At 46.2% G+C, this 144179-nt stretch overlaps 3 protein-coding genes across 7 annotated transcripts; 2 read left to right on the forward strand and 1 right to left on the reverse strand.

The window, feature by feature from the left end:
• The first annotated feature begins 8891 nt into the window (after nt 1–8891).
• On the forward strand, nt 8892–59736 carry LOC126531559 (trypsin-1). Of its 3 annotated transcripts, none has more exons than XM_050179122.3 (8): nt 8892–9867; nt 45682–45953; nt 48202–48372; nt 49653–49729; nt 51017–51117; nt 52574–52842; nt 54549–54706; nt 56601–59736. In XM_050179122.3, exons 2-8 carry the CDS (start codon nt 45683–45685, stop codon nt 56754–56756), a joined length of 1203 nt encoding a protein of 400 aa, XP_050035079.2. In that variant the 5' UTR covers nt 8892–9867; nt 45682; the 3' UTR covers nt 56757–59736. The 3 variants fall into 3 exon arrangements, with proteins under 3 accessions (XP_050035079.2, XP_054927221.2, XP_054927220.2); XM_055071246.2 differs by having other exon boundaries at nt 45682–45809; XM_055071245.2 differs by lacking the exon at nt 8892–9867 and adding an exon at nt 40574–41303.
• Nucleotides 58222–69732, reverse strand: LOC126531560 (uncharacterized). Of its 2 annotated transcripts, XM_050179123.3 has the most exons (3): nt 69194–69563; nt 63030–63183; nt 58222–62455 (listed from the first exon to the last, which is right to left on the reverse strand). In XM_050179123.3, the coding sequence occupies exons 1-3, from the start codon at nt 69461–69463 to the stop codon at nt 61791–61793; spliced, it is 1089 nt and encodes a 362-aa protein (XP_050035080.2). In that variant the 5' UTR covers nt 69464–69563; the 3' UTR covers nt 58222–61790. The 2 variants fall into 2 exon arrangements, 1 of the variants encoding a protein (XP_050035080.2); XR_008612712.2 differs by lacking the exons at nt 58222–62455; nt 63030–63183 and adding an exon at nt 65004–65284 and having other exon boundaries at nt 69194–69732.
• Nucleotides 69733–69846: 114 nt separating this feature from the next.
• LOC126531561 (high mobility group protein 20A-like) lies at nt 69847–92763 on the forward strand. Of its 2 annotated transcripts, none has more exons than XM_055071247.2 (8): nt 69847–70167; nt 70297–70349; nt 71120–71326; nt 75389–75506; nt 76290–76336; nt 85055–85139; nt 89792–90007; nt 92356–92763. In XM_055071247.2, the coding sequence occupies exons 1-8, from the start codon at nt 70113–70115 to the stop codon at nt 92496–92498; spliced, it is 924 nt and encodes a 307-aa protein (XP_054927222.1). In that variant the 5' UTR covers nt 69847–70112; the 3' UTR covers nt 92499–92763. The 2 variants fall into 2 exon arrangements, with proteins under 2 accessions (XP_054927222.1, XP_050035081.1); XM_050179124.3 differs by having other exon boundaries at nt 69848–70173; nt 70300–70349.
• The last annotated feature ends 51416 nt before the right edge of the window (nt 92764–144179 follow it).

The raw sequence follows: 144179 nt of genomic DNA on the forward strand, positions 1-144179 counted from the left end.
GAGACTGAAACAACATACATGGGGTGAAAGTTCAGTGCCTGTAAATTGCCTCTGGAGGAAGCAGTTTGATGGTCGCACCAGCGCTTGCAAGGTAAGTGTACGGATTAGCAGCCGTGCCGTAACAGTACGCAGTGCGCTCGAAACTGAATACTTGTCCTGGTGTTGACTTAAACGATACGGCACTTATTTGCAGAATGGAGACAATCAAATCGAACAAAGGAGGTACAAAGCTGTGCCTTGGCGGTTATATGTACGCAAGACAAAAAGATACTGCCTACGGCACCCGCTGGCGTTGTGTTAAACGTAATGGATGCTTTAATTGTGGACGAATCCTCAAGAGACCACCGCCTAAGTGTTCCCCACAACCACCTTGTGGATAATTCTGCGATGAGTATTGCAAAAACAAAGCATAAAATGAAAGAGACTGCACTTGTCTCGAGAGAAAAGCTTGTTGCCATTGTCGCAGATGGCGTCAGAAACCTTAGTGACGAAGAATAATGCCGCATGAGCAGCGAGCAGAGCCGGAAACGCTGCATTTGCTGACAGCGGAGCAAAATCTACTCGTCGAAATCTGTCAGCCTCAGGGATATTGTTATTACGGCACCTTGGACTATGACTGCGGGCAACCATCCAGAACGCTTCCTGCGCTACGATAATGGCCCACAGGCTGAAACCCGACTACTTGCATTCGCCAGCACAACGTGCTTAAAGTTACTAGCCGAGAGCAGCGCCTGATTTATGGACGGAAACTTCCATCTCGCTCCCAAGGGATTTCTGCAGATATACTTTATTGCTGTACTGCCAGGCGAGGGCGTAGTATCAGTTGCTTATTCCTTCATGACGAGGAAAAACAAAGAAGCCAACGAAGAGAGAGAGAGAGAGAGAGGGAGAGAGACGGGATGGGAGAAAGGCAGGGAGGTTATCGAGATGAAATTCTGGTTTGCTACCCTGCACTGAAGGAAGGGTAAGGGGAAATGAAAGACGGAAAGAACAGCGGATAGAAAAAAGTGAACTAACGGGAAAGAACTGTGCAGAAGGTCGTGAACGTCCATGAGAATTACAGTCTCTCCAATAGGTCATCCGAACATAAACATTTCAAGGGTGTCTTCACCGCCTTGTGATGTGACGACTGTATAGGTGGCCGTTCCAGGACTGACTGCTCCGAAAACGGTCGGTCGTCAAGACGCGCCAGTATGTTGTTTTAGTTGTGTTTTTGTTTCCTGCTGCTTGTTTTTCTTCCCACGTGCTGTAGTTGTACGCTGGTTCGTCACTGCGCTATTGCGGCTTAGAAGGTGCTTCTCCGTGGCAAGCTGCGACATTGTATGTACAGAGATTCTGCCCCTCCGCATGGAAGTGACTCAACAACAGGTAGATGCGGGCCACCCATAAAAATAATAAATAATAATAGGGCGGCGGTAAAGAAGTGATCCAAGGCAAGTGCATCTCTGGATAGTGCGGCCGTTCAACCAAATCACCGACAGGAGTGCTTTATGGCGTGCTTTTTCTTGGCATGACCTGCAGTACATGACTGTGATGTCCCCTGGTACTGCAAAATATTTCATCCTTACATTTACTCTCGAAGCCATGAAAATGTCCATTGATAGGCCCTTGCACTGTGCGATGTCAGGTGCATGTTAAAGAACCCAAGGCGGCCGAAAATTAACCGGAGCCCTCCACTATAGCGCCGCCTAATGGCCTCAGTCGCTTCGGGACGTTAAGCCCCCATAAGCATAAGGTAAGTGTCGAATAAAGTGTGCAATTCATTGTCAAGTGAGCTCTCACAGAATTCATACTTCGGTTAATTTTTCACTTGGGACATTGAGCGATTCCCGAGGGGACGTATCTTCCGGGGACGTTTTTTCCTACACCCCATTTTGCTAAGTTGCCAGCGACACAGACGCGGATAGAAAGTCGCGTTCACGCTGCAGTATGTGAAAAGTCAGTGCCCTTGCTCACCACACCCGCAACGCAGCTTCAAGGTGGCACTGCGCAAGCGGCCGTCCAGCGCATCGTGCGATGTGCTGCGAGAGGCGGTGACAGTGCAAACCTTCTCGCTCGCTGCGAACAATGGCGCCAAGAACGACGCAAACAAACACGTCTTGCTTTCTGCATCCTGTAGAGAAACACAACTGCCGCACCAAATAAAATGTTAATCATCCGTTCCCCACTGTCGTATTGCACCAAGCACCGAACAACGTCAAAAATTCGGTGTCAAAGTCAGCGCAAACACTGAAGAAAGCTTCGCTTGAACAAATTCCCACAGCTCGTGGGATGCGCATAATTTTTTCGGCCCCGGTTCCATGAACCAGGCAAGAAATGAACGTACCCAACTATAGCAGCAAAACAGACCACCGAGCGAACCGGGGCGAATGCCGGAACCATATGCCTTCACCATGGCCCGAACGTCGCGATTTTCTGCTCCCACATGACGACCTTCTGTGTCATGACGTCACGAGACATGCACCTCCTGGAAAGCTGAACTGTTCACAGGAACAGTCTACTGGCGATAATACAGTTTTCTGCCTAATTTGAACGCATTGAAAGGTCTCCAAAGAAACCATCTCGTTTTTTTTTTATCCTTTCGTGGCGGACACCCCCCCGTCCGGTCGTCACGCAATCTGTTGCCATTTCTTTTGTATCGTGACACGCTGAGACAGTGTTTAAGCATGTCAGAGTTCTTCGCCTCATGCTGGTTGAGTCGTGCTTCAAGAGCAAGAAACAAAAATAATATATTACAAAACACTTCTAGCAATAAAAAATAGAATTTTTTCATTTTGCTGTCTTTTTGAGTTCGACCATTCGCGTAATTCAACCCCAAATCTCGCGGTTCCGCAAGTAGGCCATTATATTTTTTCGGCTTTTCATCTTCTCACAACCATATGTGGAGAACACGGATTTTATCTCGATCCGAACTACATATATATATGAAGAAAATTAAAATTGACAGTTGTCAGAGTTAGATAAAGCAGCACTGACATTATATATTGTTACCCTTTTTTCTTTAGTTCTTTCTTTTTTGCGGATCCAGTGAATGTTCTGTAGCTCCAAACCTAATGCGCACATGGGCAAATCGTTAAAAAAATACAGAGAATTTCATGTCAGTGCTCCTTTAAATAACTTTGACAACTGTCCGTTTTATTTTTTATTTTTCAAATTTTATTACCTGTTTCTGCCTGCAAGACACAAATTAAGTACACGTTCTCTATGGACGCTAGCATGAAGGACGATCGGTCAAGTCAGTGCAGTGAAGGGCTTGGGCTCTACCGAGCACCTGCTGCGCTTTCCAAAAAATGGCACACTTAGCCCACTGTGCGACACTAATTCTCCCGTGAAACTTTTATTCAGCCGATTTCACGGGGAGGGCGAGCGATGGAGGGGCGCTTCTTCTGGCTAGGTTTTCCATAAACTCTTCCCGAGCGGGTCGAGACAACAGCCGAGCTGACCCGGAATTCCCGGAATATTATTGGGGAGTGAGAGAGAGAGAAAGTAAGGATAAGAAGGGCGGAAAGGTTGATCGTCCGGTTTGCTACTCTACACAGGGGCTAAGGAAAATGGGGTAGAGAAAGAGGAAAAGAGCAAGAGAGTGGAGCACCGAGTGCGCGTACGTGGAAGTATCCACTTCAAGTGCTATTCTTGGGCCTGAATACAAGGAACGGCCGCAGACAAACATATCTGTTCACGTTTCAGACAACAAGTGGTTGCCCCTCCTCAATACTACTACTGCAGAAAAAAAAAAATAACTAAGCTGATGGACGGGTGTTGCACGTATCTTACCTCTTGAGCGCCAATATCTCCGAGGAGACGTCGTTCCCATATTGAAAAAAAAAAAAAAAAAAAAGTCGACGTTTACCGCAGCGCCGCGTTCGGTGCGTTTCGCCCAGCAAGCAAAATGACCAAAACAGCGTCTGTCGATGAGCTCGGAGCGCATGCGCAACTGTCCTACCAGCGCCTTGATGTCTGTTGACGTGCATGATTTGGAGCTCTACTAGGACTACACTGGGACTGTCGAGGCCAGCTGCACTCTGTAAGTTGAATTCTTCTTCCTTCCGGCGGAGGAGAAGGTGGGGGAGGGGGGGGGGGGGTCAGTTGCGAAGAATATATATATATTGGTGACCATTGCTCTTTCTCAACCTTGCCCATATTACGACCTTCTTTCCTATAAACTCCTTATCCTCGTCACCGTGACATCGATTACAGAAAGGAACACAGGAATAACGAAATACGGTTGTACATTCACCGCGGTGAAATGAAAATATATGAACTAGTTTTCTCGCAACTTCTTCCTCCTCTTGTTTTTTTCTGCAGACTCAGTGAGCTTACTTGCGTACTTTGGTTACAATTCTCTTTGTGTTCAGTAATCATTCGTGATCTTCGTGTCATGTCCCCATGTGCTGCCTTTTCGTCTTTGTGCGTCGCTGTTAGCCATGTTCCATAAACTACAGCGCAGGCCTACACTTTCAGCAACTTCATGATTGCTCTGCTCTGCGCGGTGACCTTGAGTCGCCATTCTATGCCCATCTAGGCCTGGCAGCGTGAAAACAAGCAACCGATCTCAGTTATAAGTACAAAAGTATATAGTTTGTTCTCAGCGTGAGATGAGACTAAGTGATGGCCGATTTGGCAACGTATTTCATGTAGCAGGTATCACGGGCGAAGCGGCCATCCGGGGCGACCATGTTGTGGAAAAGCGTCCCTGTGAACATCTACCGGAGTCCGCTGAACTCCGCGCAGGCCAGTTGTAATCGATTTGTGGCACATTATATGTTGATTATGTCTTGGTCCTCTAGAAAAGTGACTGGTTGTTTAAATTCTCAGTGCCAACCAGAATTCTTCTGCATGCAGAAATAACATTTCTTTCTTCACTCTAATATCGCTGAGCTATATACTAGGAAGCAATAATGAGGCGAAAATTCCATAACTCTCCGTGATCGATTGGGGCCTTTCTTCACATTGCCTCACTCGTTTTCACGAATCGTACTCGATTCTACGCCCGCACTTACGAAATATCCTTACGTACAAATGACTCTATGAATGCCGGCCGACGTTGCCGTTATGAGCGCCTATTAACGCCTTCAACAGCTATTAATTGGTAGCCATTAACAGTGCTTCTGCTCAGCTAACCGCAGTTTTCCGAATCACTTGAGCTGCGTGTGATGGTTGTGCTGCTCGTGACGGTAACGTGCACTTAGTCAGTCAACACCATGTAGGCGAAATTGACCGTGTAAGGGACGTTCTCATTTGTGCACAGAACGCGGAGAAACTTGACCACCGCTTGCGCTGCTCGCGCAGCTTCAAGGGTAGCGTCGGTTGACGTGAATCACTATTAAGGCCATAACTAGGAGAGTAATCAGGACACTCGCCTGGCCCCTGTTCGTGCCTCTGTTTCCTTTCGTTCAAATATTAATGCAGAAATAATTTCGGGACTCAAGACTGCATTTGACGGTGTAGAATAGTCAGGGCCGCGACAATGTAATGACTATATATATTTCAATTATTTTCTTTTTCGCGCCTGATCGTTGGGCAGAACGGTGATCCGCCTAGGTTATCACCACGACTGGGAGGTATTGAGCGGGGGACGATAAAAAAGAAAGAATAAGATCGAGCGAAAGGAACTGTTACGTCATACCAGCCCATATTACTAAGAAGGTTTGCATGCGGTGGTACCAGCGAGTCCTCGTTGCTAGCACTTTACGAGAAGTGTTAGGCATTGGAACTTTACCAATAGCATTCCCTTCCTTTTTCCTTTTAAAGCGAAGCTTTCCTTGCATCTTCCTTCGACTTTTCCACTGCTGCTGATGCAGCTGTCTTTCACGCCTTCTCGGGGAATGGTTCAGATCATGCATATACACCGAAGGAGCGTGACAGAGGGCAAAGGGGATGCAAGAAACTCGTTTGGGCATTCGGACTGCGTCGCATATGCACAATGCCCTCTGCAGCTGCCTGGGCGTTGCCAAATTAGCGTCTCGACGGCTGTAACTACCCGTGACCCCCCGCAAAAGCATTGCAGAAACTGCAGCGCTTACCTTTCGACTAGCGCGCAAGTCCCGATGGAAGCTAGATAGAATGGTAGGGAGGAGGGGGAGAAATGAAGCGTAGAATAGGTCGAACCAACGCATTCGCGAAACGAGTGACTAACAGCATTGGCACTCTTCGCTCGCCGTTCAAATTCGGGGGATAGCGCGGGAGAGGGGAAAGAGGACGTCATAACGCAGGGAAACGCTAATACTACAGACATGACAGCGGTTGCGGGTAAATCGAAGGTACTATAAGGTACGTTTCTGATATTTGTGAAAAACAAACGCGACGCGAATTTGTCAATCGGACAATTGACGTGAGGCGTGCAGGTGCTCATCTACATTAAAGCACCGTATGGTCTAGGCTACACTCCGCGCACATCAAGTCAACAATTCTGTGCCCGCCGCGGTAGCTTTGTGCCTATGGCATTGCTCGAGGTCACAGGTTCGATCCCTACCGCGGCAGCCACATTTCGACGAAATCGAAATAAGAAATGCTCGTCCACTTAGATTTAGGAGCACGTCAAAGAACACTACGGTGTCAAAATTAATCTGGAGTCCGCTACTACGGCGTGCGCCTCATAATCCGAATGTAGTTTTGGCACGTACAGCTCCATGATTCAATTAGCGTTTAAAACATGTATACCACGATGCGATGAGCCTTGTAAAGCCATAATAACGGTCAAACCTCTCGGAGATTATGAACAATGGCGCATAACAACGCCTCAAGCAAACACGTCTCCCTGAGTGTTCTGGGTACTACGCAGACAAATAGCAGTGGCGCATGCAAGGTAGCGTTTAACATCAGCTCACCACTCTAAAATGAAATTCTGGGGTTTTGCGTCCCGAAACCATGATCCGGTTATGAGGCATGCGAACTCACCCCTCTCGTATTGGACTAGACGCTAAAGAAATTTAACATTCACTGTCAACATCTCCATATAATCAAACAGCTTCGCTTACATGGATTCTTACAGTGCGTCAGATCTTCATATCTTCTTCTCTCACCCTTGAATCCGTATGAGACAGCACAGGCAAGAAGCCAAAGAAATCTTCGAAAAGAATGTCCTCTCCCATTCCTTTCGTTTCACCGCGCGCTCAAACGACGCAGTACAGGATACTTTTCTTGCCAAAGTATGCAAAATATGTCTGCGGGAAAGAAGACTAAGTTAGCTCTCTTGCCATTTTCGCTCACGGAGCGATGTCGCGGCAGGTGCATGGGCACCACATTCCCCGAAAACGTACAAGGGCCACGTACCAAGGAAAGCTGCATCTCCCCAACCAGGTGCAGTGAATCGAAGGGTAGAGTTCGTGCAAGCCAATGAGAGAGAAGTGGTCTTGAAGGGAGAAGGACAGGTTGACGCTGTTTTCTGCAGCCCTTGCGGGAGCACGGCTCAGCGTCAACAGGGGGGGGGGGAGAGTGGGAGCAAAGGAGATAGTCGGAGAAGCCAATGAGCAACGAGAGTAGGCTACCTATTCCACAGAAAAGAGCAAGTCTCTCCCAGTGTGCGTTAATAACACCTACGTGGCGCTTCCATCCAGTCGAAGCAGTGCGGAGGGTGATCAAAGATGGGTAATGAAAGCGCTCTCTCTGCTTATCCAAACGGGTACGCAGAGTGGCCCGTCTGGAAATTCGTCGTAAAAAGGCGATAGAAGTGATGGAAAAGAGCATGGGGCACACAGGCTTTCTCCAACATCTGTGATCTGTTAGGTACTGAGAGAGAGAGAGAGAGCACGGACAGGAAAGGCAGGGAGGTCAACCAGACGAGCACCCGGTTTGCTACCCTACACTGTGTGTTTGGGAAATGGGAATAGAAAGAGGAAAAAAAGGAAAAAGTAAGTACTGAATGCGTGTGGGAGGGACACTATACACAGCGATACTATAAACGGTCTCTTAAGCCGGTGCACTTCAAGTATTGTACTAGTGCACGAATCGCTTTTCGTGCCAGTGACGGGTGTGGCCACGGTCCGAGTATCTTTGATTCAGTGAACGGTCTTGAGTCCAATCGGTGTAAAGTTGCCCGCAGAGAGAGGCGTACATCGTAGCGAGGGCAGGTACACAATAGGTGCTCGATGGTTTCCTCGCACCTACGGGAGTAGCACACCGGGCACTAGGCGCTGAGAAATGCCCCATAAGACTAGGAGACGCCATTACTGGGTAATGGCAACCCTATAAAGTAAAAGAAAGTAATGACGCACCGGTGACGTAAAACTATTCCTCATCCGTTTGGAAAACGCGTGGAGAGGACGGACTCAGTTATGTCGATTGCAAGAGCTGAGATCCACAAAAAGATATAAGAATGAAAGGAAACAAATAATGAGTACAAAGGGCAAGCAAAACCACCATCGAAGATTGAAAACAAGGTCACGTGCCCGGCGCATATATAAAATCAAGCCGTCCCTATTCGAGCACTTACCCATCCATACGCGTCGCGTTGCCGAGGAACCCACTAACTAGACCGGGCGAAGAAACAGAAAACTAGAGCGAGTATGAACGACAAACGACTCTGGCCGACGATCCGTTCCCTTTCTGGCATCGTTGCGGGCCGGTCCTACCATCGTCATCACTACGAAAACGGCTCGAGTAGAAAACAAGAAGGGTCTGAACAATAGAATATGCACGCGAGGATTAACGGTCGAGATGGAAAATGGTCCAAGAGAAAAAGAACCGGGCAGCGCTTGGAATAGAGGTGTTTGGAAAGGGGAACCCACTGTAATAAAGCGCTGAGGCCACGCTTGTAGAGTCCAGCCTGTCAGCGTTAAAGAAAAGCGAACCGGCACAGGCTAGCAAAGAGGGGTCAGCTCGTACCGTAACCTCGGTGCCACGACAGCAAACAGCGAAACAAGTGGAGGAAGGAACTGCATAGGCAAGATAACGTGATGCAGTGACGGAGGAGCGAGCAGACGACCGGAGAGGGTGTGGAGGCAGATGGGGGAGAAGGGGATGCAAGGGGGCTGTTTCATGCCCGGGCCTCTCCGATGGTAGGTAGCGGGCTCCTTTCTTTGGTCGAAGCCGTCAGTTGACCTGGATTCGAGAAGTGCAGCAGGGGGCGGTGGGTTTCCCCTCCTCGCTTGACCCCCTCTTCTCTTCTGCCGGCGCCGCGATCGGCCAACGCTGAATCGGCGCGCGGCAGAGTGGCAGCTCCGCCACAACACCCGACCACGCCGCCGGTCCCGTCGCTCGCCGGCCGTCGTCGTACGCTCCTCCTCTCTCACGCCGCGCGCGCGCCGAGCGTGCACTTGACCGAGTGACAGCCGGCAGTGGCAGCACTAACCCAAATCCTGCCCGCGGCTTCTTCGCGCAACGTGTCTTTTGCGCGAGGTCCTCAGCGGTACCGCCGCCTCGGCCGGTCTTCCCCTGCTCCCGGAGAGTCAGCCGGCGCGCTCCTCCTTCTTGCATCGGCGTCGTTTGCGACGGCCGCTCGCTCATGAGTGGCGTGCCATCATCGTCTTTGAAGTAGTCCTGTCGCTGACGTAGGATCGTTGCCCCTCGGCGGCGAAGAAGGGAGCGTTCTCCTTCTTTTTTTTTTTTTTTCGTGGCCCCTCCAGCTACTGCGAGGGACGAAGAAAGTGGCCGCTGGTTTTTACTCGCCGCGATCGAGTGGTGGTTTCCACTTCTCCTGGAAGCTGGCTGCTACTGCACAGGGGTCAACCACGTGTCCAGCTCCGCGCGTCGTCGCTTTCTTGGCCTCCGGCCGGACCATAGGCTGCCGGCGTGGCAGCCGGTGCTCGAGACGACGTCGCTATGAAAGTGTGCCGCCTTCGGACGGTCTGACATGTCGGTGTGGCTGCTGTGGCCCCCTGGCTTTCACTGAATCTGTGCTCTTGATGCGTGCGAGGAGCCGTCGAAAAGGTGAGCAAACAGCACTTTTGCTTGCCACCCTAAACGTGCGTCGCCTTGTACCTAAATGCATTTCAACCCTTGAGGACGCTCTCAGTACGGTGTGGCAGACTTTTCCTTGCGTATGTAAAACCTGTGTGATTCGTCTTGGTCGTCTACTGTCTGTATACGAAGAACGGCAACGAACAGTCCGAAAACCTTACAATGAGGGAATGACCGACACGAGGACATTGCCCCCGGTTCTTCACATATCCTTGCTGTAATTAAACCAATTAGAAATAAAAAAATAATTATGGTGTTTTACGTGCCAAAACCACTTTCTGATTGTGAGGCACGCCGTAGTGGACTCCGGAAATTTCGACCACCTGGGGTTCTTTAACGTGCACTTAAATCTACAACACGGGTGTTTTCACATTTCGCTCCCATCGAAATGGGGCCGCCGTGGCCGGGATTCGATCCCGCGACCTCGTGCTCAGCAGCCTAACACCGATTAGAAATTGACACGCGCGCAAGTCAGAAGCACAGGCCGCTTATTATTCCAGCAAGCCACAATAGGACTTTAAACAATCATGCATGCGCGTTTTTAAAGTACTTAATGCAAAACTTCTCGCTTAGTTGCACCACTCTCCGGTGAGTTCCGATGACCGTTTTCAAGAACGGGAGAAACGCCTGCAGATGCTATTTTAAAAACGTGCACTGGCCTCAAAAAAAAAAAGGAAGTAACTATCTATTTGTTTGTGTGGGGAAAAAGAAATATCTGACAAACAGACGTGTATACCTCCTTAGAAACCTTGCGAGCAGGGTTCCACGTCGTTTTCTTTTTAAAAATTTTTTGGTCGCGCTTCAAGGGCGAGAGCTTCTCGTTTACAAATTACAATTCAAAACGCTTTTGGGTGTTCGCAGTTACCCTGTTCTAGAAACTACTTGGCCTCATCGTAGTCGCTCATGTAAATTCTTCATAATTTCTCTAATTGTTCGGTCGGAAGCCTACGCACCAAGGAGTCCATGATGGCGGAGTTCGCAAAATTTGATTGAATAAGCCAATATGGTATCCTAAAGCTATTCCATTCTTAATGCTATTATTATGGAGTATGGGGAAATGACAGTTGTGACCGTAGTGTTCATAACCAAAACAACAATTTCGAAAAAGCTGCAGGGAGATTCGCGTACACAAAGGTCGCGCTGGCTAATCTGCCCTGTTTGTCGTGTCATATTTTTCTGCATGTACAAGGGACTTGACATAGTTTTTATCTAAGGTTTCTGCCTGTTTCGAAGAGGTGCCCGACTCAAATCATTTAGACATGACGCAAAAGAAGTTTAGCTCTGCTGTCGTCATCTCTAACCATCCTCCCTCCGCCCAAGATTCCGTCATATGTAGAAACGCCCACCACGAGACCCACATGAATATCTTTTGCCACATTTAAAGAAATGAGTGAAATTCTAGCGACTGGTGCAAGTATATTATGATGTTTAGCTGCGCTCTTGAAATTTTTCTATGGCTATCCCATGTCACCAAGCTCTCCCATCCCCCCACGCACACACACATCACTCACCCTCTCCCCCCCCCCCCAAGAAAAAAAAAAATTAACATTGAGGCACTACGTGTAAAAGCCCTCTACTCGATGCTGTACCACATAGAACGATTAAGACGGTCGAAGCGAAGGTTTTAATTTACAGTACAGGTGACTGTGCTGCTGTCACACCGCTCCTTACAGAAGCCTAAATTCGCATTAGTTTCATTTTTATGAGTATTTCAATTGTTTTTTTTTAATGCCGAACAGACGCAGTCCACGAAATCGCGATATGTATAATATGTTCTCATCTTTTCTCTGCTTCTGCTTATTCTATTTTCTTTCGAAGTTTCAATAGTGTGATACATTTGTTTGATTTCTTTTCGAATCTATTGCTTTTTGTAAATTTCTGCACAAAATTTCAGCGCGTACATCTTTAAAAGAAATATCACCTGACAGCCCCCACTTCAGTTACCCTCTTCCTTGCAGAAATTAGCAGGGGCCCTAGCGAAAGTCAATCCGGCGATTGTACCACGTGAGCATTTCTGCGCTCCACGCATACTTCAACAGTGAAGGGGTTTTAAAAAAAACGTAAAGCTTGCTTCGCACATCAACGGAAACTTACAATGGTACACGTGCCGGCGCTTTTCACTGCTTGTGATCGGTAAGCACGGTACCAGCTGCATTCACTTACAGCAGGGAGTGGGTCAATGTTCTGAAAACTGGTTGCGCATCGCTGCTGCGCTCAAAGCATGGGTTCCTTGTTCGCGACCATGAAGCGCAAATGGCGACGCTGCTATAATGCGCCACGCCCTTCGCTCTCCGTTTCACGTATGCCGTGTTCACTCCGAAAAGGCCAAAGCCCAGGAGCGCTCCAGATTCTCGTTGGAATGTGGGAACGAGTCTTATACACGACTACCTGTCTGCAGAACGCTGTGGCGGACAGAAAACAAAGCGATGCCAGTTAATCACAGGAATCGCACAGTAAGCAAAGCTACCTGAGCCAGCGGAACCCAACCTATCCAATTAAGCTTAAAGAGACACTCAGGAACAACCAGTAAAGTATTCTTTTAAAACGCCAGTTTCATTAATTTGGGAGGAAAGTGTTGATCGCGTGTGGAGAAAGTAAAAAAAAAAATTCCTGCTAATTGCATTCCGCGCTAGAACCTTCGCTCCGGTAAGTCAATGTGACGTCACGGATTTCACCTCCCCGACTTTCCTTTATCTTAAATCTCTCTCTCCTCTCATGGTGAGAGTGGTCGTTTCGCTTTCGCACAATCGTAATATACTAGTACAGCTCAAATTATTGTTCCTCTTTAACGGACTATGTCACACTATAAAACAGCACGCGTGAATAGTGCAAGAGAATCAGCTCTGAGAAATGTGTCTCGAAACAACGGCTCAAGTCACCACAGTGCTGGACTTCCTTAGGTTGGCCATGTACCATTATTTGTCTGACCTTTTAGTCTCACTACGCCTCTTACCAAGTAGGCCATATGGGCGTGGCTTTCGAAATAATAGCCATATCCATTCACTAGAAGGGAATTACAAATACTTTCACTGATCATGCCACAGGTGAATATGACACTTGGGAACCATAGTTCTCTTGAGACGCAGTCGCAGCTTACTTGACAACACGTAAACTGTGAAGCCTGAGTGCAGCAGTGTAACGTTTTCAAATCCCGCTCGAGAATATCAGGCATTGGCCGTGCACACACGAGTTGGGCAAAACTGAGTCGTCTGGTCCTTTCAACAAGTCCTGTATAATAGACAACAGAAAGTCTCCACGCTTTGAGCTCAGAAATAATTCAACGCGGGACGCGGCCGACGATTTGCGCTATAAATGTATATTTCTTTTTTCCACAACACGGTTTTCGATGGAAGCGCCGCAGAGGTACTGGGCTTTCTAGATTAGCCACAGGCAGAGGTGTTTGTTCTTTGCCTTTGCGATAATCGCTTTTTGTCCACCAACTTTTTTGGCGCGCTGAAAACAGTACACAAATGGGAGAAAAGGCAAGCCCAAGCGAGCGCTTGTGCTAGTCTTAGCTTACAAGCCGATGCTGTTATTATATTATATGCAAGCACTTAGCAATTGCGTCCGCCTGATAAATCACCTTAATGCGCTTATTTAGGAGATTTATCGCCGCTGTGACTCTTGTGACAATGTGGCGACCGAGAGCGCACCGAATTTCACCCAGAAACAAATCTTCCTTTGTCTCTCTCTCTCTCCTTCTTGCGTGGCGGAATGAACTAGGGCGATTTCGAACGCAGTGTAACCGACGGTGGTGCCTCAGCAGGCCGATGCCGATAACAGTGCACGATATGCGTTCTTGCAATGGTTTTAACAGAGAGCTTTAGTTTAGGGGACGCAAGCAGCTTGCATCCCCTAATGTAGAACTCCTAGATGTGGTTTGTAACGCGGGCCAATCCAGGAGGCTTTGCAGCTTGATAACGCCCACATGCCTTTAGCACTAGGGAGCTTTGAAACTTGCGTACGCAAAGTTAGGGGGCGCAAACCACCGGGCTTACGAAAGAAAGCAAAAATGTACACATAAGAACCCCAAATGAGCTCAAAAGAACGCCAGCAGGGTATGGCGCTTTGCGTACGCAAAGGTTCCTTTGGCTACCCGAAGACGTTTGCGCACGCAAAACCTAAAACTCTCTATTAAACAATAGAGATAGCCAATCGGTGACCCCCATCAGCATATCTCAGCAGGTCTTATAGGGAAGCTATCGCTTGACTGTAAGGTTCATCCTCCGAGGGCTTCTGCGCAATTTCTTTGAGTAAGAATCATATGGTTCTCATGATGGCTTAGGCAGATCTAGCATTCTCAATCCAGCTGTAATGTTAAAATATGATGTGTATTTTTCAGTTTCTCTTCAATTAAACACTTGGCGGATGCAATCCTCGTGTGCTTGAGAAATGCATGTCGTCTTGCTCAGAAAAAGGAAAAAATGAATGTATGCCATACGAAACCACCGCACGTTTTACACATTATTGGTTGTCATCTCGGATATACTCGAATATAGACTGCGGAGTTCAACATTGTTTCGACTTGGGCGCTGTGACGCTAAGGATCGCATCTGTAGCGCCCCTTCCTTTTAGCGATGTGTGAACTGCGGTGGTAGGCGGTAGCTGCAGTTTCTCCAATCAGCGCAGCTTTGAGCAGCGTTTCATGCCAAAATGCAATAATGAAGCCCATAAACGAAATGATGAAGATCCTAACATTTTGTCTCGAGTGCTGCGCGACCTGATTTCGCCGCGTGGCTCACCGAAGTAACATTTGTAGAGGATTCATATTTGCATAGAAGCAACGCGAAACTAGCTAGCCAGAGCGGTTAACGGCAATTTCCTTCTCTTCCTTTTCTTCGTATGTCAAAAATAAATCAGCGACTTACTACATCCCAACTCCAATTTCAGGGCGTCCCCACTGAACATTGGGCCCCAATGCAACGCCGACCTGACCTTTCTTATGCACTGTGCGAAGAGAAAGACGTCACATTATACGCAAACAACGCGGGGGTCTATTGCATGCTATGCGGCGCAAGTGTGGCGAGCCATACAATACGAGCGTGGCGAGGAGGCCGAACGGGGATGGGATCCGTTGCAGTTCAAGGTCATTATCCCTTTTTGCGAGGCAAGGCTTACGGGACACGTAACGCTTACAGCATCGCCGGCACGGCGAAGGCGAACGACACGAGCAGAGGGGCGAGACCGGCCGCAGCGAAGATGAAGAAAAAGTGGCACAGCGAAACCTTTCGGAAACGCGATGGCCGGGACGCATCGCAAGCAGCTCGTCCCCCGAAGAGAGCGCTAGGCCCCACAAGTGCAAACGCAAATACGTGCACGCACAGTCTCTGGAAGTAATAAAAATAAAAAAGAATAGCTAAAGATATACCGCGAAGCAAAAACTATGGCGCCAGCGCACCCACGAAGCGTCTCATGGCAGCGAAGAAGATGGTCGCGAAAAAGTCGGCTTGAGAGAGTGGGAGGCGGAGGGGGCACTCGGAATGGTTTCAGTGGGGCATCCGCATATAGGTCGCGCAAGAGCGCAGCAACAGCAGCCGCCACCGCGAAAAGAAGGCGGTGTGTGTGCGTGTGTGTGTGCGTTGCTTTTACACAAAAGGAAGCCCTCTGCTGGCTCCCCCAGCGTACGCACCTCCTGGTTCTCCTCTGGTCCGGATTTCACGCACGAAAGCGGCTTCTCTCCCGCTGGCAGTCGCGTCCGTCTTCGCTTCTCTGCGCGCGTGCGCGTTTTACGTGTGCGCCGCGTGCGACGTCCGTTGCCCACGGTCGGCGAGGTGTCGCCAAACCGGCGGCCGTTGGCTCAATTCCCCGTTGCTTTTGTACGAGCTCTTAGAGCGTGCGTATGCAGGGCGTCCCAGCTAACTTCTTGGCCAGAGTTTAAAAACATGCGAACACCACGCAGCTGGTAAGGTAAGGAACACCACGTAGCACCAAGGTAATGTTGTTTGCCGTTGCTTGGAGATACTCAAATTACTTTTTTTCATTCCGCCTAATTAGATCATTAGTCTTAATTAATCATTGAACTTCCCAAGTATTATAATTAGATTAAGAGTGTCGTTGAGAAAATTGTAGAGCGACATGAAAAATTCCCGATACAGCTTTCTGCGGCTCAATACGTGCTACATAAAAGTGCTACATAAAAATAATTTGAGCATCTCCAAGTGACGGCAAACAACATACCTTGGTTCCGTACAGATACGTGGCATTCGCATATTTGTAAACTCTGGCTAAAGTTAGCTGGGACGCCCCGTATAAAAGCCGTTGTTCTTGCAGACTTCGCTTTCTAGCCACGGAGTCAACGGCGTTGATGAAGACGCCAGCAACGCACGTCGACTGGCGTGAAGCGCCAGTCTATGTCTACGTCATCGTCTAGAACCGCGATTTTATGCATTTGCAGTTCGCGTTACTTGCAGACAAATACACTGAGTATTCGAGCAAGTAAACTTCAAAGGCAATGAAAAGAGAGAGAAAAAGAAAATAAGATCGTCCGCGCAACGAGGACAGAGAGGGCCATCTAGTCATCTCCTCGCGGCGCTAACTGTTACTACTTCTAGTAATATAGAAGTCGTGCATACTGTTACGTGCAGGTAGCACGTACCCAACCTGAGGGATAGGCCTAGAATCGAGTAGCACAAATATAATAAATTTTAGCCTAAACGCAAAAGAAATGAAACATAAGATGCGTTTAGGTTAGGTACGTTAGCATCAAAAGAACAATAATTTGGAAAGTAGGTATTCGCTTTTTAAAATAGAGGAACAAATGAAAGAAAGAATAAACCAGACTAAACAAATTATCCGCTCACTGTATTTTTTAATATTTTAGCGTATTTATTGTACTTTCTCACTGTACTTTTCTGATTTTCTTTTTAAAGTCCGCAACCACCAGAAATGCGGGTTTCGCGTGCATTTCCTAAACGGAAAGGAGGACGAGGATCATAGCCTATCCCCCACCGTATATGTGTGTGAGAGAGAGAGAGAGAGAGAGAGAGAGAGAGATAGAGAGAGAGAGAGATGCTGTCTTTAATATAAGCTGGATATGTTTGCCAGGCTGACGACCTGTAGGGCTTTGGGGTACCCCCCCCCCCCCCCTGCTTTCTTCTTTTTTTCTTTGTTTGATGAGATCATTATCAGCCGCCCATCTCCTGGCGCCTGACTCCAACCTCCCATCACTCCCATCAGGATGTCTCACTCTTAGGAACTGACCAAGCGCACTAGTGCATAGTTTCGGTGATCTGACGAAGACAGACGCACACAAGCTGATATGACTGATATCCTTCCGGCGTTATTTTTTTTAATCTATCATTCACTGTCAAGCGATACATTGGTTCGATTCAACCAAGTTCCCCCGCACGGTGCGTTGCACCTATAGGCCTACGATTCTCTGAGGAGCAGCGGCCATGTTTCCATATACAGTGAACGTAGAAATTACGAATATGAACGTTGCCAAACAAAATATTCACGCACAGTGAAAATATCCACTTGAATTAGGCTATATGACAGAAAAAGAAGGTCTTTGAGTTTAGGTGGACTATTAGAAGAAATCGGACAGCAACAACGCTTTCGCTGAAATTTACGTGTTTTCTGATTTATACTTATAAGAACTTATCTTCGCCCAAAGAAAGGAAGAAGAAAGGCTAAAACGTACGAACGAGAAAGCAAGGAAGCAGTACTTTGGCCTAGGCCCGACGGTCGTTGGGAGCCTCTGTACGAAGATACGTACACGACCTAAAAAAAAAAAACGGCGACTAATGTTTTTGTTGTAATGAAGAGCTGAGTTTTTGGATAGCAAGAATTACAGAACCTTGCAATGACATTCGCAATATATTGGTGCTAATGCGAACGAGTGAGCTGGCAACAGTTTAAAAACTGACACAAGAATAGGCCGCCGACGATCGGTACAGAAAACGTTTCACAGCCAACGCCACTTTTTAGGAACACCATTTTTTCACATATTTTCCTGCAAAAATCAAGGATAGCGCGAGGGTCACCATTGTCAGAGCGTACGTGTCCCCACGACTTCAAGAGAACAAGATTTCCATGAAATGCAAAGGTCGCTCACAGCACGCATGCGCATCTCTAGTAAGAATGCATACAACAAAGATTCCGCAAACCCACTCTGTACTATATGAACCTTACGGCTTCTCTCGACAACACGATGCAGCTGACTTCCCCGCCGGCTCTTCTGCCTCCTATAGAAAACTATCAGAACAAACAACGATCTCTCGAGACGCCTGACGCAACCGATACTATTTGTGATTCGATGAATATCCACTACCGCAAACACTTTGCAGAGACCAGTTTCTTGCCCGCTCCCCTTTTCCCCCGCAACCGCTGGAACTATTCGTCCTTATTCTTCTATAACGATAATCACCCGCGCTAAGCCCTTAACTCGTCGCACGGCAAAAGTAAAAGTTAGCAAGCTGTCAGATGCGTTATAACCACGCACACACCAAACTCGTTATCGCAAGAGGCCTCACCCCCTTTCGCGTCGTTTTCTAACTATATAGTGAAGGCATCTTGTTCAACGCTCAGGATGTAATGCCAGTACCTGTCTTTCATTGTATTCGAGCGGTTCGCTCAGCGGATAAGTTCAATGAACGAGAGAAGGCAAGGCAAAGCAGCAACGCGAGTGACCTCGGCGGCAATGCCAGCGAACAGGCGCGCGCGCGCGCTAATCAACCTACTCCACTTTTACCGCGCCGACAAAACCGTTCACAGCAGTGTTATGTACCACGCGCGCCGTTGTTGTGGACGTGTCAAAAGTGTCCGATCCGCTTTGATTTCTTTCCATTTGTTTCTGCACGCCTCGCACGCGCGCTCAGCGTGGCGTGATAAAATATAAGGACGTTCGGGGCAGCGGAGCATGCGCTGGCGCGGTGTAGTTGTACGCAGCGCTACGAAATCTGTGGTCTGTAGGATAACAACGTGGACGGCCAGCAAGCCGCATATGCTTACACACACACACACACACACACAACACACACACACACACACACACACACACACACACACACACACACACACACACACACACACACACACACACACATATATATATATATATATATATATATATATATATATATATATATATATATGCAGACAAAGAGAGATATATCGTGCTAAGCCAACAGGCAATAACACCAAGAGCAGCATAGGGAAAATAATTTGCAGTCTTTAATTGAAGTGCACTAATGATAAATCAATGAAATGAAAGTGGATGACAACTGGCCGCAGGTGGGATACGAACCCACATCTGCGCATTACGCTTGCGATGCTCTGACATATCGAGTGCTATATATATATATATATATATATATATATATATATATATATATATATATGTATGTATATATCCTAAGTAGCCAACAAACGAAGGCCGGCAAGTTTCAATTTGGCTCCTTCAAAAAAAGAATGGCGCTGATGAACGCTGTAACTGGATCCCTGAGAACCGGAGCAGCGATAATGCACTGAAGTGTACACATGCTGACGGTTGCTGAACGGGCAGAAGGGTTGCAGCGTCCCCGGCGCTGCACTGAACTGAGTCTCAGAAGAGATGCATGGCGCTGGCCGCGTGATGTAAAACTGCAATGCGCTTCATTTGCATTCAGCCGGGCACGCCGCCTGCACGGTGCGTCGTCCGAGTCTACGCGGACATGGATGGGAGGTACGATATAAACACACTCACGACGGGACTTATCTGGGACGATCTTCACACCAGCCCGCTACTCTACCGCAGCAGTACATTCGACGGCAGATGCGGGCGTGCTTGCTGTTTTCTTGTTCTTTTCTTTAGTTCTCCTCACATTCGTGTTTTCCGCGTTGCGTTTTTATCTTCTTTTAAGCATTTGTTATATTATTTTTCTGCGTCCTCGTGACCAAGAGGAAAACTAGCCGCATCTCGACGAACTCTTACATATTCCTCGCAGTTGTGCTGCTTCAGTAAAGGGGAGACGCGCAGCGTCATAATGGTCTATTCGCAGGGTTGCGAACAAGGCTATGCAGATGCATTCATTCGTTAGGGTAAGCAGGTTTCAGAAAGAGAGAGAGAGAGATGAATAAAAGGAGGAAGGTTAATACGACTGCATAATGAGGATACGTAATACAAGGCTAATGAAAGGAGCGCACCCGGGTAATGTGCGAGGTTCTGACGACCAATATGAACACTCAAAAGGGAAATGAATCCGTCACAGAAGCGGCACAGCTAAATTTCAATGAGCAACCTTAGAGAGCAAGATTTATTATGTAGAAAAGCTGACAAGTCGACTTAGTATTATGAAGAGAAACGAGAGTAAGAGAGAGAGCGAAAGTTGTCAAAAGAAAAATCAGATTTTGGTCTTCAGAGAATAATAAATCCTTTAGAGGATGAATCTAGAACTTCGTTTATAGGAAGTTGCGAACGTTTTCGTTCCGACGAACAAGTTTTTTTTTTTTTTTTTGTTACATTCTTTACTATACAAAACCAACGAATTGACAGGTTGTTCTGTTTAACTGTTTAACAAACGATTTCCGCTTACCAAAATTCCAACGTATTCTTTTATTGACTACGAGTGCAGCCCTTCACTGAGATTCACTTTCCCTCCATTCTTGGTGAAATCGGGGGCCGGATGTGCATTGGAAAGTGAACGACACTTCCAACTAAAAAAGTGTTTTGTTTCAAGAACGTGACATTAAAGGATGAGAGAGAGAGAGGAAAGGCAGGGAGGTTAATCAGACGCACGTCCGGTTTGCTACCCTGCACTGGGGGAAGGGGTGTAGGGACGAAAAGAGAGAGAGGAGAGAGAGCACAGTTTCGCCCACATATGAAGGTTCGCGCCGAGTCTACACACAGTTGCCAAGACCTGTTGACTTGAGGTACTTCAACAACGCTTTCATGGCTTTCTGTGCTATCGACGCGTACGGCCATGGTCCAAGAATCTTCATTTCCGAAAAAGGTCTACAGTCCTGCTGGTTCAATGCTGTCCGGAGAGCTTCCCGCTCGGCGTCGTACTGGGGACAGAGACATAGGATGTGTTCAATCGTTTCTATGATTCTACAAGAGTCGCACGTGGGCGTACCCCCCATTTCTATGCAGAATGAGTAGGCCTTCGTAAATTCCACGCCGAGCCAGAGGCGGCACAATACTGTCGCCTCAGAGCGGGAAACTTTTGATGGCACTTGTAGCGTTACGGATGGATCAAGCCTATGAAGATGACACTTCGGGAGGTTGGGAGAAGACTAGTATATGTGTGTCATAGCTTTAGCCACGACATGAAGCTTTCTTGGAGCGTTGATTCTGGATAAGGCGATTGGAACTGGTCGAGCTTCTAGATGGGCAGACCGAGTGGCTTCGTCGGCAAGGTCATTACCAGCGATGACGGTATGCCCAGGTAGCCATGGGAATATAATTTCATACCCTTTAGTCTCTTATTTCACATGTCAGCTGCTGATGAATCCTATGATATAGAGCAAAATGCAGACTCTGAAGTGCTGCCTTAGAGTTGCAAAAGATGACTCATTTCTGAGGTGTCTCTTGCAGGAGGATGAAATGCTTCTCACATACTGATGCACATCGCTATCATCTTACATCGCTACCATCGGGTTTTCCACGCTGCGATTGAATGCATAAACAAGCAGCAACGCTAAATCAGTTTACATTCGCGGTATGTTCCCGCAACGCTCATTTCGATTTACTTCGGAGCAAAAGGTTAGTTTTGAAGAAAGTGAAGCATAAAAAAAATTAAATTATGGGGTTTTACGTGCCAAAACCACTTTCTGATTATGAGGCACGCCGTAGTGGAGGACTCCGGAAATTTCGACCACCTGGGGTTCTTTAACGTGCACCTAAATCTGAAAGTGAAGCATAACCTTGATTCTTTTTGAATTTCACAGCCGCATCAAAATACCAGGGACGCCACTGTGAGGTCACGAACTTTCACATATTTCACCGGCCTTTGAGCCGGTTTCGGGCGGTAAGTGTCTTGAAAAGGCCGCTAGCTTCAGTCATTTAGTTCATTTAAAATGCAATTCTATGTTTATTTATCAAGAAACAGTTGACTGGTACAGGAAGTTCGAGATACTGTCGCAGCACGTCTTTCGATGTAGAATTCTTTCTGCCATACAGTAGTATTTTGGTATTCTGTGGATGTAATTTTGCGCATCGAGTGCAAGTGTAAGAAAAACGATATCGAGCTTGACATTCTCTTTTATGTCACCTAACCGTAACCCTGTATAGACCTTTACCCCGAAAACAGCAGAAACAGATGAGATTTCGCTGCTGGGATTGAGGTCGCGGGTTCGATCCCGACCGTGGCGGGTGCCTTTCGATGAGGACGAAATGCAAAAGCGTTCGTGTACATATATGCCGGCGCACGTTAAAGAGACCAAGGTGGTAAAAATCTTTCCGTAGTCCGCTACTGCAGTGTGCATGCCTCATGGTCAGATTGTGGTTTTGGTACGTAAAACCTAACTTAATGAATTTAAGCGCGTTGCAGATGCGGCGTCGATGCATGTTTGGTTCGGTAGAGAATGGTTGCTATGTGTCGGTGGATCAAAATGTGCTGAGTTCGGTTCACGGCTTTATCAGAGCTTCGCTTCGTACACTGACGACCAGTGACGAAGGGTGTCTGCCTAGCTAGACTTTGCAAGATATGCAAGACCCACGAGGCTGCATGCGAGAGAGAGAGAAAAGGACAAAGCTTTTTATTGAAAAGCAGAGAGGCGTATATTCGCCAAGATGCTACTCTGTAGAAAATGGGACGGAGGTACAGAAAGGCCCTAGCAATAGGTGGGCAGATGAAGCGAAAATAAATAAAGAGGTACATGTGTTGTGATCTTATCGGCATATTAAGTGCCCTACGCGATCAAGGCTGATAATCTTGCAATCCTGACGTCTAAAAAAAGATTGACGACATGAAGTGAGATAGCCAGAGTTTAGGGAGCAAGCCTGATGTGCCAATATATAAAACTTGTGTGCGACCTCAACTTCAGCTGACATCTACGTAATGTGGAGCAGGCTTGGTTAGGTAGAGAATGGTTGCTATGAATGATATAAGTGCTCTGCAGCGAACGGTTATCGTTTTTACGACGTGTGTCCTATGGGTCTTTGTGTTTGTGCGTATATATATATAGTAGGTATAGAGGAATTCTTCAGGCTACCTTTCAAACGTAAAGAACTTGAGCGGCGCTACAAGGTAAACAGAACATGTATTTAATTTCAACAGTTTCGACCGGTGGACCAATCTTCATCAGGTTCATAAGGATGAACCCTTATGATATATATATATATATATATATATATATATATATATATATATATATATATATATATATATATATATATATATATATATATATATATCCGACGCACGTACGTATTTACAGCACGAATATTTGTGTCTGTCCAATTAGGTGCCACGCCTGTATTGACTAGTCTACCAAAAACAGCTATCGTGGACAAGTAATCAGCTTTAAACACCAAATCACTAACTGTTATTAAAAAGCTGCACGAATATCCTAACATCTTAGAGCCTGGTTCCAAGAATTCTTCTTTACAAGAATTCATGGGTGCTGTATGCAATGGAGCTTTACAGAAATGCTAAATAAATGGTTGCTGAAAAACGATCCGAAGATTTGGGAGAAAAAACAAGCTTTGTTAGGACTTGTGTGCCGTAAACGCATGTAAAAGAGCTCGTTGCAAGGAAACCATCACTGGTCGCAGCATGAAACATAAAAAATGCCCAATAATTAGGCAGCCAAGAACACTAAATGACAGACAAGCAGAATTCGCAGGCTGTCATGTAGGCTTCCACCTCGAAACCGAAGGCAAAACTTGCATTATCCATTTTGTTTCTGCGTTCCTTCGAAAACGTAGGTGATTGTTTCAATTCCAATAATTTGCTATAATTAGTTTAGCGGACGGATAGCAGTAAGCAGAGATTAGCAGTCGGCGACTGCAAAACATTTGGTTAGTTTTACATATAAGAAAATAAATGATACTTTCTTTTCGATTTCAGGTACTAATAATTTGAATATAATATTCGATTCCTATTCAAAACATCAACACCACATGATCATATATATATATATATATATATATATATATATATATATATATATATATATATAAGCCTGTGGGTGAAGCCAGCCAGGTTTCAGTCATGCGGTTTTATATTATAGAATAAGGGGAAAAGAAAGTGCTTACGAGGGCAGTCGAAAAGGTGGGCAATAAAAGGCAACAAGAAAAAATTATGCGGATCCCACGCCCTGTGGGAATCGATGTAAGCGAAGCTTTCTGTGCTGTTTGCTGTGGTTGACGATAATGATTCAAGTAAGCATACTGATTTCCCGCAGAAGTAATGGCCGTCTCACAGAGTAATTTAAATCAAGGGTTAGAATTCTACTACCTTAACGAGTTCGGCCTAGTTTTATGTAACGACCACCTGGCCGTCCTCGTGGACCGATCACGAAGAAAGTGCAGTCTCAAAAATGCGGGCCGATGTGCCACTGGAGCCACTGGATATGTACTCCTGCGGCCACTGAGTATGGGTCACCGGATGTGCGCCGCTCTTCAACGAACATCTTTGACGCCTACCGTATGCGCTACCGTGGTCACTAGGTATGAGCCTCTGGGTACGATATTACCACAGGGTACGCGCCCGTGAGGAGGCTGGGCACGTGTTACTGAGTTTGTGCCGCTCTTCAATGAACCTCTTCGACACCAACATGTATATGTGCCCCGCGGCTGCAGGGCATGTGCCGCTTGATACGCACCGCTCTATATGGAGACGTTTGACGCCAACTTGCCTCACTCGACATCACAACAGCAACAAACGACAGATGCGTAGTGACATGCGCGCAATACAGGGGAACAAAGCGAAAAGACGAAGGACAAGAAGGGGAACACACACACAATCATCATCATCATCAGCGTGGTTGATGATGAGGAACACACACAAGCGCTGCCCTTCTTGTCGGTCTTTTCACGCTGTTCCCCTGTAGAGTATGCACCGACTAGCCCAAGCCGCCATGGCGTTGCACTTTATTTCATCTACGCAATGATTCGCGTTACGTTGATGCCAATTGCAGTTGACACTGCTGTATTTTCGACGTAAATCAATATTATATATGCTAAAATTATTTCAACCGACTGAAAGAATGGATTCGTGCGTACGGGTCCTTTATTCAAAATTAAGATGCCAGCGCATAGATATTTTAAAAAAAATTATGAATCGGCGTCCGCTCCACGTGTCGAACGTTTTAGTGTTCCGCGAAAAAGGACAGATAACGGCCAGATCCGTTACAGAAAACTGGGTTGAACTCGACAAGAATTCTTTGCCTTAAAACGGAAAATTCGGTGGCGCTGCGCTTTATCGATGGGAGAGGCCAGATAACTAGGATCCGCTTCAAAGACAAGGTGCCTTGGTCAAGCTTTTCGATGCTCATCCGATATGGGTTCCAGTCGTCTATGTAAGTTGAACACTCAATTACAAGACGAGCGCTAAAGACTCCACGGCGGCAACCGAGAATGTGAGACTGATAAAAGCAGGGCTGGAACCAACGCTTAAACAAACGAACAAGTAAAAAGAAAAAGACGTGGAAGAGGGTGCAGGTAGACATTAGTGCACCTCCACCGGGGCGAGTGATATATCGACAAGACGTCGCAGAAGTTGTCTTACGCCGCAAAGGTTACCTCACGAGACAGGCACTCATGCATTCGTTTCTATACCGCCGTTGTGAGTCGATAATTCAGGGCAACACGACGCTGGTCGCGGTGCTCACGCTCCGCTGTCGGCCGGAACGACAAATACAAGGGCTTGTAAAACAATGAGGCCGCGCCTACAGCAAATAAATAACAGAGCATCGCTGCTACGGTCCCATCTTGCCGAACCGCTGCATCGGCGTTGTCAGCTCTTTGTGCTGCCTCCTCCAGGCAATTTTAGGCGCGGTTTTCCGATTGCGTCTTGCTCCGTGACACGGCGGCAAACTGGGAAGCGATGCCGGTCAGTCAGATGAAATATACAAACTCCTCCAACTGCTAAACCGACCCTCGAATCGCGCGTTCCACTCCGGAGCTGAAACGTCGCTGGTCTCACCGGCAGAGCGCATTGCTATTGGACGCGTTAGCACGCCCGTACATTATGCCCGATCGCCGTTCAAAAATTGGTCACGCTCGATGTAGTTTTCTGCGCTCAGGTGACACGGACGATTTCAAAACACGGAAGTTACCAGGTCTATAGTGTGAGGTTCAGTGAGTAAACAGTTCATATACCAGTGCATAGCACGCACCTATTTCATTCATTCATTCATTCATTCATTCATTCATTCATTCATTCATTCATTCATTCATTCAGTGGATTTTTAACATAAGCTCAAAAATATGCACAGAGCGTGTGAGTGAACGACAAAATAAACGGTAATATTCGCTCTCGCTCAATCTCATCTCACTTGGAGGACAATGTATAAGTTGTCATGGTTAGTACATGAGATGTCATTATTGGCGCCTCTATGCCTAAAGAAATATGCCACCGTTGGCCCGAGAAACTTTCTATGTTTGTCTACAATAACAGTGAGGCATTTCACATTGGACATGCCGTTGCGGTGTTGCGCGCGCTGTACTTATGCCTGTTCGGAGGAAGTTGGCCGTAGCCTTTTTTTGAATGCGGCCAACAAAACTGCCCAAGCGTTACACTAGAATGGCCTAATCGCTCCTCTAATTAGCGAGGGGGAGGGGCAGTAGGGGGTTATACGTGCTCCGACTCAATTCGTTCCACTTCCAACGCCACTGCGAATATCGATGTGGTGAAGCTGGAGTCACGAACTATCGCCACATCGTTCATACACCGTGCTACTTAACTCATTTCCTCGTGAGCGGAAGGGCATATGGTATCCTCGCTCCCATAGGTCTCGCTTTGTTCGAAACAACCAAGCAACCCTTGTTCCTACAGGGCGTCCCGCTTCCGGTAATTCGCTCCGTGACTTGTCCTTCTTTCTTTTTTCCTCCTTTGGTTCCTTCCGATGATATATTGGCTGACTCTGGCGCACACGATTCGAATCGAACACGCGGCAAGCGCAAGAAGGAGCAAAAAACAAACGGCCAGAAAAAAAAAAAGATAACACAGAGAAAATACGCACCCTCCGTTCATGAAGCTATAGCACGCGGAGAATAGCGGATTGGCACGCTCAACACACAGGCCTGGCGTTTCTTCTTCTTTTCCCTCAACCACCCCTGCTGTGCGCGGCAGCAAGCCACCGCATCTCAGGGTTAGCGGGTCACGGGAGAAAATTTTTCTGCGCGGCCTCTTCGAGACCCTCGGACCTATACCTGCCAGGCTCGCGGATTGAGGCCCGGCAGATAAGCGGGACCGGATCCGTTTTGGAGCGGACGCCACTTTGTGACACTGCTGACCCCGTACGTCGTCGGGCGGCCGCCTATCCAGCCCTGCCCGCCAAATGTACGTGGACGCGGAACGTGCACGTGGTCCCACACTGGATGTGTCGGGTGCAGATTACAGCCACTCGTCGCTGCTGCGGTCGCTGCTGCCTGCGCTGCAAGGAGCGAGCGCCGGGAACGTGCGCCACGGCGGGCGTTAGTCGCGACTAACTTTCTAATCTCAGCCTGCGTGCGCAATATATGTGGCCTGTAGTCGCAGAAAGTGCGGAGGACGCGAGCGTAGATATTAAAGAGAGAAACTAAAGTAGGCCTACGCTCTCACGTGCGAGGCAGCGTGTCAGCGCAACACGCGTGACCAGAATAGAGAATGGATTTTGCTCGAGATCTGAGCGTCGTGCGACGAACTGAAGGGTCGTGGGTTACGGGGTCTCCGAGGGTTGTGAAAGAGCACGGTTCTGTATTTCTTTCGTTACTTCGATAACTTTTCTTTGTTTTGGTTGGACGAGCAGAAGGTAAAGTTATATATATGTATACATATATGTATACAAACACGCAATCGCGCCAGAATATATCGAACCTACATGTAACAAATTATTGTGTACACTGAACAGCTGCCAAACTCTCCCTCAATATCTTTGTATAACAAGTTTATTTTATATATCGAATTACCTATATATCGACATTTTTGTGATCCCCTTCAGATTCGATATAACCGTGTTCGTCTGTATATATATATATATATATATATATATATATATATATATATATATATATATATATATATATATATATATATATATATATATATATATATTATATATATGTATATGTATGACCTTTGGTAAAGGCCGGACTCCAGCCTGAACATCGCTCAAGACCTGCGGTTTTTCCTAACGTGCTTCTACTCTTCGACCTGTTTATACACATATCATAAGAAGCCAACAAAGGCACTAAAAACAGCATAGGGGAAATTACATGTACTTATCGAGTGAATTAAAGAAATTACAAGTTAATGGAAATGAAAGTGGATGAAACAAAAAATATGCGGATTCCACGCAGTGTGGGAATCGATGTAAGCGAAGCTTTGTATGCTGTTTGCTTTGATCGCCGATAATTAGCGGTGATGTTGGCGGCGAATGCGTAGATTCTTCAGCGTTTAGTCTAATACGAGAGCGGTGAGTTGATCTTATACGTTACTTTGCGTGCGCCACTGCTGTATCTCTGCGTAGTTCACAGAACACACAGGGAGACGTGTTTGCTTGTGGCGTTGTAGTGCGTCATTGTTCGCAATCTCTGAGAGTTGAGCATTATGATTGCCTCACATGGCACACCGCATCGTGGCAGAAGTACTCGTATTAAGGTTTAATTGAGTTATGGGGCTTTGCGTAATTCAATTAATGATTATGACGTTCTATTTATACATTCTACAGATACATTCGCGGTCAGCACCACGTTTCGCAGCGTAGCGAACACGCTCCTCATGCTCGCGACGCTTCTTTCGGGCCTGGGTGCCCTTGACACTTGGTGTACGCTTTGGATCCATTTTTCTGGCGCGTGTTTACGGGATCCTTGTGCAAACGTGCCCAGCACGCTGTTGAGACGCCAGCTCCAAGCGCTCCCTTCAGGTTATGGACGATTGTAGTGTTTACATTATCACAGCCCAGCATCTCAATTTTTCTCACCCAGAAAAACAGGCACACCACGTGCCATACGCACAAACTACGCACCCCAGGCCGCCACGGCGCCAGCCAGATTGGATGGATGGATGAATGGATGGATGTTATGAGCGTCCCCTTTGGAACGGGGCGGTGGGTAGCGCTACCAAGCTCTTGCTATTATACTGCCCTACCTAGGTTAAAAAATAAAACAAACACTATGAACTCCCACAACCAAATTTTCTTATTCCCTATTGCGATCCGCTATTGCGGTATGCGCGGACGCGAGCACCATCTGGTGGTGTTGCAGGAAAACCAGCGGCACGCACGGCAACACGATCGCAGCAGCGTCCAAAAAGTCGGGAGACGAAGCTAAGAAAGCTTCGCTTTAAAACAACTGGCTGCAGCTGGGGCACGAACCAACGTCTTCGCATTACGCGTATGATGCTCTTACTTTCTATTTATTTTCTGGAGTATCTATGTTTATCTACTAGAATTAAACCTAGGAGTGTTAGCCAGCGCACACTTCACGGCCTTGACGGCGGTTGTGGAAAATCCTTCTTCGTCGGAAGTGTCACGTGTACGTGATCTTTTTGGGTGACGGAAAGTGGTCAATAAAACCCCACTTATAAAAATCGAGAAAGCGTTTGATTACGAGAAAGCGTTTGATTCAGTCGAAACCTCAGCAGTCATGGAGGCATTGCGGAATCAGGGTGTAGACGAGCCGTATGTAAAAATACTGAAAGATATCTATAGCGGTTCCACAGCCACTGTACTCCTGCATAAAGAAAGCAACAAAATCCCAATAAAGAAAGGCGTCAGGCAGGGAGATACGATCTCTCCAATGCTATTCACAGCGTGTTTACAGGAGGTATTCAGAGACCTGGATTGGGAAGAATTGGGGATAAGAGTAAATGGAGAATACCTTAGTAACTTGCGCTTCGCTGATGATATTGCTTTGCTTAGTAACTCAGGGGACCAACTGCAATGCATGCTCACTGATCTGGAGAGGCAGAGCAGAAGGGTGGGACTAAAAATGAATCTGCAGAAAACTAAAGTAATGTTTAACAGTCTTGGAAGGGAACAGCAGTTTACGATAGGTAGCGAGGCACTGGAAGTGGTAAGAGAATACATCTACTTAGGACAGTTAGTGACTGCTGATCCAGATCATGAGAGTGAAATAATCAGAAGAATAAGAATGGGCTGGGGTGCGTTTGGCAGGCATTCGCAGATCATGAACAGCAGGTTGCCATTATCCCTCAAGAGAAAAGTGTATAACAGCTGTGTCTTACCAGTACTCACGTACGGGGCAGAAACCTGGAGGCTTACGAAAAGGGTTCTACTTAAATTGAGGACGACGCAACGAGCTATGGAAAGAAGAATGATAGGTGTAACGTTAAGGGATAAGAAAAGAGCAGATTGGGTGAGGGAACAAACGCGCGTTAATGACATCTTAGTTGAAATCAAGAAAAAGAAATGGGCATGGGCAGGACATGTAATGAGGAGGGAAGATAACCGATGGTCATTAAGGGTTACCGACTGGATTCCGAGGGAAGGGAAGCGTAGCAGGGGGCGACAGAAAGTTAGGTGGGCAGATGAGATTAGGAAGTTTGGAGGATCAACATGGCCACAATTAGTACATGACCGGGGTAGTTGGAGGAGTATGGGAGAGGCCTTTGCCCTGCAGTGGGCGTAATCAGGCTGATGATGATGATGATGATGATAAAAATCAGGCCCTCGGTTTCCTTTCTTGTAGAAAGAAACTTCTGCGAAGCGGCGCTGTACGTTGAGTATATAGTAATATTACGCGGTTTTGTTAAAGAAGTCGATATTTATTATGCATCCTGTTCGCATACTATAGTATAGATGGTGTTGCGCAATATGCAGTGAAACAAAGGAAAGAACGAAATAAAGAAGGAATAAAAGAAAAGTGCGGTCCGAGCTACCGTTTCTCTATGATACCAGAAAAAAATGGAAGGAATAAAATGCCAATCCACGCTGTCCATTCACCTACAGTGGGTGTGTAGTAGGTTAGTTTAGCCAAAGCGCGGCATTGGCTAAACTAACCAATGCGCGGCATTGGCATTGGATTTAGGAGCTCGTTTTTAGCGGTCAGTCATGTGTCTTCCGTCAGGTATGCCTCTGTTTTTCTTTTGCGGTGGCGGGGGATGGAGGGTGGCGAGAGCATTATAAAAGCACACACACGCACACGCACGCGCACACACACACACACACACACACACACACACACACACACACACACACACACACACACACACACACATATATATATATATATATATATATATATATATATATATATATATATATATATATATATATATTGACACGTGGACACGCTGTGAGTATACAGAAACAGAAAGAAATAATTGAGAAAGAAAAGTGGGGCTGGGTAATCAAAGACGCTAGACCTTCACGCAAATTCCAGAAGAAGGAAAGAAAGAAAGAACCTCCGGTTCACGGGGGTTCTCATGCATATGCAAGCAGCGCGAGGAGATATTCCGGCAGCATTGGCAACTGAGACCGCGTGCCGTTATGGAGCGTTTCAAGAACCTTCATGGCTGTAAAATAATCACTTTACTTAGCCGCCATGTGTGGCTAAGCCTAATCCTGGAAGGTTACACAGCGCACGCATCAAGCTAGCATGAAAGGTAGAATTATGCAAACAAGCGCAAGAGCGATCGTCAAATGGCACGACGTAATATACAGTGGTTGTATTTTATTGCGAAACATTATTGGCATCGATCCTCCAGTTCCTTATTGCGTTGGGCCGGGTAAATATGGTTTATTTCCGACTGACCTAGTAGTACAGTGCGCGGATCTCTATTCTGCTTTATCAAACGTTAAATCACGACATAAAACCTGCACATAAAATCCGCACTATATCTCTAAAGCACACATATATCCTAGTGGAATAAGCGCATAATATTTAACGGCTTTCTTTATTTTCTTAAATTTCTTATTATTGGGCTTGTCGGGACATTGGGTATGTTCCACTGGCCATGTCCCTATTCTCGGTCAATCCTCCGGAATTGGCGCGTGTCACTGTGACATAAATGGTATAGAATGCTTAAATGTATTTTAATGTAATGTTTCTCTTACATATTTGTGCATGTACGCTTCGCATCGCTTTTCTTCGCTCGACAAGCAGCATACATCGTCCTCTCGACATCGCTTCGTCAACGTCTTGTACCGTGCACACACACCTGTTTTAGCATCACTTGTAAACGACATTTTGCATAAACGTAACCATTGCATGGGATTAAACTTCTGCCCTGCGCGGCCCATAGAGATTGCTTACGATTACAAGTTGCATAGTATGAAAATAGCGCTGTGCGTTTGCTGTGTCAGTGTCCTGCTGTTCTTCCTCTGTATCCGCGTGCTACTTGCGGTACACATTTTTGACAGTCTTCAAGATCACATACCAGCAAGCCGAAGCACAACTCTGACCGACAGTTGTATACATTGCATTTAGTGGGATAGTATTTAATTAACCGCTTCCCTCGAGTGCTGTTGTAGCTTCATTGCTCCCTTCTAATAACCTTGCCTTTAACTCGGATCCCGCTATGTGCGCGTTTGTAACCATATATGTCAGTTTGTTGCATTGCGAATACCTAAACGAGGGAAATGGGCAACAAACGGAAGTCAGCTAACAAGAGCTCGCCCACGCAGACGCACTGAGCACCGCTAAAACGCATATACTGAACGCTTTCTATACCGCCGCCTCCTACTGAACTTTTCCCTGACTTTGGATTTGATAAGCCGATGAAGGTACTGCGCCAGTACAGAAAAAAAATTATGCAGATAAAATGCACACGTTGGACTGTATTTGCAGCTAAGCTTTCACTCAGCGGTTAACGAAATGCTATAAGTTTTCCCATTTTATTTCCAGCAGCTTTGGCGCAAAGGAAACTGGCGCGCAATGGCTCTCGCGTACCTGTGCTATAGTCAATGTGAGCTAGATCCACAGACACAAGAAAGGTGGACAAAGACAAGCAATTGTCTTTGTCCGCTCTTCCTGTGTCCGTGGTTTTTATTGCGCTAAGTTACTAGTGAATAATCTTGTATAGGCTTGCATTCATTTCTCCTCATTAACATTAATTCTAACTGCACCGGGCCACTTCATGGCCACTGCCATTTGTGGGTATGTGCCATAACATAACAATCATAATCATCATCAACATGCAGCAATCGCTTCAAAGAGCTATTGCCACAGGCAAGCTCTATCATTGTTCTATCGTGTCATCCTAGCCACAATGTGAGCAGAAGGAGGAGGGCGCTCAGACCAAACATAGTTTAAGGTAGGTACTCGATAGCGGAATTTGGTTTCCGCACGTGGACGAATTCACGAGTGATACGTCATTTTCTTCCTTCAGACAGACACCGAGGCTGTTCCAAAGTAATAATGCGACTATCTAGTGCGGCTTTGTGTTAGGTTTTGGTTCCACTCTAAGGATGTTGACGGAGCAATTGCTCGGCGCACAGAGCTTGAGAAAAAAAAAAAAAAAGAAGGTCAGCCACAAAGTTGCACACACCCGACAATGTAATATACACTAACCTCTCTTGGTTGGGTTCCACCCGGCAAAGAGCGCGTGTACGTGTGCTCTGCCCTTCGTACGCAGCGCTGTCTGCACAACTGCGTTTCCTGCTTGTGGCCGCCCACACTTGCTCCAGCTCGACTGCGCCTTCTTTACAACGTTACCGGAATCTTCCCTCGTCGTATTATTTGGGCAAGCCACACGCAGAACGTGTTTCCACCCTGAGTGAGCAACCTGCTTCTATTGTGTGCCCAGTTGTAGGTTTGTTTTCCATATGGGTGCGTGCATATTCAGGGCGCATGCGCGGCACATTAGGCGGGGTGGACGCGACTGACGTAGGCGGAGCGCAATCTTCTGACCCTTGAGAGGTGAAGACACGCGACCTTGATCCAGTTTCGTGAATTCCCCGTCGCACTGGCAGGAGCTTGGACGCTCACTGCGGCTTCCAAAAGACGCGCGCGCCCAGGCCCGCGATGTCTCGGCGTGTGCAAAAAGTAAACACGCACGCCCCTGACCTTAGCTACATGTGCGCACGTCGAAAGACTGTGTATACGCGGAGTGCGGCCACGCGCCATTACGTCGAGATGATTAGTTCCGGCATGAATGTGCGCGCGCACCCAGTTCCAGGAGTTCTTTATTCGAACTGTCGTCCCAAGCATGTGCGTTAATCTAGTGCGCTTTAAGTCCCACCTCATGCCTCCTCGGTTTCCGTCAATAGACGCTTATTATTTCAGAGGAATAACCTTGGAAAGTAGATAGATGACATGCGGGATCTTTATTTTGCATGGTTATGCGTCTTCACAACGAGATTGATTCTGTACGCGCAAAAAACATATGTCGTACAAGTAAGTAAATAAGAAATGTATAAACGAAGAATCAAATAACGAACAATAGGAAGAAACAAAGCATAGCGCTACCCGTCGTTGCCAAGGTTTTTGCACGAAACAACGCGGCAACACTTGTAGCTGAAAGCAAGAATAGGGAAACAACAAAACCAAACAACATTCATTTCTCCGTGCTCTTACAAGCCGTGTAACCGGATACTGCGTACAGAGGACTTAAGTTTAAATGTTCATTTTACCTAAACGTGCACTGTTTGTTGCTACAGAAAACGATGTTGACTCCTGGTACGGACAGCCGGTACGGACCCGAACCATTGCTAGCGGCTCATGCGTAGACGTTAGCTGCCGATATCTAACTTTATCAGTGATCGCTGCACGGACTATGTCATGCCTCAGTAAAAGTTTCTGCCGCCTAACACAGACGTTGTTCTTTCGTTTACAAATGGATTGGCCCCCAGCAACCACCGGTGAACGCATTGCTTTCCCTCACTTGCACCCACTCAGCCACGAAATTCACCTGCAATATCTGATTCCATTCCTGCACTTGTCAAACGAGAAATTGTGGCAAGTCGATTTTGTGCCAGCAATTCGTTTCATGTTCATCCTCAATAAGTTCATCATCGATAAGATCGAAATTTTAATTTCAGCTGCCCTTGTCAACTTCAGCCGAAAAGAAAGCGAAGCGCTGCCCAAGCCATCTACTGAACGCCCTCAATCACACACGTATTTGCCGAAATATCCTCCTCTGACATGACGGTCGCATTGGAGTGTACGCAATCACCGAGAACATTTCTAAAATGTATTGTTTAAACGCTGATGCATATACGCATCAAAATCCTAGCAAATCTCATCATATAAAGGGTCCTTGATAATTAGAGTCGTGTAAAATTTACAGTCAGCGCAAGAAAATACAGCGAGTAAGAAGGCCGGTGCAGCGCGGTTTTGTGTTCCCCATTTTCTTGCACTGATATACAATTTGGTACCTACCTTCCTCCAACCTACACGCAAAGGCAAGGGGTTTTCTGCACGTACACCTTCAGGCAGTCTGAGACCCCAAGGGGCTGCCAGAGCTTCCGAGTCACCCAAATGGCATCGTCTGCTGTGCCCAAATCAACGATCGATTAACTGCTGCACGCAGAGGCCGTTTGCTGCACGTACTACGTCGTAAAGACGATGCCAATCAGTTTCGGAGTGTAGAACTAGGGGCATTTGCTATGGTTGCTGAGCATGTGTTGGTGGGCTAGTTGGTTAAGCATGATTACAAAGACGGCGCCGAATAAAACAACACACGAAGAAGGGGGACCCCTTCTTCCTTCTTCGTGTCCCCCATCTTCGTGTGTTGTTTTATTCGGCGCCATCTTTGTAATCATGCTATGGTTCGCCACGCTTTTCTTAGCTGTCTTCTTCGTACTGGACGCAGCTGCAGTGGCGCCGAGCATTCAGCAATGCGCACGGGGGCCGTCAGGAAAATTATGTTGAAAACCGCGACTGCGTCCCCCGAGTTAGTGCGCAGAGAAATGACAAAGCACGCGCGGGAAGTGTGTTTCGTGGAAGTGAGGCCGTGGAGGCGGCGGGTCCTTAATTTAGTGTGGAATGGAATTCCGCTGGAAGCGGCTTTTTCAACCCACGTAGAGTGCCTCGATGTAGCGCCTTAACCCATGTTGCTACAGAGGGCCACCTACAGGCAACTATTTGCTCAAGTGGGCATGACAGGGGGCAATTAACCAGCAGCGAGTGACCGAAAACGCTCGCGGGGTCTGACGAGATCAGTGTTGCTCCCGTAGAGGCGGGGGAAAGCGGACACATACAAAGAATGTACGCTTTTTTGTTGCGGTTGTTTGACCGAGCCAGACCGAGCCCTCAAAAACGGGCGCCCGGGATGAGAGGGGAGGTTGTGTGGGCGCAGCCCTACCGGGTGCTTTGCTGCGGAAATAAACGCTGTCCTGCACCACGTCCTAGCTCTTCCTTCGCGTTGCCAACGTGCACTCAGGCCATCGAGGGTCGCCATATCGGACCACTGTCACTATGAACAACGAACATTCATTCCTAACGGTCGCACGCCTCGCCAACGATGTTTACTGGCTTCACAATCATACATCGCCCCCATGACAGACTGTAGTGGCACTTTCGCCAGGATCTTGAACGTACGTAACATCTGTTACGTACGTGGATCTTGAACGTACGTAACATCTGGGCACAATTATTTCCGTGCAACTCACCGCTTATCGCTATGCAGCACCTTCCAATGGCAGTGTTATGGAAATCGAAAAAAGGACGAAGAAAGCAGATTTCTCTCTCTGGGTAGCTCAGCACATCCAGCTGTAAGTTTGTCCCGCTGGAACATCTTGATTTACGATATGGCTCCGACCAAGTTAGGCAAAACAAGAAGTATTACTGACCCTGCTATCGTCCAGTTATAGCCCGACAACTTGTGAATCTTGAAAATCACACTGCGAATGAGGCCGAATCCGAAAACGCTCGTGTAGTGCTTAGATTTAAGTGCACGTTAAAGAACTTCGGGGACTCAAAAGGGCTCCGAGGCCGTCCACTACTGCGTCCCTAAATGCTGACCGCGCAAGCGTCTGGACTCAAAACCCCATCAATTCATTCAAGTAATCCGCCGTATCATTACCGGCGGCTGTCCTCTGGCTTCACGCAAGAGCCGGCCTGTGTTTTGTCTCGCACGCTATCGACCTTAAGCACACACGGCTCATCTTACGCTCCCGGGTATTTACGCGTCGCTGCCACGCAGACAACCTTGAACTTGGCATCCCTGCCGAGGCAATTGCCGACAACGCCGCTCAGCTAGCGAGTAGGTGGAGGAGGCCGTCGGCCGTATCTAGAGCGGAGAGGCCGTGCGCTCGTATGGTCGTCCGCCGAGAAGGAAAGTGGTCGCCGCGGCGCTGCCTTCTCCGTGTGTGCCCGTGTCTTAACACACCGGCTGCCAGCGGTTTTCTAGTGCGGAACCGGAACAGTAGCCGCTGCCACTGTTCGCCCGCGCTGCCGGCGCCTTTGTCCACCGCTCGCGCGTCAGTGCACGGGCGGTTCCTGCAGCGTGCGTAGACGATCTCGCGTTTGCATAGACGGACGTGCCAGGAAACGAGGCGGCGCGCGGGCGCGTCCGTTTGGCACGTGCGGCACCGTGAGAAGCGTGGGCACGGAGCGCGGGTCTCCCTGCTGGGACGTGCATGGAGCGCTTCCGGCATGGCGGATGCTCTTAAAGATTCGAACATCTACCAGAGAAGCGGCTGCAGGGGCTCCTGACAGTGAGGCGCATCTACGTGACCGACACATACAAGTCATGATGTGGACGTTACCGATCCGCGAAGCGAAACAAAAAAGTTTTGGCAAATCTGTGGTGCCCCTTCTCGATGACTGATAGCTGCGATGGCAGAAGGCCACTTTGTGTATTAATTTTTGTCTAGATTCGATGGCGTAGGCCATGTCTATAAGTGAAAACAGTGTCAGACATATATGGAATATAAGAAGGAACACGGAGGACAAATTCTAGCTTTTGAGAATGTTCCTGCTTGATGTTCTCCTTGCACTGTAGCTGGCCATTCCGTCCCCATTTGTGCCACGAAGTTATAGGTTTAGGAAGCAGATGTTCGGAGTCTTGTCTGGAACACAAAATCCAATAAACCTCTTCTTATTCTTGTGGTGGCATGCTATCGAACTCAACGTTCAACTTCGATCCGTGAAATTTATTTGCCACCATCCTATATTGTACCGCAGAGTTTGTGCGTTCGCTACCTCTTTCACACGACCTGATTTCTTTGTATAGGCGGAACAAGGCAAATGCAAATGAGAGCACCCATTTGCGTCTGTATACGAAGGCGTATGCGTTGAGCACGCAAGCATTGAACGGCACGGTTCACGGAGTACAGTGGGAAAGTGGAGAACTAGGAGAGGTCTTTGTCCTGCAGCATAGTGAACCTATAGGCTGAAGGCGATGACGTAGAAATAGAAGTTTCCATCGTCCTTTAATATCCGTAGGCTACATTTTTCCTCTTACTTAGTACTTATGGAAACACAAATGAGCATACAATTGCAGTTTTGTTTGGCTCACTCGGAACATTCTGAGCTGGCAGGCGCCGTTACGAGTTCAGGTTTAATTGCTAGAATCGTGACACAGAGACGACCAGCATAGGCTGTTCCTTTTACTCGCGTGCAACGCACTGTATTGAGAGTGAGTGAGAGAGAGAGAGAGAGCAGTTGAGCAGCAGCGCTATTATGCGTGGGAATGGACAAAAGTTCAAAACAAAACTTTCCACAGCAATTCTTGGACCGAAAAGCTTCGCCAGGTGTACCAGCTATTCTATTCCCTCAGGGCACTGCGGCTTACACGAAGCATGCTTTAGCAAATCGATTCAGATAGCTCAGTGGTCGTCCATTATTACTTGGCGCAACACATACAAACCGGCGCCGTTTCAATCCGACGAATATACACGTATGGCAAGCAGAGAAACGTGTGCTTGCCTCCTGACTGCCTCTGTTCCTCCATTGCCCGTTACGTCTCAGCGGCGAGCACTTGACAGCACACAGGAGGCAGCAGAACGCGACGCCATACCATCTCTTGCATCGCAAACGGAGGAGGCGGCAGGAAACCGGTATCCGTTCACGGGCTATACGACCATATTGACCACAAAGTATGGGCGTACTCATCGTTGGCGCACACAGTCCACCGTGCACGCTCGAGCGTGACTCGATCAATTGTGAATCGAGCTAGTCCACTTGCCTGCCTGAACGCCCGTTCTAAGGGGTCAGTGCGTGCGGAACTCCTCAAGAACGAGTGCGCTCGGAAAACGGTAACACGGTAGCTGTCAACGGCACTGCAGAACGCGTATTGGCGCGTCTTTAAGTGAGTATACCTTAAAATGTGAAGAAGTGCCTTGCGCTGCATTTTGTAGCGACCCATTTTCTTTTGCGCTCTTATCAGCCGTCGCACCGAGTTGGCGACTGCGGTGATAACGGCGGAGCAGTGATGCCCTAGACAATGGCGAAAGGTGCTAGAGAATGAAAAATAAGGCGCATCGTTCAAAAATGCAGTCCCTGCTCCTCTTGTAAGAGAGCCCGCATTTTGATGTAATCTTCGTGGCGCACTGTATTTTTAGAGCAATAGCAAACAAGCATTGCTGCACGATTTTTGCTGCAGGTGCGTTTGATTAACCACGCGTGACTATCATTGTTTGCTAAGTTGTCGCATTAGCACGCTCGTCTCGTGAGTATCGAGTGACGTAGGAGCGGACGGAATGCGTAAAATTGCCCAACGTCACGCTTCAGTTACCGGCGACTTTCTATAATTTTCCTGCGGAGATATGCACAAGGATGTATCGTTGAGACTACAAATTTTCGGCGACACTTAAGCGCGTATACCTGATCCGTTACTTCGCAGCAGAAGTCTATAATTATTATTGTTTTCAGTTTGATTTCTTTTTTTCTTTGTTGCCACTGAATGGCACCGAATGGTCAGTTACGCAAGTGGGGCCGGTGCCACTCGAGCAAATAAAGGAGGACGAAACGAATGAGCGAAGAATTTGATGGTGTTATAGGATCTTGGAATGCGTAGACACAGGTACAGCAAGAGTTATATGCCATCATTTGCCGCCAGGCAGCGCTGTTATTGCGAATTTGTTCGCATGTGTGCGTCTGTCGGATCAGCTTCTTTAGGAGGATTTCCTTCTATTGTTTTGGTATTAAGATTGATGCTCTCAGATTCATTCATTAAGATTCATACTCTCTTCCTGAATAAAATTATAACAGAGAGTGCGCTTCTATACTGCGCCATGTAGAGATATGATTATAAAGGTAAAACTTATCGGTACAGTTATATCAACAAATAATGATCTATATACAATAACGGTGCCATCACCTTGTTTTCATAGGTCTAAGCGTGTCGGCTTCTAACTCATCTGACCACCATCGTATTCACTTCATCGCTTTCTTACCACAGCCGAATTTATTGACAGATTCTACGTGGTAGGTACTCTAATATGTATTTAAGTTGCTTCCAAGATGCTTACATTATTTTTCATTTTTAGCGCCATTTAGTTGAGACAGTCGGCATAGGCAGTAGTGTAAGCGTCTGATGAGGAAATATTAAGATATGATAAAGCTAACACATGCAAGCAAATATCCAGAAATTCATCATTATCTTGGAGCCAACCTTACAGATCCGCACAGCGCGCCGTGTCCTCTTTCCGTTAGTCCTGCGTCCGCGTGCGCGACGTGTTTTCCCCGCCGAAGGGTGAACGACACAGCAGGTCGCACTGACCGACTTCCACGCACTCTCCTCCCTCCAAGTTGCGGTTGTAATCCGCGGAGAAAGCCCGCGCAGCTGGGTCACCAAACTCGCCACTGGGGTTTCCCCGCTATATACAGAATGGTACCAACCAGTTCCTTTCCAGACCTCCCCCAAAATCGTCCCCCTTCCTTGTCCGCGTTCTCTGGAATGGATAAAGTGAAAGAATAACGCCGTTAACTTGCCGCTAGTGTGGACAGCAAGTGATTCCATCTGACCAGTACAAGATCAACTGTAACGCTATACTTACCCTCTGTAGAAGGGAAAGGATGTCTGGGGCAAAATAGGCGAGAGAAGAGAAACCGAGAGGGAAATGTAGGACTCTCCGTGCAGCTGCGTTTGCGCACCTTGCTCTATGGGTACGCCTCCTCACCGCAGTTATTTCGCTCCTGCGTACGCCATCGATTCGCCACCGTTCGCTACATATGCGCTTCAGTCGCTAAGACGCTGTGCGCTCAGAGTGGAAGCGTTCAAATAGGGCCTTTAGAAACAGCGCACCGAAGCGTCTTTGCGTACCCGAAACTCCACGTCCTGCTTGCATTCTTTTCTTTTTTTTTGTTGTTACCCCGATTGCGTCCTTTTGTAAGCCAGGCGGTTTGTGTTCCCTAACTCTGGGTGCGCTAAATCTAAAACTCCCTAATGTCCAGGCCCCCCTGCATCGGAAGCTGCGTCCTCAGAAGGGTAAGTCGCCGTTCTTCTTAACGAAAATGGGGGTAGTGCGATCGTGGTTTGTCGACGATTTACGATATGCTCGTGCATTATGCGAATCCAGGCGTACGCTTGTATAATGCAAGGATTCCTTTTGCTCGATTCTGTTCTTTGGTTATCACCCAGCATTCACGACCGGTCTATACGTGTGATGACGTGTGTGTAGCATCGCTCATACCACTGACTACACGCGAAAAGAATTTTCTCTAAAATAGAATCGTTCCATTATCATCTCCTTTGTTCCGCGTCGTGAGTACATAAAGCTCCCGGGACTCGGCTAATTACAATGTTTGCACGAGGATAGAGATGGCCTGCACGTCAATTACCAATACGTGAAACGGAGAGAGAGATTGCAGATATTCTTGCGGTCGCTTCGAAAAGAAACAAACAATTTAGCGTTCTGATATTCATATACCGAAAAGGCACCAGTTGTCGGCCGTAATCGCGCCGTGTACGGCTCTCAGCCAACGCATGTGTATATTATCAGAATCACGAGCAGGCCTCAATTAACAGCGGACGACGTACAATCTGTGAACAGGGTAAAAGCTATGTCCTTGGTAGTGTTTACAAACATTAACCTTTCTTTGATGCAGTTATATGAAGGCACTTGTTTCCTTTTTATTTGTAATGAGAAGTGCCTGGTGCCAATTTAAATATTAACCTCATTTGCGCTGACGCAACCAAAACGGGAAATACTTGTCGACGGAGCAACTTCCCGACATTGCAAACAAACACGAGTTGAGTTACCCATGCCTCTTTTTTTTTTCTATCTCTCTCTCTTTTTCTTTGTTGCGTATTCGGGATGTTTACCTTTGGCTGTGAGAATAGTGCAATATTAGACTACTGGAACAACTGGGCCTTGTGCATACTGTGGCAACAACCGTTAATAGCACACTTATACACGGGGACCACGCCATCAGTTCCGTTTGCTATGCTTCCTGGTGGTGCGCGTGAGTAGATACTGCAACTCGCAGTTGAGCGCAGCGCCAGGCTGTGCTCATCGCTCTGAGACAACGGGAACTCAAGAGCTCAGCGAAGCGCCACCGTTCCGCAATGATGCAGCTGCCACCGCAGTATCAAAGGGTTGCGGACGTTAACTGAAGCGATGCCTCGTTCCGGCGGGAGCGTACAGTGTGTCGTGACGCTGCTCGCACAAACGGAAGTCCTCACAAAAGGGCCGCCGCGGTGCCATGTGGAAATTAAAGGCTTCTGGCCTTGGTGTAAACGTTCAGCAGCAGTTCATCGTTTATTCTTTCTGGTGTGGGCGCTTCTTCTATGGTTTAAAATATAGGTCCCTGTCTGATCTCCCTTCTACGTATACCGCCTTTTCCAGCCGTTTACTCACAGTGACCCCCGAGAATGACGGCCTGGCCTGAGTGCACCCCACGTCTTGCCCGAACGCGCACAGCCTTCGAAGCGTGCCGGATGATTACAGTACATAGTGCCTGAAAAGCGCCCGTCTCGTGGGAAAGAATGGACTAGGCTAACAAAAAAGAAATCAAGCAGCTAGAGTTGCGTTTCGGCTAAATTTTTTTAATCATTTGTAGCGGCTATACTTTCATATAACTGTGATACACACAATACACCTTCGATTGATTTTACGATCAGCGCTGCTCTCGCGCTTGCACTTTATTGCAGGAAATGGGAGTATATAGCCTGACCCTCCCACAAGCACTATGATTATTTCCTCAAACACATACAGCTAAATAAGAAAATTGCGCATGGCACTTCATGCCGGCAGGCTTCATGTTTGAATCGTAGAGTACAATACAGGTAGTGCAGAAATCGCACGTGTCTTTCTAACAGATACACGGGAGCACGGTGCAGGCAGTGAAGCGAGCATAGATTAAACAAGCTATTTATGCGGAAATGAGCGAGACAATAGCTGCAGCAGGGCTGCAATTATTTGCCGCAGCATGGCCTTGATGGCAAGAGTCAGATGAGGGTACGTTGATGCATTGTTGCTGTTCGTTCGGGCATTCGGAGCTGCGCGTACGCAGCGTTGCCATGTATTTCAGTCCGAGCTTGCTCTGTTCACTCGACGAATTGTCTCTGGAGAATCAACCGATGCCGATCTCGCCCGCTCCTGGTGTAGCTGCGCAACTATAGAGCCATGTGGGTGTGTTTTGGATATACGGCTTGTTCGCGTGATGCTGCACCGACACTGCCTCTCTAATTGCATCTCTAATTAACAACCTAAGTTATCCTCATCTGCCGGAGTGGACAACATAACTTCGTAAATTCTTAAAAACACCATTTCAATTTTACAGACAGATTTTGCGTCATATCTTTGAACGATCATTATCACCTGGAGAGCTGCCTACCGATTGGAAAATAGCCAAACTCATTCCTGTCTTCAAAACCGGTAACAAAAACTCACCTGATAACTATCGTCCCACTTCTTTAACATGTATATGCTTTAACTTACTTGAACAAATTACCGCTTATCACCTGTAAAACCATCTGAAAAAAAAATTACTTTTTCTTTACAAATCAGCATGGCTGTACGAAAGGCTACCCGTGTGACGCCCAGTTATTTGAATTAACTACTGACCTGCGTTCTAACATGGATGAAAATCAGCACACAGATTCTATTTTTTTTTATATTTCTTAAAAGCATTTGACAGAGTTGTACGCGGCCGGCTGTTGTAGCGGCTATAGTTTCATATAACAGTGATACACAAATTATCTACCTTTTGTCTTGACTCCCTCACATTATCTTGGCTTCGTAACTTTCTCTCCTTCCGCCAACAATTCACGGTTGTCAACGGCTTTTCCTCATCACTATGTGACGTAACCTCTGGTGCACCACAGGGAAACATGCTTGGTCCCTTACTTTTTCTAATTACATTAACGACCTTCCCAATAACCACCTGACCCTTCAAAATGGTCTTAACGCCATTGTTGATTAGCGTAAAAACTGGCACATGATTCTAAACCCTACTAAATGTAAATATATGACCTTTAGCCGCATGCATGATTTTTCTAATCTCGACTACTCTATTAATAACACCTTCCTGTCCAAAGCTATGTAATGGATATATCTAGGAATTCAGTTTACACCCAAATCTCTCATGATCTTGTCACATTTCAACAACCTGCAACAATCACCTAGCTCCTAAACTAGCATATCTAACATTTATTCGCCCACAGTTAGAATTCTTCTCATCTATTTGGTCTCCCCATCGAAAATACCTCATAGAAACACTTGAGTACATTCAAAACAGAGCTGCCCGGTTAATTTCTAACAATTATAGTCCCCTCCCCCGCGTCTCCCTGCTTATAAATAAGGACCTGAATGATATACAGATACTTGAAAATCGTCGTTCTATTTCACTTTTGTGTTTGTTTAATAAATATGTTTACACCTGCACTTCATTTTTGCCTCTGGAATCGCCTCCTCGATCTTCACGGCACTCACATAATCATCTCTGCTTTAACCACGTATATGGAATAACTCAGTCATTCAATTCATCTCCATTACCTAAAGCAATTAAGCTCTGGAATGATCTTCCTGACAACTTACTGATCTCTTTTTCTTACCCCTCAGAGTACAAAAACCACCTCTGCCTGCATTTATCATATTAGTATTGTTCTAAATGTTGTTTTCTGTTGTACTACCCTTTTAGTGGCTCTAAAGGTTGTTTTATTTTGTACTAATGTTTCACTTGTACTTGGTTATCAATGTTTTCCATTTTCGCACTTGTTTTATTTTTTAATCTTCGTGTTAATATGTTATTCTTACCCCCTTTTTTTGTGCCTTGTACCGTGTCTGTCGTACCGTTACTCCAGTTTATTATATCTGTACTAATATGCCCGCCACACTTAATGCAGTTCAAGGCCTGTGACGTATAAATAAATAAATTAAAATAAGTTAAAATAAGTTAAATATCATCATCTTATTCCGCACCGTATCGTCAACCTTTACCTCCCTGCCCTGTCACTGTCGTTTTCTCAAGCCCCTTCGACAGCATGGAGTACAAGGCTGTAGAATCACATGGCTGAGGCCGTCGTCTCCACCTTTCTCTCACTAATGCTTCTCATTTTGTATAACACAAGGAAAAGTTCATTCAATGCGATCTTTAATATTCCCCGACCGAGTAAACAATACATTAACGACAGCGGCGGAAAGACCGTGCCACCGGCGAAAATTAGACCGACAACCGTGTGTGAATTGAGCTACCCAGACGCTATCGTATAGCGCTTCTCTTTAGCGTGTCTTCGCAAGTGTTCGCGCAACTGTTGCCTTTAGCCTGCCTTAGAAGTCCCCGCGCGCAACTATTGTCATTTGGCGCGACTCCGCCTTCTAATAGCCCTACGTTGTCGTCACCCTGTCTTCTCTCTCCCGCAGTATGTGCCCGGGGCGCCGGACGGCCGCGACGTCATCGTTGACGGCGGCTGTGGCAGCGGCGGCGGCGTTGGCGGCGCTGTTACTGGGCGCCGTGCAAGCGGGCGGCCACGAAGGCTTCTTGCGCCAAGGTAACAGCGCCTGGCACACGACCGGTGGTCCGTTCGACAATCCCTGGACCTCCCCCCACCCCGTGACGGCGGCAGAGACCCGCGCCAAGGCGCTCGATGTCCAAACGCTTACCAATATCATCAACGTGGCGCGATATATTTTGTGTGAGTTTCGCTCCTGCAGAAGGATGCCTGCATGCGCCTGCGTAGCAGCTCAACCCCCTATACTGCTGCTGCCCCTTAAATACTTATACCAGCTGCCTGCCCTGTCGTGTAAGCCCCACGGAGTCCCCGACACATAGCGTGTACAATTGACTTTTTGCCATGTTCGAAGTCCTCGAGTGTCTCGGAGGGCGCGCAGCTTGCTCCATATACGCATAGAGTAGTCACGCTTTGTCGTCGTCCCAACTTCGTGCTGAATGCTCGTTAGTTGCGACGCATCGGCCCTCTTCACACAATCTTGACCGAAGTTCCCTGCCCGTTTTCGGTCAAAGACATCTAGGCTTAGATCTGCAGGTCTGCGATTGAGCCCCAATCGAGAGAACGCTTCAAGAATAACAAGTCGCCACGATGACAAGTTGCAGAGGTCTTCAAGCTCTTAAACATTTAGAAGGTCTGACAAGCAGAACAGCGATATAATTTACTTGCGTCGTTTACTCAATTGTAAACGCCTAGGAACGACGCCATGCGTTTTTTCCCTGTCTCGTCACCGCTGTGACTGCGTATACATTTTATATATATATATATATATTTATATATATATATATATATATATATATATATATATATATATATATATATATATATATATATATATATATATAATCGCTGGATTTCCTTCCCTAATTTTTCTTGAACTCGACCACCTGTATATATCGGACACTGAAAAATTTACTTAGCCGTTGTTTCCCGTGCGACGTCGGCAGCCTCGGCAATACTGTATGCATTTATGCGGTGAATGTCGGGAAAAGCGATGTGAATTGCGAAAGAGGCTCGCGTAGATACACTTGCATTTATCCCATTCACCTTGTGGTGCGTCAAATGGAATCCAAATTGTCAGTTGTTATTTGCTCTTCAATAACTGCTTATAATATCGTCCTTGAATAGTATTCTTGTTGTTTCTGCTTGAATGTGTGAAGAAGACAGCGACAGCTAGAACTTAGATGACAGAACATTTAATTACCGTGATGAAATGAGCTTACTACTGAGTGCAGGTGTGAACAATAAAGTAAAGATGTAGACGAAACGGCAACATGTCGAGGGTTCAAATTTGCTGACTTCTTATATATATATATATATATATTTGGGGGGCGTTCGGATCCTGACAGATGGTTTATTCATTGTCCTTTATTACCTTCAATGTATTCGATCACCAAACAAACCACATCAACTCATGATGACAACTGCGCCATGTTGTGTGAAATTACACTAGATTCAGAAAATATAATTTTTTTCCTTTTTACGCTGTAGGCGCTGTGTAACAACCAGTGTCTGTATTCACAACACACACACACACACACACACACACACACACACACACACACACACACACACACACACACACACACACACACACACACACACACACACACACACACACGCACACACACACACGCACACACCTATGCTGGGCATATTATTGGCTAATGCGGCCAGCCAGTAGCAAATATCACATACGAACTTAACGCTTTCTAAATTCGGCACCAGATTGTTGTACAAAAATACAATAAAGCGCTGCATAACAGCTATATATTATATACGGCTATCAGACGGCACTCTTTCGATCGCGATCGAGCCCGACTGGGATCGAGTTTCTCGGTCGCGATTGGCCGCTTTGAACAATCAGCGGGAAGGAGCCAATCGTGGTCGAGAACTTCGATCCGGATCGGCCTTGATCACGATCGAAGGTGATCGTGTGACACTGGCATTACAAAACTAGAGGGATACAATGTAAGCACGGCTGCAGACGAGGTGATCAGAGGCCGGTTAGTGGACGTCCTAAAATTTCCTTAAAGTATTACTCATAGATGATGAGTTCAAAAGGACGGTTGAAGGATGAGTTCATAGGCGAAGCAAGGATATTTAGTTGCTCCTTCTTGCCAATTTAATTTCCTAAATTGTATCCTTGTGGTGACCTTCACATTTCATGCTTGATACTTGAAATTGTATCTCTTGCATGCCTTTCACAAAGCAATGCATGCTAAAGAGCTAACTGAATTAAACATGCGACGTGAAGGCTGCACGACAAATCATCTGAATGGCGTGCCTGTTTGCAGTGTGCCGTCGACGATTAACGGAGCGAGAATGTGGTTTTGACTGTCCGTGTATGCGTCTCCTCTGCCTCCCCCCCCCCCCCCCCCCCCCACTCCGCCTTCCTCCCCGTATTCCTCACTTGTTCCTCTACCCTGAGCAGCGTTCCCGCAGAAGTGCTTCTACCGCGGCAACGCCTACTCGTGCGGCCTAGGCATCAGCTGCTGGATCCAGGGCAAAAGGCCCGTCGACTTGTGCAACGGAGGCGTCATCTGGAGTTGCTGCATCCCAAGGAACGCCGAGCCGTCCAAGGCCGGCATGGTCAAGGACGCTCGTAAGCTCCACCGAAACACCTCAAAAGCATACACATGCTGTTGATAATGTTCTCTATCCTCGCGTTTTTCACTGCACTCAAGTCGCATTAACTCCGCGCAATGCAGCGTAAGCTTGGGCTCGTGTCGTGCAATAGGTAGCTGCGCACGAATGAACTGATGGGACCGAGCGAGCGTCTAGGCGAGTTGGGTCAACACGCTTGGCAAGAAACATGTAAACGCGGTCGGGTCGTGTTACGTCAGCTCGACTTTTGGCTCGACCCGCCGGCGTCGTGTTCATGTAGTCGAAGCTAATAATGACAGCCGGCTGCATGCATGTGGCAAGGAAGCGATGAGAGCTTACGCATTGTGCACCACTAATCGTTCTGTGACGCCTCTTTTCATTCGGCGTCGCGCCATAGGGTGATCAACAGCGGACAGTGCATGCGTCCTTTTCATTTACGGTGGGTCGACGCGACCCGTAGCTTTCGCTGCACTCCACGGACACGGTGAAAATGAGTATAAATTGGAAACGGGCCCGGTAAGAGCGCGCGCTGCAGGAAAGCTTACTGCGCTTCGTTGACGTAGTGCCCCGTTTAAGAGGCACAATGCTCAGGAAACACAACTCGCATTTCTCGTAGCTACAACATTAAAAAAGATAGTGATGTATATAGTAGACAAATGTGAATACCGACGTGTTGTTCACAGCCGTATTGAGGCACTGCAAGCAGTTCATGTAGTGCGCTTATAAAGTTAGTCAAGGTTAATGCAATTTAGAAGCATTCGCAGTCCTTTAATAATCTGTACTTTATATAAGTTGTAAAGCGTCTTCGAAACGCACAATGCCCAGTTTATTACATGAAGTCATTATCTACATGTTTCTTCTGTTTTTCCATGATCTGAAAAAATCCCGAGAAATGTTTATTGAAAAATGACGTCAGTGCACGTGTCCGCGCCTGCATGAAGTGCGGTAATGTTTCCAACGTCATTCACAAACTAGGCTGCCAAAGTAAACAACAGGGTTTCAATGGGCTTTCGGGGCCGGTGTGTCACTTATCATTTGCTGATCATTACAGCTTATCATTACTGACTTTCCATCCTCACTCAGAAGCTGCTGACACGGCTGCTTGGCCTGTTTAGATGCGCAAACACGCAGTGACGTCACTTTTCCACATCTTGATTTCAAACAGAGTTCGTGCAGCAATGGCACTCTGCGAACCTAACGTGGTGTTAAGCGCCTGTTTTAACGAGGCTCTGCCCATTTGCTTTTTTGTGCCTTTACCACATTCCAACTTCGTTGCAGTGTGCGGCAAAACCTATCTGCGCAATTCCAAAGTGGTGGGTGGCGAAAACGCTAAGTTTGGTCAGCAGCCATGGCAGGTGAGAGATGATTTAATTCATTGTGCTGATAAAGAAGTAACAAATGATTCAGACCACTAACAGATTACTTTCTTTTCATCCTGAATTTGCCCACTGTCACTGATGCAGCGACGCCTCACTTGCAAGCAGGATTTTGGAAAGCGCCCGGATATATATATCATCACATCACCATCCCCCCCCCCCCCCCCTATCAAGACATTGTCCATTTGCACGCGTTCCATTCAATAACATCGGCATGCTCTCGCGCAAATGTGCCAGTGTCCATGATATAATAAACGGCATTAATGCTATACGAGTTCACGTACGAGTACTTACCGGTTTCTCGGAAATGTGTGAAACAGGCGTCCGCTTGCAAGTCTCGGGACCTCTATTCGTTTGACGGCGGAAACAGCGCACAGAACTTCAATCATACGACACGACACGCGTATACCGTCACGTGGTGCTCCTTACGCGTTGTACCTTGGCTGTACCGCGGACGGGCAAGCACGCGCAGTACAGTCTGGCTAGAGTGTAGCATAGTCTGAACAAAGAGCGCGTAAGCCTTTGCATTTCTGTCTAGAGGGCTGAGTTGTTGCTTTGCAATAAAAAAGAAATCGAGATATGTGTGTTGCTGGCCAGTTTGGGAGAGAATGCTTATGAACAGTACAAGCCACATGAACGCGCAGGCCATACATTATTCAGCCCGGTATCGTGTATCTAACTGCTCCTGTGCTATTGTACTGTTCCTTCGCTTTCCAACGCAGAGCTCGAGCACTCTAGACAGATCTGTGAACGTCTGTACCCGATCCCGACTAAAGTTCCTCGACGACGCTGCTTCGGTCGGTTTACTTGATTGGCAGATGATGCTGTGGAAGAGATAAAAACCAACTGAAGCGAAATTTTGGACCGTGTAAAAAGCCTAGTTTTAGACAGACATAGAGAAACATCAGCAAAAGAAAATGTTACGTTAAAAATACGAGTAGAAGCGTCAAAAGAACACTCGCTAAAATAGACGTTTTCGATATCGAAACTGGAAGAAACGCCGCCATTACTGCTCGCCGGAAATGACGCATACCCAAAACGTTGAGAAGTTGAGAACCAGCGCAGATCTTGGGCATGGCACCCGAGATCAGACGCAATGGCACGCGATGTTCGGGCTTTCGTTAACGTCTCCGATACGGTGGCGTACACTACCGCTAAAGAAATTCTCTCGTGCGAATCCTATTGTCCTTTTCGCTTCACTGGTATTTTCCCTGTTTCTCAACGACAACCATAGCCTGGAGCGACGCAATCACGATTTCTCTACAGGCGGCCGTCGTGAAGAGGAGCTTCCTGTCACAAAAGATCTCCTGTGGAGGGGCTTTGGTGCACGAGCGTTGGGTGCTCACAGCAGCTCACTGCGTCGACAGGTAAGCGCGGAGGGCGGAATCACCATATATGTGCTGTGCTTACAACGTGGTGAAGCATACGAGCCCTTTGGAAACGATACGTTTTTGGCTATGGCCTGCTTCAGGCACCAAAAGTAAAAGAAAGAAAGAAGCAAACGCAGCTTGCATATTTTTTGTCGATGAACTAATTAAATCTACTACTTTCTAAATTACTACTATCTCATAACATTGCAATGACAAATGCACCGCGAACTCAGGGAATCGAAATCGACGCGCTACCAATTACGTTCGGCCAATCCCGTGATGTCCCGGCGGAAGCGAACCTATTTTAATATCGGTCTCTCTCGAGAACGATGTTTTTGTGCACGGAGGCAGAGGGCAGGTTTCGTGCAGTTTTGTGGGCAGATCTTGTACCGAATTACTGGGTTCTCATCCTTGATACTGCAAGTGCATTGAACCTAGATACGTTTACAAATTATAGTCCTACAAGATCACAAAGAGGACAGAGGCTCCTTCCACGCGCAGAGTTCCCGCCCTGTTCACTAATTGGTTGCGTTGCGTGAACATTTCTTGTTTGATAACTAAATCGACGAATATTTAAACGAGTTGCTATTATGACAATGCTGACTTCTTTTCATTCGCTGCTAGAGATAAGGCTATACTCAACGTAACAACGCACTTAGACATCTATCTTTTCTATTGCAGAAATGCGTAACTGCATTGAAAGTAACGGCTGGCATTAGTTATTCAGGGCCCGAATGAAGTATGCTGTTCCAAGTTCAAGTTCTGTTTCTCTTCATGCTTTGTAATTGCCTCGAGCACGTTATCTCTGTATACAGCCGATTAGGAGCGGTGGATGGTAAAAATGCATCGGAATCACGCGAAGAGAACAGCCGCATTATAAATAATGTTCCTGGTGCTCGATGATGCAAGTGCGCGTGACCTGTACATGGCGTGTCCTCCCGCGCCGCAGCGCCGTCTTCTTAGTCTCTAGCTCCAAAGCACGCCATCTAGTTTCCACTCAACTGCCATAAGCTTCGTTTGCGTGAACTCGACGGGGGCGGGTCGAGTCAGAAGCCGGACTGACCCAGACCGACCTGACCGCGTTTTCATGCATTTTGTCAAACAAGTACAGAGCTAGTCAACCAGCTCATCGCATGTCGGGATGAGCCTAACCTGCCCCGGCGCTTCCTCGGCCCGATCTCCACACGGCTTGTCGGACCGACCAGCTGACTCGCCCGGACTTAGTCGTCATCGTGTACACGTGGTTATATAGCTGTAATATCGGGCATTGGTCGCCCATTATACAAATCCCAACGTAGAAACTTTCAGGAATCTTCCTGTATACGACATATATCTTATAACCAATGTTTTGCTTTGAGGTGTTAGAGGCACTCGGACAATGAATCAATTAGCTACGAAGTTATTACAATCAGTACGCAAAGTGTCGCAGCAGTCCATATGTTTGCTTCCCTAGAACGCCTGCGTCGAACCTGCGCGTCCGGCTGGGCGAGCACAGCATCCGGGACACGGCGGAGCGCTTCCCGCACGAGGAGTACACGGTTCGGCGAAAGGTCGTCAACGAGGCCTTCGACCGGCGCAACTTCAAGAATGACATAGCGCTGCTCGAGCTGTCGCACCCCGTGGTCTTCCGCGAGCACATCATCCCCATCTGCCTTCCCGCGAAGGGCGAAAACTTCACGGGCGGATTCGCCACCGTCTCCGGTTGGGGAAGGCTCAAGTACGGTACGTGTCTATACCGTGCTCTACAGGAATACGAAGCTCGTGTATGCGCAGCTTGTTCGTGTCGATAGCTGATGCACAACGTCACGTGGTGCGGCGATGTGTTGGCAGGTCGGCTCAATAACACGTATCATGAAACAAAGCGTTGACGCGGTCTAGCAGGTACAGCGCGAAAGAACGATGGAAGAAAGAAAACAAATGACAAAGCGCTGACCGGCAACTAACGTTTAGTGCGTGCTGCGCACGGAACATAGGTATCAAATCAAACCAAAATTTATATCTTCCACAAAACATTGAGGAAGAAAACAGACAGGAAAGAGACGACACAAGGGAAGATAATCTCGATTTCATTGTGTGCGATTTCATATCGAGCGCCACAGCCCAGCCATGCACAACAACCTAAAAATTCTACCAATTGAATAAAAAGAGTGATTGAAGGGTGCCTTGAAATGATTTTTTATCAAAAAAGAAGCACAATTTCTATATGGTTGTCCGCATGCGCGGTTGGGCTGTGGTAATTGCATGAAACGTTAGTTGCAAGTCGGAACTTTGTCATTTGTGTTCGTACTTGTCCCGTCCTTTGGCGCAGTATAGATTCAAGCATGTGTCATTATTGCTGCCAAACGATCACATGCAAACTCGTGAATTCCTAGAACTGGTCAGTGCCAACTACGGACAATCGGATTTTATTTACAACTGTGGGTTGCGTTACTTTCACTTTTATTGAACAGTCGCAGGCCCACCAGGAGCACGGCGATTTCTTATGAGCCGATTTGAATTACCTAACTTCGAGGCCTAATATGAGTGCCGTCATCTTGACGTCTCCGTACATATATGCTTCCAACTATGCTTGGTAGAACGCCACTCTGCTGCCTATACCTGAGAACAGTGAAATTAGGCATAGGCAGCCCAGACATTGCAAAAGCGCGTTCGCTTTTAGTGAACACGCGCAACGATATTACTGATATCACACGACCAGCGTTTGAAAGATGACGGTGCCCATAATACGAGACCAAAATGGTCAGCATCAGCGCCGTCGGCAAGCACACGAGTGAGACCCTATATACTGGAACCAGTAGCGTGACCACGTCACGTGGTGGATTGAGAACACGTCTTAGTTTTTCAGGCATAACGCTGGGTGGAGGCCAATGTGATACAGCAGAGACTATTGCAACAGTGCACGGCAAGAAACGCCACGCCCGGCACGTCTTTTTATCCGCTCCTATTATTATGTATTGGGTCATTTTCGTTCCTCTAGTAATCGAAAGTTAACAATAAGAGCACGCACTGTGCACGCGACTGTGTTGCTGGCATTTTAGCAGTTTGCGGCACAGCACAGCGCAGTCCCCCAGCACCTGGCGGTGTGGCTCGATGCCTATGGGGTTCTGCAGCTGAGAACGAAGTCGCGGGTTCGATTCCCGACAGCGGCGGCCGCAATTCGACGGGGGAGAAATCATGCGCAAAAACTCTCGAGTACACATATTTACATGCATGTTGAAGAATATGAGAATAATCCACAGTCCACCGCTACGTCGTCTCTCAGCCCCACTGTAGCTTTGGGGCGTTAAACCAATGAATGAATGAATGAATGAATGAATGAATGAATGAATGAATGAATGAATGAATCTTCAAGCAGAACGTGTCTCACTCAGAAGCTGCGGTGACAGGAACCGATAAAGGAGCTCGCGTTTCTCCTACGCCGCTCGCAGGGCAATCCTACATACCGAACGTCCTGCAAAAAGTGAGCGTGGAGGTGCTAGAGAACGAAAAATGCCGGACGTGGTTCAAGGACAAGGGACGCAAGGAGCAGATCTACGACACCATGCTGTGCGCCGGCTACAAGGATGGCGGCCGAGATTCGTGTCAGGTGAGAATGGATAGGTCGATGGATTGGATGATACGGCACTTCCGTGTGTCGCGGAACGCGGAACCGAAGCCCAGTCATGAAACGAAGTCTGAAAATGCTAAAACCCAGACACTATGGAAACGTGACAGTTAACGGCGGACTTCGGGAGTCAGTGTATAATTGACTTCCTCCGCAGGGCGGAAGGTGCAAGCTTCTCCCCAGCGGCGTCCTGCTGCAAGTGCGCGCAAAAAAGAAAAAAGAAAAAAAAAAGCTTTTTATTTTATGCGCACAACGTACGGTTCTATGATCTAAATTTCACACGTGCCGCATTTTCCCTCTACGTGGCATTGAACAGGTTTGGGGAATGGGGACTGCAGAAGAGTCTGAAGTGCGCAAGTTCGTTTGCAGCCATCTCTAAGTGCGAACAGGAATGTCATATGCGCGGTGTATTTAAGTGCTAATTCTTTGTTTTATTTTTTAGGTTATGAAAAGGATCGCCCCTTCTTTGCTGGTTATTTGCGCCACAAGAGAACAAAGCGCTTAAATAAGCTATCGCGATATTGCTTAACTACGCAACAGTGAAACTGCGGAGGAAAAAGTTATATATTGAAATAAATACCCACGAAAGAAGTGACAGATAATCAGAAAACTAAAAAAAAAAAATTATACCGCCTGGGCAATTAAAGTATGGTTTAGTTGGCCTACTTGAATGAATCGGCCACACTAATGACAGAGCAGTTCATGAACGTTGACGCCGCTCACTTTCATTAATGCGACGAGATAATCAACACTAATTTAGTACAGCCGCCATTATTTTAATAAAGCCCTTTGTAGTAGGTTGCAGTTAGAATGCAGTAACTTAAGTTCGCGACCGCCCTTCACGAAGTCCTCACAGCGATTATTGCTCTCTACGTTGCTTTGTTGTGGCAATTTCCTTCTATATCTGTAAGAGCTTCGCAACTATGTAGTCAAGGACGATTATTAATATCATGATAGGAATGTAAGCGCTGTCCACATTAGTTAACGAGAGGGCCAAAGCTGATGCAACTGCGCAAGTGCTGCAGACCTCCTTGTCGCAGTTGAATTCCAGCAAACGTTGGGAAACGTATTCTCAACAAGCGCCGATGACTTCTTGGTCAACAGGTGGCCGACACCCAGTCACACCAATAAACGTATTGGACAGCAGCTTGAGAACTGTTCCACGTCACAAATTAAGCGGCGCTCATTTAGCGTCGTTATCGGACATTTTTGTTCTTCTCAGGTGAAAAAGTAGACATCTTTAAAACAACGACAAATGGTGCGCAAGCACAGCTCGGCAGCTTAACACACTCAGGCGTCGACTGCGACACCATTCAGCAAGCGACCACACAAATCAGCGTTTGGAACTTCAAAAAACTCGTGCAACAATAAGCAAGAACAAAAAAAAAAGCTACAGAGGAATGCAAAGCTGTCTTTATAATCCGTGCGACGATAAGTTCCCCCTAAACAAAACACATACACGCAAAATAAAATTATAGCGAGGCATCAAAATAGGCGCTCCAATGTGTGCGAAGATTAAAAAAAAAGAAAAAAAAACATCGCGCACAAGTTGGCCTAGGCTATAAGGCTAGAAAGGTTCCTAGGCTGTCGCTCATTTTCTTGCCGAGACTGTCACACTGGATAAAACTGCCGTTGTTGCCAACATTGCTCTGCAGCATAACTAGATGTTTAGCAACAAATGTTTGACCAACACATTAAACAACCGTTAAAAGAAACATGCTCCGCACTGTAGATAACCGCTGAACAATTTTGGGCACTTCTTTCGCGGAGTCATCGCCTTCGCTGCCTTCAGAAGATAAATGACGCAATAGGGAAGGCGATCTTGCTTATTAAAGGCGCCTATACCAACGCCAGATTTTTCCGTTTTTCTGAACAGGGTGACTCAGGCGGCCCGCTGACCTTCAAGAAGGACGACCGCTACTACCTCATCGGTCTTGTCTCGTGGGGAGTCCAGTGCGCGCTACCTTCTCTACCCGGAGTCTACACGCGGGTCTCAGAGTTCGTCGACTGGGTCAGCATCTACGTCAACTGATTAAAGTGTCAGCGCAGCGACAAAGGGCACCAAGTGATTCCTACCCCGGCCAGCGGCGGGCCTCTTACAGTGCTCTGTGTGAAAGTGCGCGGCTGCCGCCCGTGACTGTGATAGACTTGTGAAAAAAAAAAGAAAGAAAACGCCTAAACAGGTCGTAGGTGCGCCAAAATCCAGCATTGAGTAAGTATTTGTGGCCCCCTTAGCGGTTTTCTGCGAGAAGAAGCAGCGCAATTTCGAGAAGTCAAAAACTTAATTACGACACAACTTCCCAAGCTCAGGATTATTTGTAGTAGGCCGTGATAGTTCATCCCTTATAGGGTTGTTCACAAAAGATGTGATCCTAGACCAAGTGTAGCAGGCACCGTCATAAGTGCTAATATTCTTTCGCGGCTAAACAAACGCACCGGACAAACTAGCTCACATTAAAATCTCAGGTAACCGATCATACGCAAAATTACGAGAGGTCCGATTCAGCTGTGGCGTTCCCTCAGGTTTTCACTTGGAGAGTTGAGCAGTGGATGTGTGTCAGGTCTTCGAATTTCGCAAGTAACAAGATGCGAGGCCGCGAGACGGATCTGGCTCGAATGAGTAGCACTCGAAGCTCCGTTCGGACACCCACTCTAACGAGGCTCCCAGCACAGAGTGACTAGAGTTTATGCCAACATTCAGCAGATCAGCAAACGGAGCAGGTTCGTTTCTGAATTGGGACTTCATACAACTTCTGATCACGAGACATGCATGGTCAAGACGGCACAAGAGAATAGCGCTGCGACAACTGCTCTCGGGCAACACTGGCCACGAACACGTGACGTTTCGGCGCCTTGCCGCCGGCTTGCGAACTTGTAATAATTGTTGGCTGTTTAGGTGTACAGCAGTTTTTCAATTGCGCATTTCGCGCGGCGGACGAAGGACTGTACTGCTTCGGTACAGCCGCCAAAGACAATGCGCGCATAGCCGCGATTTCTTTTGTACAGTTCTGTAGAAAATGTGTGTGCAGTGATTGTCATTTTTTCGTTATGCTTCGCGTTCCAGGAAAAGCATCGCCTTGTGGACAACGAACTTATCTGTGCACAATGGACTTGTGCTGACTCGTACCCTGAAAAATACTGCGTGCTTCGTGTGAAAAGGTTGCATCTGCATGTTGCGACGATCTTCGCGTCTTTAGTTGTTAGTATTCCCGTTTTCTGGGGAAACGCTGTTTCTGCGTTGCATGCCAAAGCGCGCTAGCACAAAAGAGCAACAAGAAGAACTGGTACCACAACGTTCTTTTCGTTTCCCTTGCTTTGCGCTGCGTCTAGATTTCGTTAGCAGTGAACTAAAGCAGCGCTTCAACATTTTCTGAACATAAGAAAGAAACTTGCATAGTCGCTATAGGCAACATAGTTATGAACATCAGCTGGGCGCCCACAATCTCGCCCGAAAGTCTGCTTGCCCATTCCTTAGATTTTCCAAACCAATCAACCAATAAATGAAAAATGAGCTTTATTTAAAAAATTCAAGCAACAGGTGCAAAATACTTGAACCAATAGCATATACAGCTATAGTACTTGTTCCAATACAGAAAACTGCGCGTTTTCTTTTCTTTTTTTTTAACGTTTACTCTCGCACAAGAGTAAACACACCGGCTCCTGGACGGATTTCTTTAAACATCATGGCCAAACACTGCCTCCTCCAAAGACAGGTCTTTCCAATTATTAGAAACAAATAGAAATTTTACTCATTACATGGCGGCGTCATCTTCTGGCAGAAATCAATGTTACTGCGCCAGTGCTGTAACTCCCCAGCTCCACAGGGCTCGTGCCACACAATCGCCATGGCCATGCTGATTAACACTGTTCGGCACGGCCACTGTGCATAGTTTTGAGTGCGGTGAACGCAAGGAAAATGGAAAAGGGGCGGACAGCGAGGGCGCTGCGGCAGCATGGATTTGATTGGTGATCACTCCTTTATTACAAGGCACGTACAAAAACCTTTCGCTAGGCAATATTCTTGAGGAGATACCCTTGCTTACCACGCACACCACACTTGTTTCATTAAATGTACACGACCTCTTTAAGGCACAAACCTTCCTTACTGCTGCAGGCTTTGCACGTCTCCTGCCACGCTCTTGCTAAACCATCAAAATAACAATGAAGGCCAAGATTTCAGGCTTGTTCAATTAGCCTTCCTTGTAAGCTTCGCCAGCACGCCTTATCAATTTAGCCTTCGGAACAAATACACTGTCGTGGCCACAACTGCCATAATCTGCACTTTGAACGGCAATTTGCGTTGCGACTGTTGTGCTGAATTTTCTTTTACCACACAACTAATTATATGAGGAATCGAGTGCTTATTTAATAATTAGAAAGCGGAGGAACCATGTTGTGGAAATTGTTTTTGTTGCCGCAATATGTTTTTCTTGTCGAAAGCAGGCTGGCGCAAACACAGGTGAGGCGGCTACGCTCAAAGCTCTTCACTCAAGGTTGGCGCCAATTTTAGTAACAGACAAAAATACCATAATCGCAAACAACGAACACTATTTTGCTATGGCAACGAAAGTGCTTTACTGTCAAGTGTGTGGCACGTTGGTCATGATTTATGTTACGTACAAACGGAAAACAAAGCAACACTTCGCCCGCGTTATGTTGGTCTGGCGAAATTGTATGTGGCCACTGATGCCCACAACTTTCTTTCGAAGAGGTGCCAAAGAACGACGGGTTATGTCAAGCTATTCATCAGATGCCATTGTACAAACCACTCTCGCATGATTACTAAACATCAAGGCGCCTAGTACCCGCACCATGTTTCGATTTATCGAATTGATTTTTGTCCCTGCTTAACGCGATTTTTTGCTTGCACTTTTGTAGCTGGTTCAGCTGCGTGATGTAACGGTTAGTGAATGTGTTAAAGCGACAAAAAGACAAGAATTACGACGCATGTTTGCCGAAACCAGCGACTTACGCATGTTTCCTGGTTGTAAATAAAATTGTTTTGAAACGATTGTGTTTTGTCGCTCTTTGCATCTGAGGAAAAAAAATCGCAATTTTGGGCCCGAAAGTGGGCCATTAAATTTTTGCGACTTTTCATCCTCTCGCATCTAGAGAACACAATGTCTTATGTATATATGTACATATTCTTGGACAATATGTCGGGGGATCTTATTCCTCAAGCACTCACATTCTATGTAAAAGAGGTCCAGTGAGCACTAGTCCAGAGGTCCCTTGGAAACATTGTTTCTCGTAATGTCCACGCACGCTTGCAAAGCGAAAAATCCTGCACTATTAGATGTCACTTCCGATAACTATGGCATATCGCCGCAGCTATATGAACAGTAACTCATTTTCTCCGCAACGATGCAGCAAGTTACTGTTTAGGCCGCAGTTAGTCCTAGAAGGCTCGGTCCGAAGCATTGGTAGCTGCAGTCCGAGACACGCCAGATGAGTAGAAAGGAAGCTTGTCCTCCAAAGCCTTAGAATGAAAATGGTTGCATTGCCGATCAGAAAACATGCCACTCGCCTCTGTGCAATGAACTATAAGAAGCAGCGCTATACGTATACTACTGCACAGTTCTATAAAGATGAAGAGTACTGTGGTGCATTTGTTGACTTGCAGTGGTGCCGGCTGCCTGTACAGTTGGAGAATACGCAATAGTTACTTCTCGAACTAAGTAACAACAATGTAACCTGACACTTTAGTTACTTGTTTGTGCTAGTGCTCGTGCACGTTGTGTGCTCGTGTACTATGTATGAATACGTCATTTCAAACGAAGAGTCGAGATCTGCATTGCGGCGACAAGGGACGAATTGGGTCTAGTTGGGTTTGCATATTAGAAGGAAATAGCAACACGTGAAGACGAGGCTAATGCAACGCTTGCGCTTGCAATTGTCTTTACCATTTCGTGTAACGCGCTGTCGTTTCCTTTCAACATGCGTTGCTAGAGATCATAAGGAAAGCACCGGTGACTCATCCAGCTAATACAGACGGGAGCTGAACCCGTGTTGAACCCTAGACTGGCCTCAACCTCAATACAAAATGGGGAAGTACACGTACACTACTTTTATAGTCAGAACATGGTCCCCTCAACACTGATACTGTTCAAAAAATGACACAAAAGAATTATGTTGCATTGCATGCCGACAGCCTCGTGGTTAACAAGTTACAACACTATACAAAAGTACACGAAAAGAAAAAGAATTTCGGCAGAGGCACGATTGCTTACGTGTGGGAATGAGAAAGCATTATAGTGCCTTTGGTTAAATGTCTTTTTCCTTTTCCGTTTAAACCTTCTTCCGCGGGCCGATCGCGGAGGTAGTGCACAGTCACACCAATAAAATTATCATTTTTAGGTTACACATCTGTCATCGTTTCTCACTTTCAATATTTAAGTCTGAGAAGATTTAAGATAGAAAGCACGCGTTATCGGTGACATTTATTTGTGGGATGCCGTTCTCAAAATACTGAGGAATAATTTTGTCAGGAATGTAAAACCTGGTAAGAGCAACTTTAGTGATGGAATGGTGCGACAATATAACCCACAGATACCGCATTCCATATAGCATGGCAATTATAGCGCACGTATACCTAAATGTATACGGAACCTCGCGGCGACTGCGACGACGGCAAACATTCGCTTGCGGCGTCCATGCAATTGCTATCGCAATAAAACGTGACGTGTGCAATGACGCACGCACGCGCGCGTCGGGGAAGAATGCTCGTCTCGCACTCCGGAGGCCGGGTTCGATTTCCACCCACACCGAAACTAAAAAAATTTTCTTTTCAGATCGATTAATTTACTATGTTTACGGGAACCTCCCTGAAAACTGTGACGTCAATCCGAGAATTTTCTGACGTGCTTTTACTCCCTGCGGCGTCGGTCATTTTTGGTACCACCTTTCGGCCACGTCGACAAATTTTCGCGTAATGGGGCATGTAATGCTTTCTTATTAAGAAACAAAATTGTGTACAAGCATCCTTCACCGCAAAAACGGCTCTACAAACAGTGCGTCTCGACCCCGCAAATACCGTAGCGAAAAATGTTACGGTCGCTGTCACCAATCAACCATGCGGGCTTAAGCCGGCAGAAGCTGACCTCTCAAACATGACGTTATGCTTGGCCTGCAACACCGTTTCCAACAACCTGAGTTTCAGCATGTCCCTCCTTATCGGCTCCAGGTGACGAAGCTCTTGAGCAATCATCATGGCAAAGTAGTAATTTTCGTCCTTGGGGCCGTCGTTCGTCGAGACCTGCCGGCAGGGCGCCGATTGAGGAGGTTCCCGGTCCTCTCTTCTGAAGTGTTCCGCCACCTCAAACTGCCTCCTCCACTTTTTTAGCGGCGGCTCCTGCGACAGAACGGCTAAAACTTCGGCAGCGTGACTACTCTCGCCGTCATACGCATCATCGTCTTCCGGCGAAACTCCTGGCTCTCCACTACCGTCGCCAGCTTCAGCGACGGCGTCAGCCTCGTTACTGGCTTCGTCCGTTACCATTATGGGATCAGTTTCGTCGACTCCTTGGGGAACGTTATTAGGTCCAGTGGCAGCATGACTGCGAGGGTGGTGGCAACTGCGCAGGAACGTCAGGTCTTCGAAAAACTCCCACTGGGAGCAGTAAGTCTCACCGCAAGCGGCACCGGCTGCAGAAGATTTCGAAGCGTTTACTTTCTGGTTTTCGCGGAAGAAGTACGTCCTCAGGTTTCGAAACCGCGCTTTCGCTTCCTCGGCTAAAAAAAAGAGAGAGAGAGAGAAATATAAAGCGAATTTTAACCATAAGCACAATGACGACTGACAGCTAGCGTGCGATGCCGTACCGGCTAGGCACGCATTACAATCGACGCTCTTGCTATTTACGATAAATGCAACAGAAAGTTGCAAATAAAGAATATATATACCAGCGATAACATACTACTGACGCCAGCCCATTCGGCGGCGCGTTAGTAGATTGAGAAGGAGTGAACATTTTAAAGTTTAATTCCAATTTAGGCAAACCTCTCCAGTTTCCATTTACGGGGCTCTCTATTGACAGGTCCCTCTCTCTCTCGCGTACACAGGGTAACAAGAACAGCAAGAGCGACTTAGCATATGAAGAAAGCATGAAAAAAGATTGAATTCGAGATGATGCGAAGAAAATTTGTTAAAAGCAAGTCGCTGATGACCTCTATCATTTTTACGTAGACGAATTGTTCCGCTGTTATTGTTACAACACGATTACTTCTCTGACACAAGACTACCATCGAACCCTCATCCGGAGAAGAGAGAGAGCGAGAAAAAAAAAGTAAGAACAAACAATGCACTCACGCGTGCAACCAATTATTGCAGAAATGGTTCCCAAATGCTTGTCACGAATCATTCGGTTCTTGTACATTTTGTGTTCCGGATTGTACAAGTTCTCATGGTCACGAAAAAACAGGATCAGCGCTTTCGTCGCGGCTGCGGTCCAAGGAAACTGTTTCTGAAAGAGTTAAACGAGCAAAGGCTGAGTACGGAGTCGAAACCACCACTCACGTTATCACGCAAGTAAGCTTTCACGTTGTCAGCCCCTGTTTTTGCTTTGAGTATGTTGCAGAAGCAGCGCATGAAGAGAAAAAAATTGAGACGTCGGTTTTTAAGGACCCCCATTAACACTTGAATTCACATATAGAAGGCTACAGTAAAAGCGAAACTTGAACGCATTGTGACATTGTAGTGTCGGTTAAGAACGGCAAATACTGCCAAGAGTGTGAGTTCAGAAGTTAACTCATTACTGGGCAAACATATGCCTAGAAAAAGAAGCAGCATTCAAACCACAGCGATAGCGGCTAGCACAGCCGTCGAAATCTGATCTCACTGGTCAGTTGCGTCCGTGATTTACACATGACTCACCGCATAGATGCCTGCGTACGTTCCAGAATATCCAACATTATTCGCGACGCGCGAAAATTCTGATCAAACACGCCTCCTCTGCTATAGAATTTGCGACAAAGTTCAACAAATATAAGATTCTGCCTGTAGGCGCATCTTGCTCTGAGCGACAACCTGCATGGTAACAGCGACAATACGGTGAAAGTGAACAACAAAAAGTAAAAAAAAAAGAACGACGGCTGGCAGAGCTAATTTCGGCCCTTTGGGGAAGTATCTCACTACGATTATTTTCATTTTCAATCATTTTCTCTCTTTGTTTTCTCTCTTTGACAACCACACCTCCGCTATCGCCTATAGCAGCCGCTCGGTGGGGCGGATGAATATAGACAAGGATAGAATCGGATGATGAAAATTATTATCAAATATATGCCTCCTGCCATTGTTTTAACCGAACGTACACCAAAATAACGGTGCATGAGCATTTCTGCATTCCGACAGCAGCATCGGAATGCTGCTGCAAAGAAAGGAAGTTTCAGTCACAAAGCGCAGCTTAGCCAGGGCACATTCTGCATGCTGTCAGATTCAGCCATTATGTCGAATTCGCCATCTTGGCCACTATGATTGGCCGACAGGGCTGCTACGGCCGCTCTGATTGGCTCAAAACGTCAACATGGCGGAATTTGACAATATAATGGAATTCGACAGTGTTCTAATAGCAACACTCGTTCAAGAACAGGACGCCGGAACCGTTGGGCCAGCGCAGCGGATTATTGCCAATTGCATGAAGTGGTTGGACGAAATAAAGAAGCAAGAATGCAAAAAAGAAAACTGAAAAAGAAACACTACCTTCCGATTGCTTAAAATGCGTTCATCGATCCAGCGTCTTGTATCTTCATTCAGTAAGCGGAGTGGATTCGCCATAAGCATGCAGTAAACGTAACCAAATTGGAACAAACGAAGCATCTGAGCGCTTAGTAGATTGCTGCTCCCCTGATCACGGCGCTACTATTAAATCAACAGCGCGAAGAGCAAGTTTCCCTGCATTCGTCCGTTCTGCTCGAGTTGCTGCGAGCCACGGAACAAGAGTAATTTCATTTGAACGTTGAAATGGAGGTTACGCCTAGTTAAAAGACGCTCTGCGCAGTCGTAATGCGCAGTCCACACGTCAGCTTTCCCGATGTTGCCGGCTCACGAAGAGATCATATATCGGCTTAGGCTGACGAGCGCTGTCGTATAGCGAAAACTCCGGGGCCGCCATAGACCATCCGTCTTCTGGCTGTAGCGCTCTTCAAAAAATAAGAAAAAGGTGTGGCAGAGCTCTCCTGCACTTTCTTTATAACGTTCCCAGGACGCCTTAAGGTTTTGTGCAAGACTTTTTTAAAAAGCTAATTGAACCTTAAATGCTTCATTATTCGCCAGACAATACTGTCGTAAACCTCGGAGCAAACTTTATTTCTGCTATTTACAGGAGAGGTGTGAGCTGAGCCCTAAGGGCCCAGCCCTTACAAAGTCTAGGGGGGGGGGGGGGGGTCCCTAGTCCTGGATCTCCGTGGCTTCTGCAGCGGCTTTGGCTCGGGCCACCAGGGCACGTTGGTCCTGGAGGGTTGAGCAGCCGAGCAGGGCGGCCTCCCAGTCCTCTCGGGTAGGGTCAGGGCACAGTACTGTATTCGTGTAGAGACGGAGAAGCCAGCGCTCCTCCGTATTTTTGAGGCCTTTACAAGGGGGGAAGTATTGGCCGTGATTAAGCTCAGCAGGAGCCTGTTGTGCGTTCCATAATGGATTACACATCAGCACTCCAAGGCGCTCACGTCAAAGCTGGAAATGGTGTACCAGTCCTACACTCTTAGATAAATGTACACCCTTTGGGGTGTATATTTGTCACACAACAATAATCGTCATCAGCCTTGCCTGCATTTCCTTTCCTTAAAGCTTCGAGTCCGGTACTTCCAAGTCCCGAACGGCATGCGCGTTATCAGCATGACAGAGCATACTCGACAGGAAAGTAACGAGCGCAGCGTTTTCAAGAAAGGAAATGCGGGCAAGACAGATGACGATTATCGTTGTGTGGCAAATATACACCCAAAAGGCCGTAAATTTTTTTTACACTCTTAAGCCCCCCCCCCCAAAAAAAAATTACACCCTTTTGCCTCAACTATAATCGCCATCTGTCTTGTCCGCATTTCCTTTCTTTACCGCAGCGAGCCTCGTACTTCCAAGTCACGAACGGCATGCCCGTTATCAGCATGACAGAACATTCTCGACAGGAAAGTTGCGAACGCAGCGTTTTCAAGGAAGGAAACACAAGCAAGACAGATGACGATTATCGTTGTGTGGCAAATATACACCCCAAAAGGTGTAGATTTACTTAAAAGTGTGCATTATACACTCTTAGAAAAATTTACACCCCTTGGGGCGTATCCTGTCCAACAACAATAATCGTCATCTGTCTTGCCCGCGTTACCTTTCTTTAACGCTGCGAGCCCGGTACTTCCCAGTCACGAACGGCATGCGCGTTATCAGTGTGACGCAGCATTCTCGACAGGAAAGTAGCGAGCGTCGAGTTTTCAAGAAAGGAAACGCAAGCAAGGCAGATGACGATTATTGTTGTGGGACAAATATACACCCCAAAGGGTGCAACTGTTTTAAGAGTGTACGAAAAGCTTACACCCTTTGAGTCGTATTTTGCCACACAACAATAAACATCATCTGTCTTGTCCGCACTTCCTTTCTTTTACGCTGCGAGCCCGGTACTAATTACTAGGAATAAACACTGCAAATGTGTAGAATTAAGATTTTCGAAATACTGCTCAGGTCCCCCCCCCCTTTTTTTTTACCAGGATGTGTTCTTGGTTCTCAATTATTGTATTAACGCAACATTCACTAATTATAGTTCATACGCGCTGTATCAAACATTTAAAACAAGTGCCTTTGCATGGAATAGTGTCATTTTGTCGTTGAACATTATTTAATTGCGTTCACGGCACCTAAATAAGGACTTATCGCTTACATTGTTGCCTATTTATTTGTTAACAAGTCAACTGTGAGTGATTTATATACTCTGCACGCATGTTTTGCTATTTTGTCATTGAATATTAATTCATATTCTGTTGATATTGTGTTCTACTCCTTGGTTAATTCTTGAACATTGGGCTAACGCAACAAGCATTCAGTAATTATTTTCCATACGGCGATGCATCTACCTTTGTAAAACTGGTGTCTTTGCATGGAAACAATGTCAATGTGTCACAGACTATTCATTGCGTTCGTTGTACCTAAATAACGAGTTACAGTATAAAATATAAAGACGCCAAATAAACGGACACACACAAGAGAGCGGGACAGTCTTTATATTTTATAATGAACAGCTACCAAGTAGCCCAACAGGAAGTGCTTTTAACGAGTTACAGTTTCCATGTTTGTTACCTACTGATTTGTTGCCACGTTAATTGTGAATTATTTGTATAGTTTGTATGTATCCTATTCCACTCATATCTTGGTCCTGAGTGGGGCCGACAGAATCTATAAATAAATAGGCAAAATAAACCGATTTTGGGCATATTCTCGCACACGCGAAGTCCATTGGGTGTATTTCCTTCAACGTCATTCCCCAGGTATAGATACCTCCTCCGGCAAACGTAATCAGGAAGAAAGCATGGAGAATTAAATGAAAAAAAGAAACGACGAATCTCATGATAACGATCACTATTTAAGTGACGTCCCCTTTGAAGCGGGCTGGAGGTATATGTCTTCACACTAATGGTTTGCTGTTAAACAACATGGTGCTCTGAATTTCTTATTTGCGTGTGTGTGTATGCGAGTGTGTTTTGTTGTTGTTATTCTGTTCTTTTGTCCTTTCTTTACGAACTCCTGTTGTGCGGAAATTTACATATGTGCATCCAATAAAAATTTGTTGCGAGTTCAGCACCGTGTTTCGTGGTCCCACTTCTCTGTGTCGCGTCCGTGTTTCTCACTGCCGTTATTATTTCTTTTTTTTTCTAATATGTCGCCTGTAGGCAACACTCGCCAATAAAGGGTTAAGGGTGAGGAAAGGAGTGCTGGGCTGGTGGCATCCTTCTGGTTCGCGGAAGCTTTAGAAGGGGACCGGGGGGGGAGGGGGACGTGTACAGCACCCCCCTCTACCTTCGCCTCTGGCTACGCCCCTGATCCTATGGTACCGAAAGTGGGGCCAGCTAACAGCACTGAAAGTACTGCCCACGTTATCCTCGACGCTGTCATGACGTAGAGAAGCTTGCTACGATGGCATGCCGAGGCGTCCAATCCGTCGTCGCGCGCCATGCACTGCAAGCGACGGTACACGGTAGGACGTCGAGAACATGACCTTCGGGAGATAAAATGATACGCAGCGAGCACAAGCGGTCAAACATTTGACGTGAAGAAACCGAAGGAGGCGGGGAGCATCACGTGGGCAGTTCGCCCGACGCTCTTCATGCGTCCAGTTTCGATATCGAAGCAGGATAATGCGAATTTTTTGTCGACGAATATCTTAAGAATGGACAGCGCTCTCAAAATTGTGAATTGATTTGCTTCCTGAAGCCTCCATCTTCAACACTACCATTGCTACGCTGGCCATGTGCCATCGTCCACAGTATTGTGCACAGAGACGTTTACTTACTGCAGTGCTTAAGTTCGACGATCGACCGCTTTCGGAAGACACAATCCTCCAACGCAGACATGACTCATTCTACATCTTATAAGAAGACTGTTAAAGCACTGTTGCGATATTTGAGACCTACAGGACTTAGTGAACGCATTTAGAACTTATTTTGTATTTTTCTCTTTCCTCCTCCATTCTAGCCCCCTTTTCACCGCAACCAATGTGCAGGGTAGCAAACCGGATATTTGCTTCTGGTTAACTCCCTGCCTTTCATCTCTCTCTTCGCTTTAAAAATACAATGAAAAGATTTTAACTAATTTCAATAGATTAGCGAATAGACTGCGTCGGCTATTTGACCACTTAGTGATCGCCAGGCTGAAAGAACGGACAGTGAAAAAAGCATCTTCGCATCATATATATACGTGTTTATCTGCCGTGGTGTCGGCATTTTGTGTTATCGCCGACGTATAGAGACGAAAAGATCCTGCAGTCGATATAAATGGTTTGCTGTTTTACAGTGTTCACTAAGTTTACCTCGACCAAGACACGCGTGATTCGTTGGTATACATCTACTCATACACAGTCCTTTTTGCAGTTGTGTTCGTGATACTTAGCTGAGCTAACAGCCCAAAAGTTCACGCCGATATGCTAACAGCCAGTGACGCGTAGGTAGGGAGGGAGTTTATTTCGGAGTCCGAGCCCCTCCGAAATTTTTATACTGAATTCTGCACAAAAACTGGCTTCAACTTTTGCCTTCCAGTAAAGTCATTGTTACATGCGCAAGCGATAGATGAACGCTCCCAATTTCTCGGTTTATATACTTCACATCTTCGCGCCAAAGAGCTTTCAACCACAACGCTCATGCATAAGCATAGCAGTTTACATCATGAAAGCGACATGTGCCAATGTACAAAAATACTCAGAGAATGCTTGACGTTACTATCACTGCACATTTTGTCTTCGATACAGCGGTCAATAAAGCGCAGTGCGATTAGCATAAACTCACCATCATGTCAAAGCGCAAATGCCGAAATACTGAACAACTTGTGCTTGAGTAGTTGTACGTAGCACGCCTAGAGCACGTCAACGTGCCTAACTGCGCATTTCTGTCTACAATATTTTGCCTCACATCACTGCTGTTTGTTGCTGATACCGCCCGCAAACGCTCCACGGGAACCAGCGACACGCACGCAGCCGCGTCAGCAACGTCAGCAACGTGACCAAGCGACCCAGCAACTCGAAGGAGACGCGGCTTCGTAATCGCATATTTGTTCATAAAGATCGGCAAGAAATTCAGGGGTGCGCAAGGGCTATGAAACAATGAAGCAGCGGCTTAAGACGGTTAATCACGGTAATGGTAACGAGCGGACGTAAATGAAAATGAAAACTACAGGCCGGGCTTTTTGAAGAAACAGCTGTCATTCATGCAACTAGGGAAGAAACTAGGGAAGTATCAGGGAACAACCGGCGCGGGGTATGTGCGTCAGCGCAAGACCGCAAATGATGTAATTAGCTATAATTAATTTAATACAAAACACCGCGACTGGAGCTAATTGGCAATATATGAAGAAAAAAAAAATGTTTTCGTTACACATGATTGTTTACAACATTTTACATCTTGAGCCAAGCTCATCCAAGCCAAGAGGCCAGGTGTTGCGGCACAGAAAAGAACCTGCATTGTTTGGGTCGCTTTAAATTTGTGCTGCTAACCTGACAGTTTCCTCGCAGCTTTCAAAGCGTACACTTACGTTGAAGTAGCTGGGTTACGTTGCTGACTGTTTGTTGAAAATTAGATGGTAAATTTTGTGCTTAACCACAGCGTAAAGCTCAAGAGTAAATAACTTATCAAACGCCGTTCTTAGCGTTTCGCCTACACGCCAACACACAGGTTTCGCATTTACGTATTTTGGAATCCTACGAGCGGCATGGAAAAATCGGCAGATGTAGAAGCAGCGAGTGAAGAGCCAGCGGTAGTAGGTTGTTCAGGTAGCGTCATCGCTTTCGCTTGTATTGCCGCTGGTGCTGTTCTCTGAACGGAGCACAAGAACCACAATTTCTGAAAGTGCGTGCTGTTCCCCGTTGTGTCTTGCACTTTTTTCTATTTTTCTGCAGGCAACGATAATGGTCCTGCCACAGCGACGGACTCTGCAGAACCGAGCGATGTAAGTGAAAAGCTACTTAGCCGGAGCAGATTTAGCTTAGTGTTCATATTGATGTCGAAACGATGTATACCCCAGTCGCACGGGGCACCATTGATCACTATCAAGACCGATCCCGACTGAATGTCATAACTATTGAATCCCTCTCGCACCTTGCGCAAAGGAGCCAATCGCGATCGAGAAATTCAATTACGATCGGCTTTGAAGTGCCTGTGCAACATAGGCAATATAGACTTTGATGCTCATGTCAACAGCATCAGCTACATCAACTTCGCCGCTTGCATTCAAAGCGTCTAGAAGACTTCTCAAGTCGTGTGCAGTTACGAGTAATTGCATGCGATTTGCATGACAGCTATAATGCTGGCGCCCTTAAACAGGTCGCGAAACAACTTCACGTGCTAAATATTCGCTGCATTTAAGTTATGATGTCGCGAACATACAGGTCAAATATTACATCTCCTTACGTTGTCGTGAACCTACAGTCTCACAAGCTTGCTTTAATTTTCCTGTGCTTTCTTGATAACCCCCCATTCTCTCGTGGCCTCTTGTGCATCACCTCGTTTGTTCGCGCATTTAACAGGGCATATTACTGTTGTTGGCCATTTACTTGTCGGTGACTAATGGTAGAAGCGAAAATTAAATGAGTGCTGAGCGCTCCAACAGATTTGGTTAGAAGTGCTAGAATTACCTCGACAAAAAATTAGGGAGCGCTCTTAGGACACTTGCGGCAGGGACTATTAGACAGGTATGACTGTGCTACTGTTGTCTTTCAGACAAAGAAGAAGGCTAAGTGGACTAAAGGCAAACGGAGGAAGAGGGCTCGTGATGTCAATGCACCGGAACGACCTCTCACAGGCTACGTCCGTTTCCTGAATGATCGGCGGGAGGGTGTTCGAACTGCGAACCCTACGGCCAGCTTTCCAGATGTCACAAAGATCCTGGCCATTGAGTGGAGCAAGCTTAGTCCCCAGGAAAAACAGGTAAGCCGGCGCTTGTCGTAGAATGTACTGTAATCTAGCTCAAATAATGTAAAAGATTATGCAAAATGGCAAATATGGTCCACTGTGAAAGGAAACACACATATCAGCTGCTTGAACTATGAGGGTGCTTCAACCATGGGTGCCATTGAAAGCAGTGTTCATGCACTGCGTGGGTGCTTGCAGAGGAGTGAGCTACTGCTGCATGCAAGGTCACAGGTTCGGTTGCAGGCCATGGTAATCACATTGCGATTACAGCTGAATACAAAAACACTTGTATACCTGGATTTAAGTGCATGTTAAAGAATCCGAGGTGGTTGAAATGAATCCGGAGCCCCCACTATGACACCTTTTATAGCTAGTGCTAAAGTATTCTCTAAAAAATTCAAATTTTGTAAATATCGCAATAATAGGTTGGTTAGCAGAAAAGAAGACGAAGGCCAAAGTTCCATTTCTTAAATTTTATGCTAAACCCCAGCACCATAGGGCAGTATGACGTTGCGGATTTCAAAGTATATTTTTCCATATTTCGGACATTATGCCTCAAAAAATGTTCTTGAAACTTACTAAATTCACTATTTGTCTTCTTTAAAATGTGATGTAGTCGATCTTTGCCACTAAATGTATTGACTAGGCCCGTGCAAATGGTTTCAAAATCCATGATGTCGCAGTCAGCTGGTGCAGGACTTTCAAGGCCATGGTGCCACCCATTATGTCTTTTCTGGCTTACCAAACATCTGCTCACAGTAAGAGTGGCTTTTTGAGATTACAGAAAGTTACTTTACTAATGCAACTTCTATAGCTTTTCTTTTTAGTGTCCCTTTAAACCCATTAATTTGAGTCAATCTGATTGCTATTCACTTATCGCAAAGCTGGGCCTTGCACACTTCTTGCAGGATGAAATTTACTGAGGCCCCATGCTCATATGTTCACCTTAGCAGCAGACCACATTGTACCTAATCAGATGAAAAGAAAAGTCTTGTTTGGCAAAACTACCAAGTAAACTGTTCGTATATAAAACTTGGAAGCTGTATGGTAAAATTGTATTTCATCCTTATTGTTTCTTTGCATGGATAAATGCCTAAATTTGGAAATTAAGTTCAGAAAGTCTGCTCCATACATTGGTGCCTGGGTGCAAGCAGCATTCCCAGTTCCCATGCAGCCATTGTCTATCCATTTCTATCACACATGCCTGCACAAGAGTCAAAAGTTGGGCTACTTGAATGTTGTTTGCATGAATTATAATGAGGACTTGCTTTTTTCACTGAAACTGACTCATCTGCAACTCGTTCCTTGTTCTCATATTAAAATGATTAAAATGTAGATAACTATTTGCTTTGAATGGAATCTGTTGTACACCAATTTTAGCAAGGTTAACAGGCAGTCAGAATTGACTTACAATGTTTCACATTAATGCTTTGTTCTGTTTAAAACATTTCATTTGCTCAAAGCGTAAGATTTCTTTTTTTTTTCACTGACCAAATTCTTGTGTTAGCCTACCCCTGCTGAGAATGGTGATGCAGGCACAACTCCCCATCGTGGTGGCCACATTCTGGGTGGGGCAAAATGGATAAATGCTTGCATGGTTTGCTTTAAGTGCACATTAAAAATTTTAAAAAGTTGGTAGTCAAGGCTAATTCAGCATGCTTCACTTCAGTGTTTCTCATAACCCATTTTGCAACGTTAGGGCTAAAATGTGGCTAATGTTTATTCGGAGTAATTGGGACTATAGCACATAAAGCAGTTCCATGGATGAACTTCCTTTCTTGCTGTGGTGGCTTTGTGGCTATGCCATTCTGTTTCTGGACATGACGTTGTGGGTTTGATTGTAGCCTGCCACAGTGGCATTTTGCTGGGACCAAGAATGCTAAAGCACATGTTCACCTAGATTTAAGTGCATGTTAAACAACCCGAGACAGTGAAAATTAATTTGGAAGTCTCCTCAGCAGTGTCCCTCGTAGCCTGTGTGTTGTGTTGTGACTTTGAAGGGACACCAAAATAAAGATTACTCGAGCTGTATTAGTAAATTAGTAAATTTCCCTTCTACAGTGCCATAAAGGTTAGTCTTACTTTGGGAAGGGGGTCGGTAAACCAGCAAGGACTGAAAAATGAAGTGTGGGTGATAATGCCGCCTTGAAGTTCCCCCACACCAGCTCGCTGTGATACAAGTGTCTCGTGATGACATACCGATGAGCCCAAATCTCAACTCTTCTCAACAGTGATGTCAAAGATTTTGACGTCACCTGCTTGGATCTAGGTAATGTTTTATTGGTAAATGCAGGGTATATCGTGTTCTAAGAAAGCCAAGTTTCAAGAACCTTTACTGAGCCATGATGGCCCAAACATGAAAAAGAAATATACTTGGAGATCTGTAACATCACACTAACGTACCAGGAATTGGGTTTCAGTGTAAGATTCACAAATGGAACTTTGGCCTTCATTAAGAAATAGAGTTTTAAGAGACTTTATCAACCCAACTAACTGTTGTTCTTTTGTGTCCCTTTAAACCGCATAATATGATTTTTGATTTGGATCACATTCCTCTTCTATTGCAGCTTCATATATTGGTATTAGGGAGTTTTAGAATAGGGGCCCCAATATTTTGGGGCCCCAAAGAGCTTTGCGGGTGTTAGCGTTGGGGCACGCAGGAGTGAAGAGTTTTAGAATAGGGCTTTGCGTTTGCAGATAGCGTCTTGCGCTGACAGCGCCACTACGGCGTCTAAGAAAAACGATTAAAAATAATTAAATAAAATATACCATCTTATGATATGAATAGTAATTTTGACTTGCGTGTATTCGCGTTTAATTACAATTTAGAGGTTATTCTTCAAGCAGCAAACAATTAGTTGTGCTAAGTTTGGAGCAACAAAACCACCTTTACGTGCCTTCACCAGCCAAGCTTAGCCGTGTTAGGCCTACGAGCCATAAAATCCACACTCGAATTCGGAATCAGCGGCGTCTAATGGATCAATCTTGATAACACACGCTAGTTGAGAGAAAGCGATAACTGCAGTCACTTCTCCTAGCTTGCGAACTTCACGCATTACCGCGAATCGAACCCAGTTTGGTGCTAGGTTAGAGCCGTCGCTTCGATGGGTGCCGCCATGTTCGTTGACGCAAATCTTTTGGGAACGCTATTTGAGCTCCCGCTAAATCGGTGAAATAGCGTTCCCAACGCAAAACCCAAACGCAGTTTGCGTCTCGCGCATGCGCAGTGGCTTGGACGCTATTTCTTTGGGGCCCCAAAACGTTTGGGGCCCCTATTCTAAAACTCTCTATTGTGTCTGACACATTTGTGTGAACATTTCCTTGCTGTTTCTTCACACACTGGTACAAGGTTGGTGACACTCACACACGTGATTCAAACAGGGCTCTAGTGCACTTATAGATTTATGTGCACAGCACCAGAAGTATTCTCACATGCTAACCTTGTCCCACAGCAACCTGTGCTGCAGGCATGCCTGCATGCAGTATGCAGGCATGCCTAGCATACTGCATGCATACTGAGCCAATTTTATGTGATACTTGGCAAATTCAGTATCCTCCATTGTAATATCTACATGCATGGTGCTTTCACACATTGCATTGATGGTCCAATACTAGATTATTGTCGATCAGCTACAGGAAATTAAGCAACGCTGTGAGACAACCTGCAGAGTGCACCTTTAGTAAATTAGCGTACAGCTTTACTAAATCGGAACACCTAAAGATATGTACATGATGCACAAGAGGGTTCTACATTTGCCAATTGTTGCATGACTCTGTTATACCCTTTTGATTGTATCGTGTGATTGATGCAGACTCAAGGGCACTTCCTTGCCAACCTGAATCTGCCACTGTCTCGCTGTTCTGTTTAGAGCTTCTCAGGAATTTTCCGACACAAAAGGAAAAGTGGCTTCTCATTGGTACAGGCGTAAAGGCAACCAGGCACAACATTCCTTTCTATGAGACAATGGTGAATGAGGCTTCTGCAAATATGTTTTGGCTGAACTCGGATAAGGACCTACTTTTTTGCCAATGAAATTTGAACTTGGTAATGTGAGCCGTTGTGCTAACTTTGTGCAGAAATACTTGGACGAGGCTGAGAAAGACAGGGAGCGTTACTCGAAGGAAATGGAGCAGTACCAGCAGACAGAAGCCTACAAAATGTTCACAAAGAAGCAGCACGAAAAGAAAGTGAAAGGTATTTACAACTATTTTAATTTCTGCCAATAATTCATGTAGTATGAATGTTTCCAGAACTCCTTACAATGAAAGTTTTTTGAAGACAGGGGCAAACTCAACTGAACATGAGAAAGGACTGAGTTGTTGAATGAGATGTGGATTGCCCGTTACACTTCGAAGTGTTTGTGGGAAGACAATCTTGCTTTTCTAGCACCTCATGTAGGTTGGCTGTGGTCGTAAATTATGTAGTAATCAATAATTAATGAATTCGTCATTGTTGCAGTTCCTGATGTCCACAGTGTTGAGAAAAATACATTACCAAGAAAGCCTTTGCTGCTGTGCCTTTAATGTTTACTTGTACTCTCGACTGTAAAAGTGTTTATAGTGTTTAGTTATCATACTTTCACTGGTCTCTTTAGTATAGAAGTGGCTTAAGGCATTTTGGTATGTTTTGCTTGGCAACAAATCATTACAGCTATACTTACGTCAGTGGTACTTCCGGTGCTGCCCTAAATCAATTTTCATTTTCCAGCACCCTTCATTGTGATATGGAGCTTTTAATGCTGTCTTTGACTTTGAGAATGAGTTCATCTGCATTCCCATGTTTTTTTCTTATTCAGGGGCAAATTTCATTTTACGGGCCCATATTTGTGAACACAGAAGTCCTGCTTGTGTTAATTTATTCATTTTTGTTATCGTGCAAGTATCTGTGGTCCCATTACAACATGAGCACGTACCACTTGTCATGAGATCATGGCAGGAGAACCCTCGCTGTCTAACACAATGTTTGCTTCCTGTTCAGGTGATGATGTCAATGCAGCAGCTACTACAAATGGCACAACAGCTGATGTGAGTGTTGCTTCTGCTATGTAACTGCATGCTTCCTAAATAACTGATACTGCCGATTTAGAATTGCCAGAGTGATTTGTTTCGAAAAAAAATTTATTGCAATTTTTTAGAGTGACCATAAAGTGACAAAAAATATTTACCGTAGGTAAACATGCATTGTTTGTTCATGAATACAGATGGACTTGCATAAATACTTGTAATAAGAATAAGAAAGTAGATACACAGGAATAGATATATTCTGATTCGGCACTTGGGTTCAGTTGGAATTATATCTATTGTGACTCCTTTGCAGAAGAGCAAACAGTGCGCACATCTATAGCGTGATCAAACTGTGTATGGGAGCACATGCAACTCTATGGTTGTGCGCCCATCAGAAAAACCAGACGAGCCAGAGCCTTGAAGTAATCCTTGGCCCCATCGCCAACGAGGGTCAGTAATTTTTTGCGAACGACAACAATGTTTCAAGAGTCACAAGAAAAGAAACGCAGGCGTAGCAGCGTCGTTTCTATATACCGGTGCCCACCTGTGAACAGATGCAATCGCACCCCAGCAAGTAATAAACGGCTGAACATCTAGCGATGACGCTTTAAGAGATTAGAAACGAGATAGACGTGAGTTCTTGCAAGCGCAACAAACAGAAACAGCCTATAAGACAAAACCAAAACTTACAGCTTCGTGGATGTGTGAGTGGTTGCTAATGCACTGACATAAAAAAGCCACGAAATTGAAACCAAGAGAGTACAGAGTAAGAGAAAAGAAAAGTCTTGCATCCACATAAGGTGGCAGCACTTGCTGGGCAACAGAGAGTTGGAAAATTAGGGCGTTTTCAAACATACAGATAGTATCATAAATATACGGCATTGACCATTTTAAACTTGTTCGTGGCACTGTATATTTACGTCTTAGACCCCCAAAGGGTTAAAAAAGCTTTTTGGGTGAGTCTGAACTCAGCTGCTATAATTGTCCTTAATGGCCGTAAGCAAGAGCACTACAATGTTACGTGCACACAGCTGCATGGACACATAGTTAAATGCCATTCTTTGTTGTGGGGGCCACCAAGCACAGTGCCCCAAGTGGCAAGCAAGCCAAGTGGACTGTCGAGAAGAACCTGGCTACTAATACATTCAACCCCGGATTCCCGGAGACAGGCAGAGACGCACCAACCAACAGCATTGAACTAGCAAGCAAGCCCGCCAGCATAACAATATTACAATAAACATTGTTCGTTAGTCATAGCTGGCCCTGATGACTACATGGAAGCAGCGGTGGGATAGCCAAAGTAGCAAGGCGCCCACGAGGATAGTGAGCTCAACATGAGAAGCCGCACACTGAAACTAGTGCCATGTCAGGCTTGTGACAGAGACGAAGCGCGTGCAAGCGTCGCTTCCGCTGCAGTGGCAATCAAGCCGCTTGCCATAGAGCTTCTGCCGAAACTCAACTACCGCAAGCCTGAGGTACAACGCAATCGCATCGCGGGTTAGAATGCTACCACCTCATTTCCAATCTCGCAAGCCAGAACAGAATGACATAAGTTAACATATTGCTCTACGCCATGGGTGAAGAAGCGGAGGACATGCTCGTCACCATAAAACTGACTGACAAACAAATGTCGTTGTGTGACGTCATGGTCGAGCGCTTTTGAAAAGCATTTTTGCCCCGCAAAAATGTCAAGTACGAGTGAGTGAGATTGGAAGCAAGCTCTTGGATGCAAGAGCCGCATGAAAGCTGTCGATGCATTCGTTACCGAGCTTTTCAAGATGGTGGAAATGTGCAACTACAGAACTCTCGAAGACTAGTTGATTTGGGATAGGTTCATGTCAAGAAACTTGGTAAAAGGCTGCAGCGTGACACTGAACTCTCTTGAGAAAGTGATTACAGCTGCCTGCAGTTCGAAGGCCGTCAAATTGCAACATAAAGAAATCCTCTGCATCGAACAGCCGACTCAGTGTATGAGAAGTATGCGCCCAAGCGAGCATGAAAGCCCGCCGCAAAGAAATGAAAGCCTTGTTCAGGTCATCACGCCTACAATGCAGAAGCAAGGTGAAAGACAATGCTGCAAGTGGTATGGCAGTGTGCGCAACCACACAAAGGCACAGTGCCCCACGGCAAACAAGACATGCAACCACTATGGGAAGAAAGGCCACTATGCTTCTGTGTGCCTGTCAAAGCCCAAGGGTGAAACCTTGTGCTTCCAAGAACGATTAAGTTGCTTAGAAGAACTACATTTAGGCGAAGTCAAAGTAGGACCAACCCGTGGCACATAACTGTTACTCTGAACAAGGTGCCTTTCACCTTCAAGGTCAACACTGGCACTGATGCAACAGCAATTGCACACAACCAGTGTGACGCAAACATCATAGGACCCATCAAGTCAACAAAACTGCTACTGATAGGCCCAGGTCAGACAGTGATCGCTACAGTTTGCTACATGACGCAACATCACTTGACCCAGTGCCAAAATCCAGGAAGCAGTCTTTGTCATCAAAGGTTAAATGAAGCTCTGTTTAGTCGGCCAACCATACAATCACTCGGGATTCTGCAATGCCTTCCTGATTTGGCTGAAGCGTATGCAAGTGACCGACATTTCTGACTTTGTGGCTCCTTAGCCCGAGCTAACGTCTGGGCATGGACTCATGAAGACAGAATGCCACAAGAACAATGCCAAAGCCTAGTCAGTCATCTATCCTAGGCGTGTGCCACTTTCATTATTACCGCTTGTGAAAAAGTAGCTTAATATGACGGAGGACATAGGCATCATCCAGAAGGTAGATCAAGCAATGGAATGGTGTCTTTCGATAGTCGTCACACTGAAAATGAATGAGCTCTGCATTTGCATTGACCATGGCCAGCTGAATCAGCAGATAATTCGTTAACGAGTGCTTATGCCTACAGTCAAAGAGTGCCTTGCAAAACTAGCTGGTGCAACACCTTTCAGCCGCCTGGATGCACTAGCAGGGTACTGCAGATTCCCTTGGCCATGACTCTCGTGAATACACAGTTTTCATCACACGAGTCAGAAGGTTCCAGTTCTTGAGACTGCCCCTCAGAATCCCCACGGCACCTGAGTTCTAGCAATGCGAGATGCTCAGAGCACTGGAAAGACTAGACAGGCTGAGTTGTCTGCAAAACGACATCATCATGTCAGGTAAGACAATTGAAGAACAAGATGCCAACTGGTGTGTGCTCAAGAATTAGAATAGGCAGGTATTACCATGAACATGTACAAGTGTTCATTTTGTCAAACTGAAGTTGCATTCCTAAGGCACATGGTATCTGCCACAGTCAGTGCAAACCTGGGCAAGGTCATGGCCATCACACAACTTGACCTACCACTAGATGTGCCGGCAGTCAAGTTCTTATTGGGCTTCTTAAACCATCTGGCAAAATTTCTGCCAGGCCTAACAGACCTGACAAAGCCCTTAGAGACTTGCTACACCAAGATGCTGAATGGCACTAGGGCTCAGCTCAACAGCAAAGCTTTGAAAAATATCAAAAAATTTTTATATGATCGACTGCTTCATACAGTATCAGTGGACACTTTTTCATACGGTCTCGGGGCAGAGGCTGCTACAGCAGTCGCATGAAAGGCTCCACCAGTGGCATATACAGCACAGTCCCTCACTTAGGCTGAACAACGATTTTCTGCAAATACCTGTCAGGATCAACCTTTCATGTGGAAACAGACCACAAGCCTCTAGCACTGCTACTGATGATCAAACATCTTGATGAGCTGAGCCCTCGCCTTAAACGTTTCAGGACGCATCTTCTGGAGTACGACTACACAATGTCCCACTCTCCTGGCAACAAGTTGCACACAGCTGATGTTCTTTCATGGAAGCCTTCAGAAAAACTAGTTGACAAAAGCAATGAAGGAAATCTCAAGACTGCAGTGTGTGAATTTGAAGAAATAACGCCCTGCTTCAAATCAAATGCAAGACAGAACCAAGGCAAGCATGCAGACTGACAAAACACTTTCCCAAGGTAGGGAGCATCATGTCATGACTGACTGTGCATGGGCTGGCACCTGACCTGAGGTGGCAACCGAAGTTTCCCTCGCTAATGGTTTGCTCTTTAAAGGTGACAGAATAATCATCCCGCCTGACCTCAGGGTAGAAGTTATGGAGAAACTTCATGCAGGCCATTTGGGCACAATGAGATGCCAAGCAAGTGCAAGAGAGTGTGTTTGATGGCCAAGCAGTGGAAAGCACAGTGTGGAAAGATGACAATGTGGAAAGTTGTACAACTTGCAAGTGCACAGGAAGCCCAGGGACAGAGCCCCCGCTTCTAACTCCATTGCCGGCTAACCCACGGGAAATAGTCGGCTTTGATCTCTTCACATTCAGAACAGCTGGAGAAAAACAACTACTAAAGATATCGCTCAAGTTTTGAAGGCAATCTTTGTGAGGTTTGGTGTTCAAAGAACAGTACGCACAGATAGCAGCTTGCAGTTCACCTCTGCTGAGTTCAAGGAACTTGTACATTGTTGGGAAGCCACACACACATTGTTGAGCGCTTACTTTGCACAGGGTAACAGTGTGGCAGAGAGGACCGTGCAGAGAGCAAAGCAGCGTTGGATGAAGTCAGCCAATGTAAACGAAGCGCTGCTTGTTTATAGATCGACACCTGATGTGGAAGGGTTTACGCCAGCAGAGCTCTTAATAGGCTGTCGCCTGAACACCACTGTACCAAGAATGCTTGTCCCAAAGTGGGATGACAGTGAGTTCAGACATTCAAGTGAGACCTAATGAAATGACCCATCAATTTTGTTTTTGCAGTTCATCTCGCAGAATGTGAGACTATAACGGCCTGATGGCACTGAAGTACACAGCATGCTCCGTGTCAAGATGTGAGAGCAATGCAAGTTAAAGTTGCAGATTGCATATGCCCTTGCCGTGAAAATTCTAGGTTTGTTTACAGGCTCTTAATAACTGTTGCCTTCATTGATATTTGCATCCTTTCTGCTCTAATGACTTTGAAGATGCCGTCACTCATCAGTCCTGATTACATCATCACATTGTCAACTGTACTGTGTTCATCAACCATTGCGCCTACTGCTGTGTTACAACAAGCAGTGTACGACTTAAGCGATTCATGGAACAATGCAGCAGGACTGTAATACTCACTGACATTGGCATGCTCATCAAGTGCATTGCTAGTGCTACCATTAGCACTAGTGCATAGAGCAGCTCAGCGGTGTCTGCGGAGCGCTGCGGTGACCTTGGTACATGGCATTCGTTGTAAAGCAACAAAACGGCTGTAGGGGACGCCTAAATTCCTTTGTTGTGATATTCGTTGTAGAGGCGTACACAATACATATGAAATATACGAATTCAGCCAGGACATAATCAATCCTTCATTATGCTGGTGGTGAGGAAGAATCGGTGGTGAGGTCAACAAGTGGCGTAATTGCCGAAATGCTGCATCACATTCAGGTGACCACGCTGCTATGCATTTACTGGCGGAAAGTAAACTTGTCAAAGGTGCCATGATGGATGTGAAATTGCGTACGAAGCGACGAAAATAGGAACATAATCCAATAAAACTTCTGAGGGTTTTGATAGACGTGGGCGTTGGAAAGTCGGCAACGGTGCGGAGCTTGTCTGGGTCCGGGAGGATGCCGTCTTTTGAGATAACGTGACCCAATATGGTTAGTTTTCTTGCAGCAAAACGGCACTTCTTGAGGTTAAGCTGTAGGCCAGCAGATGCGAGACACGAGAGTGTCATGCAGGTGAGCGAGGTGTGTCGGAAAATCGGTTGAGAAAATGACGGTGTCGTCTAGGTAACATAAACAAGTCTTCCATTTGTGACCGCGAAGGATGGTGTCGATCATACGCTCAAAAGTAGCAGGCGCGTTGCACAACCCGAAGGGCATGACGTTAAGCTCGTAGAGGCTATCGGGTGTAACGAATGCGGTTTTCGGACGGTCGGGCTCGGCCATTGGAACTTGCCAGTACCCGGAGCGCAGATCCAAAGAACTGAAGTATTCTGCACCTTTTAAACAATCGAGAGCGTCATCGATTCGAGGCAGTGGATAAACGTCTTTTCTCGTTATCTTGTTTAGGCGTCTGTAGTCGACACAAAAGCGAATGGAGCCATCTTTTTTCTCACCAATACGACAGGTGAAGACCATGGACTTTGAGAGGAACGGATGACTCTATGTTTGAGCATGTCGTCCACTTGCTCTGTGATAAGTCGACGCTCTTCGGCGGAGACACGATACGGGCGCTGTCGCAAGGGGGAGTGGGAACCGGTTTCGATGGTGTGAGAAACACCGGTGGCACGGCCCAGTGACGTCTGATTACAGTCAAAGGAGTTGACAAACTGGTGAAGAAGAGCGAGAAGTTGGCGGCGATGAGGTGGGGAAAGAGCAGGGTCGATGGCGTTGTCAAAAACCACTGAAGGTGATGAGCCGGACACCGAAGCGATGGCGTCAACATGACGGAGGGAGTCTGTAGGAACATCGAGGTCGTCGACGCAGTCGACCGCCTGGAAGTATCCTACGGTCTCTCCACGCAGTAGGCTGATCGGGTACTGGTAGTAGTTGGTGACCAGCATCACAGTTCACCCAGATGTTACAGTAAGCACGGCAAACGGAAGAACAATGCCCTTGCGTTGAGCAAACACATCGGACGGCGTGAACACCACAGTGGCGTCAGATGTGGCATCAGACGACAAGACAACAGCCATCGACGACTCGGGAGGTATGGTTGTGTCGGCATCAACAGTGAGTTTGTCGGCAAAGTGAGGAGAGCTGGTCGGCAGTGATTCACACAGTGGTAAAAGCGACACTTCTGCACGCGAACAGTCAATGACAGCATGATGACGTGACAGGAAATCCCAACCAAGGATGAGGTCGTGAGAGCAAGATGGTAACACGAAACACTCGATTATGTACAGAACGTCGTTGATGACGACACGGGCCGTGCATACAGCTGAAGGGTGAATTCGCTGCGCGCTGGCAGTGGCGAGCACCAGGCCAGAGCAAACTGTAGTCAGTTTTCGTAGCTTGCAGCAAAGGCTCTCGTGAATGACGGAAACGGCTGCTCCGGTGTCGACTAGTGCGACTGCAGGTACTCCCTCTACAAAAACGCTAATAACATTTTGCGGCGAAGATTGAGGTCTTGAGAACGTCGATGTATTTGCGGTTCTTGCCTCAGGAACCGCAGCAGTCAGTTTCCCTCTTCAGTGGGAACTCGACGACGCAGGGGCGAAATCGAACGCCGACGAGGGGAAGGAGAGCGCCGAGTTTCCGACCGGCGATCAGTGGCGAGACGTCGCGGTGAAAATGGAGGTGGGGCAGCGTATTGTGGCGCGTAGCTGGGCGTGTCAAAGCTGGTACGCTCAGTTGGGGCGCGGCGGCGACAGAAGCGCGCTACATGACCAGCAATGCCGCAGGCGAAGCAGATAGGCCGGTTGTCTTGAGTGCGCCACGTCTCCGTGGGATGCAAAAACTGTGGTGACGGTCGGGCAACTGGAAATGAAGCTGGATGCATGGGCGATGAAAAGGAAGCTGTCTGTGCAGGTGGCCGCGCAACCACGGCTGCATAACTGAGCGGCAGCGACGTAGGGTGAGTGACAAAGGTGGTATGGGCCAGCGGCACACTCACAGGATTGGGTAGGGGTGTTGTAGGAGCTGCAGGAAGCGCTTCAGATATCCGAGTTCGGATGGCTTGCTGCAGCGTTGGAGGCAAAGCTGCCGTAGGTGCGTCGCTGTGAGGGAGCAGCGAGAGCTGCCTGGCCACCTCTTCACGAATAAAATCTTTAATATGCTGCGAGAGGGTCGAGTTGGTTATTTCAGTAGAAACCGCGATGCTCGAGACGGAATCGGCGTGCTGAATGTTCTGGCGGGCGATGGAACGTTGGCGGCGCAGCTCGTCAAAGCTCTGGCAGAGGTTAATGAGGACTGATACGCTAGTTGGGCTTTTGGCCAGACACATCTGGAATGCGCTGTCCTCGATGCCTTTGAGGATGTGTTTAATCTTGTCATCCTCTGACATGCTGGGATTTACCCGCTTGCACAAATCGAGAACATCCTCGATGTAGCTGGGGAATGTCTCTCCAGGCTGCTGTGCGCGCTGGCGTAGACGCTGTTCAGCGCGTAGCTTACGCACAGCTGGGCGATCAAAGACTTCAGCAAACAGAGTCTTAAACGCGGCCCAGCTCATAAAGTCTGATTCGTGGTTAAAAAACCAAAGTTTGGCTACGTCGGCTAGGTAGAAAGGCACGTGGGTCAGCTTAGACTGGTCATCCCATCTGTTATGGGCACTTACACGTTCGTACGATGACAGCCAGTCTTCCACTTCGTGCTCGGCGGTCCCACTGAAAATGGGTGGGTCGCGTTGACGAGGGACGCCGGCGCAGATGAGTGGCAGCCGGGGGTGCAGGCAACGAGGTGGCGGGATCTGGCATTGTGCTGGGCGATCCTGTTGGCAGGGTTCGAGTGCGGAGCTCCAGGACGAGGCGAAGGATCTCAGCAACCTCCACCAAATGCGATGAGGTTTATTGTCGTTCACAACGGTGTGGAACGCTAGATAAATCAAAGCACTGCGAGGGCTGTCCGTAGCACGAGGCTCGCTCGCGATCACGGCACAGCCCTTCGTCCTTCTCTTCAGACGGCATATACGCAGGGGCGCGTCTGCTTCATTACACTGGTCATTTCGTAGTAGAGGTGTTCAACTGTAACTTTGGTCACTTTGCTTTCTTTTTCTTCTTTTGCAGGCAGCGAGTGAAGACAGCAAGAAGGATGAGATACCTGGCTTCGACATTCCTATCTTCACGGAGGAGTTCCTCGATCACAACAAGGGTCAGCATCATATGAAAGTTTTCTGTGATGTTGATATGATTGTCATAAATCAATTTATTCTTTTTGCTGCAGTATTTAAAGGTAACTGGTAAAGTTTGCTTTTAAACACTGCAGCCATGAAGGTGGCATGGCAAAAGTGGGCAATGATATAGTGAATCACCGACCTAACATGATAAAGAAACCAGATTACTTTTCACCTTGTGATAAGAAAAAGTGTATTTTAGCATAATATTATGTGGTATTACAATACCTTTTCATTAATTCGATTCCATCAAATTGTTTTGGTTAGGTAATTAGATTCAAACCGAAGGTTACAGTCAGCGCCCATACATTTCTGTCAGCCAAGTCAACTTTATTATTTCAGTCCTGAACTTGGCCTTCACTGGATAACTTGAACTTGGAACAGTTGGCATGAACATGCCTGACCCCAAAGTTTACCCTAAGTGTACCCCAATGTCTGCAGTGCCTATTGTATAACGGGACAGTGAAAGCGCTAAAGATCTATTATTTCCTGCCAAAAAATGCCTACTTTCAGCCTGCTCAGGGAGATCTTCAAAAGAGAACAGCAGCTCATGATAACTAATTAGAGAACAGTCGCAGACAGATTTCTTTTACTCCAATAATTCGGACTTGATGGATATTCCAGACATCGTAAATGCACTGTCAGGGTTCCCATAGGCGCTAATGCACTTTCGCGACTGATTTTTCAGATGAATTTAGACGCCACAGTTTGATTTTCCGGACTAAATCACTCCCTCCGAGCCACGCTACCTGATCTTGGGGGCCGCCATATTGGATATTCCCGTTGGCTTGGCCAGGCTTGGCTTCCAGTGGCCTGCTCTATAGCCTCCAAGATTGTAACATACATGCTTTCAATAGAGAGCATGCGACATTCTCCATTCTCGGAGGCCATGCCTGCTCTTCCTTAGCTAACAAAACGCCCTAGGGGACGGAATTCTTTTTTTTTTTTCAGTCAGCATTATCTTCACAATCACTTAATTCGGGATCCGTTTTTATTAATTTGTTTATTTTTAAAGTTTCGGATGCTAGTTGCACGTGGTGAGTCCATAGAGCAGGTGTGTCTCGGAGGCAGCGTCGCATCTTAGTATGTGTTCATGCGGTTTTGAATTTGTGTAATCAGCACCACCTCATGTGCCTTCGCGAGAGCTAAGTTAGGGTGGTTAGAATTCTAGCCATCCTAGCTAAGTGGTGCGAAGAAATGGGGCTCGTTCCTTCGATCTCCATGGCTCGAAGACCGCCAACGCGGTGACGCTCTTGTCAGACAGTATACGGAAACAATGTCACGCTTGCGCAAATCCAAGTAGATCTGACCGCCTCCAAGCGTAGTATGAGGCAGGGCATTGTTAGAGGTTTTTTAAGCTGCTCTAAGCCTAATGCTAAATTATATATATATTTTTTTGGCTGAACAAGTTTTTTGGAGTGTGTGATTTTTCAGACTATTTTTTGGTCCCTACGAGGTCTGGAAAATTGGTTGGTGACTGTATTGACCTTATTCCAAGACGCACCTTTTTTGTTGGTATGAAAATTGTTACGAAAATTGCCTGCACAGCAAAATCATACACGAAAACAAAATTGCATTCGCAGAGCCAGGCTAGCGAGTGTTATTGTTGTAGCTGCAAGATGGTGACTGAACAAGTTCTCACTAAGTGGGTTAGAATAATAAATTTTTCAAATGAAATTGAATGTGAATACAGTAGCCGATGGATTTTTAAGACTAAGGAATTCGGATTTGATGGATATTCTAGACTTCATAAATGCACCATCAGGGTTTCCATAGAGCTAATGTACTTGCGGGACCGATTTTTCAGACGAAGTTACGCCCCAAAGTTCGATTTTCTGGACTAAATCACTCATTCCAAGCCACGCTACCCGAGCTTGGAGGCCACCATGTTGGATTTTCCACTGGCTAGGCTTCCACTGGCCCGCTTTATAGCCTCCAAGATTGGGAGGAGCACATATCAATAGGGCTGTTTTTTCTTTCACAGTTCGTGCAGGCTCGTGTAGACGAGTGTAGTGCAGGGCAGAGGCTACGACGTCATGTGCTGCAGTTCGTTCACTTGGCCGTAGCCAATTGGAGCAGACTGAATGTTGTATTCTGCATCAGCAGATGAAAAGCGCCCGACTTCGCACTTACTGGCTGCGTATGTGCCCAAGCCTGAAACAAAACACCAATGTACGAGTTTCATCACCACCGCGGTGACGTTCTTGTTGACTGTACACGGAGACGTCACTCCTGCACAAATGCAAGCAAATATGATCACCTCCAAGTATAGTATGAGGCAGGACATTTTTAGAGATCTTTTTAAGACACTCTAAGCCTAGTAAGTTTTATTTTTTTGGGTGAATGAGTTTTTTCGATCACCGCGAGCTCTGGAAAATCGGTTAGTGACTGTATTCGAAAAAAATTACCTCTGAATATTAAATTGGATGTAGAATATTTATTTCTAAAGCAACACGAAATATAAACTTTTTGCAGAGTCCACTTGGTAAAAAAATAAATTGGGCGTATGCATGCAACATAGTTCACAATTATACGTCCTGGTAACTGAGGCACTTGTAAATAATAAACAACCGGTTTCAACTGTATGGGGCAACATACCAATGATAGTAACGAAACAAGGCAACGGCATGTTACTAGATACATGTACGCAGCTGAAATTTCAGGCTATGCCACTGCCTCACATTTTTTAAAGGGATCAGAACAAATTCATATATAGGCTGCCCAAAACTGAGTAATTCTTATTGATTGACTGGAAATTGTTGAGCACAAGTTACCTGCACCATGCATTCACCCAGAAACTGGTGCCTCCACGTGACAATTGCACCTATAATCTAGCAGAATCATCCGGATAATACACAAAAGGATAAAAACACTTATTTCAATGTGTCTCTTTCCAAACTTCAGTTGGCGTCTTTATCCCTTGTATACTTTTGAAATAAAAGAATATTCGATAACATCAAATGCTGAATAGACTATGAATTGAATATAGCTGGGACTATTTGACTTGTATTCGGAATTTAGAACATTTGTACGCCTGTAATTTCTGGTGATATGACATATACCATATCGGTGTGTGTGTGTGTGTAATTGATGACGTCAACGTGGCAGTGCCCAATGCCATTGCTAGTAAATAGTAAATGAGGGTACTTCAGGTCAAGGTAATGCACAGACTTAATTTCTACACTGTGTCCTGGTCTTCTCTCCTTTGGTTGTTTTAGTATGCCTTGAGGGGAAACTTAGTGACAAAGTTTATCCACAGCTATTGCTGAGTGCTCAAAATTTTACATTTTTGTGTAATAACATTCGATGCTTTTCCATAATTGTGCTCGAGCGAAGTGTAGTTGCAGGTAGTGTACTCGCGAGGCTGGGTTCTGCAACTTACGACCATAAAGTACAGTATTTTTGCACCACCGACTGTTATCGTGGCGTCGAAGGTGAGGTTGTTCGATCCAGTTTAGGAGGAGCAAAGTCCTGATGAGAATGCAATTTCCTGAAATATATGGACTTACAGTTTCTGCTTTAAGACAGCAGGAACCTTCCGATATGAGTGTGATGCTACCCTCATGCACATCACATCACTGAAGGTACCCCATGTAATAGCTGAAGCAGAGAAAAGCAAGGAACAGCAGCAAGCGTGATGAAAGCAAAATTTTTCACATCAAATTCCGTACATGTACATAAATAATTGATATAGCATTTTTAGGGAACATTGTGGCAGCAGCAAAGTCAGCTAGTGTGCACATGTCATTGCAATGCAACATTTTCTGAAACATGGTAAGAAAACCTCTGTGATTTCTATACTATGCTGGCATGAACAAGCAAGCCGAATATTATTCCGCTGCATGCAGCAGGGAGCCCGGGATCCCTCATAAAAGATTGCTCACTCTCATCTGCGGCTTTCAAGGCCCTCTCTATTATGTCCCACCTACGACGTTGTAGACCAGTGCATGACAGTGTATAGAGGCCAGCCATTGGGCACGATTGTGCACGATTATTCATGACATTGGTTTACTCCTAAGCCAAAGCTCACGCATGCATATGCACCTCTCCAATTTTCTAGCGGATCGGGACATAATGGTTATCATGTCCCTGCCCTCACTGTTATCATTACTTTGTCACTCCCTGGTACCTTTGTCAGATGCCAACCTTAAGGGTTACCATAAGTGCACTGCAAAAAGAAAAAAGCAATAACGAACCAATAGTCAGGGCGCTGCTATAGGTGCCACCCTAGGTGAGGAAAATGTGTTAAGGAGGAATGCGGAAAATGTTGCACTTTTCATATCTATTATTTAATAAGGAGGCCCTGTCAAAATTTTTGTGGGTATATATTTATTTGAAGGTATTGCCAGAGTACTTTAATACATTGGTATTGCACTTTTGCCTGTGTATTCTCAGTTTTGAAGAAAAAGTGTGGTGGTGCCCTTTTATGTAAGGCTCGCATCGATATTGTGAAATCTACGGCAACTGTCGACAGTGCCTGCTGCTACCATCACTTTGGATTCCCCTTTTTGTGAGCCTAGGCCCAACATATAAGCAGCTCATTTTGAAAAAGCTTCTGTGTACATTGGCATTGTCTGTACTGCAACTGCTGTGTGACAGTGCTGTCATTGTAGCAGTGTTAATGTTTCAGGATGTGAGGCAGAGCTCCGACAGCTGCGCAAGTCCAACACGGAGTACGAGGAGCAGAATGCCATTCTTGGCAAGCACATAGATACCATGAAGGCAGCAATAGAAAAACTTGAAGTGGAGACTGTCCAACAGAAGAACAACAACCTTGCTTTGCAGCAGCATCTGGCCACCTTGCGCACGAACCTTGCTGCAAGTTTTTCGAGCCTGCCATTGCCTGGTGAGTCACTCAGCATTAGTGGAGAAAATGGGAACTCTGTGCAGTCTACAACTGATAATTTTGACTTTATAAGGACCGTCTAAAGGTCTGAATAATTAGGAGTCCAAAATAATGTATTTGCCAGGAAATTGGTGACCTTACACAAGTGGCCAAAAAAGCTCGTCAATGCATTGCTGCAAACTTATGTGCGACTTGGTCAGTTTGTGTTTTGACCAGGTCGTTACAGATAGACAAAAGTGCTGTCAGCACATGCACCAAATCTCCATCTTCTAATGTGAACCGAAGTCGATGATGCTCCGATAGTTGAATGATTGCAGATTTCTTCACAACAGTCATTGTATGGCACTTCATCGCTGCCCTTGTCAGCACAAACAGACAGTGGACTTGGTGCCATTTGAAGCTGCTTGATTCTAAATGACAAACATTTCAATCACCAGCCAAGGAAGCTGCTCGAGACCATGTCACTATGCAAAGGAACAAACGTTTGGGTCACAGAACACACGGAGCAGGCACAACAAGCTGCAAATACAACTTAGTGGCTTGGCTGGACCGGTCCCGTGGTTTGGGCATGATTAGTGATTAGTGTGATTAGTCTTTTCTACCTTTCCTTCACATTCCGTACTTTTTGATTTTGAGAAGGCACTGGCTATGATTCAAAACAAAAGCATTGCTCTTGTTGCTTGACTCGGTGGCTGAATTATCACGTGGCTGCTCCAGCGGAGTTGAATTATTGAACAGTGTTCTGTAAGCTGGTTGAAATTTCGCACATCTTTATATGTTACATCTACGGAGAGAGTGGCGGTACCGCAAAGCTGTCTGAATAATCCAGCTTGTCAGAATTATTCGTTGATAATTGCGTGTTGATGCTGGTGAGCAAAGCTTTTTTCACGTGGTGAGCGTGAAGTTCAGGAGAGGAGGTTGCCTGGCAACAACAATACAATGATGACATAGCAATGTCAGCATAATGAAAAGGGAGATAACGACTGACACAACAAATCTCAATTTGAGCTCTTAAGTGCTGTTGCAGTAAAAGAAAATTTATTGAAATGCAGCGAGTAGTCGCAGGCCGCTGCAGCAGTGTTACAGGCCACAGAATGCCACAGCCTAACCATCCACATTTGTAGGCAGCATTTCATAGTTTGCTTGTCTGTGTTTTATTGCGAATGCACATGTTTTGTAGTGTATACAAAAAAGAAATGATCATAGAGCGTCTACAGACTATTTGGTTTGGTAACCATTCTTGGCAATTCTTTTTGCCTTGCCCATAAACTTTTTCTACTTTTACACTGATACATCACATCCTTTTGTCTTCTTATAAATTTTGTGTGCTGAGGAGTGGTTAGTGACTCTGGATATTATTATAGCATTGCAGGATTTTGTTAATTACGTGCCTGCTTTGGCAAAATGATTTGCTCTGTGATGTTCTGCTTCTGCATATGGCCTTAGAATGTCCAGTACTTAGCAGGGAGGTGCTTTGATCTTATCCTTGTAGTTGACAAGATATGGACATAAAAACTGTCTAGTGTATCTTTGCATCAATGCAATACAAGCATGTCATTATGAGAAAATTACCTTTTCTTTTAGACCATCATCATCAGCATGATAATCATATCTGTATGTACATTCCAGATTGAAGGCTAACTAAAGGATGAAGGTACCTTGCACTAGCTAATTCCAAATTATGCCTGAAAATTCCCTAATTTTATCACACCACCTAATTCTCTGCTGACCTTGACTGTGCTTCTCTTCCCATGGCACCCATTCTGTAACTGTAATAGACCATCAGTATGCCCTACGTATTACATGGCCTGCCCAGGTACATTTCCCCTTCTTAATGTCAGCTAGAATATCGGTTACCTAATTTGTTCTAATTCACACCCCATCTTCCTGTCTTAACGTTCCTGTCCCTTAACCTAACCTTTTTCATTCCATAACTTGTGCGGTCCTTAATTTCTCAAGTTTCTGGCCCATATGTTAGTACTAGTTGAATGCAATGATTGTACACTTTTAGAAATAGCGGTAAGATGATGATCATCACTTGGTAATGCCTGCTGTATGCTCTCCAACCCATTTTGATCCTTCTATAACTTCCTTTCATCATGATCCTTAGTTTTCTTTGCATTTTCTTAATGTTCAACCCCAGTTGTTGTTCGCTTAACCAGATTACTTTTCTACTGCTTAAAAAAGAAAGGGCATTGAGTTCATATGAAGCTTTTTCCTCTTTACTCTGATGGTGTGGCCTTGCTGCTGATTGGCAGTTTGGAGTGCTGCATTTCAAGCATTAGGCAATGTAGTGCTAAAGCTGAAATAAATGTGCTTGAAAATGTGTGTTTATACAATTTTTGCAGGAACAAATGAAACAGCAACATTGGACAACATTGACAGCTACATGGCTAAACTTCACAGCATCATCTTGGATCGACCACAAGAACATGAAGCACTAATTGCTTCTGTCCGTGAGATCGCTAATCGCTTGGAGTACCAAGGATGAACACAGACTAACACTATGCCAATGGTAGATAAACTTAAGCATTCGTGTGCTGTACATAGTGCTTCATTCTTACTTAGATTGCTGAACTGGCCGATCAAATACATCTTCATCACCTACTTTCATGTGTGGCTTGAATGGTTTGTGATATAAAAGGCAACACTGACTAGCAATGTGCGAATACAAATGAACTTGGTGCATTCATATAGTGTGTGTAGTTCATGCATGCCATGTTGAAGTGACGGAATAAATACATTCTCATTGCCTACCTCTTTGCACAGCTCTTTTTCTCCTTAAAGGGACACTAAAGGCAGATACTAAGACGACGTGGACTGTTTAAATACCGTTCCAGAAACCTCGCTACGCTTGTTTCGTGCCAAGAAAAGGCTTAGTTTATGAGAAAATTGCATCTGGAGGGACCAAATACCTTTATCGCTATTCAAATCTCCCGCCACCCAACCGGGGGAGTGGTGACCTTGCATATGCCATCGCCACCCTTTGCTGCTGTCAGTAGGGTGCCGTGGGTGAGTAAAACTGAGCCTGACAAACGGTGGTACCAAGCCAAGACAGAGCGGTGGATTGGCCATTGCAGCTGCTTATTGGTCAAGTTCGGGCATGCGGCGACATTACATGGAAGTTGAATTCTCTGGTACTTGCAGTTTGTGCGAGTTTCGCGAGCCAGCAAAACCAGCGCAGCACTACGCGATAACGAAACCACTGAAATGCAAAAGCCTGGGCGGTGTGGAGTCGAGTGAAATGAAACCTTTTGAACGCCCGTGTCATTGTCAAGGGTAATTTCAATAAGCTCTTTTTTCCAAAAAAGGAAGTAGAACTAAACAAGTAGCATTTTATTTCGTCTTATAATACAATAAAAGGATGTTTTTTTGTAACGAGTGGTTGAGTACAAGGCACAGATTTTAACTGAGGAGTGCTTTCGTCATTGGGCAAGTACTTGAATGTCCTGAAGGAGTCTCTAATCATGTCCTGCATTTACCTCAATTTCTCGATTACTGAGGCTCTGTTCGCGATAATGTTGACACCTTAGAGATTCTCGAGCACTACTCTGCTACTTGAGCTTGACTCAATATTTGTCTTTAGTGTCCCTTTTAGGTGCCAACCACAATGATTTTAACAAGACAGACTCACAGAAAGGGGGGCTTGAATTGATCAACAATGGACAAACGGGCTGTCTCTGGAACTAGCATTTGAGCAATTACTCTTGTCTTCGTCATTATGATGACAATGACAAGTCTCCTTTCTTGCCCTGATGAAGACAATCTCTTTTTGAAATATTGGCTTGAGAAACAGCCCTTCTTTATCTGCTGTTGATCAATCATAATAACAAAGTACAGTGAACTCTCATTTGAGTGAACTTCATGGGACCCAAGGAAATAGTTCACTTAACGGAAAGTTTACTAAACTGCATATTCACTGGAATATGGAAAAGCTTAGGGCACAGCAGATACCAAGTCAAAAGTGTGAAATGCAATTTATGAAGTTATTTACATCAATGTGTACGAAGTGCATAGCAGTTACGTTGCTGCCTGTCTCATTTTGAAAAAAAAAATATAATTTTCTTTTCCACTGGTGCTCTTAAAACGCAAGAAGTAACAAAGCTGTCCAGAGAGTCTGTTTTCATGCACTTCCTCTGGCACAGCTTGTTGCTGAGAGACGAAGTCTCGCAGCTTACCAAGGCATTCTGCAGCCTCGGCTTGAGTTAAAGGATTTGAATCTGCCTCTGCCAATGCATCTCCTTCATTGCTTTCTGCTTCTTCTGGACGAACACTGGAAATAATTTCCAGATCTTACAGCTCAGCACCGGCAACAAGCTCACTGTCACCCTGCACATAGTCTTCAAACGAAGTGTTGCTTCGAAGTGTTGCCAGGGTTCACTGATCAAGTTCGTTCAACTGAAATATTTGTTAATCAAAAATGCTTATAACTGAAAGATTTTTGGATAGAATCTATAGAAGAACCGCCGCAGATTTTCTAAAAGTTCGTTAATCTGAAATATTTGTTAAACTGATGTTTGTACAACTGAGAGTTTACTGTAGTAGTATTTGTTGAATTCCAGCAGATAAAGCCTTGTTTTTATGCATTTGGATTTGGGCACTTCATTCCAGCTCTATTTAATTGAGTTTGCTATAAACAAAGACGATTACATATACATAATGAAATGTTCAGGTTTATTAGTAGAGCATACAAAGAAACAGTATAATAAATGTGTGCTTTTGCATCTATTATGACTGCTACTGGCTTTTTCAATAATTGGCCACTGACTGTGAGAAAAGTATGGCGATATGCTCTATTTCCCGCAATGCGTTGCGTTAAAAAGGTCAGTGAACAATGAGTTAGTGAAGAGGGATTCTGTGCAGAAACTGAAATGTCTTCAAATCCTCTTTGACTATGCTACTGTTAGTGGTCTGTCTTGCTTTCATTAAGAGGAAGCACTAGCTCGGGGCCAACTCCAATTTCTTTATTTAAACGCATGTAAAACCCAAAAACATTTTCATGAGACACCTGCTGGACTAATTTGAAGTTTGTTGCATTTGAGAGAGAAAGTTAAATCTTAGTGACTGTAGGAAGCAAAATTGCGATTTGTGGCCTGTAATTTTCATAAAAATGGGCAAAATTCAGTAAGCTAAAAAAAAAAGAATAGCATGAAGTTAACGATTTCATAACTGCACCAAAAACAGACATTGCAGTTCTGTAAACTGCATCTGATCTCATATGAACAAATGTAATGCATGTATTTACAGCTTGCATGAAGTTGTTACAATATTAGTTTTGCAGTAGTCTTCCAAACAGAATTATGATATCGTTCTTTATTGCTGAGTTAGAGTTGTAAACTTCAAACTTGTGTTTTATGAAACTTTTGAATTTAAAATATTTTTCTAGAACAATTGATGGGCATAAATTGAGAGTGCGCTTCCTGCTGGTTACTACATTTTGACTTTTCTTTTTACTTGCAACAAACCTTGTCAAAATTGGTGCAGTGGTTTGTTGAGAAAAATTATTTTTCCATTCCCATGTATTTAATAGGAGCTCCTGAGGAAAATAGTCCTCACAATATGAATGGCTTGCATTGTCCAAGTCTTGCCCCATTGCATACTGTTGTGCTTGTTAACAAATGTCCAGTGTTGTTGAACATTTGGGCCACATATAGGACACTACCACCTGGTAGAATGCTTAGTGCATGGGGCAGTTGTGATTGCACAGCTGTGAGACTTCAGATGTGCTGCATCTTCTCTCTTCATGCATCTGGTGTAGTTTCAAGAGTGTACAGCATTGTGCCTAATGGAAGTGGCTGTTAAGTACAGAAGTGTGCAGCTTTACTTGTGAATTTGTATGCTGCACATAGAATGCAGGTCGCACCTTGTAGTCAGTGTTAAAGGAACACTGATGTAAAATAGCTTCGGCTAGGTTCGTACATGACAGTTCTGAAAGTAGCAGATTACTGTCTGCTTTTGCCAAGTGTGCCACATATATATGCTCTCTTAAATATATATATATATATATATTATATATAGAGAGAGAAAGTAGTTCATGTTCATGACTGGAGGAAGAATACTCAAAGTGGGCCCAGGTGGCACGTACTGTAAAGATCGTCTCTCTCTTGCAGATTACCTGATTGCCACTGCAATAAAAAAGGCTGAAAAATGCATAAGGGAAAGTTATCTTTGTCAACGACAGATCTGGTTTTCCATTGCACATTATGAACCATTACAGTTTAGTGTTGCCAATATATTCTGAAGCGTGTCGCTGAAGTGAGACAGAAAGGTGACTAAAATTCTTGCTATAACTGTGAAGCTATATAAGATAGAATTTATTGACAAGCAATTGACAATTATTGACAATTTATTGACGTATACATGTTTTGAAACACTCTAATATAAGCTAACATGAAGTAAATAATTTACTTGGACGTTTAACTTTGACCTAACATCCGTGCTGCTGAAGGAAAACAGTGAATTTACCAGTAAAGCAGGGTGTGGACTGCTTTAGGTTTACTAATGTACGTATTTACTATAAGGTGGGTGAATATACGAAGTTTCGAATACGAATAGTTGTGCAATATTGTATACGTATTCAAAAATTTACTCGGTATTTTTGAATATCAGAACTAACGAAATATTTCGCAACAACAGACTGTTAAAATAAGGTTACTGTTCTCCCCCTGCTGAACGAAGTATTGCAAATTATAATCATCAGAAGTAAAACAGCGACCAAGATTTTTGAAGCAATGCAGAAACAAAATCGGTAATGCAAGCTTTGTTTTCGGTTTTGCATTGGAAGCGTAGCGCTGCTTAACACTCCTTAGACTAGATCTTAATAATCAAGGGGTTTTACGTGCCAAAACCATGATCTGATTATGAGGCATGCCGTAGTGGGGGGCTCCGGAAATTTGGACCACCTAGGGTTCTTTAATGTGCACCTAAATCTAAGCACACAGGTGTTTTCGCATTTCGCACCATCAAAATGCAGCCGCCGTAGTTGGGATTCAATCCTGCGACCTCGTGCTCAGTAGCCCAACACCATAGCCAGTAACCAAGGCAGGTTGGACTAAGTCTTGTACACATACATAAATACCCAAGAATGCATGGACATGGGAACTGCCGTCGCCGTAGCACGATTAGTAGTGTAACGCGCCTAATGTGGAGACTGCAGATTTGGCTCTCACCGTAAGCAAGTTCTTTTTTTCTACATTTCCCTTTAGCTTCACGTTTTTACACTTAATTAAAAATTACTAATAATTTCCGCTCTGCTTTCTATTTCTTCATTGCCTGTTCGTTTCATGTGGTTCTGACTAACAAATATGTGCCAGCGTTCTTACAGAAACAATGCCCTTACAAAACCTGGCCACTCGGTTCCCCTTCTTTTCGTCTAATACATGAGAACTGGCTATTTTTGCTTCTGGCTTGCCAATTAGTCTTTCTTGCCGTCTAGTCATGCAGCAGTTTGATCTTACAACCGGTGATGCTTTCCTTGTAACGGGCCCTTTATTGTGTCTAGGGCACAGAAATACCTCATTAGCCTTTAGAGCGAAGCTGTTAGTTAGCCTCTCGGTGGTCGGCATTTTTCATGTCCGTCCGCAATTATTATCACCAGCAATGGCTCATCCCCTCGTAATGCAAAGACTACAAGCAATCAGCAAAGTAAAGCGAACAGTACCTACATTAATTGGAATCCCGCATACAAAATGCAGGACAGCATTATAAAGAACAAGCTCAAAACAAGCATCCGAACAATCAATAAAGCATTGAATAGCCCCCTCAGCAATTGTAGCGATGGTTTTGCAACACCTTCGCTGGAGATCCACTTTGGCAGGGCTGGGAAGGAGAGTCAATTTTTTACTTTTACTTTTTCATGACTTCTGATAGTTTCTTAACAAACATTTGTGTTTTTGGAAAGTTGGTCATACAGCCACCTGTCATTCTTGGAAATGTTTGCCACCAGGCTCTAAAGGTGTCAAGCGGCCATTCCTGCAGTTCATTTCATGATGGTTGTAGTTATGTGCTTAAAACGATCCTAATTGTCCGTTATAGGCGCCGTGCACGCCGACGGACGCGCCACTGGTGGCGGCCTTGCGCAGAACACGCGGGAGAGGAGCGCTGTAGTTTGTTGTGTCGTTGATCATGCTTCTGTGTCTTATTCACGTTTTCAGAGCAAGATAGGCAACACCATTCGCACGTGTGGGGTGGCCAAAGCTTCAGGGAATGTCGAAGAATTGTTGCAGGGTGGGGGGCTCAAATGCCGGTGAAAACGTGCCGGCGAAACGGTTCTAATCATTCCCGGCAAAGCCTCATCAGCAGGATCAACGGTAGCAAAAATGGATCGTCGCTTCGAAGGGAAATTTCTTGTTCTCATCCTTTCCTTTGTCTCGTCGGTGTTTTTTTCCACTCGATCATAGTTAGACGCGTGAGCAACGAAGTTCGTCTGCAGTGCAGCATGAGGTTTAAAGGCATTTCGCTAAAGTTCGGAATGCTGTTTGCCGCTTATATTGTTTTCCGCTTCGTTACCACGTTGCGCTAGCTAGGCGGCACGACTGCACGAGCGCATTGCGTTGTATGTTAAAGGTACTGAAGTTTGCAAGAACTGAAATTGTTGGTTTCATGTGGCGCGGTAAATTCTCGCACCAGCTGTCGCGCACTTCGTGTTTTTACATCTATTTTATGCGTGGCTTTGCACATGTTTAACTGTTGCTAGTTGCTCCATGCATAACTCTTGTCGATTCTTTTGAGCCGCGAAGTTTTCACCCTGCCTTGTTTGTAAAGGGTATAAATTACGCTGTGTCTTATCGGAATGACACCAAGCAAGTGCGTCTTTAGCAGCTTTATTCTTTTCGCCCGAGGGCATCTTAGATATTGTTTGCGTTTTTGGAAATGTGTTTAGAAAATAGGTAGTTCAGGGCGAGAATGCCTAATAGCTGCAGCATATGGTATGTTTGTTCCATTTCTCGCTAAAAAGTTCGCGTCCCGTTTGGGAAGTCATCACACCTCGATGCTGCCTGAGCAAACCTAACACGCCGGGTGATTTGTTTGTTTCACAAAGTAGTCCCTTCTTGCATGTGAGTTTTGTACTCAACTGAATTGTTTCTTATACTTACGCTGCAGACGACTAAACCGGGCCTTGCCACCAGCGCTCATCTACTTTGACTGGCGCTGCTCTGCCTTTAAATATATCATGTGGCACCTCTCTCTAGTAATATAAACAAGTACTGAAAAGTTAGTCAGTCTTTATCTTTGTACGTTTCCAAGCAGCTCCCTTGGGGAATTTAAAATTGCACATACTGCAGCGGGAACGGTAGTTTGTCGGCGTATGCTGCAGAATTGCATCGGCGGTACAGCACTAACACGCAATTTTATTAACCCGTGTGTTTGGTGACTTTGTTGGCTAGTGTACGCATTTCCATCAATAAATTGGCAATTACTCTTCTTGAGGCGACTTCGACTGCACTTATTCGGCGATGTTACATGTATTCATCGGCAGAAAAATCACAACGGCATGTGCAGAGATTGCAACGCGTGTGGATTTGTTTGATATAAGTCTGCACTAACGACGGGTGCTTATTATTCAGGTACAGAAGCAGCATTGCGGTAAGGGTAGAATAAAAAATACCATCGAGAGATCGCATCACTCAACAAAATTTATCGGCTAGTGAGCATGAGCTCCACGTCATGTAAATGGGGTTCATGGCGTGTGTCTGCGGGACACACCTTGCACGTATGTGGACCATGTTGTCCCAAACACCGGTAACGTCTTGTTCATAACCGCTCGCACAGAGGTCAGCATCTTGCCTACAGCTGTCACCGCAGAAGAAGCAGCTTGGCACCCGAACAAACGAGAAATCGCAGCCGCGAACTTCAGCCATCCTTGCTGCAAAGGGTTGTCGTCTGCTACTGCTCCCGCGTGTACTGTTGGAAGCGTCCGCTAGGTGGCTTTCAGTGGCGCCTCTATAGGCGGTGCACGAGGCGTATAGTTGACTGTCTATTCAGTACAAGTGTGTTCCTAATTAAACCAAAATAAATATTCCTGCTGTAAATATGTGCGTCTGCATTTGTCTTTTCGACATTAGATTCGATATTCAATACTTATACTGTTCGTACTCGTTTTGTATTCGAAAGAGTCGATGCCTGATCGCCTACAATATTTACATAACGGATTATGGCAGCTTAAATTTTTCATTACCTTCAGATTAGAAGGTTACAAATACAGCATGATTGAAACGAACACAAGCAACGTAGTTTTCCTAGCATGAAAATGCACTTAGTCTAGAGATTATCCCTAAATTTCTTGTGCTTCGCAACGTTCGCGCTAGCAGAACTTGTGCACAAATTACCGTTTACATTGTGTACACATTGTATACCTTACACATTGTAAACCGAAATTTGTGCACAAGTGTTTGATACGTGCAATCTCTCGCGCGACCGCACGCGTGCGGTGCGGCTTGCGGCAATGGGCGGCTCGAGCGTAAATCGGCCCTTAACGCCTATGGTGCTTCGCTGCTAAGCGCGAGGTGCGGGATCGAATCCCGACCGTGGCGGCCACATTTCAATGGGGGAGAAATGAAAAAAAAAAAAAAAAAGCTGCCCGTGTCTCGTGCATTGGGGGCATGTTAGAGATCCCTTGGTGGTCAAAATTAATCAGGAATCCCTCATTACAGCGAGTCTCATAATCAAACCATGGTTTTGGCGCATAAAACCCTAGATTTCAATTCAACGCACTTGGCCGCATGTTTTTGCCAGGGCGATGCAAATCACCCCAGGTTTGTACATCTAGGTCAAATACCACATTTTCGCTCTTGATATACCTGAAAGCCGCTGTGAAGTATGGGTTGGTCCGAAAGCGGTGAGAAACGGAAGCGATTTGTTCAGTAGCACGTGAAAGAGCTCAGCCATACCCATGCTTAGACCCTTTTTACGCAGTTGCTATGTCTTATTCATGTGTTGTGTTCTAAATCTGAACACAAAATTAATTTCATTTGGTTTTGGTAAATTAGCTCTCTGACTCTTGCGCACGTCTACCAATCGAACGGATTTAGTGACACCGCTGAATCCGCAGCGTTTTCACGCATTCAAATAGGTTTTATAAATAATAAAGAAACTTAAATTTTGTGAGCACGTGAAGGCTATCATGACCACTGTTTTGTGAAGCACAATCACAATGTGAAGGCTACAAATGGAAAGACAACCGTTGGTTCATCATGGTCACGGAGCCTGTACATCGTACAGCGAGTTTCGGTCACTTATACATGTAGCTTTTGAATATTAAATGGCGTTCTAAAAGGGCCATTATTTAAGCAACCTTTCTAACTTATAAGTCGTTAAAATATCGCCAGTTGCTCATCAGATCACTAAAAAAAGTCGGTGATTGCTAAGTAGAAAACTTTGCTGACAAAAAGAAAAAGAGAAAGGCACTACGTCGAGCGACAAAATCGCTAAAATGGTAACACTGATTAAATACCGGTAAATTATAAGAAGCAAACCTGATTTTGTGTTTCCAAAAGATGGTTAGGTTAGACGGCCCCCTCAAACACAAGATAATGCAAGGGTTGGTACATTAAACTTGTTTTTCACTGCCCAAAGTACGTAACTGCTTAGTTGGGCCTGCCGATAGTCACCTGCTACAGTGTCAGGCGGCGGCCCCCGAAACACTAAGCAGGGGATACTTAATAAAGAAGTCGTTCCTATGTGGGCGCAACTGTGAGAGAAAACTTGTCATAAGCTGTTGCTATGTTGTATTTTTCAGTGTGCAGCCGACAGTGCCAGCTTTCGCAAGGGTTCTTGTGTAGCGGGAGGGGCATGCCTAACCCCGGCACAAAAACACACATCGGTAGATACGGCTACGACCATAGCCTATGCAACGACAAGCATAGGGTCACGCACGCGCAGGTAAATATAAACGCATCTCACTCAATGACCACGAGCACTCGCTGTCACAAAGCTAGCGTGATGAAGAGCGCTGGCAGCGAGAAGCAGACGCTTCGTGCTGCCTCTAGTTTCACCGTGAGGACACCCTTCACGACCAAATAAATGAAAGCAGTCTTGAAAGTACTTTATGCCTCAATTGCTCTATTGAGGTTCCTACCATGAAAGACCAACTAGCCCGAATCAATGCCTAGATCAAGTCTTGAAAGACTACTCCAGACATGTATATGTGAGGAGATTTACCAGCTGGAACCGAGTAGACCCTGTGTACTATATACATAGCGGAGATGAGTGCTCTGAAGAAGCAGTGTGACCAAGACTCTACGTGCAGCTGGTGGACAGACCCACATTATCAGGGCTTCAAGAGGCTTTCTGTAGATTCTAGTGATCTTGGTCGGGACTGCAGGCGCCGTATTCCCGGCTTTCAAAAGTGGGAGGGCAAATGGTCTACTTTGCCCTTCCACTTTCTGAGAGAGGGGAGGGACAAGTGCCTCCCCCCCCTTCCCCCATTGGATATGCCGATGCACCCACATTGCGGTGAATAGCAATCGTATAAATTTATTGCTTGTTCCTTTATATTTGATACCTTGGAAAAAAATAGAAAAGAAGCCCCGCTCACGCTCTCATAACCGCCAGCCACTGTTCCTCCGCGAGGCTGCAAATAGTTTGTGCTTCAAACTTTCCCTGTTACCTAACTAAGGCGGTAAGCACAAAAATAAAATTATTAGCGAGTAATGTTATATGTTTTCACTCGTCTATTATAGTGGAACGGTGCAAGCCTAACTTTTTATTGAACTGAAATAAAACGCTTGCTTCGCTGCAACTATTTATTGTCAAGTTTCACTTCAGTTGAAAGTAGAGTTTCATAAGTAAAATGGGCTCAGCATTGAAGTGAACTCTACCACGGACTTTTGAAGAGTGAAATGCTCAGACTCCATACACTGTTTCCGTGTCTGTTGCTCACCTCATTGCTTCCGCCGTCGGAAAGACTCTAAGAACAGCAGACGCTCCGGAGGTATCAAATACGACGCCATTTTGCAAAGGTTGCATGATGACGATTTTGTTTCCTTCTCTGATTGGCTGGCAGAGTAACACAACCCCGCGCAGTCCGTGTGCCTTGGTTGCCAACTGCTGTTTATTTAAGTTGTATCCAACGATAGCAAGTCTATGAGAGTTGCTTGTCGGGCTAATTTTATTTTATTTTTTTCTTTCAGATGCTGTCAATCCCAGTGGGGTTTTTACAGGTTGGGCGTGTATTATATACTCACAAATAGCGATAAAAACAGCTTTACATAATTTCAACAATGATATTTGCAATCGACATGAAGCAGATATACTGGCAGGAAATAAAACATGAATGATACAGTGCACTTGGCAAAAAGGGGTGAAATTGCATAGGCAAATACAATGCTTATACAGATTTGATTTTATACAATGACGTGAGTGGTGTGTTATTTCCGGCTAGCATAATCTAATTATTGCGCAACAGTTCTTTTACAAGGGTTACAAATTTCGGCAACGATGTGTTAGTCGTTATGCAGGGGTCCAAGCTATTCCATTCTCTTATTGCAAGAGGAAAGAACGAATATCTAAAACAGTGCGAAATGCATATTCTTTAAGTGTTAGTGAATGCTTATGGCAGGAAGGTCTGGTGTCAGCTAGGGATATATACAATATATATACAACGAAGTATTTATTCGTAATGCATTGTGTATTAATTGGAACAATAATTTTAGTCTTGCTATAGTTTGGCGCGGTTTTGCAGAGTAGGAATACAGGCTTGTTTTAGCAGTTGGGTAGGTGAATCGCTATTCTTGTATTTGTTAAAGATGAATCTATTTGCCTTTCGCTGCACTCCTTCTAGTTTGTTAATAAGCTGTTGTGTATAAAGAAACCAAATTGTGTTACCATATTCGAGAACTGGGCGAATAAACGCGTTGTGTGATAGCATTTCAATTTCCGGTGGTGCAAATCGAAGTCTTCTTCTGAGGAAGAACAGCCGTTTTAAAGCAGATGGTATGATACTGTTAATATGCGATTCCCATCTTAGGTCATGTGAAATGATCAAGCCAAGATATTTATGATCATGAACTAAGGTGAGTGGTATGTTATTCATAGTTTATTCGAAGTCTGACCTATCTTTTTGCGGGTTATAGATAAAAAGGCAGTTCTTTTTAATGTTCAGTTCCACCTGCCACTTTTTGCACCACTTCATTACATCATGAAGGGCACTGTTTATATCAACGCGATCATTCATAGAGTTAATTTTATTATAAAGAATGCAGTCGTCCGCAAAAAGCTTCATTTTAATTCGGATGTTAGAGGGCAAATCATTAACAAAAATAAGGAATAAAGTGGGAGCAAGGACGCTCCCTTGAGGCACCCCCGATGTAAGTGTTGCAATGGAAGAAATTTCATTGTTAACAACAACATACTGAAACCGGTTGGTTAAGTAATCTTCAATCCAATCGACAATAGAACTGTTGCCTAAAGTTGTTTTAGTTTGCTGATTAGTTTTTGATGGGTTACTCTATCAAACGCCTTCGAAAAATCTAATGCTATTAAGTCAACTTGTTTTTGATTATCAATGCTTTGGGATAAGTCATGCGTTAATTCAAGTAATTGGGTTATGGTTGAAAGTCCCCACCGGAAACCATGCTGGATAGGCGATAATATTTGTGCTTGCTCTAGATAGCTCGTGATATGCTTTAGTATGATATGCTCTAATAATTTTCCTACTGTGAACGTTAGCGATATTGGTCTGTAATTACCAACATCAATTTTGCTTCCTGCTTTATGAACGGGGATTACTTTCGCTATTTTCCACTCCTTTGCAAGGCTACATGTTGATAATGATTTGTTAAATATTAGATGTAGATAATTCACGTTGACTTCGGCATATCTTTGAAGAAAAGTGGGATACAATGGCTTTAAACCTTTCCCATAATGCGTCTATATCAGTGTCTGAAGAATTAGCGAGTTCTTCAAATGACTGATACTCCAAAATTAAGTAATTAACTATGCTTGAGTCATCAGCTTTTGTAAAGTCTGGATAACTAGATGTCGAAATGGAATGATCTATTGTGACCTGAATGGGAGCAGTGCATAATGTTAATTTGTGATCTGATATTCCATCTAGCACTGCTAAGTTAGTTTTATCGATCGAAAAGTGATTGCTCAGAAAGATGAGGTCAAGAATGTTGGATGCATTGCCTTGAACACGTGTGGGCTCGTCGACAACTTGTGACAAGTCAAAACTAAGCATAATATCAAAAACAATTTCTGAACAAGGAGAGCGATAACACATGGTTGGCCAGTCGATATCTGGAAGGTTGAAATCTTCAAGAAGGATCAGCCGGGCTTTTGTACATGAAATTCCATATACTGATATAATGTCATTGCGCGTTCATCAGTCGAAGGGCTACGGTAAACACAACCGACACTGATAGTGGTCGCACCAAAACTCGGTTTGCAAGAAAGTGCTTCGGCATTCTCGACTTCTGGTAAGACAGCGAAAGGATTTTTTTTTATTTATTAATAAAGCCACTCCTCCCCATCGCGTTAATCTGTCTTTGCGCATAATAACATAGTCGGGTGCATGGTACATGATTATGGTAGGAGAATTCCAGCAAACTTGAAAAAGGGGAAAAATCGAGAGACAGACAGAGACAAAGCAACCCTGTCGCTTTGTTTATGTCTGCCTGTCGATTTTTCCTTTTTAGAGTTTGCTGGAATTCTTCTAGCATAACTAGGAAGCCTATCACAATAGACACAATATTTTATTTTTGTATACAGAAGCAGTGACGCCTTGCTGACGTACACTTATCCTTTTTTTGTGTATCAAAAAATCATTCAAACATATTTCCCGAGAAAACGATGTCCTTGTTAAATTCTTAAAATTGATTTGAATTCATTTCTTTAGCTATTCAAAATCTCCCAATAGTGATTCTCTTCAGACTCGGATAATCTTTTTCCTAAACCACCCGATTCTTGACCAATCCCCCATAGTGGGTGTGAGCCATTCTCGGAGGAAAGCGTAGAAAAGATCTGCTCACGGTATTTTCGCTCAATCTGGCACCTGTCGAAATCTCGATCACACTTCACTTGCTACAATGCACGGCGAGATTGCTGCCTATCACGCCCTTGAGAGAATTTGCGTGTCGCCTCAGACGTCAGAGACGTCCGCCAGGTGTGTGTATGTGGGAATGCATGCCAAGGTAATTCTGCTATTTGCTGCTATCGGAAAGTAGCCCGTCCGCTTTCCATCTAGAGTGAAACAGGTGTAAATCATCAGACCACTTGCTTGCCATCTTTATTGCAAGGAAAGGCAAAACGGTGGGGGAGCGGGATTGCGCACTCGCTAAAACCGTATAAGGTGCCCGTGCAAGTGGAGCTGTCAGGCTGAATTGATTGCGCCTGAGGTCGTGGAACTGCCCTCATGCATTGCGCTCTGAGGGCTCTCTGCGCTTTCTCTCCCCCTGTCTTTCATGGAAAGTCGCTGAAGGCTCAGTTAAAGACAAGTCAAAGTAGCGCTTCTATTTGGCGAAATTGCGGAAAGTTTGACAAGCGCGCACGTGGCTAACCGAGCTCATGTCAGATCAAGCTGTCTTGAACACAGGGTCGTTTCGTCCAGCTTGTAAGGTGTAACAAGCTGCCACACAGACCGGCACTTATCGGAAGACTAAGCGCAACTCGTCGCCCCTAGCTAGGTGTGCCTCGATGGCTTCTTCGCTTCGGCGGACGAGGAGAATATCGATGCACCCTACTCCTTGCTAACCCCGCCTCACCAGCAAGTTTTACCAGCAGGCCACGTACAGCGTTTTATTCCATTAGATGCAGCGTTGGATACAAATTGGATTTCATTTTGCATTTCTATTCACTCCCTTTCTATAGCTGACTCATGTTTCTGAGTTAATTGTTCACGGGACAATGAAGTGATGGCCGGAAAACTATGCTAGCTTATTACATTACATTTATTAATGCCTCGCAAAGTGATGTTTAACATTTCAGAATGATATACACCTAAATTGTTGCCATAGGGGAAAGGGGCGGAATAAATTGATTTTGCCCGGGGCGACAGCTGAAATACAATTGAAGCGGTGTTGTTTCAAATGTTTCAAAGGATGGTGTTGGGCTGCTAAGCACGAGGTCGTGGGATCGCATCCCGGCCACGGGATTTCTATGGGAGCGAAATGCGAAAACACCCATGTACTTAGATTTAGGCGCACGTTAAAGTACCCCAGGTGGCCTAAATTTCCGGAGTCCCCCACTACAGCGCGTGACTCATAATGAGATCGTCATTTTGGCACGTAAAACCCCATAATTTAATGTAATGTTTTTTTAGGATGGTCTTCGAAACCAGATTCAAGTATACCGCTATTGCTTCTAACAAAAAATATCAGCATAAGCAAATTTGCTTATGCTGGTAATATCTTTTGTTAATTATTGTTGAAATGCCGCCACCGCCGTGGGGATCGTCAAAAGCAGCTCCTCTTGCAAAAGGGTTACGGAAATTTGAGACCGGGAGGGGGGGGGGGTAGTGGTTGGGGGGGGGGGGGGTATTCTGTAAATGTTCACCTAGTGGACATGACCATTTTGTCTGCTGCTGAAGTGCTGATTGGCTGGGGGCGTCTTTTTCTTCCTGACGCGTACCCCAGCCTAGCCAATCAGAACTTAAGCAGCAGACGAAATGGACATGTCCGCTAGGCGGACACTCACAGAATATCCCCTTCCCCCATACGCTCGTGTGCCGCCCGTGTGCCGTGTGCCGGGCTTTGAATGCACATTAAGGAACCCAGGCGGTCAAACTTCATCCGGAGTCCTCTACTACGGCTCCCCTCATCTTATACTGTACAGTTACGGGACATTAAACCCCACTATTTTTTTGTTTTCCTTTTCGCAGCGTCGCACTCGTATTCATCATCATCATCATCATCATCATCATCATCATCATCATCTTGGTTGCGCCCACTGCAGGGCAAAGGCCTCTCCCGTACTTCTCCAACTACCCCGGTCATGTACTAATTGTGGCCATGTCGTCCCTGCAAACTTCTTAATCTCATCCGCCCACCTAACTTTCTGCCGCCCCCTGCTACGCTTTCCGTCCCTTGGAATCCAATCCGTAACCCTTAATGACCATCGGTTATCTCACTCGTATTCGTATTACTGCTGAGTTATCACATGGTGCCCGCATTTTCTCAATGCCGCTCCATTTTGCAGAGCCAATCCACTGACTGATCAATCGATCGATGTGACGAGACAGCTAGAGCACAGTCGGCACGCAAGAGCGTTCGGAAGGCGCGCACGTGTTTCCGCCCCTCGACCCAATAACGCCTGCAGGAACACTGCGACCCGCATGTGCACATGTGTCTCATGTCGGCGAGGCCATACGTCTCGAGAATCAATGGACCATGAGCGGTGGCAAGGTATAACTCGCGTTGCGTGCCTCACGAGGCACTTCGTTTCCCGGCGGAGCGTCTTCTCCGAGCAGACATGTTCGTCCTGTGCTTTCTGCTAACGTTGACATCCAGCTCTCTTGCGTGTGGTGAGTGCTACACTGGCCTTGCGCGAAGGTAGAGCGTCAGAAGTAAGACATGGAAAACATGAAAGATGGTCACTTGCATCTGTTCTCCCTCATAGCATCATTCACTGTAGCGGAAAAGAAAGTCATATTTTGGGCTTTGCATGGACGACGTTGGCGCGTTTTGCCAAACAGTGGCCCTTGTCAGCATATATGCAGAGCTCGGAATTTGTGAAAACGCCTTGTAGGCGATGCCAAACTCTCCTCCGTTGCCAGGGCTCTATCGTTCGCCACTCTCTTAATTTTTTTTTCTCACTTACATTCGTCACCTGGCACAACTCATTACCCTTTATCGCATTTCTATATTCTCCGCTTATTTGATGGCTGTTTCTTACTTTCACTTTAAGTAATTTTTAATTCTGGTGCTTAACGTGCCAAATCCGCGATTTGATTATGAGGCACGCCATAGTGGGGAACTCCGGGTTAATTTGGCCACCCGGTGATCTCTAACGTACACCCACACTCTAAAAACAGTTTCACTATATATATATATTTCTTTTTTTTTTAAGGGCTTAGCGTGTGCCCTTAAGCAGAGAGAACACACTCTGTTGGAATGTATCTCTCAGCAATGGAGCCAGAGGGGCAACAATTACTCCCGCAAAAGGAGTTGCCAGTGCTCCTTTTGTTCTCAAGGTGTCGTGCACGTGTACCGCAGCCCCACAAGATATGCAGGCCAGAGGCTAGTACTGTCTGGATTCGCTTGCCATAGCCCTTGCACTCTCGGAGCAGCACCTGTTTCGTGGTCAGAAAAGTCCAGGTAAATGCTGAGCGCAATCGTACATCCTTGTGCCATATAATCCTGGAGAAAATTTCTGACAGCCTTGCTCAGTGAAGTGGCCGACAGCCCCATTCGCTGCACATACAGATGTGCCAAGGCAGTCACACACCTTCTCTATGTATATATGCCCGCGCGCTGTTTAATGCAGAGAGGCAAGTAATGTGCATAGAGGTGGAGAGACTGGACGATCATCCACTATCAAAATAGAAAGTTCTAGGGCAGCGCTCCGAGAAGAACCTATAGTACAGTATCTGCATTATAGGGTAGCCAACCAGAACTACCTGTATTTAACCTCCCTGCCTTTCTACACATCCTTCCTCTTTGGTGCTCCGGCCACGCTATGCGTATTACGCGTAACTAAAGTAATTAAACTGACTATTACAGAATGTATCATTGGGTATACAATACATATTATACAATACCTTAATTATAGTATTTGAATCAGTGGACTCTGCTTTCACTGTCACGGTTGTCTGTAGAGAGAAAGGTTTAATGATACGAAATGCATAGAGGTCGGCTTGAGGTAGATTCCTCCAGCCAGCTACTCTGTCCACCGTGAAATGCCGGTTGGTGTTTCCGATCTCTCTAAACAGTTCATGAATGGGCCAGCATTACATGCATCTGCGATGTGTTGAATTGCTTGTCGTATAGGCGCAGAGTGTTAGCGTTCTCCGGTTTATTTGAATCATGCTGCGAAGTGTTGCAACATGGACATCAAAAATTATTAGGCCATACATCGTATTCGTAATTGTAAAGATGGTTTTCCCGAAAGCCAGTTTGCCACGCTGATGTCATCCTAGCAAAATAAAAAAAAGTGCATAATGTGTACAGTTTGCTTGCTTTATGAGACTAAAAATGAAAATTTAGACGTGGCTACCATGACGACGCCATGTTCCATAGTGAATTGCTAGCTGCGCAATTCGCATTAGTCTCCATGTGAATGAAAACCAGCGCCGCCAACAGCCCGCAGAAAGTGCACATAGCAGCGAGAGACAGAAAGGAAAAGAAGAAGCGAAAGAGGGAGAAAGAAACAGGATACAAAAGAAACGTTGTTGACGCTCGCATAATTGTCTTGATAGCTACATGCGTTGACGTAATCGAAATCACGCAGCGTAGCAGTTGTATTGGGTTTATATCCATTGAAAGAACAAATCTCATATATGGGAGAAGAACGTAAACGCTGCCGTGCGAACCGTGCAACAATCATCACGCATGAGCTCGGTTATATTGCTGATAAGCAAAAAAAAAAATAATGTTTTATGGCATACAATTCTACATGTGCTAGTTTTTGGAACATATCTCCAATATTCTGTATAGGACAGAAAGGACATTCGCTATAAAACCTACTCTCATCTACGGTATCGTTATGAGCGAACGTCACTGTACACCAGTGTCGTTAGCTAGAGTATAGCGTATTGACTCGCATAATGCTCGCACGCCCACCCTCACTGGCCATAAAAAAAATCTTCCCTCGAGTAATCATCGCATCCTCGAAAATTGCTGCAGCGACCGTCGCCTGCTTGTTTCGAGGTAAGTCCTGACACTGACTCTGAACAGGTCGGGCCAAAGTCAATTCATTCGTTTAGTGACTGTAGGTTCAGCTATATAGCGTCTGCCCAAAATAAAGGGGCATTGCAGTTCTTGCTTGTGTAGAAACTGTGCTCTTGCTATGCAAAGGTAAACGCCGTTTGGAATTAACATTTTGTCTGAGTTTATAGTGGCTGGCGTGAGAACCCCGATATACAGCATTATTTCCCCCCCACTTTTCTATTAAGCAACTATACAGAATGTTCAATCGAAAAACCTTTCCAGCGCAATTATCGCACCTCGCAATTTATCATCAATTTCGCGCCAGAAGAAGTGCAAGAACTATGCGACTGAATAGGGTAGTTAACAAAACGGCATGACGTTTTGATGTTAAACGTCTACGGCGCGTATTTAATGTGCGCGCAGAAGTGCACGTGAAAGTGATATAGGAGATGGAGTGACGCACTACGGGACAATGGCGAAGTAAAAAAGTGCTTTCTTATCATCCGTGGCCTCTGTAAGATAAAAATTGTTTATTCAGTAGACCTTGAGCGAAGATACTGGGCTAATGAGCAAAAAAATATCCCTGAAGCTGGCAGCAGTGAACCTGAATGCGGCGTCTCCAGTTCGCGACGGTTCAAGGACGACAGAATCGTGGGAGGCACGGAGGCCAAAGACGCCGAGTATCCATGGCAGGTGAGAGAATGTTTTTCCCCTGTTGTCGGCTGGTTATGAGTGAACGCATGACGGCCGGGAACGAAATGCAAAGCTTCTGTCAGTAAAACGTACACGCACCCACGCATCGGAGACCGCACTGATTTGTGCGGCAACTGTAAAGCACACGTTCAAGGCCTTGATAAATAAGAACGGTACACGCAGGCAACTACTCACCCGCCGCAGTGGCTTACTGGATGTGACGTTGCGCTGCTATAAACACGATGTCGCGGGTTCGATTTCCGGCTTTCTTTATGTGGACGAAGTGCAAAAATACGCTCGTGTACCGAGCATTCGAGGCTCGTTAGAGAACTCCGGGTGGTAAGAATTAACCCGGAGTCCCCCTTAACGACGTCCCTCGCAATCAGATCGTGGGTTTGGCACGCAAAACCCCAGAATTAATTTTTTTTTAGCCCCACGACTTAGTACAGCCATATTGTTACGTAGGAAGACGCAGAGGAAAAGCTATGTACAAGTATATTTACAAGGAAAATACGCTGCGCTTGGCCAAGAGGCAACAGCCCGCGCTAGCTTCTTATCGTCGTCGTCGTCTTCACACTGCTGGCCTTTCGTGATCGCGCATATTGTGCCGTAGCACTACCCCCGGCTGCAAAAGCGCCGTTCCGGAGCGACTAAAGATCGGACTCGGAAGCAGTGTAGTAGGCCTTGAGCCTACTGACGTGTACGACATCACTAGATGCCACAGGAGAGGACGAGGTTGAGGCCACAGGAGCAATTTCGTAAGTCACAGGCGTCACCTGGCGCAGCACGCGGTAGGGCCCTGTGTATCGCGAAAGGAGCTTCTCTGAAAGTCCGACGTGACGAGAGGGCGACCACAGGAGCACGAGCGCACCAGGTGAAAACTGTACGTCACGATGGCGGGCGTTGTACTGACACTGTTGAGTGGTCTGTGAGGCCGTCAGTCGAGCACGGGCAAGCTGGCGTGCATGGTCGGCGAGGGCGATGGCGTCGCGCGCATACTCGCTTGTTGAGACCGCAGCAGGAGGAAGTGCCGTGTCTAAAGGCAAGGTAGGTTCGCGACCGTACAGTAGATAAAAGGGAGAAAATCCGGCGGTGTCGTGCCGGGAAGAATTGTACGCAAATGTTACGTAAGGAAGGGCAATGTCCCAGTCGTGGTGGTCCTTGGAAACGTACTTGGCCAGCATATCGGTAAGAGTACGGTTTAACCGCTCTGTCAGGCCATTGGTTTGAGGATGGTATGAAGTAGTCAGTTTGTGTTGAATGGAGCAGGAACGCACAATGTCAGCGATAACTTTCGAGAGGAAGTTTCGACCACGGTCAGTAAGCAGCTGTCGCGGGGCGCCATGAAGCAAGATAATGTCACGCAAGAGAAAGTCCGCGACGTCAGTGGCGCAGCTGGTAGGGAGAGCCCGAGTGATAGCGTATCGGGTGGCGTAATCAGTCGCGACGGCTACCCATTTGTTCCCAGAAGATGACGTGGGAAAGGGACCGAGCAGGTCTAATCCAACACGAAAGAACGGTTCCACAGGGACGGTAATCGGCTGGAGATGACCGGCAGGTAGCACCTGAGGTGTCTTCCGACGCTGGCAGGGATCACAGGCAGCAACATAGCGTCGAACGGAGCGAGCGAGACCAGGCCAATAGAAGCGGCGGCGGACGCGGTCGTACGTGCGGGTTACCCCAAGATGTCCTGAAGTGGGTGCGTCATGCATCTCAAAGAGCACAGTCTGTCGTAGCTGTTTTGGCACGACAAGAAGAAGGTCAGAGCCGTCAGGGAGGAAGTTCCTTCGATACAGAATGCCACCCTGGAGGACATATCGGCGAACGGATGCGTCGGTAGGTGTGGAGCGCAGACGCTCGATAAGTGCTCGCAGCGATAGGTCTCGGTACTGCTCATCGGCGATGTTACCGAAGGCAGAGACAGAGAAAATGCCGTTGGCGCTACTACTGTCGGCGTCGTCAGGCTCGTCGACCGGGTAGCGAGACAGGCAGTCAGCGTCCTTGTGTAGTCGGCCAGATTTATAGGTTACAGTATACGAATATTCTTGGAGGCGTAAGGCCCAGCGACCAAGTCTTCCTGTAGGATCTTTCAGTGAGCATAACCAGCAAAGCGCGTGATGGTCTGTGACAACGGAAAAGGATCGGCCATATAAGTATGGGCGGAATTTCGCAACCGCCCAAACTAGGGCCAGACACTCACGCTCAGTGATGGAATAGTTGCGCTCCGCGGGTGAGAGGAGCCTGCTGGCGTAAGCGATAACACGGTCGTGGCCACGCTGGCGTTGTGCCAGTACTGCTCCAATTCCGTGACCGCTGGCATCAGTACGGACTTCGGTAGGCGCAGAAGGATCGAAATGGGCCAAAACGGGAGGCGTTGTGAGAATGTCGATTAGATGAGAGAATGCAGAGGCCTCGTTATCGCCCCACTGGAAAGGAGCGTCTTTTTTCAAAAGGTCGGTTAGTGGTCGTGCTATGGCGGCGAAATTTCTCACGAAACGGCGGAAGTACGAACAAAGGCCGATGAAGCTGCGCACATCCTTGACACACTTCGGAACAGGGAAGTGCGTAACAGCATGGATCTTGCCTGGGTCCGGTTGCACTCCGTTCGCGTCAACGAGATGTCCAAGGACGGTAATCTGGCGACGGCCAAATTGGCACTTCGATGCGTTGAGTTGCAGACCGGCTCGCCGAAAAACGTCCAGGACTGCTGAGAGGCGCTCGAGGTGCGTAGCGAACGTTGGGGAGAATACGATAACGTCGTCCAAGTAGCACAGGCACGTGGACCATTTGAAACCGTGAAGAAGGGAGTCCATCATGCGTTCAAAAGTGGCAGGGGCGTTACATAGACCGAACGGCATCACTTTGAATTGATAAAGACCGTCGGGTGTGACAAAAGCAGTCTTCTCGCGGTCGAGATCGTCCACGGCAATCTGCCAGTAGCCGGAGCGAAGGTCAATAGAAGAGAAATAGCGAGCACCGTGGAGGCAGTCAAGGGCGTCATCAATCCGAGGTAGGGGATACACGTCCTTTTTGGTAACCCTGTTAAGGTGCCGATAATCCACGCAAAAGCGCCATGAGCCATCCTTCTTTTTGACCAGTACTACAGGTGACGCCCATGGACTATATGATGGTTCAATAATGTTCTTGGCAAGCATTTTGCGAACTTCTGCGTGAATAACTTGACGCTCAGCTGGTGACACTCGATACGGGCGGCGATGAATAGGAGGGGCATCGCCGGTATTAATGCGATGTTTGACAGCTGTAGTTTGGGCTAAAGGACGATCGTTAAAGTCAAAAATATCGTGGTAGGAAAACAGAACGCGGTAGAGTTCACGAGCGTGCTCGGAGGGCAAGTCGGGGGCAATCATTTTCCGTAAGTCAGCGATGGTACAATTTGCCGACTGCGATGGTAGAGGGGTATCGGATGAAGTGTCGTCTACTGCAATGGATGCTACTGAGTGATCCTCGAATGAACAAAGCTGGGCCAAAGACATCCCACGTGGCAGCACTTGTGTCGTCAAGCCAAAGTTGACCACTGGCAGGCAGACGCAATTCGCCGTAATAGATAAAACTGTATGGGGTACTGTGATCCCGTGTGTAAGGAGGACGTCTTGCATAGGAGCCACGATGTAGTGACCGTCGGGGACTGGTGGGGATGACACTAGGTCAACGTAGGTCAGTGCCGAAGGTGGCAAGCGAACGAAGTCGGCGGAACTGAGGCGACTGGGGTGTGGTTCAGCAGGATCCAGAACAGGCAGGTCAAGGCGGAGAGTACTGGCGGAACAATCGATGAGAGCAGAATGTGCGGAAAGGAAGTCTAAGCCGAGGATGATGTCGTGGGGACAGTGGGCGATGACTGTGAATAGCACGATTGTTGAGCGATCGGCGAAGGAGACGCGGGCCGTACACATACCAATTACGGGGGCTGTTCCGCCATCGGCGACACGGACAACAGGCGTCGTGGCGGGCGTGATAATTTTCTTGAGCCGGTTACGAAGGTCAGCGCTCATTACGGACAAATGCGCCCCAGTGTCTATGAGAGCAGACACAGAAACACCGTCGACTTGCACGTCAAGAAGGTTCAGATGAGTGGGCAAAGTCAGTAGAGGATTTGGCGGCGTAGGGAGCAATGCAGCGTCACCTCGAGGCGCTGCATCGTCTAGTTTTCCGGCTGGGAGCGGCGTCCGAAGGGAGTCGGCGAATAGGAGCGACGGGGCTGGGGAGAGCGAGATTGTCGTCGTTGGGGCGAAGGCGAACGAGAATAGGGGCGGTTCGTTGCAGGAGAATCAGTGGCGGCATTATCGGAGCGTGCGGCATAGGGACGAGAAGGGCCACCTGAGGGGCGAGAGTAGGCACTATAAGCAGATCGGGTCGGGGAAGTCCAGCGACTGCGACAGTGCCGAGAAATGTGCCCGATTCGATGGCAGTGGAAACAAATAGGCTTGTCGTCAGCAGTGCGCCATTCAGATGGGTTGCGGAAACGTGGTGGGTAAGAAGATGCGGGATGGGGCGAAATCGAAGAAGCCGGGCGAATATTAGGGCGATGGGCCGAGCAGAGGGTGTGAAGACCCATGTTTTCAAACTCCTGGCGGACAACTGCCTGGATCAGTGAGACCGTGACTGCAGATGTGTTGGTGGGACTGGAGTCGAAGGCAGCCGGATAGGCGGCCTCGATCTCACGCCGGACGATCCTGGTAACATCGGCAGTGTTGTTGGGACGAGGAGCGTCGGCACAGGAAGATGTCGCTGGGGTGTTGGGCAGACGGGCAAACTGCTGGTCAATACGTCGGCTTTTGGCGAGTTCCAGGCGGCGGCACTCTCTTATAACAGCATCCACCGTCGCTACGTTGTTGCAAACGAGCAAGTTGAAGGCGTCATCGGCAATGCCTTTGAGGATGTGGGAAACCTTGTCTGACTCAGTCATGTGGGTGTCAACTTTGCGGCACAGAGCCAAGACGTCCTGAATGTACGTGACATAGGGCTCTGTTGACGTCTGCACACGGCCGGAAAGCGCCTTCTGCGCGGCAAGTTGGTGACCGTAGGGGTTGCCGAACAAGTCTCGAAGCTGTGTCTTAAGTGAATCCCAACTGGTGAGCTCATCTTCGTGCGTGCGATACCAAACTCGAGGTGTGCCACCGAGGTAAAAGACTACGTTGGCGAGCATAATAGTAGGGTCCCACCGGTTATTGCGGCTGACGTGTTCATACAGGCTGATCCAGTCATCGACGTCTTCCCCATCTTGGCCCGAGAATACGCCAGGATCACGGGGAGCGGGGAGAGTGATGTAGGTCGTCGAAGTGGCAGCAGGTGTCGGAGCCGGCGGAGTCGGGTTGTCGTCGCCGGGAGCCATGAAGGAAGGCTCGACGTACCGTCCACTGCGAAGCTCCGTGACGAGGTACAGGGAACGTCCACCTCCACCAGATATGTTACGTAGGAAGACGCAGAGGAAAAGCTATGTACAAGTATATTTACAAGGAAAATACGCTGCGCTTGGCCAAGAGGCAACAGCCCGCGCTAGCTTCTTATCGTCGTCGTCGTCTTCACACTGCTGGCCTTTCGTGATCGCGCATATTGTGCCGTAGCAATATTATTGAATAAATATCAGTGGACGATGAAATGTCATTTCAGAAAGAAAACAAGGCGATAGTAGCCAACGTTGTTTCCCGAAAGTGAAGGACCGTACATACACGATTAATCTTATGTGTATACAAATAACTCGGGTGCTGTTCGTCTTCGAAAAGAATACGTTTAATAATCCAGTCACTGTTGTCCAATATTATGGCTGTTCCCAACGCCTAAATTTTCTGAAATGTGTCATTATTACCACTTAACCCTGCTTACTTTGGCCAAAGACTGGAAGCGCATGCAACGGCAGGGCACACTCCAGGAGAAAAACGAATGCCCAGGGCCAAGACGCGACCGTACAGTCGCGTTAAATGTGAGCTCCGCAACACCGGTGCCTATGGTTTATGAGACTCAAAGACTGCACAGCGGCGCCGACATACGAAAATTTGCAGAAATAAACACAGCTCCAATTACTGGTATTTATTAAAGCAATTTTTTTCTGTGCCAGAGCTGCCGTGCAGTTTACGAGCTTCTTCAACCGAGAGCACCGCTGTTGCAGCTGATATTGAACGCGAGTGTGCGTTGCAATTTAAGTTCGACCAAATCTCACCGCCAGTTCTGTCACTACTTTCTGCACCTGTTGGGATGACGGTAATGCACGTATACACGTGAAGCTGGTGTGCTGGTGCTGAAGAGACACGGCAATTCCTTCGCATGGGTTTGTTTTCAGCGAACTTTCTCAGTGGATGAAGCTTGCATATACCGCATGCAAAGTCAACGGGATCATCACTGCGTCCTCATTAACGGCGGTACAGCCGTTAATGAGGACGTCATCAGCCACAGCTTCAGCCGCGTCATCAGCCACAGCTTCAGAAAGACTCTACGCGATGGGTGACAGTGGCTGCTAAGCGTGTATGCGCAGAAATGTCTCTTAATCGGCAGTCTACTAAATAAATCGCATATCCCTAACCGCTCCAAGTGGTCTATAGACTGGGCTTAGCGGCCATATGACGACCTTAAGGAAAATGGTCCGGGCTGCTTTATTGTCGAAATACTTCGGAGTTAGACCGAGGGCTAACCTATAGTGCTTAGTCTAAAGTTGAACGCGATCTTCTTCTATGGATCGTATAATTGTTCTTCCCGTTCGCAGGTGTCCATCCAGAGGAAAAGCGACAATTATCACTTTTGTGGAGGCAGCGTCATCACTCCCGACATCATCGCCACGGCAGGGCATTGCGTTGACTCGTAAGGGCAGCAGTAGACTCTATACTAGAATGTTGTTGGGGCACACTAGCGGTGCAGTATATTGCTCTGTGAGTCTCACTTGCTCAATGTTAGCCGTTTCCGCGCTAACGTGGATTGGTCGTATGCGCACTGTCGAGGCAACGGCTAACATGGTAAATATGAGCCGAAAACGAAATATTAGTTCAACATGCAGCAACAGACATGCCTCGTCAAGAAACAAAAGGTAAAGGCGCACTGAAGGCACGCTTCATCAACTAAACGTCCAGAAAATATCAATCGTTTTGGTGAGGCGCAGAAGGCTGAACAGCTGTGCTATACTCGCGGACAGCTTTTCTTGGCTATGAAGCGAAGGTTACGGAAACTAAGCACACCTCTTTCGCCGCTTCTGGAAGTAGTCCCGCAGTTTAGTTCACGTTTTCTTACGTGGGATACAGAAAACAATATTTTTTTTCTTTTCTAGAGCACCTAATTTGAAACGACACCTAACATTCACCAGATAGCTATCGGTATTTTATTGCATTTTTATTTTGCTCTTTCGAGTTTTCGACCGTCGTACGCTTTGCATATTCATCAAGTGCAAAATGGCGCCCGTGTCTTCTGGTGAGTGGGTGTCGCGTGCTGTCCCACGAATCAACTCCCCTGAGAGGCTGTTGACCAACTTCAGCAACAAAAGACTGTTGAAGCACACAAAAAAAGTGCCTGCAGCGTCTGCGCGGAAACCAAGCCAACCCACCTGGGAATCGCAACCTTCGGCATGTACAAACGAGTGAGCGAGCTGGCTGCTGCGTCGTCTCTACCCGATGCCAGCGTCGGTCTCGCTTCCAAGCCCTAACCGACGCCATACGGCTGCTTCGGAGCTCCGATGGAGGCTGCGATGCTCGCTGTTTAGAACTTGGTTCATATCGGATGAGAATGAACATTGATTCACACCGATTTAATTGCATCTGCCTTCACTAAAGTACGCAGTTTGTGTGAGGTTGGCGAAACCGGTGCCGAGCGCTCCCGGACTACATTGCGCATAAATACAGTCATGTGCAAAAGCTCCGCCCTGGTATCTTTCGCTTCATAGCCAAGAAAAGTTTTCTGCGTGTATAATTGGTATACATTCATGGTATTGAAGTGAAACCACGTTACATACATTATTTTCAAATGGATGGAAAGTTGGCCAAGTTGGTACGGTAACGTATCTTTACAGCTCTGCTTCTAGTCTTCGTCTGTGTCCCTTCACGGTATAAACTAAAGATATGAAACATTACTTTGTCCATGCGCACGCATATTTGCCCCCGTATTCAGAAATGCATCTTAACTTGAAGCCCACGATTGACTTGACATAAATGACGCCTGTCGTGAACGCATCAAAGGAAACGCAACGAGCGCCTTGGGCACGTCGTTCACATGAGGCGTCATTTATATCAAGTCAAGCATGGGCTTCAAGTTAGATGCATTTCTGAATACGGGGTTTAGTCACATTGCCCTGAAGCCTTCAAGGATCGACAGCAGTGCCAGAACACGCAGCCTAGTGAGCGGAAGAAGCAAAATGGGCGGGGACGCGATAGCATTCGGGAAAGCGATAAACATATTCGCTAACACCACTGATCGCTTATCACGAGTCAAGAATGTCCGATATGTGGAAATGTCCAAGTGCGCATGCTATGCGTATGGCGGGTCATGTTTGCGATCGAAATTAGAAGCGCGAACCTGAGCTCGGCAAAGCTTTGCGCGTCACACTCCGACGGGCGACGAAGCGTGGTTCGTTCTCATTCGGAACCGCGTCTCATTTCCTTCGCTTCCATAGAGGCCGGTGTCGGCGACGATGGGATGATAAGTGAAACCATCGTGCAGCGCCCCGGTGTGAACTGCTTGTACACTAGCATGATTCGCATAATAAGCGCATGGCTAGAGTCTCCAACATCCATTCTATTTGAGAATGACAATGATAATCATCCTGCGTTTTTACTTACAGAGTGTCTCCCGACACGCTTTCCGTTCAAGCTGGGCTTCTGGACTTGCAGAACCCGCCAAGTTACAGTCAGCGACGTTCGGTGAGGGCTGATGTTTTCACGTATAGAGAAACGGTAGCGTTTTATAGCGAAATCTGTATATGTCTAACCTTCCGTAGTTTTTTCGGCGTCCGGCAAGAAGCGGACTTAGCGATTTCTAACAAACGCACATGGGTGCAGTGCGGCGGCGCAGATGTCAAAACGTTGAACAGATTAGAACGCTCGCCGTGAACAATAGCGTGGCGCCAAGGTTATCGCAGTATATATCGTAGGATATGAGCAGGATAGGTATCGGCGCTAAAAACCACTGCGTTATCGATGGGGCGGACACGTATAGTTCGTAAACCCGAAGAACAACATGCGTACGAGGAGCGCCGGGGGGAACAGTAACGAGAATATAAACGGCGCCGGTGCGAAACGACCACCGACGAAGAACGTTCCCGCGATGCCGAACGAAAACGACAATCGCGAGCCCGGGCCTCTCCGAGCGAGCAACTACGCCAGACTCGCAAAGCAAAATATGACAACTATTCCACTCTGTGAAGATTAATTAAATTATGGGGCTTTACGTGCCAAAACCACTTTCTGATTATGAGGCACGACGTAGTGGGTGATTCCGGAAATTTAGACCACCTGGGGTTTTATAACGTGCACCTAAATCTAAGTACACGGGTGTTTTCGTATTTCGCCGCCATCGAAATGCGGCCGCCGTGGCCGGGATTCTGTGAAGATGGAACGGCAGTGAAAGCACTTTGCTTTTCGTTTGAGAGCTTTGACTGTCGTCAGCTGTCGCTGCCATTCCATCTTCACAGAATGGAATGGTTGATATTTTTTAGGCAATGGGCAAACAGGCTTGCTTCTTACCACGAAAAATATAAAAAAAAATTGTGCGTCTGACGTGCAACTTTTTTGTCGTAGCGAAAATAACTCTTTTACTTATAAATATTTGTTTATAATGACGTGCATGTACTATGTTCTGTCCAGCAGTTGGTTCTTGCTCTTCTTTTCCATTGTCATCTCTAACGTCACCACTTACGTGTGCATAACGCCATAGTTTGAAATAACAGTAGGGTGCTGCCAAGAATGGGCAGACATTATCGGATAAATTGTTTTACTGAGTTGATGCGCCCGAGTTTGCTTGGCGCGCAGTGGCCATATCTGATGGACGACATAACATAGTCTTCAAATGACAGGATAAGAAGGACGGCCGTCCAATTGAGCATTCATGGAAGAATGACTACCAAAAGTTAGGATAGGCATTGCATACAGTCACTTTCGTAGTGATCACGGTATTAATTTTGAATGCAGCGCTGGCCAGATGTCTACTCAATAAAATAACACACACACACACACACACACACACACACACGACCGCACACGCATACACACGATCTCTCCCTCTCTCAGTTTTTTTAAGTACTGTACACAGTTACTACCACCGAGAGCATCTCAACACATCGACAGAAACTGTCAGAAAGAATACATATATGAAAGACATGTGCCCTGAAAGAGAGACTGAAATGAAGTTTGTTCTATGCCCGTGGGCATAGATTCAACTTCGTCTCAGGACCTTCGTTTTGGCTTAGGATTCTGCGTTTTCATTTTGTTTTCCTGCCACACACAGATTCAATGGCGTTACGCTATTGTGCTCTAGAGAGCAACTCATACAGCAAATGTACTGCAGTAAAGAAACGAACAGAAGAAGAATCGACAATGTCAAAAAGGAAAGTGTTCACACGATTTCGAAGCAAACTAACTGCTTTCTTACTCGCGCTGTCTCGCACAGTGCAGCTGCTCCTGCTTCTTTCTAGGAGATGGATGCCCTGTCGCAGGCCTTTTTTCGTTCGCCAAACTGAACAGAGAAATTTCGCAAAACAGGTCTCACGGGTAGTCGTGTACGAGGGCTACAACGATGTGAACAACGACATCGCGCTCCTGAAGCTCGAGACACCCTTTGACCTGGCCGCAAGCCAGGGGCGCATCGGCGCGGTCTGTTTGCCTCCCGCAAACTACCGGATCAGGGGCCAAGTCGTCGTCACGGGATGGGGAGCGACCCGTATGGGTGCGTACAGCTGTGCGCCTTTACTGGAATACCATCGACGGTTTTCGGTTCCTTTTACAGCGTTTTACAGCGTTTCCTCTGGTAATTTGAGCATGACCTACCTTATCTTTCTCGATTTCTTTCTCCTTCACAAAAATCAATGCTAGTGACGATAGTTTCGTTATTGTTAGCAAGAAAAAGCGATTCCGGACGGAGTCACATTGAGTTGCTCTGGAGGAACTATGCAGGGCTACGGTGGATTGATTAAGTCGATATATTATCCGTCTTGCTGGTAAATTTTTCGGCTCGAAATTTATGCACAGAAACACGAAGGAGAGCAAATCACGTGTTAGGTAACGCCCGCCTCTTTCTTGAACTGTTTGTCCTCCTGTGTTCGTGTCCATGTTACTTATTCTTGAGATCTTCGTACTTTATAGTTAAAACACGTTGGCGGGCTAGTTGGTTAGAATCCATGGTAGAGTGTATAAGCGCGACTGGACGAGGACGAAGAAAGAAACAGATACACAGACACAGCGCTTCACTTTCAACTATAGATTTTATTTTCGCACGCGTCGATAAATATATACCGTGCGAGCGTTTGTTTCCGCTCGCACGGTATATATTTATCGACGCGTGCGAAAATAAAATCTATAGTTGAAAGTGAAGCGCTGTGTCTGTGTATCTGTTTCTTTCTCCGTCCTCGTCCAGTCGCGCTTATACACTCTACCATTGGTACTTTATAGCTTTGCAACACGTATTGGTGCGCTGCCTTAAAGAGTTGTAGAGTATCAGCGTGAACGGGCTGACTTTATTCTTTTCTAAAAGGAGTCTATCAAGTATAATTTGTTAAAATCAAAGACGTATCGAAGATAGCTTTAAATGTCATAGGCCTCGTATAAACTATGAACTTAACCTTGGGAAGTGGCAGGTGCCACTTGCCTATAGAAAAGAGAAAAAAAAAACAGAGAGAGAGAGAGAGAGAGAGAGAGAGAGAGAAAGTAAACCAAACCCCACTTTATTCATAGCGATAGCCGCACGTCAGTTTGTTTTGCACGTGCTCACATCGTCTGTATTTAGACGACACGCGCCTTTACCAGAGGAGTTGTATGCACTTTCTCCCCTTCCATAGCTGCAACCAGAAAAAAGTTCAGCTATTACCGATAGCTGAGGACGAGTCAAAGTGAACAAGATTTGCACTATGTGCATACGAACGAAAAGAAGCGCTATATAGGAAACGGCGCCAATGAGAAACAAAAGAACAAAGGGGTCGAGAAGGCTTAGTTTGAGATCTTCGCGTGCGTTCCAGGTGGACCCACTTCGCCGAAGCTGTTGACGGTGTCGGTGCCTGTGCAAGGAACCTTTGTTTGCACAGCATCCGGGCTGAGCAGCTACAACTCCACGACCATGTTCTGCGCCGGCTTGCCGGGAAGGGACTCCTGTCAGGTGGGCTTTTTTACAGCGATAGCTATTGCTGGTGTTTTCGTAGCTCGAAACTATGTATACGTGCGCAATCACTATGAACCGAATGCTGTGAATAAGAAATACACATCTATTAGTGCAGAGCATTGGTCGAGTGGACGGTAGCTGTTTTCAGCACGAGTCAACTTAGAGATTTCACTCCTTATATGTGCCCTTCAGTCACTTATTATGATGGCCATCTCAGTAAATGTGTCAAAGGTACGCTATTTTATTCTGAGGCTCTGGAAACTCCACTGAAAGGGATTAAAGGCAACGGAGTCATGCTTTGTGCATGTCCTAGTGAGTCTTCATAATTATAGAGTGCTTAAATATGAGATTATCATAGTCAGACATGTTCGAACAAGAAAGTGGTTCACAAGAAGATGGCAATTTGAAGTGTTTGACAATGGCCGGATCAGGGGGGGGGGGGGGGGGGGGGGTTCCGTAAGTGTCCACCTAGTGGACATGTCCATTTCGTCTGCCGCTCGGCTGCGCCGGAGTACACGCCAGAAGGAGACAGGCGGTCCCAACCAATCAGCACTTCAGCAGCAGACGAAATAGACTACCTCCTCCCCCCCCCCCCCCCAGGTTTGTCACTGAAGCAAACATTTCGAGAAGTAGACTTGTCTGCGTCTGAGCAGTTTACTTCCGCGTAGCTCACACTAACATAAACTCTCCTAAGGCAAGCAGTTGGTGCACCCATTGCAAAGGAAACTTAGTTGCCCTGACGAAGACAAGTACGTACGCTTGTCTAAACATCGACTCCAGCGACATTGCTTGTTTCGCTACTGTTAGTCAGACACGTTGCCGTTCCTTAGTAAAATAATTGAGTCACAAGCTGAAAGCACATGAACAAGTCAATTACTGGCTGCGGGCATTACGAGAAAGGAAGAGCATTTTTTTTCCCGACATTACTGACTGAACGCAGCACATCAAGCATCCCCTCAAACACGGTAGTGCCTTCAGCAAAGTGGTCGCGTCCAGCAACACTCAGCACATTGAAGCGAAGCTGCACAGAGTATAAGCAAAGTGTTTGTTTTTCCACGAAGCTCAATGTCCGTGGCTTTTTTCACGTCGCCACTGCACGGAAGTGGCAAAAGCAAATGGTATACACATATGTGTACACCATCTTGAAGGGAATATATAACGCCCTGTTCCTTCCTTTGTTTTCAGGGAGACTCGGGAGGTCCTGCTGTGCAGCGTAACAGCGGCCTCTACACACTGGTCGGCATCGTGTCTTTCGGCCTGGGATGCGGGATTGTGCCCGGTTTCTACACCAGGGTCCCCACCTACGTTCCCTGGATCACCCAAAACATTGCAGCGCTGCAGTCTTAGCTGGACACTGACGCTGTGCCGTTAACACCGTGCTTCCTGTGTCGCGATTCGATTGCAGCAAGTTGGCAGCAGTTTTCGTTCTTGCTTGGACTCGCACATTACATACCTCTACGTGACAGCCAGAGCAGCAGCAGAAGGTTCTACGTTACGTTACCACAACATTTTATAAATTCTATTGCGACAACATTTACTGTTTCTTTGGGCATAAGCAACAATGACGAAGAATCAAACGATTAGAAACTGATAGCCCCTGATGACAGCTCACTTGATTGCTGATTTCTTTATCTCGCATACACAAAAAACGACATTAATAACTTTACAGAGAACCGATAAAGAGAGGTCACAAGCCATGTAAGACGCCAGAAGAACACTTGAAGAATGAGTCGAAAGAAACTGCTGTGGCATCTAAAACTAAACAACCAATACACCTTGAACACAAAGACACCTATACATTAAATTTTCTGATGACTGCCTAATTGACTGACAGCAAAATAAATATTTCCGTGTAGACAAGTCTCACTGCTTCTCTTCTTCCACCGTTTGTACTAGCAAAATAACAAACAGCAAAAGAAATACTACCACTAACTGCACGACCATGAAGACAGCCGTCACTATCAACCATTTTGCGTAGTGCGTGGACTGTGTCAGCTTCTTCACCACTGTGACATTTGTGTGACCGGATCAAGAAAACGTTCGCCTTTTTGACTATGGTCTTTGTCTCTAATTTGCAAATCGCTTTAAAGGAAATATTGAGTGACCTTATTATATAAAGATACAGCACCATAACCCAGCGAAGGACATCATTACGGGACAGATGTCAGCTCACTCAGGTTAAAGAGCACACCCTGGGGATCTAACTAAAAAAAACTGAAGCCCTAGAAGAGGAAAGGGAAAATGGAGGCACTAACCGAAAATTATGAGAAAGCAGACGTTACCAGTCAGGGCTTAGAATGCTACACCGAGTGCTACACTGCCTCAGGTAAGTAAAATCGACTTGTAAAAATCAAATAAAAATGTACGCAAATAAAAGAGAGATTGCAGCTGCACTGTTCGTCTTTCGGCGTTTTACGATACAAACATATCACCAATAGACAAAATCTGTACACAAATACGAAAGCGAAACACCAAAATAATTATAAAAGCCACAAGCAGTGGGCCATTATTTCGCCATCTAACTTTGCACGTACGCTCGCTGTATAGCCTGTAAGAAATACTGAGATAAGAATTTCTCAAATTAGGTGCGCATAGCATCTCATCACGATATTTTAGCTGTCTGCTGACTTGCACAAGACTAACCGTTTCTGTATACATATCTTTCGCGCGCAGCGTTGACTCGCTTTCACAGTGGTTAGCCATGCGTGGCACGGCCGAGGGGGCCGCCTCGTTGCGGGGGTTCGCCTCATGACTACACTGACACGCTTAAGCATTCGCGATCATGGTCTTCATAAAGAATGTGAACTAAAACTGAGCTCACATTTTAGTGGTCAAAATGCATAAAGGCGAAGTGTAATCACACCACTGGCAGTTGAAGGGTCATAGAGGGGCCCTTTAAATCTGAGATTATGTATATATACGTATGATTCATGCAACCTACCGAATAAAGACGCCAGGTCAAGCTCTACAGTGGAGCACTTGTGGCGACGACACCGACTTCGTTGTGATGACGCGTCATTAAGGAGGGTGAGAGTAGAAAAGCAAGCCATGTCTGGACAAGTGGCTGAAAGTGTGCGTGTAGAAATGGACAGCATGAACAGAGAAGTAATTTATTTTGTGCCACGCAATGCCTGTTGTGCATCCATGGAACACATATTTATCCATGGGATTACTGGCACACATTCAATGGATCAGATCATAATAAAATACGATAAAGGGAAGATACAATTTCAAAATGAGATTTATAACTCTCACTGTCGCTTTCTTCTAATCCCTGAGGTGTGCGATTTCTCCAAAATGCGTCCTTTTTCGTCTTCGTCGTCACCAAAATCCTGAACGTGTGACGGCGTCCCAGCTAACGTTAGCCAATGTGTTCAAAGGGAAAAAAAAAGATAAAAATATTAGGGAGCAAGACAACATTAAAACCTGTGGTGTTCGGTCGCCAGACCTCATACAACCGAACACCGTAAGCCTTATGATTGTATTTTGCACCGCGATTTTTTTATCTTCGTTTTCTTTGAATACCTTGGCTAACGACTCGCCGTGGTTGCTTAGTGACTATGGTGTTGGGCTGCTAAGCACGAGGTCGCGAGATCGAATCCCGGCCACGGCGGCCGCATTTCTATGGGTGCGAAAGCACCCGTGTACTTAGATTTAGGTGCACGTTAAAGAACCCCAGGTGGTCCAGATTTCAGGAGTCCCCCATTACGGCGTGCCTCAAAAACATAAAGATGTTTTGGCACGTAAAACCCCATAATTTAATTTTTACCTTGGCTAACGTTAGCTGGGACATACGGTCATAACAAGAAGGGAAAGTGGCAGTTATTGTCGCTTGTAAAAATTCTTTTCTTGCATGTTTGCTGCACCAACCCGGCTTTTTGGCTCATTCCCCAATGCGGGTATGTGCCCTGTTTAAGTGTCATCATCATCATCACTTCGCGCGAGACCGTCGCTGCTGTAGAGGTCACGACACTGCCTCCGGTCACCACCGAACTGCATCACCATTGCCACAGCGTTTGCCCCGCCGAGCAGGATGATCTCACCAGTACTGCCATTTGTGCTGGTCTCACTGGCAGCGCTGAGCCCTCCTCTTGCCCAATCACTTGAGATGTGGTTGTCCACAAGGCGACAGCCAGAGTCTACACATAACATGAGCCACGGTCTCTCAATAGACCGAGAATTGCAACAGCTAAAACACAATAAGCTATTCGCTGAGGAAATCGGCAACGCAAGCGACCGCATGGTCCCGCTCCCCAGTCACCGCTGGCCCACACCTAGCAAGGTGGGTTGTCTTTAATTTGTTTTTGAACCACAATCTGCTCCATAGCGCTACGTGGCTACTACTCACGATGTCGATCAGGTTTATTATAACGAGAATGTTGGGGCCGCGATGGCCAATTGCAGGCGGCACGTATAAGTGCTATTAGTATGTGGACTTTGGACCTCCAGAGGCGAAATCGTTTCCAGCGACGCTCTGAACGTAGCCAGGCTTTTTGTAGGAAGTTGGCTGGGGACGATTTCCTATGTTTAACGTTTCAACGAAGATATATATAAATAAGGAGAAGAATGCGAAAAATATTTCACAACATTCGTCTTATCTGCTCTCTTTAGAGAGCAATTCGTGTGTTTCTAACATCCTATGAATTTGTAGCATACAAGGCATTCGTAACCGTTTCGGGACAAACAAAGACAAAATAGGAAAATATAAGCAGGGTAATATCAGTTATGTCTAAGAAAAGCTATACATGCATGGCGATTTCACAATGAACCGCACAGGTGAGCACTAGTTTTGGCAAAAAGATTAAGACCGTGGGCTAAGGAAAGCAAAAGTTATTTTAATTGTACCTATATATTAGTTGAGCAAAAGTTTTTTGACTGGGAATTGCTTATCGAAAGGAGAAAATACATGTTATAACGTCATATATTACATTTGTAGAGGCTACACAGTTCGTCACTCCTACTGTATACACGCACTTTTCTGCCTCGAAGTCTCGCTGGCCTTCCAAGCGCCGATCGCCCGCGCAGGCGAGATTATCGCACCAACATAAGGCGCTGACATTCGGCGAACTCATTACAGGTAGTAATCGGTGACGACCACCACTCCCAGGAGAAAGCCGTCGCCATCGCCACCGATCGCCCAGCCGAGGCGAGCGACGTAGACCTTCTCCACAAATTTTTTCTCACCAACCAGGTGCGTGGTTTGTTGATCTTCATAAAAACTGGCTTAACAGGATAACGCGAATTGAGCTCATGTAGTGCAACTTGTATTTTACCGCAACAACGCTAAAACTGTAAGAGACAAGCTGTGAATTACGCGATATAGTTGCATGGAGCCATCACAAAAGGAAATTGCTTGTTGTTCAGTTGACATGTAGAAATAACAAGGTAAGGGGAAATGGATGTACAAAATAAAAAAGAAACTTGTTGCCAGTGGGAGCTGAACCTACATCTTTTGCATTACGCGTGCGACTCTCTATACCAAGTGAGTTACGGCGACTGCTGTTCTCACGTCCGTATATTCTTGGGTATTTATGTATATGTAAAATATCTGACCTAGGCAGCATTAGCCAGCGCCACCTATGACCATGCGCGTGTGGTACATCAACTTAACAGCAGGCATCGCGCAGCATGTGAACTTTATGAGCAGGCAGCTGGCCAATAAACCCTGAATGCATAAAAGCTGTCGGAGTGATGATCCTTGCCATGCAATGAACAAATTCGTGCCCTCGAATCTCCTTCTTCGCGATATAATTTTGAAACCAGGTTGCATCGCTAAGGAAGACGTAATACAAACACAAAGTGCGCAGTACGGACGCTAGTTTCATATTGCTCGTAGCAAACTCTCCCAGCTTTCAGCAAGTGACGCGAGGTTAAAAAAAAAAACAAAAAAGATTCTGATGCTTTCTCACCCACTACGCAGCTTTTCGTGCTCACAGACCTTACCTTACTCAGCGGTAAATTAGTGCGGGCACTGCTAGCCTGAACAGCTGTTCACTGATCATTAAAAAATACTGATTGAACGGTTCGATTTATTAAAACGACTGAGCATATCGTTACTGTTTGATGACATCGGCTTTGCTTGTTTTGCGTCCGCTGACATTTGCTTGTCTCGGAATAAAGGGCAACGCTCAGTTTACACATCGTAGTCAGTGTAATATAAGCCGAGAACAGGTATCTCGATGTTCTGTCAGTATAGTTCGGGTTCAAAGGTTACGTTTTCATTTGTTCCTAGGTTTCCTTGGTTAAAATTATTCGTTCAGGTGGTTCAGCCGCATGCATATATACAGATGCCTTTGAATGAACGAGGGAGCGCGTCTGTCACGTTCAGTACGTGCCATAATTTGCCACGAACTTAAGATGGACGTCTCTTCCATTTTATAGATCCATCGAACTTTCTTATCACTATACATGCACCATCGAATCACTAGTGCACAAACCAGTACGTCTTTCATGTTCTGATACATACGGTAGGGATACACCGCTATTTTTGTCATACACTGATTGCTAACACTACTACTGCCTAGGCCGTTCTCCAACATGGCGTAGTAATAATTGAATATTGTCACACTTGAAGCACGGTGCTGGGTGCTTCGCAGCACTCTTTTTATCATTGCCAGGTCGTTATTCTCTGCGGACGAAGCCAACTAGTAGTATGCCGCCAGTTATAGCCATTAGAAAAACGGTGTGGAGTGACAAAATACTTGGTATGGTACTATTAATTCACTTGTAGGGGTGGCTCGAGCTTTGTGTTAGCCGTGGAACATTACGTAAGCATCCGTAAAGGTAGACATGCCCAGTACGCTGCTTTTGTTTTCTCGCATTAAATAACAGCTCACAGCGTTTTGCACATATTTGAAGAGCCACCTCAACTGTCAGAAGTATATCAGAAGGTAAATGTTTTCAGAAAATAAACGAACTTCGCTTCAACAAATCTTTGAGTCGAAAGGACGTTGTCAAAAACCTTACATTGGTCGTCCTGCAAAAAAAAAAAAAAAAGGTTCTCTTAAAGGAACTGAGTGTGAGGCAATGTCCTTCACTTCTACAAATTTTCTTTCGGTACGGCGACTCGTGTACAAGACCATACGGTCCGATTTACGCAGTTTCCCGTAGTTAATACTGCACAGCTACCCCAATTTTTGTATTGTTGCACTCTGCTTCAACACGGTTTAACGGTTTATTTAGCCTATAAACAGCAAGCTGCACTATGATTTTGTCAACTTTTTTTCTTTGTTTTGAAACGCTAACTTATTTGAAACTATAGCTTCAACTGTGTTGTCTTTTAACAACCACGCATTATCCTCTTGTCCTTGTAACGTGCCGAAAATGCTTCAGATATTGTTTAAATGTTCTCAACATGCTCTGTTCTGTCATAAAGGGCTGTTATACATGCTTATATTAAGCGGAGTTTCAGCTAAATTAGCTTTTATGTGGTTCTCATAGTTCGTTAAAAGAAGGGTTTACAGTAGTTAAGCCTTATTCAGCGCTATGAGTGTGCAATGAGCGATTTGCTTGACTCAGAAACAGAAAAAAGAACCTCAGAATGCCGAAACGAGAAGCCATCTTTGTTTCTTGCAGCCGAATATTACAGTAAAGTACGTCTTTGATGCAGCGATCACAAATCTATCAACTGCATTCAAAAGTATCGTAATGTGGCCCGATGAATAGGACCGATTAATGCCATCTTCCGTTCGATGGTTCTGGGTGGAGTACTGTGTTTGAATGTGTCGGTATACGTGCCAAGCAGGACAAAGTTGAAGCAAGGATGATTTCCAGTGGAAGGGATCCTGGCGAACGTGGCCTATCTGGTGTTCCTTGACCGCAGTTCGCCATTAGTACACCTTGCGGTTGTAGAAAGAACTAATACGTAGTTCGTCTCCACAGCCAGATCTTCTTGGCCAAGTGGAACGCCAATGTCATATTGCGTAATCATTTGCAGGTGGTCATCTACATAGCCTGCTCCTGCGTGCTGATAGGCTTGGTGCTGGTGTTTACGTTGGTGACAGTTTACGGTGGTCGACGAAGGTCGAACTCAAGCCGACCAGAGTCGAGCGCGTCATGGGCGCAGTTTGCCGAGTCGTATCCGCTGCTCGATGTTGGCCAGAGCTCGCAGGCACAGACGCTACAAGGCCACTCCGATGAAGACGACGAGAACGAACGGAACGAACGGGTGGTTTCCATAAATAACGAAAAGGAAGTGGACCGCAGTACGACAGCGCAAAGTCAACTCGGGAGACTTGGATCGAATTCTGTTGACTACGCTCCGTCGGAAATCAGCGAGGGACAGTGGTCAACGACATGGTCGCTTCCTGGCGGTAGGCACATTAGCATTGCGAAGCCAGTCGATGTAACATTATTGATGTACCCTCGCACGTTCTCTGTGTGCCATTGATTAGACGTGAGCGAAAAGAGTGAGCTGCACCAAGGGCCTTGATGTTTGTAGTTATAGCCACAAACATTACAAAGAAACAGGCTTCAATATTTGTTTCTTAAAATTTTCAGATTTCGTTCGCGAAAATTTCAAAGCAATTCGTCGTCGTTTTGCGTTCGATTTCGCCGCTGTGCCCTCATTTTATACTCCCTCACTGTAAAAATAATTTAATCTGTTTAACTTTTTTGTTAACATTTACTTCGCTGAAATATTAAATTTTAACCACGTACATACTAAGGGATCTCCATACTACTCGTTATATATGAGTATATTACACACAAGGACAAACGTCTGTAGTTTCAGGCCATCAGTGCCATGGCAAGGATGATGAGACACTAATCAGGAGGTTGCAGCCTCCGTGTTTGCAACCTCTGTCGAGTGGTTGTATTGTTTTATGAAATGTGTTGTTTTTGCAACAAAGTTGCCAACAACGTGAGCCATGTCGCAACACATGCGCTGGTGATAAAAAAGCAGCATTAAAGCTCACAGCGCGGCGAACACACATATCCGTCTTGTTGCTATTCAGTGTCTCGTGAAAGTTATTTACCACAGCCAGCATCAAATTGTGCAGCTGGAATTGAGCAGCGAAACTCCTGGTAGTACGGTTTTAGCGTTAGGTGCGCTCCTTTTAGTAGTTTATGTTCAGATGTAAGCGCACTACGTTGGGCATGCATACGCTTTTACATATGTGAGAAGCTGGACAAAAGTTCGCCATTTCACAGTTTCAAATTGTGTGTGTAAGGTCCGTATGCATGACTTTTCCCGTGTTGAATTGCAGTGTAATACAGCCTGGTGTTACTTTGCTTTGTTACCATCGTGCGAATATTATAGAATTATAGCGCTTTAGTGCGCACTCAATAAGAATTATATGTGGACTATATCTCTTTGGTCCTTCTCAGATACCGGGAAAACTTTAAAAGTAAATCGTTTTTGTAGATTGGCACCGTTTAGGTGGCGAGAACAAAAAAAAACGGATAGCTTTGTACTGTTACGTTTCGCCTACGACGCGCGGTATAGCCGGCGCGGATGCAACGGACGCCGGGGCTTCGTTCAAAGCGGCGGACATTTTGGCCCGTTCAGCGTTGCCGCAACGCCTCCCCGCCAAGCGCGTCCAGGCATGTTTCAATGCCACGTGTCTTCGTGTGCGCGTGTGTGTGTGTGTGCATGTTGGTGCCCACGCTTGTCAAAGCGCGGCAGCCGGGGAGAGGAGCTCCCCCAACTGTGAAGCGAGGAGGTCTGACCGGCGCCGGCCCGGCGGATGCGTCACCTACTCGTCTCAACGTGTCTCTCAGCGTGTCCGTGCCCCGCATCACGTGCGCCTCTGACGAGGCGTTCCTTCTTGCCCGCGACTCCGAGAGTATAAAAGCAGCTGCCCCCGGACGCCAGGAGAGAGGCTCCGATTTCTTCCGTCGAGTAACGTGCTCTCCTGTCTCTCCACTTCGGTCGACATGACCGGCCGCTCTTTTGCGATGCTAGAATAAACAAGTTGTTCTGTTAGCAGTCGACTCATGCTTTGCCAGGACCTTCGGATGCTTCCAGTTGTGCCCCAGGCCGCCAGGCCAACGCTACCCTTGGGGCTTGCGACCCATATGCAACAACCGATGGCAGCGCTGAGATTGCAACAACTGTCTGCCAGCGGTGAGATCGCGACAACGGAGGCCAGCAGCGAAGATATGCGGTTGACTGTATGCTGAGCAGCACAACGACCATCCGGGAGCAGTGCAACGAGCCCTGTGTGATGACTGGTTGCCTGCAGCGGAACGACTGCGCTGAATTCTTGGCTGCGAGGTTTGGTGAGTGCGGGACTTTCTTCTTCTGAGTTTTGCCAGGCTTTTGTCAGTGTCAGGAACAGAGCTGGTAATTGTGGTTGTCGTTGCTGCCGGGTTAGTTTGCGGCAAGACAATAGTAGGCAGTAGAGAAAGCAGCATTCAGAGCAGCCATGGATTTGAAGTCGTTGCGCAAAGCGAAATAGCTGGAGCTTGCAAGAGAGTTGAGTCTGGATGTCTCAGACAAACTCAGAAAACCAGAACTGCTAAGGGCTATTCTTGAGTTAGAAGCTGAGGATGACGAGCTGTCGGAATGCCTTGAGACCATTGAGGAGAGGGCAAAAAGACAGGAGCGCGAACTTAAAGAGCAAAAAGAGAAACAGGAGCGCGAACTTAAAGAGCAAAAAGAGAAACAGGAGCGCGAACTTAAAGAGCAAAAAGAGAAACAGGAGCGCGAACTTAAAGAACAGAAACAGAAAGAGGAGCGCGAACTTAAAGAACAGAAAGAGCGAGAGCAACAAGAAAAAGAGCGCGACCATCAACACGCTTTGGAAATGAAGCGTCTCGAGATAGAGATGGAACGCGCTCGTAATGGAAGTCAGGCACACGGTGCAGGAGAACGAGTATTGTTCAAAATGACTGACCTGATGCGGCCGTTTAAGCTTGGAGATGACATTGGTTTGTTCCTGGTTAACTTTGAGCGAACGTGCGAGAAGCAGGGGTTCTCTCGGGAAACGTGGCCACAGCGCTTGCTCACTTTGTTACCCGGCGAGGTGGCCGACGTAGTCGCTCGCTTGAAGAGAGAGGAGGCAGAGGATTTCGACAAAGTGAAATCGAGTCTGCTAAAAAGTACAGGCTGTCAGCGGAGGCGTTCCGTCGGAAGTTTCGGGAAAATGAGAAAGGCAGTAGTATAAAAGGGGAAAGAGCCTGGCATGGCTTAGTGAGGGTTGTTTCGTGCTTGCTGACTGAGCGGTTGAGTTTCGGCGTAGTTCTAACGCTTGCTGGGAACGAGAGAAAAATGGCAACTCTCCCGAAGTCACTTTGCAGTGTCCTGTGTGAACCTGAACGTGAGAACGAGGCCTTCTCTGTGCGCTGCGCTCAAGAAACGCCGAGGGACGACCGACTTCGGTTATGAGCATCATCGAGCGACATCCCTCCGGACAGCGGGTGCAGTCCCCTGACCACCGGGATCTCCTTCCCCCGGCGGGGCGGTCTGTTACGTTTCGCCTACGACGCGCGGTATAGCCGGCGCGGATGCAACGGACGCCGGGGCTTCGTTCAAAGCGGCGGACATTTTGGCCCGTTCAGCGCTGCCGCAACGCCTCCCCGCCAAGCGCGTCCAGGCATGTTTCAATGCCACGTGTCTTCGTGTGCGCGTGTGTGTGTGTGTGCATGTTGGTGCCCACGCTTGTCAAAGCGCGGCAGCCGGGGAGAGGAGCTCCCCCAACTGTGAAGCGAGGAGGTCTGACCGGCGCCGGCCCCGCGGATGCGTCACCTACTCGTCTCAACGTGTCTCTCAGCGTGTCCGTGCCCCGCATCACGTGCGCCTCTGACGAGGCGTTCCTTCTTGCCCGCGACTCCGAGAGTATAAAAGCAGCTGCCCCCGGACGCCAGGAGAGAGGCTCCGATTTCTTCCGTCGAGTAACGTGCTCTCCTGTCTCTCCACTTCGGTCGACATGACCGGCCGCTCTTTTGCGATGCTAGAATAAACAAGTTGTTCTGTTAGCAGTCGACTCATGCTTTCCCAGGACCTTCGGATGCTTCCAGTTGTGCCCCAGGCCGCCAGGCCAACGCTACCCTTGGGGCTTGCGACCCATATGCAACAACTCGTGCCAGCGGTGCGATTGCAACAGTACGCAACTAAAATTTTTAGACACCTTCTGATTGTGCTTCCATAAGATTAAAGGCGATTTTTTAATGCTTATTTACTGAAATAGTTATTTACCATGAAATATTTTGATGGGGCGTAAAATAGGCTACGTAACCATTTGTTGTTATCACGCTTCACCAGCGTTTAAAATCTGTCATTATTCGATTTACATTATTTTCAGACCCTCCCCAAGTCATCATCAAGAGCAAACCGTTCGTCAAGCGGGTGAGCTATACGCTTGCAGAACAGGCATTGACCGCTTGCACGCTTCGTAACTTAGTAGTGCTTCCGGCAGCACGGAAGTTCCGACGGACAATCCTGGTGCTAAGTGCTTTTTATGCCAAAGCTAGCGTGCAGAAAGCTAATTAGCTCTCAATAGCTTACTGATGATTCAGAAGAGATAACTGTAAACACGTCTTTTAATAGGGTGGCAAGGCGTTAATTCAGTACACAGTGGGCTCCGCCCACAGCATTCTTCGCATTTTCACCTACGCCCTTTCTCCGATGCTGCGAATGGTGCTATATCAGGGACTGGAAAGTGGCGGCTTGATTAAGAGGCAACACCAAGAGTATATAGTGAACTCTTGCCTGAAATAAAGAAAGGGCAACCTATAACGGCTTTTGAATTGTAGCTGTCTGTCGGGAAACATTATACCTCATACGCGGGAGAAAAACGCGTCCACAGGAAGGGCGAAACGCGTGGAAACATTTACCTGCATGCTGATCACGAGGTGCGTGAGGGTAGACCTTTATTTGCGCTTTTGCGAGAGGCGTGGATAACTTAAGTTGATGGCATCACCTGAAGGTCTTCTAGCATTACCTCCGCACTTATTGTTTCCACATAATGTGAGTTTGATGTGAAAGTGCCCACGCCATGCTTAGGCGTTATAGGCTGCGCTCGAGTGTGACCAGGCGGCGCTGTCACGCCGAGGGACGTACGACGTCGAGGCACATGCGTTCACACCATCGCACTTTTACATGGCTGGCGCTGATGCCAGGGCATGCTGTCGCGTATCAACGTCCCTTATGGTGTTATGAGATTGCTTTTTAATCAACTAAGATATGATAGAACAGCAATATCGCACGCGCGCCTTCCATGCATGCACTCACTGAGGTCACCGAGGTAGATATGCGAGAAGCCCGACGCCAGGCGTGAACGACGATCCTGTGTCGGTGGCACTGTAGCGCATGCGTTGCCATTGTGGCGATCCACATGGTATATGCCTCGCAGCCCATCGAGGTGTTTCCGAGACGACTGCTGGACCTGTGCAACCAGGATGCACCACTCACGTTCTTCGCTCTTCTGCCACACGGGTGAGCTGTCTAGATCCATTGCCGTTATGTGAATGGCTGTCTCCATTGGAAAGTTCAGTATATAACGCGTCAATAGCTATTAATTGTTCTTTAATGAGTCTTTGTCAGTACAAGCTTCCTCGAAAGTCTTCTGGTGGTGCCGCATACTTGCTTAAGCTTCCATCTTTCTTACTCCGTGCGTCGACATATAAATGATCACTCTCGTGCATGCCTCCATAGCGATGTAGAGCCCCTTAACAACGACGGGGAAGAAAGGAAATAAATGGAAGCAAACTGATTGAACAGAATGCGTGTGCAGAGAATGAAGTGAAAGAATTTTCTCACAAAGAGAAGTCTGAACAAAGTTATGTGCAGTTGTATTCGCAAGGAGTGCGTTGTTGCCTCCAACACGAGTGTTCGCCCGACCATTAAAAAGACTCTGAGTCATACTTTTATCACACAAAGCTTGCCACGATTGCTTCGCACCCTGCCATTCCACGCTAGTCTTTTGTCAAACCCTCTGTCGGTGCTGGCAATTAAGAGTGGCTTTGTTCTCTGGTTTTGAGGAGTGAAGAAATTTTTGTTACCGTGCATCGCATTCAACATTTCAGACGCGTAAAATACATTTAACGTCAGTAAGTTTTCAACTTGGGCAGGTTGGTCTTCCATTATCAACGTGTAGCATTGGACGCAACAAACATGGAGAAAAACATTCGCTCCGCGTGTGTAACCGTGTTCCTTCTTTTTGCCATGTTTTTGTACGCACAATGCTAGACGCACGTCTAACGTAACTGAAATATTTTGTTTACCATTCACCCCGCCAAAAACAACTTCAAAAGATTGTACAAGTGTCATTGGATCCAAGCAAAATATTTTATGGCCCACCAGATTAGAAGAACATTGCAAGCACCCGGAAACTAAGCACCACGCTCCAGGTGAACTCCCACTCCCCATTGGGAATCAAGTCAAGTTTACCGTAAAATAATAATACTTTTCAATGACGGTTGCAGACAAGGAAACGCTTTCTTGACATGTCATCTCAAAAGCAGTGCCTTTTTTGACGCCCGTTGATCTGTTCACGAGATGTAGTAGTGATTGTCTGCAATACGCAACGCCATGTGCAAAGAGAACGCAAACGTCATTGTATATCGGATAGGGATGTCGCAAGTATGAGTCAGACCACGTCTTTGAGGTTTCATGTCGGAGCTCCAGGCACCATATTTGGTGATGTGGCATCCGCTTCTGCTAAATGGTTAGATGGACACACAATTGTTTTCCTTAACACGCAAAACTCTTGTCTCGCTCATATACGGTGTACGGTCAACTGTGATAAGAAACACGCCCACGTGCGGCTTCTATTCCGCTGACGGTCTAGCTGCAAGTTCCAGCTGCAAGTGTCAGTATGTCAATTCACTGCTCTGCTGCCGTGTAGAAAGGCGCCGCTGCGACCAAAAAGAGGTAATCTGCTGAAGAACTAGGCAAATGCACACTTTCCAGAGCAAAAAACTTGCACGTGTTCTACACTCGTGTGTTAGCCTAACGATGGCCCACACCATGCGCAGTTGCTTCGCGGATTGTCGTTATAAACTTATGTACCCACGCCTCCACAACTCTTCTGTCTGGGTGACCCAGGCGACAGCACCGTCACAAATGGCTAGCCCACACTCGCCACAGCGAGGTCTTTCAGTTGTCATCCGTGCTCAGGCGGACCGTTCTCAAGGTGGTGCCCGTCACTGGAGACTTCACCGAGCAGCAGGTCGGCACCATCACCTCCGCCATTCAGTGCAGCTTGTGAGTTGGCTGTACTATGTTGAAGAAGCGTACCGTTTTTTCAACATATAGCTTTTCTCCATGGCTGTGTGCCGACGTGTATCACTCTTAATCGTTCCTACTTAGGTTTCAGCTACAAGTGGACCCGTGTGACCATGTTTAAGTACGTGGGACGATTAAAAATTAATTAAATTAGGGTATTTTACGTGCCAAAACCCCGATCTGATTACGAGGCACGCCGTAGTGGGGGACTCGGGAAATTTGGACCACCTGGGGTTCTTTAACGTGCACCTAACTCTAAGTACACGGGTGTTTTCGCATTTCGCCTCCATCGAAATGCGGCCGCGGTGGCCGGGATTCGATCCCGCGACCTCGTGCTTAGCAGCCCAACACCATAGCCACTAAGCAACCATGGCGGGTCGTGGGATCATGTCCCATAAACATGGGTCTAGTGACGGAGTGCGGAAGAAAGTTCCACATAATAGACACAAGTGTGTGAAACGCAGATTCGGGCAACAGTGGCTATTTCACTAGATCGTAATTGCACATAATTTTTATGTGAATTGCAAAAGTAAAAAAAAATTTCGACTATATGAAGGCCGCTCCTTATATTTTGTGAATTTATGTGGAACGCCGTTTTTCTTAAGGAAGCGGATAACATTTTGCGAGACTTATTTACACAGCATAACAGCACAGCTAATTTCTAATGCACGAACTGCACGCACAAGTTGTTCCTTATGTCGCCTCAAATACCGACGTGGTCCTTGCGACCTGATCGTCTACCACGTCAAGCTCATTGTTCTGTTAAATACTCTGGCTGGTTAAAGCACACACACACACAACTGTTAACTACTTAGACTCACGGTTACCACTGTCTCTTTATACGTAGGTAACAGCGAAATGCTTTTAAAAGCAGCATCGCAGAGTTTGGGCTGTTTTCGGTCATATATAAAAGCAAATGTCGAAAATAAGTCAGTACCATAAAAAATATCGCTACCTTTCAGCTAACGCCAGCTATGTAGCAAGCCTACAGAATTCCTGCAAAAAAAGAAGGGAAATCTATAGAGATGTATTATCGGAATGAAATAAAGATGACAACTTGGGGAACATGACTGGCTAGTTGGCACGAAAGTTTTGGACGCGAGACGGAGCTTAAGGCTTGATATACAGTGTGACAAATGTGTTGAAATCACATCTATAGTTATTAACATATGTGATTGGTTGAGTGATCCAGCTTACGCTTAGATCTGCGCACTAAAAGCATACCTATATTCTTTTCAGCAAGCTGAGCATGCTGAAGCATGGCACTGTCTACAGGGCCCCAAACTTCATCGAGGTTGAACGGTTAGAAAATTTTTCTGTTTGCTTTTAAGCCGAAATCCCTATAAAACGCTAGGTATCATTACCAGTCTGATGTATCTGTCGTCCAGTAAATACGTCTCTTTTTTTTTTTCATTGCCTCTAGCTAGACACTCTGGCCATAACACCGCCGAGTGCTAATGTTCCAGCCTTCGGTCACTCCTTCTACGCTATATGACACCCATTTCAAGAAAGCACTGACAGACAAGTCATCGCTGGGCCTATACATGGCAGTACTTTGGAATTACGTGCAATAGGTACCCTATATACGTATTGCTCACCACTGTTTAGTCTGCTCTTTCCTGCTGATGCGAAAGCGTCACATGGCCCATTGAGCAAAAAATACGCTGTCTGCCTTCCGTAGCAGTGAAACGACACCTAAATTCCCATTGGCTGTGACGCCACGTCACAAGTGCGCCTCGACAGAGCAGAGTGGGTGAAAGGGAACACCTGCTGCCCCGGTAGGACGCCAGGTGTTGGGTGAGGGGGATCACTGCGACGCCACGTCACTCTTGCTCTCGGAAGCCCGTGCGCGTTCCTCGTCCGCACAAGCTCTCGCCTGCGTTCTAAATGCGCCAATCAAAAAGCGCCAATCGTCTCGACGCGCTCCCTTGCCCGGGAGAAGTGCATAACTCGAAGGACCACTGCGATGTTCAACTGGACATTATTGCTCTCGCATTCAGAACTCATAAGAATTCCTTAGATGTTGTCGGAATTTTTTCTGTTCAGTTAAAAGCTTCGCTATAACCGTGTCTTCTCCAAAGCATGTGATTGCAGTGTGTGCTCCGCTTGCAGGATCGTGTGCGTGTTCGACCAGTTCCCGGAGTGGCTTCTGCACAGCGGCGGCCGGGAATTGGACTCTTCGAGCGAGTCCCTGGCCGATAGCCTCGCCTCCGAGATGGCCGGTACGGACGGCAGCTCCGACGCCTCCGATTTGCTTGTGGGCTTTCGCGGATCTCAGGGTACACAGACTTTTCACTACCATAACTACAGCCAAGTACTTCGGAACTCCGCGTTTACACGACACCTTGTCGTCTCAAGAACTCCACTGTCTTACGCCCTATTCAGATAATAATAATAATAATAATAATAATAATAATAATAATAATAATAATAATAATAATAATAATAATAATAATAATAATAATAATAATAATAACTAAACAGTACTTTAAAGGTGCCCATAAAAGGTTCATTTCGGTTCAAAAAGAAATTCAGTAAGGACAGGGAACGATACTGCCGAGTGGAAACCGAAAAGATTTGCCCTTGGCATGTTTAATCACTGATATTACTCTCTAACTACAACAGACGTGATAAATTTACGTTTCGTCGCTCAGCACAGTAAATCCTTACGAAAATTAGGAAAATTTGATTTTTTACAGCGGTTCACTCGCGCTGATCATCATCTACAGTGAGGCCATGGCCTCTCAGCTTGATTGCAGCCGGAGGCGTCTATTAGTTTATACTGAATACGCATACTGATTGCTGAAAAAGAAATTGCGACTAGGCGTGAATTATGGCAGCTCTAATGCGAAGGTAAATCTTAAACGAGAAGTGATTATGTTAAGAAGCGGTCTTTAAATAAGTTGGAAACATTGTACGGTGTGTTTCATGGAGCAACCTACAATCGGAAACACTGTATATAGTGCCAAATGCTGTGCTGTATTGAAGTTCAGTCTAGAGGCTATATATAGTATAAGGCCTAGTATACCAACTGTGTAATATTTAGTATATAAATCTTAGTATATTTAATGTCTTCTTTAGGTTACTGGGTGGACCACGAATAGTCAGCTATCAGCTTATATATAGGTAATCTTTATCAGGGTTGTTCCCCCTTCATGCCTTCTTCTTCTTTTTTTTCAGGCATAAATCAATGCTGCTTAACTCGACATTTCATTGTGTTCGAGCTGTGCTACGCCGGAAAACCGCTTTCGCGAATATCGGTGAGTCATTTGCACCCAAAATGCAACTGTGAATATTTCCATGAGGCCCTGGATGAAAGCAATGCTATCTCCTGCACTAAAATCACGTTGATGAACCAAACAGGAACCGAACTGAGAGGCAGTCTGGGTTTCTATTGTAAGCAGTGCAGTTGCCGACCTAAGCAAGGTCAATTCAAATAAGTCGCGAGGCTTAATTGGGGTGGAGGGTGGTCCACAACCAATTGTCGTTGACGTCAGCAAGGGCGATTATGGAAGCACTGATTGAAGCGTGGCTAGGTGAGGAGGAAACAAACATTCCTTAAGAAAAGAAAAGAAAAAAGTTTTTCATTAAGCATGAGACGCAACTCGGTTTTATTCAATGAAAATAAAATTCCTAATCAAATTTCTATACATGTCGTGAAGAAAAACGGCCACTAAAAAAGGAGGACATTCACTGCAATGCAGATCTTGTAGTGTGCATAGAAGGCGCGCTCACGTGTTTCGCTGTTTCCTTGTCAGTGTTTGCATGAATTGTGGTGACATTGTGTTTGCGAGGTCTGTTGCATCGTCTGTCAACGTGTTCAGTCAAACGTAGTGAGTTACGACCGCCAAGCAATTGTTCACTTGGCTGTCTTCGTTCGCCTGCGCTGGCCGACGGACTTGGCGTCCAATGACGCCTCCAGCACTCAGCAGCTTTATTCGACCCGCGAAGAAGCAATGTTCGGTGCGTGGGTGCGACAGCGGTACGACTGGCATTTCGCTGCACCGCTTTGCGTGCTAAAAGCTCGAAACAGCCATCGAGTCGAATTGCGGGGCAGTTGAAAACAATACTCCAAAGGCAGGCCACCTAAATATATTTATGGTTTTGGGCTACTAAGCAAGAGGTCGCTGGATCGATTCCCGGCCACGGCGGCTGCACTTCGATGAGGGCGAAATGCGAAAACACCCTTGTACTTAGATTTAGGTTCATGTTAAAGAACCCCGGGTGGTCCACACTTATGGATTTTCCCGCTACGGTGTGCCTCATGATCAGATCGGGATTTTGGCACGTAAAATCCCATAATTCAATTTGAAGAAATATATTTCCCGCCTTTGTCAGCAGAAATGACGTCACTTCATTTTTTAACGGATATGATGTCACTTTGTTTTTCGTTCCACCGTTTTTGATCCTGGAGCGCGGAGTTGACGATGCGCGCGAAGCATACGCGTGTCTTCGTTGCTACAATGTGTTTTACCGCGATAGTGTTAAGGGCTCCGCGTCGCAGAAAACCCGGCGTTGGTGTCCCGCGTCCACCGTTGACCGTCTTTTCGCGAAAAATCATTCGGTACCATGCGTACCCAACTACGGAGGCGCTCAGTGCATGCGCAGAGACGTTACTGAACTAACTCAATTTCTCAAACTAAAATGCGTCAGAAAAATTGTAAAGTGCGACTTACACACAACCTACAGACAGGATAGCGTCGGACTGTAATTTGAATACAGGAGAAAACATAATTCTGTTACACAGAAACTCAAACACAAACGCCTTTTCCAGCGTTTCTACCATTCATAAAATGATTTATAGAGCGGCGCGCCCGGTTCCTTGCTGCACCATCCAGATGGCGCTCGCCTCCGCGCATCCTCGGCCCACGCAAGACGCCACGTTTCAACCAGAAAGTTCGCCTTCGTGCATAGCATTCGCCACCAGCGTTTCTACATAAACATTAGGGTTACATAAGCTGCAGTTGCCGGGAAGCGTGAGAAACAGTCGGAGATCTTTGAATGCTATCGCGTTCCACTCCTAAAAGCGAAGCTTAAGCGTCTTCCAAATTTTCTACGCCTTTTACGATGCGTTCCAGCGTATTTGTATGTTTGTGAGTTCTTATATAAATCAGTTGTTAGACTGCGCAACGGGTCCTTTTCTATGGACCGTTACCTTCGTCCGTGTTCTGAGCTCAGTTTCCCGTCTGCAGCGTACTAGAGATCTACC

Source organism: Dermacentor andersoni, chromosome 5 (genome assembly GCF_023375885.2).
Source record: "Dermacentor andersoni chromosome 5, qqDerAnde1_hic_scaffold, whole genome shotgun sequence".
NCBI lineage: Eukaryota > Metazoa > Arthropoda > Arachnida > Ixodida > Ixodidae > Dermacentor > Dermacentor andersoni.

What these genes read in the sequence shown, in the direction of transcription:
- LOC126531561 (XM_050179124.3), top strand. Translation starts at nt 70,113, where the DNA reads ATGGAAAAATCGGCAGATGTAGAAGCAGCGAGTGAAGAGCCAGCGGTA. An exon ending in CAAATGGCACAACAGCTGAT is followed by an intron (nt 76,337 to 85,054) that starts GTGAGTGTTGCT and finishes CTTCTTTTGCAG; the next exon opens with GCAGCGAGTGAAGACAGCAA. An exon ending in GTTCCTCGATCACAACAAGG is followed by an intron (nt 85,140 to 89,791) that starts GTCAGCATCATA and finishes TTAATGTTTCAG; the next exon opens with GATGTGAGGCAGAGCTCCGA.
- LOC126531560 (XM_050179123.3), bottom strand. Translation starts at nt 69,463, where the DNA reads ATGAACAAATATGCGATTACGAAGCCGCGTCTCCTTCGAGTTGCTGGG. An exon ending in ATTTGCGCTTTGACATGATG is followed by an intron (nt 63,184 to 69,193) that starts GTGAGTTTATGC and finishes TAACTCTTTCAG; the next exon opens with AAACAGTTTCCTTGGACCGC. An exon ending in TGCAATAATTGGTTGCACGC is followed by an intron (nt 62,456 to 63,029) that starts GTGAGTGCATTG and finishes TCTTTTTTTTAG; the next exon opens with CCGAGGAAGCGAAAGCGCGG.
- LOC126531559 (XM_050179122.3), top strand. Translation starts at nt 45,683, where the DNA reads ATGTGCCCGGGGCGCCGGACGGCCGCGACGTCATCGTTGACGGCGGCT. An exon ending in CGTGGCGCGATATATTTTGT is followed by an intron (nt 45,954 to 48,201) that starts GTGAGTTTCGCT and finishes TACCCTGAGCAG; the next exon opens with CGTTCCCGCAGAAGTGCTTC. An exon ending in GCGGCCGAGATTCGTGTCAG is followed by an intron (nt 54,707 to 56,600) that starts GTGAGAATGGAT and finishes TTTTCTGAACAG; the next exon opens with GGTGACTCAGGCGGCCCGCT.